At 43.8% G+C, this 104,452-nt stretch overlaps 2 protein-coding genes across 2 annotated transcripts; both read left to right on the top strand.

Annotated features, from left to right (window-relative positions):
• Window positions 1–25,335: 25,335 nt before the first annotated feature.
• On the top strand, window positions 25,336–31,057 carry LOC148102333 (spatacsin-like). Its single transcript, XM_087844234.1, has 5 exons — window positions 25,336–25,463; window positions 28,071–28,190; window positions 28,794–28,962; window positions 29,057–29,133; window positions 29,214–31,057. Exons 2-5 carry the CDS (start codon window positions 28,107–28,109, stop codon window positions 29,487–29,489), a joined length of 606 nt encoding a protein of 201 aa, XP_087700360.1. The 5' UTR covers window positions 25,336–25,463; window positions 28,071–28,106; the 3' UTR covers window positions 29,490–31,057.
• Window positions 31,058–38,626: 7,569 nt separating this feature from the next.
• On the top strand, window positions 38,627–97,300 carry LOC102782872 (neuronal acetylcholine receptor subunit alpha-7-like). Its single transcript, XM_087844233.1, has 11 exons — window positions 38,627–40,069; window positions 40,180–40,950; window positions 45,931–46,070; window positions 55,522–55,566; window positions 65,004–65,113; window positions 68,696–68,775; window positions 70,941–71,108; window positions 78,589–78,783; window positions 83,045–83,131; window positions 88,322–88,431; window positions 95,889–97,300. Exons 2-11 carry the CDS (start codon window positions 40,893–40,895, stop codon window positions 96,471–96,473), a joined length of 1,578 nt encoding a protein of 525 aa, XP_087700359.1. The 5' UTR covers window positions 38,627–40,069; window positions 40,180–40,892; the 3' UTR covers window positions 96,474–97,300.
• Window positions 97,301–104,452: the final 7,152 nt, after the last annotated feature.

Here is a 104,452-nt window from a genome sequence, read left to right as displayed (position 1 = left end):
ACAGTTTGCAGCCTTTCCAAGGATTCTAGCTTTGGTGAGTGAGGTTCTAGCTTTATTAGTCTCTTTCTTAGCAATAATTAGCAGGTGTCTCTGTTTGTGCGTTACACCTGTACAGTCTATATATATGACAAGCAAACTGGCATTAGCTGATGACTAAGTAGCTCGAAATATTGGTTTCTTATTGCTTTTGGTGGATTTAAGTCCTATACAAGATCTTGAGTTTCACCTCATGTCACACCGTCCAAATACAGCCTTTCGTAAGGTTTAATATAACCTCTATATTAATGTAGGTTCTTGATATATTTTGGTCTCAGAGACGAGCTCACCTGTGTTGCTAACAAAGACTGGCATAGCAAAAGGAAAGCTGACAGGACAGGCAGGAGACGCCTGTTTTTACAGGCTCTAATATTTAGAATCAGAGAAATAAAAGGAAAACTCTTTACATAAAATAAGAGACGGGACGGTGACGATTGGATGTCACATGAAATCATCCTTTTCTTGTTGTGTAGAAAGAGTTCAGGAGGAGATTGTCTGACACATTAGGTTCAGCTGATTTCAGAAGGAACAATGAAGTACACTTCAGTTTTCAGACTCTTCTCTAAACTCTTTCAGTGGGGAGCAGTGCTGTCTGCACAGCTGTGATATTACATTATATATTATATTCTAACATTATTGTCATTAATGATCTGACGTTAAGAAACCTAAAGGGAGCGTGTGGAGGCCCCTGGAAAGGATTTTGATTTATGGGCTCCAGAAACAGCAGCGCAGCCCCCGTCTTTGATTTATAGACCAGCTGAGGACTGGGGCCCATGTTTCCAGCTACTGTAACACAACACTAACCACAGCGTTTACTTTTGGAACCTGAGAAATCAATGAATACACGGCGTTTGGTAAATATTGACACACATGTTGTTTAAGCAGAATAAATACTGTTAGAATTACTTTCAGCTTTAAAGTCATTAGATAAAGTGCTATAGACAAAACAGCTGTCAGTAATTATTTAACTGCCTGTAAGCTGTACATGGCTGCTGGTCATAAGTTCAGTAATTTATTGTTTAAAAACGACCGTTTAGAGAGAAAAAAAAGATGTTTGCAGACAATCGTGTTCTCGTTAGCACCTCATCAGATCTGTGATATTCGTATACAGCAGTTTCTGTGCTGGATGAGAAATAACTCCTCACTGTTGCTAACCTCAGTGTGTGACAGAACTTGTGTGTTAGCAGAATATTAATCCTCCTGGGTCGTTAAGCCTCCAGAGGCACTCGCTGCTCCACCACTGTAACCTGCTTCTGTCAGGATATTTATTTCAGTTTGGCTTCAGCTACCCTCCTCTAACAAGTGTTTTACATGAATCTGCTGCTACATGAGGAGTAAGGGAAGGTTTGCTGAAGAACATAAAAACAGCATTTACATTTTCTTTATCAAGGCTAAATGCTGCTCTGAAAACATTTGTAATGTTTTTATTCACATCTTGAGCTTCTTCACAAGATGAGTGCAAAAATCGTATGTATAAATGTAAAAACTACATAGAAAGGGTGTATTAAAACATCTAAGCCTCAAACTGCGACCTCAGTACAACAAACATCTTTCACCAGTGAGATCTTTTATTTTTTGATGACAGACTGGACCCTCTTGGGCATGGATGATACCGACCTCTCACACAAGTGGGTTTTGTTGCTCTGCTGTCCACTTTGAAAAACAGCAGAGGTTCAGATTCAAGTCAAACAACAGCTCGCACTTTCCCTCCTTTTAAACAGTCTCAGCTTTTCAGTGTTTTTGGGATCTTTGTAAAAGATTATGTTCCTCTTCTTTCAAGCTTCATGAAACTAAGAGGCTTTTTCACATTTCTCCACCCATGCAATCCCACGTAAGCACACTCCACCCCGATGCTTCACACTCAGCACAGTCACTGCAGTAGCACCAGTCAGGTCCGTGCCCGTTTAAGTCCAAAGTATCCTTTTGGTTTAATCCAACCGATGGTTCTGCTGCTCCATCACATTTGCTTCATCGTGCTCCTTCGTGAGCAGTGGTTTCCTTTAGCATTAGATGCAAACTCCATCACATATAGACAATCATTAAACACCACATCTATAATGTCATCCACAGGTAGGTCTGTAAGCTTTTGGACAGTGAAACATTTGGTTTTTAATTTAGTTTCTTTACACCACTACAGTCGATGTTAAACCAAGTAATGAACACGTGATTGAAGACTTTCAGCTGTAATTTAAGGGCTTTACCAAAAGTGATGGATTAACTGAATTACCTGATCCTGGGTCACACTGGGGGCTCCGCTGAACCCCCACCAACTGCAGGGTCAACACTTGGAACCAACTGTAGCTATTGTCTCTCCACATTTGTTATGAAATAACAAAAATACGGTAACAGGCCTCACCTGTCCCACAAGAAAATGTGGGACCGTCTAAAAATGACTGTAATTACTAGGGGTGCAACAATATACAAAATTCACGGTTCGGTTCGATACTTTGGTGTCACGGTTCAATATTTTTTCGATACAAAAAAATGTTCACGCTTTTTTAATTTGTCATTTATTAAAATTATAAATATATATTTTAACTCAAAAGTACAGTTTTTAAATTTAATGTTGCTGAAACAACAAAGTAATAAAATAAAAAATCTATCTGATGGAGAAATCACTCATCTTTGGAAAAGAGAGTTTATTACAGAGAAATGTCTCTTTCCAAAATAAAAGCTCTACTATACGCTTCTTCTGGGCTATATTCTCAGCAGCATATTAAACATATCAGGTCCCCATAAGGAGAATCATGTGCTAACGGGTGTCTAAATGACTCGGGTAAAGTTTGTAGCATGCGTGCTTGTTGTTTTTGTCTGCTTCCACTTGTCTTTGCACGAGGATGATGTCGGAGTAAATGTGCAGTCATATTCGTTGTGTTCCCACTAGTGCTGTCAGCGTTAATCTGAAATGACGTTAACGCCACAACACGGCAAATCTCCGTTAACGAGCTACCGCGGATCGCCCCGTGCGTGGGGCTGGACGGCGTCAACACGTTAACGAGCTAACTGTGCTAACGCACTAGTTCCCACCCATGTAATTGAGCATTGCTGGCACATCCAACATACTGTTTTACTTTTGTCCATGACACGCTTACCTTCAGGGTCATACGTCACATGAAAACCAAAATAGTTCCAAACGCCAGATCTGAATGAGGGTGGGGGAGGTTTAATTTGCCATGTTGCAACGAGCTTAGCTTCTGTCTTGCTAGCTTGCGCTGCGCTCAGTGAATCTGCGTTCGACTACTCCGCCTAGGCTGCACTGTCGAGCGCAGATCCACTGAGCTCTCAACACAGACAGCACCGTCAGAAGGAAAGTTGATAAAATAAATTAAAAATTTTGTATTATTCATACATATGCGTACCGAACCGAAAGCACTGTATCGAACGGTTCAATATCGATACGAGTATCGTTGCACCCCTAATAATTACTACACAGTTCAGGCAGAACTTAAGTCGATTGTAATAAAGCAGAAAGTGATGTATCGAGGAAAAATAACAAAAACAATCCCAAAAAAAATAAACAAATGAACTGTAAACTGTGCCTTCTGTTATTAGCAGTGTAGCGCTTATATAGACTATCAATAAAAGATCGACATAGCTATCATGATGTCAGCCATTGATTAGTGAAGCTCAATTCTGAAACCTCGAGCTGAGGATTTTCATCATCACCTTCTGTATATTGATGTTGCATGGACACGATGAGCAATGTGCAGATCTGAATATGAAATTTCAAGCTTACAGTCACACTAAAAACACACAGTCTACTTTACTGCATTTCTTTACCTTCAATGTGAAAGTCATTTACAAAATGGAAATCCTGTCATAGAGTGGCTCCAGCAGATCCTGCAACAACATCTGAGACCTCTGTCCCGATACTGAAGAACCTCAAGCTCCCGGCTCTCTGTTAGAGGACCTGAGCTTGAAGGATAAAAGAGCGCCCACAGGGTCACCATAGCGTGATCGCTCTGTACTCACTTTTTTATATTGGGTAACACGAGCAGCTGCTTTAATGTTGACAATTTTATAAATGGCTGGTGAACAGTGGGAGCATTTAGCAGCTAACAAGAAAGATATTTCCCTGAGGACCAGGCAGAGACTAAACTAGCTCTGATAAACTAGGACATGTTGATGTTTTAAAAGATTTGACTTGGCATGACTGTGATGGGGGGAAACTATTGATCAAATAAGCAGCTACAGCTCATCAGGAGCTGTGTAACAGTCTGGTAGTCGTTTGGACTCGCAATGTTTTTAAGTCAGTTCAAAGCAGCTGCCTCACTTGTGTGGATGACATTTGAGAGAATATGGAGTATCTGGTGTAGACCAGCGTGCTTTCACTCTTTGGTTTCTTTATTTCATGACTTGTTTGGTGTGAGGGGAAAATGATCCCTGGTGACAGCAGTGGTTCACTGGAGTTTTCATTTGATGTTGAGCCCTTAAAATCAAAGCAGGTTACCATAGAGAAAAAATCTGAATACAGCAGCACAATTTGAACCATATGGGAACAAAATGTTCTACCAATTATAAATATTTAGAAAGTCTTTATTACTATTGATCTAACTAACATGATTTGCTGTGAAAATCTTCATACTGCATGCATTCATTCATTGCCTTACAATATTTTGGAGGTGACTCATATCTGCATTCATGTTAAATTAAAGGAGGAGTGTCAGCGCTCTCAGGGATACACCGATGAAGCACAGCTGAGAGGATGTTTGGTCATATCTGGCGCTCTGAAACAGGTGCGTCATTCCTCTGAAACATTAACATCTTAAGGATGTTTCTGTATAGCTGTTATTTTGTGCCATATTCTCTGAGATTACAGGATATATATAATATGTGTATGAATAAGCTGTTTAGTCATGCACAAACAGTAAGCTTGGCTTTATTAATCAGTGATCGCTGTTTGTAAGTCAGCCTGAAGGGTTTTTGTTGAGAATGCTCTGAATTCACAGGGAATTCCCACCCTGGTGGATGCCAAAGTATAAATAACACATCAGCAGCTAGAGCACCATTATCAGCTGCTGTCAGAGGTGCAATAATATTGGTTTTTGCATGCATTAGCCTCAGTCAGCAGGACTGTCTGCTCAGAGATAATGAATGAAGGATACCTGTAAAGGTAATCGGGAAGCCTAAAACAGGTCAGGCCTCTGATGACAGACAAATATGGCTGCACTGAACAGCAGGCTCAGCAGATCTAACACCAAGAGAAGTCCTTTAAAATTATACCAAAGGCTTGGTTTGGTCAGCCCTTCCAAAACGACACAGGGTAGTGGTTTCACTAGGACGATATATTCTGTGTCCCAAATAAATTTTTCATTTGTCTTATTTTTTGTTTTAAGAATCGATTTTACAAGTTTGGTAAGTTTCAGAAAAGCAGCATTAAGCCAATAAAATCATTCTTCATCTTTATAAATCTTGATATGAATAAATGGACCAGATGTTTGGTTCTAAGAGCGTTTCTGGTTTCTGCTTTTCCTCTAATAACACATCAGATTTGACTGCCTGCAGATAAGACCTAGAAAGGGCCATTCTCAGCTGTAAAAGGGTAACGGGGTATCGTTGTCAACCTGCCAGGCGGGGAGGTGGCATGGACACTTTTAAATTGGGATAAGAATGAGGCGACGCAGGATCGATACTATAGGTGCATCTACTGGGAGCTGAGGGGTATGCAGTGGTGTGAAACAGTGTTTGTTCCCTTTCCTAGTTTTTTGCATTTGTCACACTTACATATTTCAGATTATCAAACAAATTTGAATATTACACAAAGATAACTCAAGTAAACACAAATCAAGAAATCTGAGTGAAGCAGACTAACAGATCCCAAAAAGCAACACATCATACCACGATCTAAAGAAACCCTGAGGACCAAATTCACTCACATCTATCGGCCTGGAAAGGGTTACGAAGCCATTTTAATGCTTTGAGACTCCAATTAATCATGGAGAGAGCCATTATCCACACTGAACAGCGGTGAACCTTCTCAGGAGTGACCAGCCGACCACAATTACTCCAAATTTAGTCCAGAAGGTAACTAACTCAGATGGTCACAAAAGAACAACATTAAAGAACCACAGGCTTTACATGTCTTAGTTACAGTCAGAGTTTATAATTTACCAATAAAAAAGAGACTTGGCAAAAATGGCCTGCATGGCAGAGTTCAATGAGAGAATCACTGCTGACCAAAAGGACATAAAACCTCATCTCACATTTGCCAAAAAACATCTGGATGATCCCAAAAACCTTTAGGACTGACAAGACAAAAGTTTAATTTTTTGGAAGGTGTGTGGCTCATTACATCTGTAAAATTAACACAACATTTCACAAAAGGAATATCATAACAATAGTCAAATATGGCGGTGGTGTGATGGTCTGCAGCTGTTTTGCTGCCTCAGGACCAGGAAGACTTCCTGTGCTAAACTGAACCATGATATTCTGCTGACTGTCCGGCAGTTTGTTTGTGACCTCAAGCTGAAGCACACTTGGATTCTGCAGCAGGACGATGATCCGAAACACACCAAGTCTACCTCTGAATGGCTTAACAGAAACATGTATGTGTGACTTGTATGTGGCGTGACGTAGTCAAAGCCCTGACCTGAATCTGACTGAGATGCTGGGGCATGGCCTTGGAAATGCAGTCCACGCTTGAAAACACTCCAGTGTTGCTCAATTACAACAATGAGTTAACCCATATGGAAAAGATATATATAAATCTTAAAAAGTTTTTATCTGTCTTGTATGAAACTTGTATGAAAAGCATACAAGAGTGAAAACACATATAAGAAAAATTATATAATGAAACTTGTATGTTTTGTATATTTACTAAAAAAATATATGAAAGTAATGAGAAAGTGGCCACTTTCATGAGTAAATCATATATGTTTTTACTATTTATTTTCCATGTGGGAAGCAAAGATGAGTTAGACACAATTCCTCCATGGTGCTGTAAAAGACTCATTGCAGGGCAACATCACACGATGTTTCAAAGCGGTGACCACACAGGTGAAAGAAGACACTATATGTTCAACTTAAAGGACCAGTTCTAGTCAAAACACATAAGGTTAATATCTGTATCCAGTTATTTACAACTGAGATATCAGATCATGATTGTTTCTGAGCCTTTACAGTCTATTAATATGTTTTTAATGAGAAAGTGAGCTACTGTGAATTCAAGTTAAGATAACCCTGGTTTGTGCCTTTCAGTAGGTGACAGGCCACCGATAAGCACCAATTCCTCTAAAAGATACAGATCTGCAATGTCTGGAAAACCCAGAAGGTTGATATTGTTGCTGGATATCATATCTGGATTGAGAAAAAAACATTCAGCTCAGAGCACAACAAAAACTATATTTGTAACCCCAGGTCCACCTCTGCTTCAGAATCAAACCACGGATAGCAGCCGGCTGGAATCCAGGATGGGAAACACAGATGTAAGCTGAGAACGTACTAAAAGAGTCTTTTCACAATGGAAAAATGTCACATATGGATAATGTGAATAGCTGTTGTTAGCTAGAAGCCTATGTAAGAGCACAAACTGGGGATAAACTGAGCTGCCAGACCTCACAATCTGAAGGTTTCCAATGATAAACATGACAGATGTTTTATACCGAAAGGAGGAACAAAACTGCTAAATGGAAAGAAAAAAGACTGAAATAAGTCAAATAATAAAGAATCAAATGAACCAGAGCAATAATGTATGATATCAGTTTTTTGTAAGTGTGTGATAAGTAAATTAACGTACAGTTCAGTAAAAGAGTTTTATTTCAAAAACATTGTCCTGAAATACGTTTTTTTGGATTTGTGATTTGTCTTTAAATAAAACAAAAGAACAAACAAACAAGCAAAAAACGAACAAAGAAAAGAAAAGAAAGCAACAAGGAAAACATAAACATTGAGATGCTGGAGTTGAACATATTACATAAAAACTGTTTTTAACTCATTATTGTTTTGGAGACAATGTATTTTAAAACACTTAAAACTTTGGGAAAACAGTATTTTCCTACCTGAGATTACATTTATCCGCATACTTAAATAAGATTTTAAAAGTCATTCTTTGCTGTACTTTTTCTTTAGTTTTTGATATTACATTTATATTACTATTTTTGTATTATTTATACTTTACGTTATATACGGTATACCCTACAGTAAAATAAAGTAGAATAAAATGAACAAAGTAAAATAAAATAAGATTAAATAAAATTATAATCACACTGGATTTAGAAAAGCAAGCAAGGACGCACGCTGCCAATCACGTGACGATAACGCCAGTCTTCTCTGACGTTCTAAGATTAACGTTTCCGGTTTATTTTTCACAATAAAGGGCTCTAATTATTTTATGAATTTTGTTCGGCCCTGAATGGTTTTATGTGGTGTGAAACAATTGAATATCAATGGTGATTTATTGAAATTATATTTTAGCTTTACGTCAGGACATTTTCAAAGAACTGTGTTCCATATACGTAAAAATTCAAATAACATTTTATTTATTTTGAAAGGTTTGCTTTCCATTTCCGGTCTAGACCGACGGAAATGTAGCTAGCTTAGCGTAGCTCCTCCCTGTCCGTTAGCACGTAGAAAGTTCAGCTGGACGACTGAACTCGGTCGTTGGCCTCGGAGGTTTAACAGAATGGCTCCACTGAAGTTTTGTGCGAATATTTCGTGGCTGTTCACCGAGCTTCCGGACTTCAGCCAGAGAATATAAGCAGCAGCCGCGGCTGGATTTCAGGCTGTGGAGGCAGCGTGGCTGTACGACTCGGATTTACAGGAGCTTCAGAGAGTCCGAAAGGCCACAGGGGTGGAGGTCGTCCTTATCAACACCCCGCCAGGTAGACACTAGAGGGGGTCGCGCCGTTGGTTTACACACAGCTGTTCATGTTAACTCCCAATGCTGAAGAATGGCGTGGAGAGCAACTTCCTCCCGGGTGGGAGTGCACAACAATAAAAGAAAAAACCTTCTTAAAACGATATATATTAATTGTTTTTCTTTTAATAACAAATATTCGTAAATAAGCCAATCTGAAAATTTAAAATACAAATTAAATCCAATACAAAGCCAGTCAGGCCTGGTGAAACTGCCTGTGTCAGGTAGTGCTACTGCTCCACTACTGGCACGTTTTATAAAGCCAAAAATACTCAATTTGAGCTATTCTAATGTAACTCTCATACAGTTTCAGTGCAGGGTTACCGTTAATAGTGAGTACAGGACGATAGAGCTGCATTGTGTTTGTGTCACAGTTTCAGTCTGTTTGAGGATTGTTCCACCTCTAGTCTTATTGCATCCATGCATCATCTTCTGCTCATCCAGTTCAGGGTCACAGTTGGGCTGGAGCCTGTCCCACATGTCATTGAGGGGGAGGCAGGGTGGCTTTATAGCTGTGGCTCTCAGATGGTCTGACGAAACGTGTTAATGTTTCCTCTCATCTGACTGAGACGTGGTTAATAAAGGGAGAAACTGATCATTTAAAAAAATAAAATCTGATTGAAGTGTAGAGTTTAAGCTATAATTCAAGGGGTTAACAAAAGTATTGCATTTATTGTCTTCTTTCAATATGCTGGAGCTCTACTCCACACTATGCCTCCAGTCATCTGAGCTCCTTACCCTTTCTCTAAGAATGAACCCAGCCACCATACTGTCATTTCAACTGCATGAGTTTGCGACCTTTTGGTCATTACACAAATTTCATGAGAGTTGGGACGTAGATGGATTGTCTGTCTCAGTCTTTCAACTTGGTGCTCTCGTCACCTTGACAATTCAATACAATACCTGCAATACTGCTGATGTTGCACCAATCTGCTGGTCCAATAAGATTTCAAAATGCTTGAACTCCCTTGCTTGAGGCAGCCTCTCTTCTCCAACACAGCGGGAGAATTCCACTGTTTTTGTGGCCTCAGACTTGTAGGACTCAGACTTTGACTCCGAGGTGCTGACTCTCCTGCATGTTGTAAGGAGCTAGTTGGGGTGACTTGGGCACTGGTTAAGATGTCTCCCAGGCACCTCCCTTTAGAGGTCTGGGAATGCCTCAGGATTCCCCCCGGAGGGAAAATGTGTCTGGGGAGAAGGATGTATGGAATACCCTGCTGCCAGAGGTATCCAAATTTGAATGAGGGGAACATGATGGATGGATGCAATTGCATTAACTTGTTTTTATGCATAGTCCCAGTTCAGTCAAAAGAGCGAATCTGAGATATGAACATGTGTGCATTTCAATTCTGAGCTGCCCTTTGCTGTCTCTAGAAAAGCAATCATGTTTAGGACAGCATTAAATACATGCCGTAGCCTGATATGCATCATCTAAGAATGATAACTACACATCACAGCTACAAAGACCCCAACCCCTGTGAAAGGTCTGTTTGCTAGTAATATATGGTGTAAACACAGTGTATTGATTAGAACAAGGATGTGTTGGGTAGGAACCTGCCAGCATAGACAAACAGTTTTTCCTTATTTTCATGGCTCTGACAGTTTGTGAATAGTTTTGGTTTTGAAGTCCTCATTTCTTAGAGTTTTATTAAAAGTAACTGTCGTTCAAGATTAATAATCACCCAGACCAACAAGATCATCAGTTTCACTTACGAAGGCAGAGCAATGAAGACGCATCATAAACACTAACAATGATGTCGCTACAGCAGGCATTCAACACACAGAAATTAAGCTTGTGTGTGTGTGTGTGTGTGTGTGTGTGTGTGTGTGTGTGTTGCAGGAGATATAAAGGCAGGTGATCTCGGTCTTGGAGCAGTTCCTGGAAGAGAAGCAGAGTTCAGAGAGGGACTGGATCTAAGTTTGAAGTATGCCAGAGCTTTGGACTGTAAGAGGTAAATTAAATCCATTTATCCCCCAACCTCCAACCTGAGACACAAAGAAATTACATATATTATTCATAAGCGTGTAGTCATACTAAAGCTTGCATTTGTCTTATGCTATGTAATAGGGCTGCAGCTGTTGATTATTTTAGTAATCTAATAATCTATTCATTATTCCATTGATTCTTCAAGTAATCAGAATAATTGCAAAAGCAAAACCAAGTAATGCAGTCTTATATGAAAGACATTTCATATCCGTATACTCGAGGGTAGGGCTGGGCCATAGTTCACGGTAATACCGGTACAATGCTAGGCAACGATAAGAAAATGAAATATCGCGATAGAATATGGGTAAAATGCGTATGCGTACAGCTCTGCTATCACTTCCATCATAAATGAAGACAGAAAACTAAACAGCAGTGACGTTTGTAGGGTTACTGAAGTTGGGCTAGCTGGTATATAGTGATGTGCTATGTGATTGCTAGCGACACAGCTATGTTAGCATAATATAAACAGTGAAGCTGGAGGATTTAAGCTAACACTTTTCCACTCGATAAAAGTTAACGTGAAGGTTCCTGATGGTTAGAGACAAATGCAATCGCATGGCAGGATGCTGTAAACGGACCAAACTTCAGCAGGAGAACAACTGAGATAATCCATCCACAATACGAGGTTAGTCACTCATATACTGCAACAACATGGGAACGGAGCAGCTGTGATAGAATACAGCATTAATGAATCAATGGTACAGAAGTGGAGGAAGCAACAAGAATGAGTTGAATAAAGTTTGATTTATCTGACTGCTTTGTTGTCTTATAATCTCGTGCACCTTATGGTCCGAAAAATACACACTGCAGTTTAATATTGCAAAGCTCCTCTTTTTAACTTCAGTGGATATCATACATGGTTATGCTCAGGATATGTCAGCACATTTCTACTGGAAATGCCTTTTGGTTAAACTTTCAGCAAGAAATTTACTTTTACACTGTTAAATGTTTATATAGGTTTAATGCACATAAAAAACAGCTGCTTGTTTAAGTAAAATAAATGGATGGGTTTTTTGCGCGAGTAAAGTTGTGGAGTTGTATTTTGTCTCGCAGAAATTATATCATCAGTTATATCGTTATCGCAAATCCTCAAATGTATATAGTGATATATATTTTTGGCCATATCGCCCTGCCCTACTCGAGGGGTTCAAAAGGGGGGCCACAGAGGGCCTCCAACACTAAAGAGAGGTCCCATACAGGGACGCGGACCCTAACCACGGGTCTCAGCCCGTGAAGCCCTTTCAAAGAAACGCATAGCAAGGGGAGGTGCACTTGCTCTCACCCTGTCTGCTGCTTAATAAGCCTTAATTGTAGAAAAAAAATGCTTTTATCCAGCAGCTCCTGCAGGAATGTCAACATGGATAACTGGGATGGGAGTGCGCTGGTCCTGGCACCATTCCTCAAAGGCTGCCCATCTGTAAGCATATGAGGCTCCTGATTGTTGCTACCATGCTTGGGGGCAGACCCTTAGCTGTCAAATTGAACCTGTCATCATGGTGAACTGAGGACATGCAGGGCCGATGCGCTCTCTCTGGAACTGGAGATATCCCTCCCTGCCTGTTTATATGAGAGACCCTCCTGACTTGGATATTCTGGCTCCTCAGAATCAGACGAAAATGCTTGAGAGCTGAGAACACTGCTAGTAAGTGATCGATGTGCAGCCTGTGCTGTGGTCCAGATCCCTCTCACTGATGCGCCATCACACAGAGCTCCCCACCCCATCAGAGAAGCATTGGTGGATACCACGCTGTGAAACAACACTGCCAGTCGGAGAGCCTGGTGCAGCAGCCAGGGCTCCCTCCAGGGACGGAGAGCTGACATGCAAGCTGTGGTTACGTCAGCATCCTCCAGCAAAAGCTACGTCGCCACCTGCTCTGTTTAGCAAGTTACGAGAGCCCAGGCGTCCAGATAAGATGCAAACACCCATCTCTCTGAGGGGCGCTAACACTGCCGGTGTGTTCGTGGGAAATGCATCACCTGCCTGGCTCACTCGCTTGCAGGCTGAAGATTTGTAATTGTTTGAGAATAAGCATGTTTCATTGATTGTAACACAGGACCGTGTACATTAATACAGTTTGTTGGAGACACCTTGGTGGGGCGCAGTAATGAAACACAGCAGGAACACTTGAGTTGGTCACCTGAAAATTCAATATACCCAAATTTGGAGTTACAACCTGAGAAATTCGTGTGCAGGGGGTTATTTACAGTGTGGTAGTTCAGTGCAAACATTAATGCCCAGTAAATTACTTTGTACATTAGCAGCAGACATGACATGGGGTAAAGGAGAGAGAGGGAGGGTTAGCTATGGTGTGTTGGGGGACGGGTGACCCAGGCTGCAGCTCTGGGGAAAAAGCTGCTCTTTAGTCTGTTTGTGCGAGTTCTGATTGGCCTGCATCTCTTCCCTGATGGGAGGGGTACAAAAAGTCTGTGGCCTGGACGGGTTGGATCCTTGATCGTGCAGCTAGCTGGCTTCTGTAAACAGCTAGCATAGACCGTGTTGAGATTCGGGAGTTTGGTTCCAATGATCCCCTGGGCAGTTTGACGGTCCGGGTCAGAGCTCGACGGTTTTCTGCAGTGCAGCTGAAGCACCACACAGTGATGCAGTGACAGAGGACGCTCTCTGCTGTGCTCCTGTAAAGGTTTACTAAGAGCCTAGTCGGCTTTTTAAAGTTTTCTTAGGAAGAAAAGTCTCTGCTGTGCTTTCTTCACTAAGTGGGATGTGTTAATAGTCCATGTGAGATCTTTGGTTATGTGTAGGCCCAGGAATTTAATGTCATTCACCCTCAACTTCCTCACCCTTTATGTGGAGCGGTGGTGTTGTTTTCTTGGCTCTTCTGTCTCTACATCGATCTCCTTTGTTTCGGCAGTGTTCAGAACCAGCTCGGTGTTTCCACACCATCTGATTAGATGTTGGACGTCCTCTCTGCAGTGACACTCGCTGTCTGATATCCTTCTCACTATTGTAGTGTCGTCAGCAAACTTCACTACGGTGTTAGAAGAGGAGTGGATGGGTTTGCAGTCGTGAGTGAAGAGAGCTGGAGTGAGAACGCAGCCCTGCTCCTGTGTTCATGGTGATAGCAGATGATGTAAGGTTGCCCACCCTGACCTTCTGTGGCCTGTTTGTAAGGAAATCCAAAATCCACGAGCAGATCCATGATAAAGAGGCTGATAAAATATCAGAGAAAATAAAATCATTTCCAACAACATCAAAGTGTCATACACATTAATAGATAACATCATTAAGTAACTGAGTACTTTTACTGTGCCTGCTTGTAACTTGAGGTATTTTGATGCTGAAACTTTTGCACAATCCGGCTCCAAACTCCGCTTCAAGTCCCAAAGTCAAACGAACACCTGTCTAAATTCTTTCATCTTTAATAAAATGACCAGTGTGAAACCCTCTGACGTCATGCTGCTGAGTCTGAGTAAAAGTACTCCGTCACTTCCTGATTCCGCGGAACCGACGGCTGAGCTGCGGACCTTTTAATGGTGCTTTTATTTTAAAAGGCTCAGCATCGGAAGTTGGGCGCAGTGCTGTGTCGCGTGTCCGCTGATGCGCGTGCTCGTCACGTCGGGAAAAGGAGCGAGCAAACGTCACAGACTCCTGGCTCAGGAGGCTCCCCGCTGCACGCGACAGTACGCTCCTCGAAGCAGAAGCTCCGGCTGTGCCTCCGCCTGCTCCGCCCGTGAGTCTGCCTGTGGGTGGAGGATGCTCTGCTCCTCCTCCCGCTGTGGTCAGTCAGGACTTTCCTCTCCGTCATCCGGCCGGGATGCTGCGCTGTGAGCCCGGGGCTGCTCATATACACATACTGTGTGTGTGTGTGTGTGTGTGTGTGTGTGTGTGTGTGTGTGTGTGTGTGTGTGAGTGAAGCAAAGAGTAGCTCATTTCCTTCTCAACAGGAAGTGGCAGAGCTGATCAGGCGGGATGAAGATGGGAGTTAGTGTTGTTGTTGTAGTTAGCGGCTGCGTGGTCAGTGATGCGTTCACGGTTGCAGAGATGCTGCTGGCTCTCGTGTGAAGTAAAGTTTGCAGCAGATGTTTTGTTTGCAGCGTCGTTGGAGTCGTGTTTTGTCCTGTTTGTGTCTTTTTTGGTCATTTTGCATTTCTGTGAGCTTATTTCTGGTTGTGTGACGTTAGCAGTGGATTCTCTCGAGCTTCCTGTCACACGTGTGAGGTTAACTGGTGATTCTGAATCAGTGTGTGAATGTTTGTGTGTCTGCGACAGGCTGGAGACCTGTCCAGGGTGTACCCCGCCTCTCACCCTGTGACAACTGGGAGAGGCTCCAGCACCCCCGCGACCCTGAATGGGATCACTGGGACGAGATGGATGGGCGAGCTTGTTTTTGTCAGCCGTTCAAAACTGAAGAAATCTAAAAGTCACATTTGATGATGCAAACTCAGAACCTGTTATCACACAATAATCTCAATCTGCTGTGTGCATGCTGCAGGTGTGCTGCAACAACATGCACATGTCATTGGTCAGATATTTACAAACAGCACAAACACAGTCCACAGGTGCAGTTCAGGTGAAGCTAGCAGCTACAGCCACCTGTGTCACCATCCACCTGTCAGTCAAAGAGGCCACGCCCCTAATAATGGTGAAATCGAAAAGCCTCCTCCCTCCTGTACAGGTGTTATGAAGGAGTATCTACAGAGACCAGACAGTTTGTGTATCAGGCTGTAAACATGTTTATTTCTGCTTTAAAGTTTAAAAATGGGAGTCGCTGCTGCCTCTGCTGGGCGTTAGAGGAACTGCACATTTCAGCTTTATCTTCCAGCCCCGGAGGTTGAAGCTGGCTCCGGCTCTCAGGTGATGCTGTGGGCTGAAACACTGCAGCTGAGCATTCAGGTCAGCGAGCTGACTGCTGACACGCCGCTGCACACACGTTGCACTAAACACTGCAACACATTATGTAAAATACTCCCCCCGGGCTCATTCAGCAATCCGTCCGTGACTGGGATACAAGCTCCGATAATTTAAGATTATTCCGAGTTCTCGATGAATAACCGGCGGCGTGCGCCTTCCGATCGAGTGAGGAGAATCTGGGTTGAGCGCGGCTGTTTTCGCTCTCCAGATCGCCGCTCAATGACTCGTGAAAAGCAGAGGGAATAATTCCTTGAAGGCTCTTTTTTTTTCGTGCTTCTGTTCATTTGCCAGACTCTGTAAATGGCAGCGTGCGGCGCAGACCTGGTGGCTCTGTGGATTCACAGCTCGCTGGTCTTCATTAAGATGATGACTAAGAAATTATCTGTCCAGCATCCCACCACTAATCTGCCCCGCGGCCGCCAGTGTTCCCACGATCTGTTGGCGCTCACGCACACTCAGGCGCACTCAGATTTACTCAAACCTCTCGGGATGTTATGTCACTCTGCAGTGCGGCTCTCAAAGGGCTGCAGGCTGAGTTTAAGCTACTTATTGTGAGGAGAGAAACAGAAACTGAACCGTGTGACCTTTAAAAGAAAAGATGGCTGAGCGTCAGGAAAAGGTTCTTTCTTTCCTCGCTCCGAGACTCTTATGAGACGTTTTTGATTTCACTCAACAGAAACTTTTCCTCTGCCTGCGAGCCTGTTGAGGATTCTCCAGCAGAGAGCACGTCGCTATCATTTCTCGTTGAAGATTCAAGCAGCACTTCCCCAAGTACACGACCCCAAAGCGATGATCTGATCCTGTGCGCTCGATCTCAGCGACGACATCATCTGCTTCCATTACACAGACAAACCTCCGAGCTGCGAACAAACGGAGGAAGACGGCGGTTTGAAGTCTGAAAAGACTGATAAGTAACTTTCAGGACTGGTTTGTTCGGCGCTGCCAGCGACTCGCAGGTTTGCAGACTTGCTCTGGACTGCTGGGTGTGTATCTCAGTCATGTGATCGCAGCTTTGAGAGAAAAATACTGCATAAAAGCTGCCGACCTGTCAGGTGCAGACCGCTCTGCTCGTTCCAGCTCAGCGTTTTTATTGTTGGACTCTCCCGGAGTAGCTTTGCATGAATCAAGTTCAGAGTAAGCCTTCTGTGTCTGAAACGAGCTGTTTTAGCTCCTCTCCCTGAAATCTAGATTTCCTGTGATTGGCTCCACCCACCTGGTAAAAAGACGTTTTGAAGATGACCTGTAACATCTTCCTCCTCCTTCTTCTGGGGGCTCACGTTGGGGTCCTCTGCTCTGCGCTTTAGCCTGACGAGAAGATTTGAATCGGTTCCTGTGATTCTTCCACAGTAGATCTTTAGCTGATAACGAGCTGTGCTTTACTCCTGAGTTGAACTGAAAGGACTTGAAGTCATGAAATGTTTTATTTTTTCGGTGACGTGAGCTCCAGCGTGTCGCTTCATCCGTGACAGCCGCCCGTCGTTGTCTGTGTCCAATCAAGGCCTCGTCTTCTTGCTGAAGATCAAGAATTTCAAAGCAAAAGCAAAACTTGTGCAACCAACGTGTAATTAACAATGATGAGATATTTAAAAACTCGACTGCGTTTGCGCCTCTGAGAGCTGCTTTTATGTTGGATGCTCTGAGGTCAGGTGGATCCTTTCAGATGTTATCGGCTGTCATTTCCACCTGATTCGGACTCGGCTGGTTTCCAGCACAGAAACATTTGTCTGTAAAATCCTTTCAGTTTGTTGTAAATATGCTGAACTTTGTGAATGTAAGAGTCTGTTGGTAGCAGCAGGAGAAGAGTCCAGATGGTTTATGGAAATTTTCCCGCAGACTCCCCAGTGTTCTCAATTATCCTTGCGAGGTCGAGCGGGGAAAACAAGCTTTTGTTGTTTGATGCAGGAACGCGAGCACGCTCAGGAGGAGGAGTTCCTCTGGGCTATTTATAGAAGCTGCCCTGATTTCACCACCTGCTATAAATAAACTCACCTACATGCTTTTCATTCAGAGCTGTGCGTCAGGCTGTTTACGAGAGTGGAAGCAGCCTGTAGTAGCGACGAGGTCAAAGGTGACGGCTCCTCTGAGGGATGAACCAGGAGATCGTTGCAGCTTGGGACAGATTTGCATGAATATCTTTAAAAGGGTGACACTTTGATAAAGCACATGTCTGTGTTTTCTTCAGTCAGAGTGAAACATGTGAGAACATCAGTTCATCAGGACAGTGTTGATGAAGTGAGCAGGCGGCAGGTTTACGAGTGGCTCATGGAGGCATCTGAGCCTCGCTGGACGACATCAATGGCAAAGACGGCGCTGGACCAAAAATCACCCAGTGACTGCTTTGGTTACGAGCCTATTTCCATGGTAACCTGCAGTTTTTCTGTTGGTCTGCAAATGCTCACTAACCACTCACACAGTGGTGGTAAAACTTCAAAGTAAAACTTTGTGCTACAGTCAAGATGTTTTACATGGCACAACATTTATTTTGAAGGTGAACCATCTCCATTTCCTGTTTGCATGGAGACGCTGGGGTTTGAATGCCTGAGACTCTCAGAGCTGAAGAAGCTTCTTCAATGAGACGTGAAGAAGTCAGCTGACTGCAGCACCTGCTGTACTCCTGATGCGCGCACACTCTGTGGTTATTGTTGAAAAATGTGAAAATCCGCTGATCGAAGCTGTGAACCAGAGCGATCTTATGGCTTCATGCTGTTTGCCATGTTCAGATGATACTTGTGTCGACTGCTGACAGCCTCCATCGTTCGCTGCTGAATGCAAACGAGGTTAAAATCGTTCGCTCGTCTCCAGCTCATTACAGTCTCATCATGCTGGGAGTAGAAATAAATAAACTTCCTGTTTCTCTCAGACTCGCTCCTCTCTCTGCAGAGCTGCCCCCCCCCCCCATCATAAATCTGTGAGCCCTCCTCATCGTGCACAAATGTCCTTTGATGGATGAACATTTGTCCACACAGAAAGAAGCTGTAATGCTGCCAGTTAAACTGGAATGAGCACACATCCTCCAATGAATACTGTAAATGCCATATGAATAATAAATTATCTGTGTGTGTGTGTGTGTGTGTGTGTGTGTGTGTGTGTGTGTGTGTGTGTGTGTGTGTGTGTGTGTGTGTGTGTGTGTGTGTGTGTGTGTGTGTGTGTGTGTGTGTGTGTGTGTGTGTGTGTGTGTGTTCAGTTCAAATTAATTCCTATGTGAACGTTTCCCAGATTGCGTCTCTTCAGTCAGATCTCCCCGCTGGCAGCAGCGGCCGCTCGGCGCTCTCCGACGAGGCTTTGATCAGCAGGAAGCAGACGCTGATGCTTTTATACTCTTTACACTAAAATCATCATCGTCACTTATCCCTGTAAACGAAGGCCCAGCCTTCCTCCAACACCTCAGGCTGCATATTTAGAAAAACAAGAGAATTTTAGCGGAATATGCAGCTTTGCTCTCAGGTGGAAAACGTGTGATTCATTATAAACCCCTCGAATAGCCATAACAGTGACGTCATCATTCGTCAGAGTGATGCGTTATTACAACATATTTACAGTCAACACACGTATGAAACATGTGCCTCAAATTTAGAGTAACGATTTTATTTTCTTTGGTCGACGTCGTCTGAAGAGATGAAAATGTAACAACTTTCAAAATCAGACCAAAGAAAGTGCCGTATGCTCTGAGCCTGTCGGAGAGTTTGTTACTGCGCTTATAGAATAATTATGAAGCTGAACATATGACCACAGCGTTCACGTGAACAGCGTTCTCACAGCGCTCTCACCGTGTCCTCGCCACACACAGATGAGCCAATCAAACATCACAATACACACTAATGTAAATCCTTTACAGCTGTTGTCCCATTTAACTTCAATATTTAATATAAAATGAACTCAAAATGAATAAAAACACAAAATATTCTCATTAAAAAGAATAAATGACTATTCCGGCGCAGGTGAGCCTCCATATCAGAGAGTTGGCTTTCATGAGGGATTCGTTTGTTTTTCTGCAGAACGTCGCCGCCTTTCACCCACATCTGTAAACCTCTGGACAGGAAAGAGGCGACCCTGTTTGTTAGTGTAACAGTGAATGAATGACGGTGCGGTCAGGGCTGATGTTTGAGGTGTGTGCGCCTGTGTAAGAGCAACAAACCAACCAACCCTGCTGTTTCCTCAGACACGCCTTCGCGGCCAGGCTTCCTGCAGACAGCAGCCACCCGGCTTCAGTGGGATAGATACAGCACACATATTTTATCCAAGTCTGATTTTTGTAATATTCCATGAAACATATAAAAGGCTTTTAATTTCCCATAATATGTATGGAAAAGCTCAAATTATTGTAAAAAAATTGCTGTTGCTCACAGAGCCTTTAAAGCATGAATCTGCTCATTAACAGCATTAAATATTTGTGCAGAAATAAAACATCCGTTCGTTTACTTGCAGCTTTTTCTTGTGCCAAACATTTAGACACACGCTCTCTGCAGGGGAATCATTTATTAATCACATTATCAGGGCTGCACACTCAGGCTATTATTAGCAGCAAATCAGTGCAGCTGCTATAAATAACCACAAAGTGCTCGAGTGTGTGGGCTTGTGTTACTCATGTTGTGAGGCCATAAATCTGTTAATGAAGTCACACTGTGAGGACCGAGTCCTCTGAAAGTCGTTAAGTCAATGGAGACGTGTGAGCGAGGGAGCGTGAAAAGAGATGAAGAACACAAGGATGAGATGATAGAAGGATGAGTTATTAGAGAAGAGGAGGAGCATCACTCTGCTCTAGGGCTGCCACGATTAGTCGACTAGTCACGATTACGTCGACTATCAAAATCGTCGACGACTGATTTAATAGTCGACGCGTCGTTTGAAGCTTTGTAAGATCACAAAAGACGCAGGAATAAGTAGTAGGATTTAAGAGTGTAATAACGGACTGAAACAGAAGATGGCAGCACTGCATGTACAAGGATGCCAGCTGCCGTTAAAACCCGAAGAAGAAGAAGAAGCTGTGTCCCAGAATTCATAGCGCGGCCCAGCGTAGTTTCCAACAATGGCAGCAGCTAGTTAGTTTTAATATTACTCTTATTATTCTTTCTGGGTCACAAAATAAACGTTTAACATATTTTCAGGCGAGAATGTAGCTGTGTAAACCTCAAATATCTGCTCAGTTTATCAAGACACATTTTCAAAAGCGCTCCGACGTTTTCGGAGACGTCTGTTACCCACTAGCTCGATAGCTAGCCGGGGGCTAGGCTAACTAGAGCCATGAGAACACCGGACTTTCACTACTCAGGTTGAACATGATATATAAGTCACTTAGATAACTTCAAAATGTTATTGTTTGGCCTTTTTTTTTGGTATTTATTTGTTCCTGAGTAAATCGGTTTGGCTGAGATTAAATTATAGTTTTTACACAGCTGATTAAACGTCAAGCAGACAGCTGATTATCAGAAGTGTTGAGAATTTACTCCGGTGTCTTGTTATATTTTAGATAGCAAGGAGTTTATTAAACTTCACCGAAACAATCTGCAGATTTCATTAACATTTAATAAACTATCATCTTGTCTTTATTTTTAGTTAGCACATACCTTAAACACTTAAAGCTGTAAGCTAATGATAGTTATATAAGAGCAGATGCTGCTGGTGCAATCCGGTCGTTAAGTCTGACGTCACTAGCCGTGTTTGGTCTAAACTCCGCTGCAGGTCCATATATCAAACATCACTATGGCATTACTGAGAGTTGAAAAACTGTCTAAAGTCTTTCATCTTTAATAAAATCAGCGTTCTGCTCTACCAGGTGTTACAACTGAGTTTAACATCTAGGCATCCATGAAAACGGAATTTATGACATTTAACGGAGTTAGAAGTTAGCAGGAAGTTAGCTCGCTAGCTTCTATCTAAATACAATATAGCATGTCCTGACTGCGGGGTTTTGGAAACAAATTCAAACGTACAGCTCTGTTATCACTTCCAACATAAATGAAGACCGAAAACTAAACAGCAGTGACGTTTGTAGGGTTACTGAAGTTTGGCTAGCTGGTATATAATGATGTGCTACGTGACCGCTAGCGACACAGCTATGTTAGCATAATATAAACAAGCTAACTTTTTTCCCACTCGATAAAAGTTCATGTGAGTGTTCTCGGTGGTCAGGAACAAATGTAATCGCATGGCAGGATGCTGTAAAAGGACCAAACTTCAGCCAGGAGAACAACTGAGATAATCCATCCACAATACGAGGTTAGTCATTCATATACTGCTGCATGGGCTGGGCTGTAGTTACATCCTAAGGTTTTAAAAACTGAGAATAAATAAATGATTAGCGGTAATAAAAGCCGAGGGAGGTCAACAGTGATCACTGACTGTTTTAGGAGCTTTTTGAGATTAAATAGAAGAAAATACAAAACATTAAACATGTCTGTGAGTGCTGCACATTTGTGATTTTCTTATGTTTAGACCAGCCTGCTTTTCTCTAATACTTTGTAAATTAGTCATCCGGCCCATAACAGCCTTCTTTGACCTTCTGTTCAGACACATGGGTGTGAAAGGATGTGAGAGAGAATTCCTTTCTACTGAGTATAAACTCAGTAGCTGTACACACACACACAGTCTCACACACTTGGTTTTATCAAATGTCAGTGAGATAAAGAGTTGAGTATAAATACGACAAAAAACCAAAGAAGAAGACGTCTGGAAGTTGTCGGGTATCATCCAGTAGAGACGGATGTTCAGGTGTGTGTGTGTGTGTGACCTTGGCTCCACAGTTGTCATGCTCAGACCTCAGCTTCCCTGCCCTTGGCAATACGGTTGTTATAGCAACCGCAGCAGCTTGCAGGCTCATTGGCTGGCAGGTTGAGAAGGAACGTCTGAGCTTGTGTGTGTGCGTGTGTGCGTGTGTGTGTGTGTGTGTGTGTGTGTGTGGAGAGAGATACCATCTTTGAAATCAATGGAGCTTCGTGGCCGACGCACCTGTTCTATTTCTGCTTCTATTATTTCATACACGGCTGCTCCGTGTGTCACACACCTCTGCATGCACTGACCTTTCCGAACTACACACACACACACACAGACACACACACACAGACACACACACACAGGTCTCAGGTTAAGCCACAGTGCAGTGAGCGTACTGGTTGAACATCAGCCATTGTGAGTAAATCTGTTCGTATTATTATTATTATTGCTGTTCCTCCAGATGCTCGTGTTTATCCTCTGAACCAGCACATGGAGACACAATAACATCCTGATTTCATAAAAATGTAAAAAACGGGAACAGTTTATTTTGACCCAGTCGACCCCGGGAGCTGAGGCTGAGTAAAAAGGAGCGTCAACAATTAAATGTTCAACTTTTACAGCTGAAACAAATATTGTGCTCATGTTCAGCTCTATCTTACCATCACAGTTCAAAATAAGCCTTCTTTTTATCAGACTGAAACAAGCCTCCCCTCAGAAATCCAGTTTTCCTCTGACTGACAGCAGGATAAGGACGGTGTTCCCACATTTATCCAGCCATGTTTTCCAGCTCCTGTGGGATCGCGTGCCGTCTCCATCCCAGCCCGCCTCACTGTGCTGATTGGCCGACAGCAGCAGCAAAATGGATCCATGAGTGTCACACGCCGGATCTGAGAGGACGGACAAAACTGTCCAACAGGAGACAGAAAATAACCTGTCTGTGAGGTCACAGTGAGGAGACTCAGCGAAGGTCATGAAACACGACCTTTACAACAATAACAGAGCATGAGACTGTGTGTGTGTGTGCGTGTGTGTGTGTGTGCTGATAATGATGCCGTTAAAGCAGCAGGTGTATTTATAGCGCTGTCTGCAAAGGAGAACATTGACCCTCTGAAAGGGAGACGAAGAACGATCCGATCGGCGCATCGGGCGACAAGAGAACGCCATCGAACTCGGTCCATCGCGAGTTGCTGCTTCATCCCATGACAGTTTGGCCGAGCGTAAATCTTCAAGGAACGTACTCCTCCACGTTATTTTGGGTCTTCCTCGCCGTCTCTTTCCATTCCTCGGGTTCCACAGAACCGCGACACGGGCGGGTCTCGGGTCCGGTAGCCGAAGGATGTGAGCGGTGAATCTGAACCGGCGCTTGGTGACTTGGACGTGGAGCGGCTTCCTCGTTAGTAACGCGATCCCGATATGTGATGTGATATATATGTGATGATTCATCACTTCTAACACATGAACCTCAGCTTTCTGTGTGATGCCAAATCCATCCCATAAAGCTGCGAGTGACGAATCGGTTCCAACATTAAATCTTTAAAATGATGTAAAAACGCTGCCACAGTCGCTGCTGTGATGTTCGTGTGTTGCAGTTTTAAAGCAGCTCTTTGTTTGCCTGAGTAAAGTTTTGAGTGCTCCTTTACACGTATACCTTATAGCCACATGTTCTCTGATTGGTCGACTGTGTTATTACCTGTCTCCTCCCCTCCGTCCTTTGTCTTTCTAACGTCTCCGCCTCTTTCCTCCCTTCAGCCTGGCGCTGCACCCGGAGCGCTCCCTGGTGGCGACGGGTCAGGTGGGCAAGGATCCGTATGTGTGTGTGTGGGACACCTTCACCGCCCAGAGCGTGTCACTGCTGCGTGACGGACACACACACGGCATCGCCTGCCTCGCATTCAGCGCCAATGGACAGGATGGTGAAGGTCGGCTGAATAATACAGCACCCATCGTGCACATCAACATATTTGATTGATTGATTGATTGGTAATTTATTTCAACATGTGAACAATATACAAGTACATTTAGAAAAGAAAATAAGAAAGAAAAAATACTGTACAAATTACATACAAAAAAAATTATTAATTTACATGTTGAAAGGGAAGTAAACACTTATTTAATCCCACCCCTTTGCCATAAATTATCAGTTAATATTTAGTTGCTTCTTTACTGATATAATTTGTAATAAAAACAGTGAACAGATTTCTGATATCCTATAATATCACATCATGAGTTGTTTTTTGTTTTTGTTTTTAAATAGAGACATTCACTTAATTTCAATATTTATATATATATAATATACTCACGTGGTTGCAGAGCTACCGGGATTTAAAAGTAGTTACACAAAACGGAGCGTGCTGCTCTGACCGGCTTTAAAGGGTTAAATTAGAGTCAGAAAGAAGGAAAAGGGCGGGGCTACTGTGTGATTGACACTTCTGGTGCCCGTTGGTCTTTCAGTTAGCCCCTCCCCTCACTCTTTACATGTGCTTTTGAAACTATGTCCATCGTTAATATACAGTCTAGGACGCAGATCTGGCCTCGAACAGTAAGAAGGTGTCTCCCCGTCTCCTTCCTGACCGCCTCCGTTTGTGTTCGCAGTTCTGGTCCCTGTGCGGTAACGCTCTCACGCCAAAGCGGGGGATTTTCGGGAAGACGGGCGACCTGCAGACCATCTTGTGTGTGGCCTCGGCTAAAGATGACATCACGTACTCTGGGGCGCTTAACGGAGACATTTACGTCTGGAAGGGACTCAACCTGATCCGAACGGTCCAGTCCGCCCACAGCGTGAGTCTCACCTCTGCAGCGTGACGCTCGTCTGCACGTCTGCCTGACGCGCGTCCATCGTTGCTTCATTGTGTGGATGTGTGTGTGTTCTCAGGCCGGCATCTTCAGCATGTATTCCTGCGAGGAGGGCTTCGCCACGGGCGGCAGAGACGGCTGCATCCGACTGTGGGACGCCGACTTCAAACCCATCACCAAGATCGACCTGCGAGAGGCCGAGCAGGGATACAAAGGTAAGGTCACGGGGTCACCGCAGGTCATTACAGCAGCAAAGGTGACAGTGTTGTATCACACAGGTGCACACAGGGACGAGGCCTCAGCTTCTAACACAGTTTAACAGAAAAGGTTCGTTTGAGGCTGCAAAGTTAAGGTACGGAGAGGGGCTCAGGTGGGAGGGGCTCAGGTGGGAGGGAGGGGCGGGTTTATCTCTATTCTAAACGATGAGGAGGAACGGTCCTTACATCCCGACGGTTCTTTGTCAGCTGAAGGTTTTAAAACGACCTGATGTTCTTTGAGGAGTCGTCAGTAATGAGGAAGTTTCTCATCTTTATTTGACCTGATTCAGCTCAAATCCAGAGGTGTGGCTGTTTGAACCCCTCGCCTCCCCCTCGCCTCCGCCTCCTCCTAAATGTCGCTGCCCAGCAGGAGGTGCAGACGTACGCTCTTCCTTCAGGAGCAGCTCGAGGGCGAGCCATTAATCCCACCGCCTCCTTTTAAAATCTCCTCTCTGAAGATTTTGAGGAGGAAGTTAAAAAGGAAGAAAAGATGAAAGGAAGTTTTGTCAGTTTGAAACGAGTTCTCCTCTTTAACACGTCTGTGCTGCACGATGGAGCTTCTGATTAACCGTCAAAGTTCATCTCCTGAAACCAGTCGCTGTGACATCTGTGGACAGGAAATGTGGGAGCATCCTGCTCTAGCTTTGCATGATCCTCCTTGTTTCTTATAACGCTCGACGGTTTGAATGCGTCCGAGTTCTCACATTGACGACGTGACCCAACAGACACAAACGTGCCATCTCATGGTGGATGAGTCTGAAAGGCTGCTAATATATCGGCGCCTAAAAATGTTGGAGTTCCACGCCCGATGAGACGCTGAGCCCGCCCTCTTCGCCTCTCGCTGCTCTGTACGTGGACAGGAAGTCGGTTTGTTTCTGCTTCCTTCTCCTCTCCCGCTCCGCGCTCTTCCTGCGTCTGAAGCTGAAGAATAAATCATCTTTCCCAGTTATTTCCCGCGTGCCTCACAAACTCCTCCGCTGTCGGCCTGTTTTGGCTGCTGAACCTCCGGAGTTTCTAACAACATTACAGGAAAACATCGCATGCTGAGCGATGCCATCAGCCACAGCAGATGCTCTTAATTGGCGAGCGCTGAGCTGCTGAGCGGCTCTGCTAATTACATTTCCGATGGTGGAAAAAAGCGGTTTTAGCAGCAAAACTTTAAAAAACCACGAAGGTTGAAGCCGAGCTGAGTCAGCAGGTTGAACTACAGTCAAAGTCCAGATCTCCCTCTGATCAGACACCTCCTGCGCTCCTCCAGGGGGGGTTCTGAAGATGAATGATGGACTGAGTCTCCACGTGTCTCTGCTGGTGTGCGTTTCAGTCGAACTGAATTCTTTTCCTAAAACTAACCGAATCATTTTTGGTGCTTATAAAGTGAAAATAAAAAACGAAGCAGTCCAGAGGTTCATGGAGCTCCGCCCACCCTCACCTGGCTGCACCGCCACCTCTCCAGCCTCCAGCAGCGACGGTGGAGCTCGTCTTCGTTTATTTAGTGGATTTAACCCTTTAAGACCTGCCATAGAACCAAGTCCGCCAGAGCTTATATTATATGTTTACATGCTGTGGAGCCATTTTTGGGAGCATTTCAAGTTGCTATACATCAATACAACCATTACAGCCTAAATTTTAATAATATGTCTGCATTAAGTGCATAGTAATTACATAAATTGCAAGAAAGTGCAATAAACTACAAAAAAATTGAAAATCGTTTTTGTTTTTTAACATATATTTGTAGTTAGAGAAATTTAAGAGGCTTATCCCTCAAAACTGTAAATACAAAAAAGTTGCACAAAATAGTTTCCCACCACAGGAAATTTATTTTGAGTGTCTTCATAGTTTTATTTTTGAAATACACCAATTTTTATACACTGCAGGAAAAATGAAAATAAATATTATGATGCAAATTTGCAAAAAAGCAGCATATGCATCAAAATAAACTATTTCCAGCAGTGCAATATGAGTCCTAAGCATCCCAGAAACGACACAGAAAGTCATAAAGTCAAACATAACTTTTAAAAACACCAGTATAGGCTCATGAGGCCCTGATGGTAAAAAACTACATTTCCGCGAAAATGACGTCACTTCCGGTTTCGGGCAGGTCATGGAGGACATGCGATAGTTCGCGCTGACGTCTAATCCAACGTAGGAAGTGTTATGAACAGCTGATCGGATCGACAAAGCGTGTTTCTGGAATATTATGTTTTTGTTGCTGCAAGTGCTTTTTATGCAGTTTTTGCAAAGCTATATGTGGAAGGAAACTGTGACCGAGGACAAGCTGATGGCATAAGATGTAAGAACAACTCCTCCGGTTTCATATGCAAAAAAAATTATTGCAGAGCTACCGGGATTTAAAAATAGTTAAGCAAAACAGAGCGTGCAGCTCTGACCGGCTTTAAAGGGTTAATTACTGCGTCGTAGCGTCCCGGTGTGTACATGTCGTGGATAGTTTCTACTCAGTTACTTGGTTCAAAGTTGGATTACAGACGAAAAAAGGTAAACGTTTTCCTGTGTGTGTGTGTGTGTGTGTGTGTGTGTGTGTGTGTGTGTGTGTGTGTGTGTGTGCAGGTCCGTCTGCTGACAGGTATCGGCAGGTATAACGAGATGACGTACGTCTTCGATCTGCTGCATCAGAACCACTGCTTCGAGATGCTGCTGAGGAAGAAGGTGGACACAGACAGAGGACAGGTCAACACACACACACACACACACACACACACACACACACACACACAGATTTGCTGCTGAGACGAGTCTGCACACGAGTGAGAGCCAATCAAGAGCTTGACCTGTTAAACCAACGAAGGATTAAAATCAGCAGAGATCAAGAAGAAGTGCAGCTGAATCTGCTGAGCTTCAGCTCATTGATGACTTTAGTAAGAGCTGTTCCTGTGCTCTGATTGGTTCTCAACCCTCACTGGTTTAAGGACCTTGGGAAGAAAAGCGTCCGGACTTTAAGTTTCCTTGGAGACGCTTCATCCGAGAAGCTGGACAGAGAAACCGTCCCAGATTTAATCCCTGTGGAAACTTAAAGAAGTCCGGACGCTTGTTCTCTCCGGGCTCCTCAGACTGCGATGAGCGGGATGAGAAGCTTCACAGACGACCCTGACTGGGCCTCACCGTGAGGGCGGTGAGGAAAGAGTAGAAATGTGTCTATGATAACTAATTACTGATGATTCTGCCTGATTGTGAGACGTGAGAGAGAAACAGGACTGCAGAGAGCTGCTGGATGGGGAAACATCCTGCAGCGTGTCCATAAGGCGAGTAAACTCACGCTCGCTCTCGCTGCAGAGCTCCGGTCTGAAGTCGGCTCTGCTGGACTACATAAAGCGCTGCCTCCCCGCAGACAGCGAGAAGTACAAAATGGTGGCCCTGTGCTTCACCATGAGGAGGGAGATCGGAGAAAACCACGAAATAGCCGCCAGGACGCAGCTGAAGATGATCGAGTCTCAGGCCTGGGGTGAGCGAGCGCCCGCCGACGCCCAAAACTCACCAAAGCCTCCACGATTGGTTCTTTCCTCTGGTCTGATCCCATCTCACTTCCTGTGTTTCAGTCATCACGCCGGAGCTGAAGAGCTCATTGGTCAAAGTGCTGGGTCTGCTGAAGGACGCGGCGGAGAGCTTCTCCAAGGTACCCGAGCTCCTCCCACAGCTTCCTGTTCCTGTCTTTAACGTCCTGACTGTGTGTGTGTGTGTGTGTGTGTGTGTCAGGATTCGTGCGTGCGTCAGGCGACTCGCTGCATCCACACAGCCAAGCTGGTCGCTCTTCAGCTCCACTTCCTGAATCAGGGATCAGACCTGCGCATCATCAACCTGCGACCTGCTGACTTACTGCGACGACGTGTACAGCCGCTACAGGCTGGCGTACCAGCAGAACCTGCACGACATCACCAAGATGCTGCTGCAGGACGCCAAGACGTCGAGCTACCTGAGCGACAGGCTGGGCAGCTGATCGTTACCTGGCCGCAGCGTCAGCGTGATCAATAACCGCCAACGACAGGAAACACTGTGGATGTACAGAATGTGTTAGTAGAAGAATGATGGATGATTTCTTTCTCACTGGGTGACCAGGATGTAGTTTTCTGCCTCAAAAGCTCATCGGTGGTTAAATAAGCACAAAGTGTAGAAACAAAGTTAACATTAAACTTGCTCTTTCAACTACTTTGGGTTTTTCCTGTAACTCCAGCGCGTCCGTGTTCAGATAAATCCTCGACTTTCACTCACACATCTTGCAGACTTTCACTACACTCAACTAAAAATGCTCCAGCAGCATAAACACAGTGTTTTCATTACAGCCTCCTCTGCCACCATCGGCTTTTGGAGCCTTGACCTGACCTGAAAATCATTGGAAAAAAAGCACTTTGCTGCTAAAAAATGAAAAGTAGATATTTGCAAAATTCTGCCTAAATATGTATTTTACCTGGTTAATGTGTGTGGCGGGGCGTGGTCTGCAGCGCCGCTGCAGGGGAGGCGGACGCACCATCACGCCTCGCCACCTTAACGTCTGTGCGATCTATGCTGTTGTGTTGGTGTGTGTCGGGCTGTGAGCTGCAAAGCTACAGCCAGCTGTATGCGTCAGCAACCGTGTGTGAAAAGCGTGTTCATGCAAACATCGTCGGGTCTGCCGTGATATGTTTACAACGGGACTTCTGCTCCTGAACCTCTGCGCACAGCGTCTGCAGATCAGGCTGTACGAAGTCACTTTCATCTTTACAGGACTGTAAGCTGTCGTCTGTGAGGCGTGAGCGTGTTTGTTTTTAACATAGTTCACGGTGGAGAACAGCTGCTGACATTATGTGGATCCGAAAGTCCACAATTGGCCTACCGATAAAGTCTCGATAAATGCACGGCGTTTTGGCGGGTACACCGGCTTCCGCGAGTGTGACGCTTATTTTGAGCAATGAAAAAAATAAAAGAATATAATTGTATTTTTATATTTCAATATCACAATAATCTTCCAATTTAGAACTACAAGTTAAAAAAGAACTAACATAAATAAAATACACTTCAGCTAAATACTTTAATTTATTTTCCCAAACCACCCGGAGCCGCAATATAAGGACTAAAGAGCCGCATGCGGCTCCGGAGCCGCAGGTTGCCGACCCCTGGTTTATACACTGTCACAGATACTCGTCTTTGAGTGGAGAGTTAAGGTGATAGGACATATATATGTAAATTGGAGCTCTTATAAGGTAGTAGATTCAAAATGTAATGCAAAGTATTTACACGTCTCTGCTATTAAATAGTGCAGCTATTTTCTCTGCAGCACAATTACCCATTGCATGGTATGGTCTCAAACACAAAGAGTGAAATGTTACAATTAACCCCATAGTCTGGGTTAGTTGAAACATATCCTGGGGTGAAATGTAACACAATGAAATAAGGGTACTGACAAAACATTAACATGTAATCTTTATTTATTCAACACATGAATGCACTTAGAGCCATTTATGTAGCTGTGTGTGTGTGTGTGTGTGTGTGTGTGTGTGTGTGTGTGTGTGTGTGTGTGTGTGTGTGTGACAGAATGCAGAAATCTAGCTTTTGAACATATTCCAACCCCCCAAAAAAGGCAAATTATGGAATTTTCTGCAACTGAATATTTCATTAATTTTGGTTGGACTTCCTTGAGTTTGGCCTCATTGGCTCAGTGGCCATTATAACCTACAACTCTTGCACCAACTTTTAAACATAACAATGAAGCTGAAAAAATGTAGTTGTTCACCAGCATCGCAATTCCATTACTTTTTATCACGGCTTACCTTGGTGTGGTTTACAAAGTGCTTCAGAAAGATGAGGAAATCTGTTTCTTGCACCCATCCTGATTTATTTCCACTACCAGTACTTCCTACTGGTCCATCTCTGACACAGTGGTCTGCATAATGTATGTGTGGGAACACAAACAGTGGAGGAATTGTGTTGCCAATGGCATTAACCGCATATACAAAAGCGACCAGTGAACTTCTCTCTGCTGATGTCGTTGCCCCAACTTGTTTAATATAAGTTAAAGTAATAGTGTGGTAAGTTGTAACATCATACAGCCAACACCTAAAACATTAGCACTAAAGACCTACACAGAATATATCCCCATAGACGTACAAATAACATAATTTAAGTTTGATGAGTTTAACTGCAAAGCAGATAATGCTGTTAGAAAATGAAATAAAGTAGAAAAACTTACTTTTTGGCATACAAATTACTTTTTTTCGTGTTAAATTGTCTGTGTTTGACAAAATGTGCTGACTTATCACATGTGATAGCAGAACTGAGTTGGGCATGTACAGGATGAGTCACATCATTTGAAACTTAGCCCTGATTGGAGAAATTGGAAGTGTTACAACTGACCCCGGTCTCCCCTAATAACTAATAATGATTAATATAATAACTATAATATTGGCCATATTATATTTACATTACCACAGTGAGATGACTTTAGTCTCATGAACAACATTAGCTAATTGTTATTTACTAGCTAATCTTAAATGACTGTTCAGTACAGAAAAGAAGCCCAACAATCATGTTTTACAGTCCTGTGGTCTCAGCCTCAGATACTCAACTAATCACACAGAGCTCGAGAGAAACAAATGAACAAAAGATGTTCTCCTTCATTTCTGTCAAACAAAGCTGTATGACACGTTTCCAGCGGTTGGTATCATGGTTGCTAGGCAACCTGGGCAGCGCGACGGAGGCTAGACCGCCCATTTCACAAGCCTCGCACTTCCGCACTTCTCGTACTTATAGTACGCACCGTACGTAGTACTCGTAGTGCGCGTACTTCAAGCGTGCAGACCCTGAATTGGGAAACAGACCATATGTGATAGACAAGAAATTCGCGTGATCTGAGCATGCGCAGAATGTTCCACGGCGCTCCTTTGATCCTTTCAAACGATCACTGTGACGTCATATTCTTTGCCACGTCCTCAAATAAAAGAGCTCGTTTAACGGTTTACTTTGGGGCATTTTCAAAACGCTAATACACTGTGACACTGTGCTTTTAATTTAATTTAATTTTTAATTTAAAAAAATGGCACAGAAAATGTTAAATGATTTACTCCCTGTACCAAACATTGATGAGAGATTTCGCAGACTGAGTGGTACAGTGGATCGAGTAATGCAGAATTTGATTACAATGGCTCAGACAGAGGACGATGATCACCTTAATGAGAGAAGGAGAATTTGTGCTGAGCTGTGCGAGGCTAAAAGTAAGGTAGAGAAACTCACACAGGAGAACGCACAGCTTAGAAAAGACAATGCAGAACTCGAGGAAACTGTGGAGACCTATTCTTGGTGGTGTCGTGGCCTACTTAAAGTAGGTTTGGGTCTTGCTACAGTGGCCATTGCTGTTCCTGCAGCTTGCTGGGCCATCTCAAAGCTTTTTGGCTGAGTGGGGTCTCGCTCTGTGGGTCATGATTATTATCAGGGGTGCACACAAGTGGTCCGCAGGTGCGCATGCGCTGTCAAAATAAAAGACGCACACCAGATAAGAATTTGCAACGCGTGTTTGCTTACATAAAATTTTCTGGAGGAGGACAGAGCTGGCTTCAAACAAATGATGAACGCACAGAGATGTGCTGCAGAGTCTGCCGTGAAAATCATTTGTTTGAAGCCAGCTCACCTCCTGCATCCACTTTTCCGAGAATTTTCCACATCTTGAGGAGATCTCACCTTATCTTCCTTATCTTGCGTGTTGCAACTTCTTATCTGGTGCGCGTCTTTTATTTTGACAACGCATGTGCACCTGCGGACCTCTTATGTGCACCCCTGATAATAATCTTATTTTATAAAATTTTTATAAAACTTAATCTTATAAATACGCTGTGCTCTCCTTTATGTTTGATTTAATTTTGCCCCTCAACCCCAACCAGTCATGGCAGAAGACCGCCCCTCCCTGAGCCTGGTTCTGCCAGAGGTTTCTTCCTGTTAAAAGGGAGTTTTTCCTCTCCACCGTTGCCAGAGTGCTTGCTCATAGGGGGTCATTTGATTGTTGGGGTTGAATTTTTAGATTTCATTTAAGTGGCTTGAACTGAAAAACCTAAAAATTCAGCTGAGGGGTTCACACTACATTTGTTAACTGCCCCTTTTTTTATTTGTAGATTTTGAAGTTAGCAGCAAATGAAAATAAATAAAACACATTTAAAAAAATCTGCTACTGCTCTGTGTGTTTACTTCAGTGAACACTTGTATGTTTTTGTGTTAGAAGATTATAGATTGTCCAAATATGTGAGTTTTTAAATCAGCACTGCATGAGATGAACTGTTCTGTGGGGTCTTTGCAGTATTCAGCCCCTTCAGGTGACTGTTGTTGTGACTGCAGGTAACATTTGGACAAAAGTCTTATGACTCCATTTTTAGGGTTTAATTAGGTTAAATATTTAACGAGTCAATTCGAGAATTCAAGACATATTTATCACTGAAATGACAGGTGAGAACAGACGGAGGGGGAGTACATGTTTGTTTCTTCTTTTTACGTTTCAGAGAAAACTAATCGGTGTAAGATAAAACAATAGACGTCACTCACACATCAGAGTCCTTTTACATATTTTAATAATGGAAAATCTCTATTTTCATTGTTTGTTACGTGCACACACTGCATCACATGTTTATAAGCATTTTTGGTTTGTTCCACAGTTTTCAGGAACCTGTTCAGTGCATCCCAGATCCTGTTCTGTTGCTCTCGAGTGTTCACACATACAGTACATTCACATGCTTAAGTTTGACCTTAACAATTAACAGCCTTGTCCCTGATGCTCAAATTTAAAAACAGGAAGTTTCATCAATGATATGGTGAAAAAATCTGAACTTTATCACCTTTTGATCTGAAAAGTTACTGGTAATATATAACCTAACTTCCCCAGAAGCTGGTAAAGAAGTTGGACTCACTAGGAATAAACACAGCCCACTGCTGTTCACCTGCTAACACATGACTGCAGAGTACAGCTCAAATCACATCATCCAGCTTGCAGATGACACAACAGTCGGGGTCTCATCGCCAACAACGATGAGTCTGAGTACAGAGAGGAGGTCCAACACCTGGTGGACTGGAGTGAGAACAACAACCTGTCTCTAAATGTTCAGAAGACTAAAGAGATTCAATTCAATTCAATTTTATTTATATAGCGCCAAATCACAACAAAAGTCACCTCAAGGCGCTTCATAGATACAGAGAAAAACCCAACAATCATATGACCCCCCTATGAGCAGCACTTTGGCGACAGTGGGAAGGAAAAACTCCCTTTTAACAGGAAGAAACCTCCAGCAGAACCAGGCTCAGGGAGGGGCGGGGCCATCTGCTGTGATTGGTTGGGGTGAGAGAAGGAAGACAGACCGCTGACTCACCACCACACAGTTATAAAGGGAGGAGCTACCCACAGAGACCAGAGCTGTAAAGTCTCGACCAGGGGACTGGCTCGCTGATGGAGCCCCTAGTGGACATTAGGGGAACTGCAGTTTTTAGCATTTTAGCATTGGCTTCATGTTTCAGTTCTGGAAACTGAGTGAATACCTTCAAAAAGGAGACATGCATGACATCTCACAGTCCCCACTGCATACCATGTCTCTGTCGAGGAATAGAAAATAGAGGTGGTGCACAGGTGAGGCAGGGTGGAGTAAGGCCCAGAGTCACAGGGATGTTAAATGAGTGTGAACCCAGCTGGCAGTAAAACAGCCTGAAATTTCAGGATGTTTTTGCTTGCAGCTCCTTGCAAACGGTCGTGAGAGGCAGTTCTCTCTTCCTCCACTAGGTGGCAGTCCAGGCCTGTGTAAAGATCAGCTGTTTCAGCTCCTCGTGTCATTTCCTTTGAATGTGTTACAGCATTTGTGCTCATCTCTGCTGTAGGCAGAGTAATAAGCTGCAGAGTGCACCGAGCCTGCTGAGCTGAGGATGCTGGGATTAAAAACATCTGCGCAAAACTCAAATATTACCAGAAAAATGACCAATAATCAGTGTTTCAGTGTCTTACTATTAACTGGCTGCATTCAGCTTATAAGGCTGGTACCTGATCCAGGGGATTTAGCTAGACCAGTCTGTGCCCAGCTGGGTGATTATTTAAAGAGGAATGGGTTTCTTTCATTTAAAGTTCAGAAACAGCAGCAGAGAAGTTCATTACTGACAGGAGAGCAAGGTTATTATCGTTAACGAAAACTAACGAAATAACAAAAACTAGAAGTGAAAAAACATTTTCGTTAACGGAAATAAAAACAAAAAAAGGAAAACTAACTAAAACTGGAATGAGTGTTCACAAAACTAACTAAAATTAACTGAATTTATAGCAAAAATGTGTTTAGTTTTCATTGATGTGTGCGTGTCATACAAGAGTCAAGGGTGAAAATGAAGTTTAGTTTCCAGATTTTTTTCTTGCTGTGTCTCATTATGCCAGCAGGTGGCAGCACGTTAGTCGAGTCGTCTGTGTCGCTGCTCCGTCCACGCGCAGAATCATGTCAGGAAAAGTCGGGAGCCAGAGTCCAATTTGGGATTACTTTGAATATGACTGTGTTTTGGATAAAGCAAGTGTCTTGTAGTGGAAACAGACAAATTATGAGGGACATTTCTAAAGGGAAAAATTCCCACAAACCTTAAAGTGCACTTGAAAAGCTCACACAAGAAGGCTAACCTAGCTTAGCTTGAGAAGGTAAGGGAGCACACTCAACCCTCATCCCCAGAAAACAGAAGCTAACCCCAGGCAAGGCAGCGTGATGCATCCCGAGACAACAGGACGGGGATATCTACACAACTGTGTGAGTCAATTACCTTCAAAAAGTTTATCAATTCACTTGAACCAAAATTACGAACACCCGGTGCTGCGAGAGTTAATAGTCTCATTGGGGCCAAGATATACATTTTATAGTTGCCTGGTATCAATGGTTGTTCATCTGCCTTTATTTATTTATTTAAAGAACCCATAGGTGGGAATGTGAGTTGTCTGTCTCTGCGTGTTAGCCCTGCGACAGACAGGCGACCTGTCCAGGGTGCAGTATGGTAGCTGGAATAGCAACATACCCAAGGATGAGCAGAATGACTGATATGATGAAACTGGGATTTTGTTACACTTAATTATTGCAAACACAACTAAAACTATAACTGAAACTAAGGATTTTCAAAAAAATAAAAACTAAACTAAACTAGCAAACAATTGGTAAAAACTAATTAAAACTGATATAAAATCGAAAATCTGAAGTCAAAACTAAATAAAAATAAAAACTAATGAAAATTGCAAAACTATTAAAACCCTGCAGTGAAGCATCCGACACGGGGATCAAAACAAAGATTACAACACGGTTAAAGGGAACGAAACTGAAGGCTCTGCCTCCCATTCTACTTTTAAATACTCTAGGAACAACAAGTAGGCCTGCAGAGCGAGAGCGAAGTGCTCTAATAGGGTGATATGGTACTACAAGGTCATTAAGATAAGATGGGGCCTGATTATTTAAGACCTTGTATGTGAGGAGCAGGATTTTGAATTCTGGATTTAACAGGAAGCCAGTGAATGACATCCTGATATTAATGAATTATAGTATTGGGGGGAAACATGTATAATGAGGAATGACTAAGTCTTTGTCTCCATGCGTAAAGCTTCTCGTTGTGTGACAGCAGCGATGGATCTGTCAGGGCAACGCCCTCGGCTGAAGCTGCAGCGACTAAACTCTCAAACAGACTCACAATAATCATCCTGGCCACAGTTTGGCTTTAGTTTGGCAGACGTCGCTCGTCTCTCTGTGCCAGCCGCTGTCTTTAATGGAGAGAGTCGTTAAGAAAGCGAGCTAATTATTCAGCGCTCATTAGGAAATTAATCAGGAGTTTGTATCATGCTCAGCTGAGCGGAGAAACGCCTTCACGCTGGGGCCTCGACTCTTTATTCAGAGTAAATAAAATGTTGACATGCTGAAATTAAAAGTATGAAACTGAACACCAGAGCTCGTTTTCAACGCTGCCATCAGTACATGTCACACAATCACAGACAGTGTTGGGGAGTAACGGAATACATGTACCGCCGTTACGTATTTAAAATACAAAATATGAGTAACTGTATTCCGTTACAGTTACCGTTTAAAAAGGTGGTATTTAGAATACAGTTACTTTGTTGAAATAAATGGATTACACGGCGGTACTTCCCTGTTTCATATTGTGGCGGGTCAGGACTGTTTGGTTTTGTTTGACAGCTACGTTCTGTTGTTCCAGGCGGCAGCGTTACGGTTGCCATGGTTACAGGGTGACGCTCTCTCTCTGTGTGTTTCCTGGGTGAGAGAGCGCCTGTTGTTATTGTTGTGCTAAGCTAACAGGCAGAATGCTACAGGTATAGCTCTAAAGAATGTAGCATCATGGGCAGTGTAGTCCGTGCTGCAGGGAGAATGGACTGCCATACCCGTTATGTGTCTGTGAGCGAGGGAGGGAGAAAAAGGAAAAGTACGAGCTGTCATCGAGCAGAAACAGGAGCTGGAAGCATGTAAATATAATAATAACCACTGCAGCCAAGAAGAGAGCCTGACGAGCCCAGCTGTAAGTAAGCTATTAAGACTCGACTGTACACCGTGTTCGTGTTTTCCTCTGAAACAATAAGTTCTGTTGGAGCAGCCTTTCAACGCCTCTCTCTGTCTCTGCTAGCAAAGTTGACCCAGACAACAAAGTAAAGCTAGTTTTCAGCTACGAGCCGACACAGAACCCACCGTATTAGCCAGAGGTCCCTTTACTACGGTTCGGAGCCGCGGACCTTCAGTAACAGTAATAAATCACAGCAATAGTACATTCATGTAGTTGTAAACAGCATGATAATATATTAAGTAATCCAAAGTATTCAGAATACGTTACAGAATACATTTTGGGGCATGTAATCTGTAATCTGTAATGGAATACATTTTAAAAGTAACCTTCCCAACACTGATCACAGAGTATTTCTGTCTGCAGTCACAGCCTTCATGTCAGAGCTGCAGTCTGAGTTTGTCGCTCATCAGACGCACCAGGAAAAACATCCGGACACGATGATGTCATCACAGGGAATAACTCGTAGGCGTGTAGACGGAGAAGGAAACACACGAAACAGTGACGAGGCTTTGGTGTCCGAGGACGACGTCTCTCGATGCAGTACCGCTAACAGCCACTAGATGCTGGCTGTAAAACTCATGGTTTAAACATGTTTGAGGTCCTTCACACGTGTCCGTGTGTGAGGAGCCTAATCTTTAATGCCATGCAGTGCAGACAAAGGTGCTTGTGCTTACATGTGAGAAGCTGGCAGGATGTAGTTGAGGCTCCCACACCACCGTCAGTCCTCATGGAAGATCTTAACATCCTCCAGCTGTCAAAGGTTACGGTCATTGCATTGAATTTATTTTACTGGCGGGGACGGTTGTTCAGAAGTTCAGCATGCAACCTGTGGATGTCAGCGTTGTGGATGTCAGTCTGCACAGATGTGTGCAGAAGCTGTCTTTGCAACAGAGGCTGAACTGCAGATTTCTAATCTAGGTCTGAGCAGTTAATGTGAATTTACGTATATAAGGACAACAACAGATGTGAGATTTTTTGCTTATTCTTCACAGATAATTTCTGCATTATCACAAACCGATTTCTTATAAAGCTGAAAGCAGCAGGTGTGTTATTGCCACAGCTGCAGCTGACTGTGGGTGGTTGCAGACGAGTCTTTGAGGGAACCATTTCCAAGGCAACGAGACCCAAGTTCCCTGCACACAGCCGCAATAATAATCTTTATTTGGTAAACGGACTGGTTCTTATATAGCGCTTTTCTACTCTGTCCGAGCACTCAAAGCGCTTTATACAGCTAATTCATTCACCCAATCACACAAGCACTTCTAAGTTTAAGTGCTAAGTAGCTAACATTCATACACATTCACACTCCATGGATGCATCGGAGAGCAACATGGGGTCAGTATCTTGCCCAAGGATATTTGGCATGCAGACTGGAGCAGCCTGGGATCGAACCACCGACCTTCTGGTTAGTGGCTGATCCGCTCTGCCACCTGAGCTACAGCCACCCCGTGCAGGGTTTATAGCAGGGTCGTCAGCCACCGCGGGCTGTTTGAATCACATCCATAATTTTAGCTCCTCCCCTTTTAGGTCAAGATTTGAACACCAGTTTGGAGTATCTGAAAGCACCAGGCTCTTTATGACATCACACAGATCCAAAAGAGAAAAACTGTGAGAAAGTGAGGCTCTGCAGCTTTGGTTGTGCGCACCCTGATGCACTTATTTGAAACTTTAATTTAAGCTGAACATCGTCCACAGGAACAGGAGATCTCGTGTTCTTTTCTGCAACATGTTTGAACTTGGCTGTGACTTTGTTCCTCCAGGCGTCTCTTTAACCACGTCTCTCAGTTTCCGTGTCGGTGATGGCGCTGCGGTCAGACGTGTGAATGGACTCTGCAGGTGACCTCAGGCTGTCAGTCCCTGAGACTTGGTTTCAGTGAGGTGTGAAAGCTGAGCGATGAAGAGTCCAGGTGTTGCTGCACCGTTCAGCCACAACACTGAATCTTATTTATTATGTGCTGATTTGAGGAGAAGTAGCCATCGTCCCTCACTGCTCCATCACTGAGTGAAACGTCCCTGACAGCGAACAGAGCCTGACGGTTGGTGTTTTTAGGTTTGAAAGCTTCACCTCTTGTCTCTGGTGTTCCTGGAGTTTCCTGTTCATGGTGAGCTTGATCCTGGTTATAACTACTTTCCTCTCGTTTCACAGTGACAGGGCTGCACTTCTTCCAGACCTCGGCAAAGGGACGTGTTCGCAGTGCCGGTCAATCCAACGAGTGCTGTCACACAAATGAATCGTTATTAAAAGATTTGAGTGTCGATGAAGCCGTGTGATGCTTCTGTGTGGATTAGCAAAAATCCAAACACACATCAGAACTGGTTTTGGTGACGACGCAGCTTCAGAGTGTCAGATATCAGAGTTCATGTTCATAGCTGCCAACAGCACTGTGCTCGAGCTGCAGCTCAGAGACATTTCTACAAATATGATCGATATATCTGAGCCTGCATCCACCCTGGGAAACCACAGTGCAAAGACGTGATTAAAAGCCCAACATGCAAGCCTGAGATGAGGGGATGGAAACTTCTGGCCACAGCTGTATCTCCAATCGATGACATCATACAGATCCCAGATAACAAAAAGAAAAAAAACACTACAAACTCTTAAACATCCAGCAGTGGATGAAGGTTGTTCTGTTGCTCAGTTTTATGACTGTTTCTACGTTTCTGTCCTCACATGTGCGCACACTCACAGACCTCTCTCTCTCTCCTCGCTGTCTCCGGCTGCTGAATCTACTCCTTTGGATGCTTTTTGGGGGGAGGAGCAACCCCGTCTCCTCTCAGAGCGAACCCTCTGTTGATTCTCTCCGTGTTTGCCGTCGGTTCAGGAGGAACTCCGCTCAGCTTCTCTGAGACTCGCTGCTGATGATGGACGCTCGCGCCTTCACCCCGCTCATCCTGACGCTGTGCAGCTTCATCCACGGTAGGCACACACACACACACACACACACACACACACACACACAGGTCGTCTATGGCTGTGAGGACACTTATTTGGATTAAGAATTGTGAGCTGTGCACTAACCAGCTCTCCAGCTTTAATCTTGATGCACATGCAGACGTTTCAAAGACGCGTTTTTCAAACAGAACGTGAGATTTTTCTTTTACAGGTTAAAACTGATAAAAGTCTGACTGTGAATAAGAAGTTGATCTGATTAGAATAAACGTTTAACAACAAACGCTGTGATCAGATTTTATGTCTTTGGAGTGAATCAAAAACTTTAATCTGCAGATTCAATTAGAAGTTTGTGCGTGCGGCGTCCTGTTTGCTGAGGGAGAATCAGTGTGAGGTGATCCTCCTGCAGTCCAGGTGTTAATGCACCTGTGCATTAACATTTCCACGGGTGGGTGTGTCAAACATGCAACCCGCGGGCCAGAAGCAGGCTGTCAAAGGGTCCCGTCTGGGCCACCGTGAGTCTTTGGGAACATTTCAAAGGAGAAGAACGCAAAGCTGGACCTCTGACTGTGTCTTCATCAGATTGATGTTCTTCTTCTGACACATCCACGCTCAGCCACGTGTCACAGCAGTGCAGCAGAGTTTTCCTGGGTTTTGTTCACATTTCCTGCGATGCTTGTGGGTTATGTTTAGTCACTCGTCTCCTCTCTGTGGAGTTAGTGTGTGAGTTTTCTGTCAGTCGTTGTCGGGTCTTCTGTTGTGTTTGTTTCCCAGCGTACGTGTTTCCTGTGTTCAGGTCTTTTTCACGTTCTTTGTCCCGTTTCGTATCTATTTTCTCCCAGTTTCCTTCCAGTTCAGTTTAGCTTTGTTTGTACCTTCTCCCAGTCTCGAGTGTCGCTGCAATCTTTTTCTTATCAGACATCTCAAGGATTAAATATGCAGTTAAACTTTTATGCACTCAGAGTCAGGGTGTTTTGTTTCTTTACTGGGTTATTAGGCAGACGTTTGACTGGTCCGGTGGAGATTAAATGGGGCTGTGTTATCAGGTTTTCATGATTCAAACGAGCTGCCGGGTCACTGTGGTAGCAGAGTGTTTCTGTGGGATTATTTTTAATGTAATCTCGTAGAAGAGATTAAAAAAGTCACCAGTTCATATCTGGATTGTTTCGTATCAACTCTTTCAGGTTTACAGTTTCTCTATTAGCCTGCGTATTATTACAGATCATTTGTTCACATGGACGTCTTCAGTCTGATCGGGTGCTGCAGGCTTCAGATTATTCGCTGCTGCAGGAGCTCGTTTGCATAAAATCGGGGTCATAAATGTCTTCTTAGAAAAAGACGTTCTGAACTACTTCACGTCTCTGTGCTGATTCTGGTATTTACGCTGTGAATCAGCTCCGAGGTTCAGTTTAAGGTTTAAAGACGTCGTCTTCAGCAGCTGCTGCTTTAAATCTTTTGACATTTTATTTCCTCAAAGGAAATGTTGACCTTTCACAGCTGTTCCAATAACTCAGCCAATTAAATCCTGTTTTCTTGGTCGTTTCCTAAGAAGAATAAACATTTTTTAAAGCTAATAAAACGTCTTTTGTTCCCGTTTGATGAGTGACGGTCTGCGGGGCGTCCTTGCAGCGCCTCACTGTTCAACTGTCTCCACCTTCTCTTAATGACGTTTGAAGGTTCGAGGATTATCGTGCAGGCAGTCGTTTATTTTACTTCTGCTTCTCCCTTTAAATCTGATCTCCACTCATCACAGCAGCTCTCACCACCATCCTGAAACCTCCCCTTTCTCTCCTTCTGTTACAAATCTGCCCTGACACTCATCTCCACCCACTTCTTCATCTCTATCTGGATGGTTGACTCCAGGTATTAAACTCCTGCAGCGACACTCTCTGTGTTGCGCCGCTCCACCTCTCATTCACACACGGTCCGTTTTCCTTTCATTCCTCTTCTCTCCCCAGCATACCTCCACCTCTCCAGGCTCTCCTCCGCCTGCTTCTCTTTCTCGACCTCATCTGTCAGCGCTGCAAACAGGAAGGAGCTCAGAGCAGATCCCTGATGTATCAGACATCAGTATCAGTGCTCCTGCTTTCCTCATCATCCTCCAGCTCTCCAAAATCATCATTAACAGTCTGGTTAAAGTCCACCTCTCCTGGACATCTCCACACCTCCACATGTATGTCACCAGGACCAACCCACTCGTCATAGCTGCCCTCTCTTCATCTTTATTACTCCTCACTCTCATTTTCTATTCATGAGCTGCTCAGTGCTCCTTCCATCTCCTCCACAGACGCTTCCTTTATCATAATCTGGGATTTTGAAGAATCTGTTTGTTGTTCACAGCTGGCTGAGACTCAGATTCCTTCCTTTGTCTTTAATGAATGCATGTGGCGCAGCAGCAGCTTCCTGAATGCACCGACTCTTCACGCATTCTGCATTTACACATGCTGCAGGTCAGCTGTGATATGCAGATTTCTGAAAACCACCACAGTCCAGTACCCCGAGCAGACTGATGCAGGACGCCTCCCTTACGTCAGAGCACTTAAGGAAATCCCCAATCAGAACATACTTCAGATAAAAGGGTGAAAAAACGGTGATGAATAGAGTTTTTACAGCAGTCTGCAGCTTTTGGCTCACTGTGCAGACACTGAGCTCATCATCTGAAGCTTTGGTCATGTTTGATGTGAACATGCACACCTGGAACTGGAGAAATATGCCAAAAACAAAGGGAAAGAACTGGTTTGGTACATGCAGCGTGCAGGGTTGGGCTGCCACAGCTGGAACAGCATGAAAGGCTTTTATTAGAGCGGTCTGACACATTTACATATCAGCTCTCCTACACAACATTACATCAGTCACGTGACCGGTTAGAGTCCATATTTGTGTTTCATGTGTTTATGAGTGTCAGAGTTGGCTGTGTCGCTGACTCGGGCAGCAGGAGTCGAGCGTTTAATGCAGGTTAATGAGGAGAACGTACAAAAGCTCGAGACACAAAGAGCGAGGCTCTTCAGAGAGCGATACACCGATCAGCCTTAACACGCTGACAGGTGGAGTGAATGACACCGATCTGCATCCTGGCACCTGTTAGTGGGTGGGACATGTCAGGGAACAAGAACCTGTGAAATGATGGGAGAAGCAGGAGAAATGGGTCAGTGTGACAGTTTGGGTCAGAACATGTAGAAAACTGCAGATTCGTCAGATGTCTCCAGTCTGCACGAGTCCAACAAACGAGCTGCTGTAGCTCAAACTGTCGATGTCAGGTGGTGTCAGGATGCACACAGCACCAGTTTATTGCATATGGGGCTGCAGACCAGTCAAGGTGGGCGTGCTGACCATCAGAACTAAAGCACAGAACAATGGAAGAAGGTGGCCTTGTACGAATCACGTTTTTTACATCACCAAGGCTGGATGGATGCGTGTGCGCCGCTTTTCTGGGGAACACTCGACAGCAGGATGCATTATGGGAAGACGGTGAGCCAGAGGAAGCAGCAGCGATGGAAACAGTGCTCCCTGATGGCTGTGGTCTCTTTCAGCAGGATAATGCACTGGAAGCAGGAATGTTTCCAGAATGGTTTGAGGAGCACAACAACCAGTTTGAGGTGTTGACTTGGCCTCCAGATTCCCAGAATCACGTGCTGGACAAACGGATCCGTCAGGATGCTCTGTGCGTCCTAACACCTTTCCATCAGACCTGCAGCGTCCGTGCCTCCACGGGTCAGGTGGAGACAACATAAAGAGACACAGGGAACGTTTAACTTCGCCGCTATCAAAGTAAAACAGGAAGTAAGACACAACTGAATGAGGATAAACCAGATTAACGTGACACAGGAGACCACAGACAAAAACACAGCGTTAGTAACAGTAACTACAACCAAGAACAAAAGACTCAAATAACAAGATGAGAATATAAACCATGAAGAGAGAAAATATTAGAAGATAAAGCAGGCGTGAAAGCGTGGGGGAAATAGAAACAACAGTTCTATTAATAGAAACCTGCAGATTGACACAGAAACAGCTTCAAATGCAGGACTGAAGTAACAGACTGGACTACAGACTCAAACGTATGATACACCCGAGGATCAGAAGTCCAGATCAAGCTGCTGCATCACTGTAACAGTCACAGCTCTGCTGTTCTTCATGTTGACGGTAAATAAAATCATTTATTTTCACTTACGTTCATTCAGAAATTCAGATCCTTCATTTGTTGACTTCCACCAGCGTTTGGGTTTTTTTAGTTGAGCAGTCAGAGCACGAAACGCAGACAAAGGAATAGAAAATATTTCTGTTATCTGGAGCTTATTTCCTGACAGTCAGCCCCCCCTCCCCCCACGCTCGGCCAAGGTCTCACCGAGCACCTGTCAGTCATCCGGGTGAGCTTTCATCTCCACCAAGGCTGATGTAATCCGTCTCCTCGGAGCCTTGGAGACCCCCGGTCTCTGAGCTGCCTCAGATGAAAGGTGACAAAAGGAAGAGAAATGTGGTGAAATCGATGTTTGTCAGACCAGACGTGGGTCACAGATCTCACCCGATGGCAGATTCAGAGCTCTGCACACTTCAAGCAGCCGCTCAGTTGCATCGGCCAATCAAGAGGCACCGCTAACGACCTGCCGACACTCCCAGCGTTACAGCACTTCAGTCGTACAAAACAGATAATGAACAGAAATGTGGAACAAATGTAGTGCTGGGAAAGTTCTCTGCCTTTTCCTGATTTCTCACATATTTGTCAGACTTTGATGTCTCAGATCATCAAACTCATTTTTATATTATACAAAAACCTGGAACAGAGTGAGCGATGTAGTCAAAGCAACCTCTAAGTCCAGCAGGAAACTGGACTGGCAGGATGGGGATGGAGGAGAGTCTGGGCAGCTCCACAGAATACTTTAGTGGTTCTCAGCTGCTAAACTGGGAGAGAAAGCCTGTGTTAGTGTCAGTGGTTTACCCGGCTCCACTTCAGTTACACTGTTGGAGCGCTCATGCGTGCTGACGACAGTCGTTCCTGTTTCCCTCCAGGCTCTCTGCAGGGCGTGTACCAGCGGCGTCTCTACAAGGAGCTGATGAAGAACTACAACCCGTTAGAACGGCCGGTCAGCAATGACTCCCACAGCCTGACCGTCCACTTCAGCTTCAGCCTGCTGCAGATCATGGACGTGGTAAGAACTGTTGCTTCAGTATGAACATTATTACTGTTAATAATCCAGATATATATATATATATATATATATATATATATATATATCCCTATTATTATATATATATATATATCCCTATTATTATATATCCCTATTAATACGGCATCTGTGTGTGAGATCAGAGACTAGATGACTTCATACAGGACCAAGAAAGAAATGCTTAAAGGGGATCTTTAGAAGAGTGTGAGCTACTGTTGCATGTACTGGTGCATGTACTGGTGCATGTACTGGTGCACATGTTGTACCAATAATAACATTAACTGATATGTAAACATCAGTGTAATCACAGCTTCCTCGTCGTCTGTTGCTTCTTGTTTGTATCGTAGCATCTGAGCTGCCTTAGATAAACTCTGCGCTGTGACTCACAGCTGCCTCCTCACTGTAACTATGACTGCAGGTCTAACTGGGAACCAGTGTGAAATCATAAAGTTAAATAAATCAAATAAATAAAGGATGATTGTGACTAAGGGCAACATATGACATATCATATGATAACCATGCAATGAAGATCTGGTATTGTGATCTTCTAACGCTATTATGAACACTTTAACCAGGATATGAGGGAGGGAGGGAAAGCAGGAGCAGAAATATCCAGATCACATCTGTGTTTGCACTGAATGTTTTGCTGTGTAGAGTTGAATGAATAAACTCAGATGGGTCGCCGACACGCTGCAGCTACGTCACTGTGGAGGAATTTAAAGTGAATTTCTGCTTTTGCTGAGAAGAAAAATCCAATTTTTGCAGATTTATTACAGTTAATTGTGTGTTATCACAAACAGATTGCATATAACTGCCAACTTGACTCCACTCAGTGGCCGACTGGCTGAACCTTGTTGTCCACAGCCACAATCATTTTGGTGCATCTGAGACGCACCTCAGATTACTGCTTTTCTGCTTTTCACACAAACAAACTTTAAAAGCTCCCAGTCCTCGACTGTTTCTGCGGGTTCACAGTGGACGTTTGCTCCAATTAGCCCGACTTCAGGGATGAACTTTCCTGCTGCGCGGCCCGACCGTGAGGCTGAGACATAAACTCAAACAAACGGATGCTGTGAGGAACTAAACGAGCTCAGCTCATTCGCTGCTACCTCACGCACATCTTACAGCCAGTTTAACAAACACTCGCTCCGCACCCTGCTAGCAGCCCACAGCAGGAGGCAACTTTCATCTTTCATCTATCATGGCATGTGACAACAAGCGCACACACACACACACACTCTTTCTAAAACTGCCTTTTGTCTCCGATGTGCAGTGAGTGTGTGTTTCATGGGTCTGCGCTCGTGTCTGTGTGTGTTTGTGCACACAGAGGAGATGCGATCGTGCTCCACGTGCAGCGGCTCCACCTTCATATGGACCCAGGCGTGGCCTCGGTGCTGTTCTGCATGTGTGAGGGTTTTGGATTGAGTGATTGTGGAGAGCGCCCCCCACAGTGTCTCTCATCGCTCCCGCCTCCTTCCTTAAATCTCATTGATTCCCTCTGTCTGAATTTATGGGGGCGCCACAGTCCCACGGAGAAACAAGTTACTCATGAAACCGGAATCGGACCTAAATCTCTCACCGTGACAAAGTACAGCTTATCTTTACACAACGTTGGTATTTACATGAACTTTAAATTCACTTCCTGTCAGTGTGGGTTTTGGAGCAGGGAGCGCCAGCAAAGGATTGGACAGGGGGGGGGAGGTCGGGTGAGGAGGGAGAAAGCAGCCGGCTCGTTTCAGGAATCGAACCAGTCATAATATTTTTGTTTTTTATGATCTTTAACGATTGTTGTTGTTGGAGCTACTTGTTTTCATTTTGATTGCTTCTTTAATGTTTTCTATTTTCTTTGCTTCAGGAAGCATAGCTGTTGCCATGGTAACAAGTAATGTGGATCTGAATAAGGAACAAATGTAGGAAATACTGTTTAAATCTGAGTCTAACTGAGTTCACAAACAGCTCGCCGTTAGCAGGAACATGCTAATTAGCTAAAGGGGTGACGAAGGCGTTCCACAGCACACGGCGAGGGAAACGTATTTTTGCGTGGGCTTGATGAGGTTCTTAATCGATATAAATGACTCAGCGTGAAGTTGGCAGGAAGCCGAGCGTTTAATTACCTGACGTCATGAGTTCTCACTTCTGCAGCTTCATCTGAAGCGAATCTGTCGTTTCAAACATGTGCTTTGGTTTTGTTAGGAGGATTTTCCAGCATCACTTCTGTCTGCGCGCCGCTGCACCGCTGGCAGCAACCATCCCGGCACGGTGCTTTTCCACCCCAAAGGTGAAAGGTGCCGTTTCCCTTGGCGACGTGTTTGATAGAAAGTTACAGGCTTGAGGGTTTGACTCAAGTTTAACAGGAAAACATCCAAAATCCTAAGTTTGAACTTGTTTTTGGGTTCTTGATCTCCCCAAAGTACCAGGATGTAACCGAAATATGGACCCAGCAGTCTCATCACGTAGACAGCTCAACATTCACTGCCCCACATAGCAAGCTGGTCTAGTCGGCACTTCTGGCTGACTGGTGTCATGGTAAGTGGTATGTCATCCAGATATGGGCAGGCCTGGCGTAGATGGCACTGTTTATGTAATAGCCTGATTGTGGCCTGATTGTGGTTTGGTTTATGTGGCCCAGGCTCATAGAAAACAGGTCTGGCCCAGATCTGGCATCAAGCTGGCACTTCTGACTGACTGGTGTCATGGTAGAGTGTATGTCAACCAGATGTGGGCCAGGTCTGGCAATGATCCACTATTTATGTTCCTATTTTAGTTAGTAGACCCAAATGCCATGTTGCAACACTGCTATGGTAGCCAACGTTTCAAATGCAGGTTTGACAGGTTTGTGAGTGTACAAACAAAACCTAGTGACGGTTTACTCATCTTTGCCACTGGTGGCTGTAGCTCAGGAGGTAGAGCGGGTCACCTACTGATTGGAAGGTTAGTGGTTCGATCCCTGGCTGCTCCAGTCTGCATGTCAAGAGTGAGAATGTGTGTGGGTGTAGTTAGAGCACTCAGGTTAGAGAAAGTGTGTGAATGTGGCATGTTGTAACCCGGGAGAGAAGAAAAGTGCTGTGTAAGAATCAGTGTCTGAACAGAGTTTCGTCATGTTACTTCTGCACTATTATGTTGTTATTACATGGCTTGATTAAGGTACATATTAGGCTGACATCTGGGGCCAGAGCTGAAACTGTTCTGGGCCAGCACAGGGCCAGCAGTGTGTCTGCAACTGGCCTTGTGCTGGCCCATGTGTGGGCCACCTCTGGTAAACCTGATCTGGGCCACCAAAGGGCCGTCATTCTTTGCGGGCCGCATGTGGGCCATGTGTAAGCACATTGTGTGGGCCAGATCCGGACCATACCAATTTTGCTATTTGGGGCAAAACACCATTTTCCTTTAATCACCCACTAAAGTATCTCTGCTTTATCTGCTGGTTTCTCCTCGACTCCAGTCCTTATCCACTCCTAACATCATTTATTTCTTCGTGGTACCATTCATCAGACACTTTTCTCCGTCTCAGCCCATCTGAGCTCGCCTGATCAGTCTGCATCCATTTTTAAAAGACTTCATCTTTCCTCTGGGAAACGCGGTTTCATTCGTAACATTAGGATCCTTTCTCAGCGCTCATTCATCACCACTTATTAATACGAGATAACGACACAGCATCAGATTCAGCTGAGTACAGGAGCAGCTTTTGATCTCCTGCAGCTGTTTTACAGATTTAAGATGCTGCAGGGTTGGATATCAGGTTGTTCGTTTATCATCTGTACTCTGCTGAATCTTCTTGTTGGATACCAGCAGGACCTCCACCTGCCTCCATCTTCCTGACATCAACATTCACACACAGTAAGAGCAGCAATCTCTATAAAAACTCACTTTCATTCAGTCTTTTCAACTCTTGGTTCTGGGCGATGGGATAAAGTGCCATCCTACCTGCTGTTTAAATATTTAATATGTGAGGGGCAGCCTATCAGAGGAGTGGGAGGAGCTAAAGCAGCCAGTCTCAGTACTTACTTTACAGTCCAGGATTACAGGATGGACTGTTATCTGATGACCTGATGGTTAAGTTTATCATTTAGCTGTATAATATATATAATAGTATGTAAGTCTCTCATCCCCCCCACCCCTCCACACCCCCCTCCACTGTGATTTTTGGGCTTCATCAGCTCGTATCATCTCATCAGCTGCTGAGCACCATTTCACAGCTGCTGCCGTTTTGCCCCATTGCTCCCGAGTTTTATATCCACACCGGTGGGTTTTCCTTCTGGCTGACTGGTCGTCTGGTCTGTGAGTCACAGGTGAGATTGAGGCTGAGAAAAGGGCAACCCCGGTTTCTCCGTCAGGCTGCTGCTACTGTGGCTCCTTACTGTATGAGAGTACCTGGTTTTCTTTTATAATAGCACTTTATTTTCATTGTACATGTACAATGAAATGGTGGGTGACCACACCCACTGGGCTGGAATTAAATATAAAGAGTAGACAGCAGGAAAACAGGAGAAATATAGACAAACATAAGAGAGAGGTGCACATTAGAGAACATCTTGATGCATCTCAATCATCCAGGAAAATAAATCTCCAAAAGTTGATTCTGTTCATCTGGACGTAGCGTTTTCTGGGAGAAACGTTTTGTCACTCATCCAAGTGACTTCTTCAGGATAAAGCAACATGAAGAAGTCACCTGGATGAGTGACGAAACGTTTCTCCCAGAAAACGCTACGTCCAGATGAACAGAAGCAACTTTTGGAGACATTAGAGATTCAAAGTGCTTGAAAGAAGTGCAAAAGGTCTGAACAGAGTCTGTGTGAGTGTCCTATGTGCCCCACCTGGAGCCTCCAGTGTTTTGGGTGGTGTTAATGACCCTCTGTGCAGCCTTCCTGCTCTCAGTCGTGGTCCCTGAGTACAAACGCTCTCCACTGAGGAGCTGTAGATGTTACTCTTCCTCAGGAGACGGAGGAAGTGCAGCAGCTGCTGGGCCTTTGTTACCAGGGCGATGGTGTTGTGGGTCCAGGTGACATCAGCACAGATTGATGGATTTTTAAAAATGTGTAATTAACCTATTAAAAAGACATACGGGTGGGTTTGCTACCATGTTCCTGTGTTTTATCGTCAGAGAAACTGTTGTCAGCATCAAAGAAATGAAAACCCAAAGGAAAGAGACGACGCCTCCGGCACTTTACAGCCTCGTCCAGAGGAAATGGAGTCGAGGTAAACAGAGGTTTGTTCTATGACTGCCATCGCAGCGAGGATTACACAGCTGGAGTCAGAAAACAGGATACGTTTGACTGCAATCAACTGTAACTGTAACCAAACACGAGCTTTTCCTAATCGTAACCAAACAACCAGCATAGCAATAACTGAATAAGCATTATAAACGTTATCATTTCATAGTTTAATGGCAGATAACTTCTACGTTTAGCTATAAATTACACAAGTTTTCTAGTTTTCTTGGATCATTGCTGCAGGCATTTCAGCAGGAGCATAGTGGGAGCGATTGTGTAACCACTGCAGACGTCCTGCAGATCCTGGGATCAAGTTTTAGCTTCTTTTCATATCAAACAATCTGCTCTCCGGGTGAATTTCCTGCTTAATATATGGTTTCCTGGTGCAAGAAAGAACTTGTCTGACCTTTAAATGTATGCGTTCTTTCAAAGAGTTTATTTGTTCAAGCATACTCTTTGTTTTCCATGTGGCTGCAGTCAGCTCAGCATACAGATAATACTCGTTAGTAACTGGAGGTCAGTCCTTAAACTTTTAATATTCGTCCCTCTGCAGACTCTCCCTCCTCCAGCGTGCCGGCCACTTGCTTACATCCTCATCTTTTAATTCTTTCAGTACGCTCGGCTGCCTGAGAATGTATTAACGGGCTGGACATTCATCAAAGTGACATTATTCGCATTCATCCTCCCCTCTGCCGGCGCTCCACATGTTTAAGATTAATTTACAGGGACGAAGGAAACGCTGGAGAATAGACTGTCTCTTAACCGTGACTGCAGAGGAGGGTTCAGTCATATGCAAACAACAGAAGCGCCTTTAACTCAAAAGCATCTTTGGCCAAGATGACCGCACAATCCATCAAAGTCCTTATGAACCCGAGTTGGAGATAATCAGCGATCAACACCTGTTTCCTGAACTCACCTGAGACTGTAGGAATCACCAATACATGAGTTCATGTCCCTCCAGTTTTTATGATCAGCAAAGTTTATTAACTGTTTGGGAAATTGTCACTGAACAATCAGCCAGCCCTCGCTCATGAAGCGCATGTGACTCCAGATTCACCACCGAGCCTCTCGCGCCACTCAAACCCAGAGTTTGTTTTTTGCGTACTTTTTGTGAAAATGTCATAACCCCCCCACGGAAGCAGAGATTTGATTTGATTTGATTGATTAGCATTCAAATATCTCAATGAATACAGAACAAAGATCTACCACAAAGCAAGAAAGCACGAGACAAGGCTAATCTAAAGGTATTGGCTGAAGCATTTACTTATTACGCCAACCCTTTAACAAAACATCTTTTTGCATGCAGCTCCTGTACACAGGGCTCGAAGCAAAGAATAAAACAAAGCAAAGCAAAAACAAACAAACTTTCCACCTTAGATAACTACATCAAAGCAAAACAGTCAAGAGTTTCAGTTTTATTATTTTTGCTCTTTTCATTCTTGATTTATATATTTTTCTAATACTCTATTTTTAAACCTGTTTTTAAACAAGGAAAATGAACTCCACCTTTTTTAATCACTGTCAGAACGATTCCACAGGTTAACTCCTCTAACAGAAACACATCTCTGCTTTATATTTGTCCTTATCTTGTTTTTTTTAAAGAAATCTGTTCCCCTTAAGTCACATTGACTCTCTCTGACTTTGAACAGCTTCTGAGCACTGGGGCAAAGCAAGTTATTTTGTGCTTTATAGATTATCTGTGCCATTTTATATTCAACTAAATCATAAAATTGATCCTACTCAGCTGAGTTTCTGAGTCGCCAGCAGCAGGATCCTCATGTGCAAAGTTGTTGTGAACTTGTTAGTTCTGCGTCTCTGCAGCCGACTTCTTTATGCAGAAGGTTCTGGTTCAGAGCACTGAGGAAACAGCTCTGTGGCCACCGCTGTTATTCCAGCACCAACATTTCCCCTGCTTCAGAGTGCTGCTAGCATCTACTAATAACCAGTGAGTGAACACATCAAAGTACCAGCAGGACACAAACCAACGTCTCCAGCATGTAAATGTAGCCGCTAAACTGTTGGACCTAAATCTTCACCGCCACGTCTGTATACATACAAGCGAAAAGGGGAGTGAGTGGGTACAGAAACTTAGCTGGCTTCAAACACCATTTATTCTCAGGATAAAACACAGTCAGAACCCCAAATACAAGCTAAAATCGCCGCTATGCAATAAAAACAGTGTTTGCAACCTGCTAAAAACCCTGCCGGCAGAAATAACTATAAAAAAAAGCAAAGCTAAATGAATGTTTTCCATATGCTAAAAACTTCCCCCTCAGAGTCCTTTATTCCCACCGTCCAGCCACACGCGGGCAAATGTTCCTTAGCTGGAAGAGACAGGAGAGGAACTCCTCTCCCGGGATGGTGAAGCTTGCCAGCAGAAGACCAGAGAGGAGGCCCCGATCTCCGCCTGACGGTGTGCGGCTGTGCAGTCCAGCCGTTCTCCACACCTGCACACGTTTCCCTCATAGCCCCGCCAGATGCAGGCAAAGGCGTCCCCCTGCCCTGCTGTGGATTTCACGCATCGCCTCCCACGGTCGCTATTCTGTCCGTCGGGACTGGATCGCCAGGTTATGCTGGCCGATCGCCGAATGTCTCGTGGCGCCCCACAGTCAGGCCGGAGGTCCTTCTTTTCATACGTTTTGTTTCCAGCTCTTCACTTTCCGTGTGTCTCTCCTTCCCGTCTTTGCGCTCACTATCTCCCTTAAGTCAGTTTGGCGGCTGATAGGTCACCTCGGGGAACGCCCCCACCTCACAGGTGCCTACAATCGTCCGCTTAATCCACAGTGGAATAAAAAGAATATTGTCCAACAACACCAAACACACACTAAAAATATGGGGATAAAATCATGCAATATCACTATTACAATAAAATCATGCAAATAAAATCGACACACAGTCTGATCCAAAACAAAATATAAAAACACAATTTTCCACTGTGTGACACAAACCTGCGGCTTATCCACATTTATGTGACAACATGTGACTATTATCTGTTAGAAGACAGCATTGCTGCAGCTGGTGCATAAGAACATCAGCATGATGGGCAGAAACCTGTTATGACTCGTCTGAATAATCTCAGTGAGTGGCCACGTCGCCGTCTACACTGTGAGGGTGTCTTTCTTTGGATCCGTCTGTAACGTGTTTGCCGTCGGGCATCTCTGCTGATGAAACTGAGCTGTGAAGCTTCACAGGAGTCGGGGAAAGGAACGTATTCAAAGTGCAACAGAGCAGAATTGGTTTTATTGTAAAATTAAATCCTAACTTTAATCACCAAAGGCACATTTTTGGTTTTCCAGTAGCACAACTCTTATTTCGGTCCAGGTCGGGGGGGCGTTGTTCCAGGCAGAGAGGCCCAGATGTTCGTCTCGTCCTGGTCAGACACCTGAACCACGTCAACAAAGTAGCAGCTTTACTCCGAGTCGCTCCGTAATGAAGGATCACTTTGTGTCTAAGGGAGAAAGAAAACTTATTTCCACCACCTGCGTCCATTAAACCAGCGGTCCCCAACCCCCGGGCCTTGGACCGGTAACGGTCCATGAGTCGTTTGGTACCGGGCCGCGAGAGTTGAGGCTCAAGTGTGAAATGTGCAGTTTTCAGAGGTTTTATCGGTTTTCAGCGTTAATTTGTTATCGTTTTTATCGTTTACTCTGTTTTCCTGGGTCTTTTCACGTGTGTTATGAATAAATCTTCTTTTTTTCGGTTTTATTTTGTTGTATTTATCCGCGACACCTTAAAGGCCGGTCCGTGAAAATATTGTCGGGCATAAACCGGTCCGTGGCGCCAAAAAGGTTGGAGACCGCTGCATTAAACTGTTCTTTGTGTCACTACTCAGAGCTCGTGACACAGGTGGTAAATCGACAGCTTCTCATTAACTTCTCACCAGCACAGCGGAGCGGTGCAGCGTTTATATCACACCTGACGCCACATCAAACCTGCTGTCAGCTCCCCTCACCTGTGAACAGGATGCCGAGACACCTAAACGCTGGTCCAGGGTGGGTCCACGTCACCCACCTCAGACTCAAGGGTGCTAATCCTCCTTCACCCCACTTCACAGGCTCATTTAACTGCCCCAGTGTGAGGTGGGGGTCACCACCCCAAAGCCAAGAGAATGACATCATTCAACATCTGTGCAACTGTACCTGTAGAAAAGCAATCCTAACCTCTCAGATGGAGCGTTCATTGTAACCGAGGCGTTGATCGCCTTTCTTCTTTTTCTGTTTCAGGACGAGAAGAACCAGGTGCTGACCACCAACATCTGGCTACAGCTGGTGAGTTTTCTGGTAAAAGATTAAGATGATCGTTTAAGGGTGCAGACGGTTCTTACACCAACTGTAGTTTTCACAGCTTCAACCCACTGACTGTATAAAGATCAGAGATGGGCGCATTACTGTAATCCGATTACTTTTTTCAAATAACGAGTAAAGTAAGGGATTACTATTGCAAAAACGGTAATTAGATTACCGTTACTTTCCCGTAGGAACACTGCGTTACTGCGTTACTAAAACCGTGATTTTTTTGCGAGAATGTCTCATGACAGTGACGTAAGCGAGTGCGACGTTCGTGACAACAGCTGTGTGCAGATCAACAATGGATCATATATCGAGTGCAGAGAGAGTATGAGCGTGCAGCGTTTAAAGCGTGGAAGTACTGACCTTACTTTGAGTTTGATTCCATAAAAAGTGACAAAAACATTAGTGTCCGTTGTGCGTGGGAAGAAAACTTCTTTTTACAGCGAAAAAACCCCTAAACTTCCAAACAAGCAGCGAGTAGCTACGACGTAATGGGAAACTCACAGAGAAACTCGCGGATTCTTCCACTGACCGCTGCACACCTGCACCAGGGTAAACCTCCGCCTACCCCACTCCTGCTTTACAGGTGAAAATAGAGCAACAGGACCGCTAGTCTTTGATTTTATTTATTTTCTGCTGTGTTTTACTTGCATCTATTTGAAAGACTGAGTGTAAACACACAAAATATTTTATTTTATGTGCTGGAATGTGCAGAAAATAGGTTTAAATATTAAACTAATTTCTTCCAGTCAGAGAATGTTGCAGATAATTAAATGTTTGCTTGATGCATAAAGTTAAAAGATTAAAACTAATAAAACAAGTTTTAAAAAGAGACTTTTCCATTTGATTACATTTTGTATGATGATTATGCAGAAAAAGTAGAATTGGGCTGAAAGATCTATCACTTTATCACCTATTCAGGTTGTAAATCGTGTTTTTAAAAAGTAACTAAGTAACTAAGTAATTAATTACTTTTGAAAATAAGTAATCAGTAAAGTAACGGGATTACTTTTTGGGGGAAGTAATCAGTAATTAGTTACTGATTACTTTTTTCAAGTAACTTGACCAACACTGATAAAGATGCACATGAATATTACATCTATTAATGTTCTTAGCTCATGCTTGTGGTGCTCAGGTGAGCCGCCTTTACCTGTCAGGTACGCTGGAAACATCAGTGGCTTTGTAGTTTCGAGTCTTTTTTATATGCTTTTACATTTGCAGCCGAGGCTGAGCGCGTTCTACGCCTCAGTGAGAATCCGTGTGTTTCCCAACATGTCAAACTTTATCTTGAGGGTATGTTTGTGCCAGCGTTGGCATTTAGAAACGGACGTCCCTTTTTTTGGGGGAGTTTAGTGTAATGATCCATAACTCACTGCCGGAGGATTCGTTATCTCATCAGCGGCTCAAGATATGAGCTAGCCCTCCACCCAGCCTCCCCCTGCCGTCACCTACAGAGAGTTAAAGCAGGGCGTCCGTCAGCCGTCGCAGGCGGGAGTATCGGTGGCAGTCGGGTTGGCGAGCAAACTGACTGTTGGCAAAATAAAACGAGTAAACGCTGACGATGAGTCAAAGCCTGCAGCCCCATCCTTCCACAGAGGATGAACTCCAGCTCTGCCACTTGACCCAGATACAGCGCCAGTGCCGCCTCTCTGTTTCCACGAATGCTCCGTGAGCCTCGCCACCTCCTGCTCTTTGACGCTTTACATCTTCACTGTTCGCCGGTCTCGCTCGGAGGAAAGCCAGTTTTCTTTGTTTTCCTCGGGCAGGGCTGACTCTGGTGTGAATGTCAAAGCTAATGGCGAGCGCAGGAATCCATTAAGAGAGCTCCTTAAGCCCATTTCACACAGCTGTCCAAATTTAATTAGGTTTCATATCAGGGCATGTGGAACGTGTGTTTGCACGGCGGCGCTGCACTAATCCGGCCTAATCTGCTCCTCTCGGATGGAAAGGTTGGTTCCTCCCCAGAGGCTCTCCCAGGACCAATGACTGTTTTGGCTTAATTTAATTTGGCTTCAGCTCCTCTTCCTCTTCCTCCTCCTCCTCCTCTGCTGGAGTCATTGTTCAGGGTTTTATTGTGAAGGGGAAGAGTGTCTTTAAGCGAGGAGAAACATTTCTGCAGCTGGAGCTGGGAGGCTTTTTAATGTCAGTGTTCCTGCAGCTTTTGTTCGTTTCCTCCTGGCAGACGAGAAACTTTGACTCACCGTAAGAGTGAATTTTTCTGCCTCCTGGATCACATTTCTTCCTTCAGGGGTCGGAAAGAGCTTTCACGTTTATTCTGCAATGATTTTGTTGAGCATTCGTCTCGTTTACGAGCTGTTTGTACCCAGACGCACAGACTCAGAGCAGCATAAAGGAGCGTAAACACAGAAAAATGCAGAAATCTCATTAAAGCACGGGGGAGACGCTGTTACTCCACTTAAAATGATTTTTCATTAACCCTTTAAGACCTACCATAGAACCAAGTCCGCCAGAGCTTATATTATATTTATACATGCTGTGGAGCCATTTTTGGGAGCATTTCAAGTTGCTATACATCAATACAACCATTATAGCCCAAATTTTAATAATATGTCTGCATTAAGTGCATAGTAATTACATAAATTGCAAAAAAGTGCAATAAACTACAAAAAAATTTATGTTTTTTTAACATATATTTCTAGTTAGAGAAATTTAAGAGGCTTATCCCTCAAAACTGTAAATACAAAAAAGTTGCACAAAATAGTTTCCCACCACAGGAAATTTATTTTAAGTGTCTTCATAGTTTTATTTTTGAAATACACCAATTTTTATATACTGCAGGAAAAACTAAAATAAATATTATAATGCAAATTTGCAAAAAAGCAGCATATGCATCAAAATAAACTATTTCCAGCAGTGCAATATGAGTCCTAAGCATCCCAGAAACCACACAGAAAGTCATAAAGTCAAAGATAACTTTTAAAAACACCAGTATAGGCTCATGAGGCCCTGATGGTAAAAAACTACATTTCCGCGAAAATGACGTCACTTCCGGTTTCGGGCAGGTCATGGCGGACATGCGATAGTTCGCTCTGACGTCTATTCCAACGTAGGAAGTGTTACAAACAGCTGATCGGATCGGCAAAGCGTGTTTCTGGAATATTATGTTTTTGTTGCTGCAAGCGCTTTTTATGCCGTTTTTGCAAAACTATATGTGGAAGGAAACTGTGACCGAGGACAAGCTGATGGCATAAGATGTAAGTACAACTCCTCCGGTTTCATATGCAAAAACAATTATTGTGCTAGCTCACGTGGTTGCAGAGCTACCGGGATTTAAAAATAGTTACACAAAGATGGAAGATGGCCTGGCGACAGCTGTACTCGATCACGTACGGTTTTCCCCGCTGGTCGCCATCTCTGTCGCTGGAAACTGGGACGCTGGTATTTTGTTATTTCCTGGGTGATCAGCGTTAATGATCGCGTTGACTTCCACGCCTCTGTCCTACGTTTGGGTCTGAACGTCCTCACACAGCCACATGACATCCGTTTGTTTCCACGATGAATGCAACAATGTAACACGCAGGTGGATGACTGTCATGACATCACTACGTCAAAATGACTGATGAGGATAAAAATGTTTAGAGTTGATTCAATATTCAGGGCAAAAAAAGTAAAACTGCTGTAAAATAAAAGTTGTTATCATAAGTGTGCAATCACATGCTGCCCTGTGATTGGTTGATTAGATACTCGTGTTAATAAGCATCTGTACTTAACCCTTTAAAACCGGTCAGAGCAGCACGCTCCGTTTTGCGTAACTATTTTTAAATCCCGGTAGCTCTGCAACCACGTGAGCTAGCGCAATAATTTTCTTGCATATGAAACCAGAGGAGTTGTACTTACATCTTCTGCCATCAGCTTGTCCTCGGTCACAGTTTCCTTCCACATATAGCTTTGCAAAAACTGCATAAAAAGCACTTGCAGCAACAAAAACATAATATTCCAGAAACACACTTTGCCGATCCGATCAGCTGTTTGTAACACTTCCTACATTGGAATAGACGTCAGCGCAAACGATCACATGTCCGCCATGACCTGCCCGAAACCGGAACTGACGTCATTTTCGCGGAAACTGTAGTTTTTTACTTGTAGGCCTTAAAAGCCTATACTGGTGTTTTTAAAAGTTATGTTTGACTTTATGACTTTCTGTGTGGTTTCTGGGATGCTTAGGACTCATATTGCACTGCTGGAAATAGTTTATTTTGATGCATATGCTGCTTTCTTTCTTTTTCTTTTTTTTTATAAATTTTATTTTCAGTCACATGTTAATAACAAGACATTGAACATAAAGTAGTTTGCTGTTCAGTATTTACAATACCCCAAAAGATAACAGAAATAAAAAAGGAAAACAAACAAACAAACCAAAGAAACCCCTACAAAACAACAAAAAACAAACAAACAACAACAAACAAATATAAAAATAAAATGTATAAGGGACATTCCGTGTACAGTTAACTATGATAGTGATATAGAGATATGGCATCTGGTCATGATAAGGTGGTCATTTTAAACGTTTCCATGTACATCAGGAATGGTCGCCATGCCTTAAGAAATCTGGTGGTTGAACCTGCCAGTGTATATCTCATCTTTTCTAAATGTAAAAACCTCATGAGCTCTGCAAGCCACTGTTCATGTGTGGGAGGAGCTTCCTGCTTCCATCTTAAAAGTATAAGGCGCCTTGCGATAAGTGAAGCAAAGGCAATAGAATTCGAATAGTATTTTGGCAAAGTGATGTCTTGAGGTATCACCCCAAAGATAGCCGTTAGAACAGAGGGATCATATTTAACGTTATACATCTCTGACAGAGTGTTAAATATAGACACCCAATAGTTATGAAGATTGGGGCATGTCCAAAAGGTATGAAGGAGCGAACCTGTTTCTGCTTTACATCTGTTACACAAAGCATATGCTGTTTTCTTTGCAAATTTGCGTCATAGGAATGTTTTTCGTTTTTCCTGCAGTATATAAAAATTGGTGTATTTCAAAAATAAAACTATGAAGACACTCAAAATAAATTTCCTGTGGTGGGAAACTATTTTTTGCAACTTTTTTGTATTTACAGTTTTGAGGGATAAGCCTCTTAAATTTCTCCAAGTAGAAATATATGTTAAAAAAAACAAAAACCATTTTCAATTTTTTTGTAGTTTATTGCACTTTTTTGCAATTTATGTAATTACTATGCACTTAATGCAGACATATTATTAAAATCTGGGCTATAATGGTTGTATTGATGTATAGCAACTTGAAATGCTCCCAAAAATGGCTCCACAGCATGTAAACATATAATATAAGCTCTGGCGGCCTTGGTTCTATTGTAGGTTTTAAAGGGTTAATGAAGTGGCCAGCGAGTGTAATAAACATGAAATTCTTCTTCTTGTAGTGTTGTCAGTGCAAATAATCAAATAAAATAACAGCAGCTCGAAGTTAAACCATTAAAATAAAATATCTAAAATATTGTATTTACCTCACAATTTTACTGCTTACATCCGCCTGTGGTGACGACAGGATCACCTTCAGCTCTTCAGCAGCTTTTACACGTTTAGTCGTGTTGAAACAATTAATTAAAGTGTTTGTGGAGGTCTTATAATAATCAGCGGCTCTTTCAGAGTTCCAGATTCTCCCTGAAATCTTCCAGAATAAAAGCGGTGATCTCCGGCCTCGTCTCTGAGCTGCTGGATTCATCTGTGTGCATTTCTCTCTTTCTTTCTGAACCTTATCTCATTGATCAGTCGGCCTCTCCCTTTGTACTGTGCAGGTTTCTGTTGGTCTTATCCAGCTCTGACTTGTGAAGCTGTGGAGGCTTTGAACATCCTCCCTGCTCATTGAAATGACCTGTGAGCTCTCAGAATCAAACCGGCTTCCTCGGCATGTTCTGCAGTTCCTCACATGTTGTAGTCTCAGTGGTTTCCATGCTAATGCTAACGGAGCGAGGAGTTAATGTTGTGTTTTATTACGTATCTCAGCAAACCTCATGGAGTCAACATATTCCTCCTGAAAGCTGAGAAGTAAAACGTCATCCCAACTCTTTTAATATTTCAACAGCCGCAAGAATTTAATATGCGAAATGAAAACTGAAGGATGAAAGCGCTCTGATCTAAATCACCAAATCTCTCAAACTGGAAAATTAATTGGATTAATCTTAATATTTAATTAGTAAAAACTAAAATATTTAGGCTTCTCTGTTTGCTCCGTACGTCTCAAAAACACGCTGAAAATCACCTTTAAGCTTTGCTGCTTTACACGCTCGGTGCGTCTGTGACGCTTTGACCCAGTTTCTCCAGCTTTGCTGACAGTTACAGTCGAGCAGCACGATGGTGTCACAGTGATGGAGAATAAACCAGGAAACGATACACAGCACAAGATGTACTGGCTGATTTCTGATGGAGCAAGTCTAATGCAGGAGGCTAACATCGTTTAGCTAGCCTCCTGCATTATTTGGTTACATTATTTACTTATAACTAAATAAGTATCAACTTTACATAAATGTATCTACTGCTCTCACCTGAAACACAGTAAAACAGCAGCTCTGGGTTAATGATGGCTTCCATTACAATTGACTATGTGCACGTTAGCATATGCTACTTCCGGTGTGGGGAGCTTTGTTTCCGGTGTCCTATTCGCGCCTGGTTTACGGTCCAAAACAGATGAATGAATCAAGCGGCGATTTACACTTCTATAGATGTCTCGGGCATTCACCCAATATATCTGTAAACGATGTTCATCGACTTGTCGATATTTCCCCCGCGCCTCAGAGCAAAGAGAAAATGGATTCAAATGTTATATTTCTCAGCTGTCCCTCGTTTATCGCAGGTGTTATGTTCTAAAAATAACCAGCGATAGGTGAAATCAAGTAGCCAATTTTATTTTTTGACGGTGCAAAACGTTTCGTGGACGTCGTGGACATACAGCACTGCACTTCAGGGTCACACTGCTAGCATCGATGCATTCTGTACAGGAGAGACGTCACGGAGGAGATCGTCTGCAGCGATCAGGACGCAGGACACAAGGTGACGTAAAAAAAAAAGCATGCAAAAATCCGCGAAACAGCGAGGTGAAAGGTAGCTGATCTCGACATAACGGGGAAACATCTGGTTTGACTCTTCTTCACCTGTAGTTTGAATGCTGAACATTTGCCTGTTTAAATCATGAGACCAGTCACTATACAGAGATGTGCTTCTGAATGTGGACGATGTGTCTTCTGCTGCAGTTCTGCTTGTGTTGAGTGATGTAAACAACTGATCGATCGAAACTCTTTAAACGGTCAAAGTTGATCATTAGATTTTTTATGACACAACAGTGGTGAGTGTTCCCACCTTCTGCTCTTTGTAACTTAACGCCATCTTTACGTTTTCGAGTTTTGGACATGATTTTGCAGTATATCTTTACAGTAGCGATTGACTGCAAAGTAAAGCTACCGGAAATGCACAACCCCACATCCAGTCGCAAACCAGGAAGTTAGCATTTTCTCGTGCACAGGGTCAATAGCTGGCCTGTGTTTCTTTTTGCTGCTGCCACCTACTGGTGAAACTAAATATCACTTTAACACCACATCAGATGGGAGCAAACGAGCTGTTTGCTCTTTCCTATGATGTAATGATGTAAACTACTGTCATAACAAAAGCAGAACGAGGGGAGCACGACCACATTCAAAGAACAAGAATTCTCAGCCTTGTTTTTAACACTCAGGGTGACACAATACCAAACCCCATTATCCAAACTCTCAGCATCACTTAACACCGGATAAAAGAGCTGAGATCTGCAGCTTTGTTGTTGGTGTGAATGTGAGGAAGAAGATAATCCAGCTGTGATCCCTGATAATGCTGAGTAATTACAGAGTGAGAAGAGAGCCCGTTTTACACCATGACACTGTTGGAAATGTGTATTTGGTGAAGTCTAACTGTTAGAGACTTTTATTGATCTGTCGGATGAACAAATCTGCAGCGATGCAGCAGTAACTGAGCCTGTGGGCGTTTATCCATACACGCCATCATGTGTCCAACCAGAGGCTGCTTTACTCTGACGTGATGCTTACAAAATAAGTGATGACATTTCTTTGACAGACACGATGATGAGAGGACATTAATGGTAATGGAGCGACACTTTTATGTTTCTTGTGTCATAACTTAAAATTTATTACATGCACAGCGTCACGTTTTTGTCAAACATCAGATGCGCCCTGCATGTTGATTTGTTTACAAAAGCAGAGCCTTTTTGAGGGGAAATATCTCTGCAACCGTTCAGCTCTCAGTGGAGTCCTCCGGGAAAAACATTTCAACTCACTGACAGGAAGTAAACAAGATGAAGAGGGATGTGTGCGACCTTCAGTCACCACAGCCTCAAACCGTCAGCGCGGACCGCAGAACGTAACGAGGGCCGAGCCTGCCGGGGAGCCAAGTATGCAAATGAGGCGATTCTTGGCGGCGCTCCGTCCTCTCTCGAACACCCGGAGCTGACAATGGCTGTTACATAAGATCCATCAGAGTAATCTGGATTTCACCAGCTGAGATTTGGAGGTCAGGCAAACACGAGCCAGCTGCTGCTGATCACACAGAAGAATCACATCTGTGTGATTTTACTGTTGGCCCATCATTTGTTTATTTCCCTCTGCAGGTTTCACAAAAATACACTGAATTTGTGGAAAACCGTGTTTATTTTTATTTTAACTTATTTAACTTATTATTTAAGACGTGCTTTTATTTTATTGATTTATTTATTTTCTCCCCCTTTTAATCTGCAATGGTTCAGTCCAGAATCTATTTGGGCTGTGGCTCAACCAATTAACCGTCACCACCTCAACTGGTCAGCTGGTTTATTTGTGAAGGTGTGATTGGTCCATGTGGATTGGATTTTTTTTTCTGTTTCCTGTTTTTTATTTAAAGATTATTTAAAGTCGCTTAATAAATCTGTTCCCGGTTACTTTAAGCATCGGTGGAGTGTTCATGTCATCAAACGATGTTTGCATACAAGTTTTTTTTTAAGAAAGACCCCAAAATAGGAAACATTAGCCAACAACATAAATGATGTTTAAACCCAAACAAACAGGTCATAAACCTGCAGCAGTGGACACGTTAGCTCAGCTGATCTGAAAAACAAATGTATTATTATCTAAAATAATATTATTGCAAAGTTGCTCCGTTCTTCAGCATGGAAACCAACACGTGTTAATGTTAGCATCATCATACTGGAGCCTTTTATGGTCATATGGCAGGAAAACTACAATACTGGCTGATTTTTGAAGGGGGCTAAAAATAACTGCTGTTGACGTGGATGAGCTTCATGTGAAGTCTGACTCACTGAATGCACAGAGCGCCAAATAAAGTCTGCGACTCCACACAAACACATGTGGGTACGAGGTGGGTCGGTCCATTGGTAACATTGGGTTTTTGTCTGCGTGTTTGCAGTACTGGACAGATTTCTACCTGCAGTGGAACAAGTCCGACTATCCAGGCGTGACCAACGTCAGGTTCCCCGACAGCCAGATCTGGAGGCCCGACATCCTGCTGTACAACAGGTACCTGTTCAAACCGAACCACTCGGTAACGGAGCTGGGAAGAGATTACTCCATCTTTGTTCTCACAGAATAAATGTATCCCAGTGTGTTAGCTGCACAGCTGATAACCTCTAACCCGATCTTTAGAGCAGGACGTACAGACTAAAGTTTCCTGGTGTAGCTGCCCCAAGCATGAAAAATGTCAGAACGGAGATGGAGCGTCACGATCGTTCGTCTTCTGGTTGATTTGCAAAGTTTCTGAAAGAAATCAATAAACCAGAAATCAGTTTGTCTCCTGGTGGAAGCCAAAGACGTCTCTCAGTTTGAGGTTTTATTTCTTTGTTGCCGAGTCAGCCCTCCTGTTACAGATGCTAAAGTTAGGCTCTCTGCTGTAAGCATGAACACCTCGCTGTTAGCATCGGGGCTGTGGGAGGCTCTCTGCTGGTGGCGCTTCAGCTCATTAACCGAGCTGCAAAGTTTGATCCTTGGAAGTGGAGGGGGTGGGTGGTTGTCAGAGGGAATATTGACCCGGCTGGTTTTAATGAGACAGACCCAGCTCACAGGACCAGAGCCTGACGGTGAATGATTATCAGCCAGTGGGTTCGCTTTTACAGCAAACTTCCTGTCTGCCATTTCTGTTGGATGAGACCTTATAACATTTAGCTTGGCATCGCTGTACTTCAGTCTTATTACATGTTGGCTGGACACATTCATTGATGCTGATACATCTGCATCTGAGCTTTTATTGGCAGATGGCTCCGGTTCTCCCACAGCAGGAGGGACTGTACAATCAAAAATCCATAAAAACTGAAAATGTTGTGGTTTTAAACCAGTGAATTATCAGACCTCCACCCGGGCAGCTCGCTCAGAGGTCAGAGGTGAAATGTAACATTATATACTTGGATGCAAACTATAAAGTGATATTTAAAATGTACCAGTATCATTGTCTATATGCTGTCAATGCAAACAATGTCAGTAAAAAACACCTCTGTATAGCATTATTATCACTTTGACCTTCAGGTCAATCTACTGACCTTGAAGGAAAAGTCAAAGGTCACATGATATTTTGAATTTTCATATGGTACTTTCTATATGTTGACAATACACAGCACAATCATAGTTTCTAAGTTTTAAAGCTTTTTGTCAATTTTCCACCAATAAATCTTTAAGTTGACCTTTGAGATCTCGCTGAACAAAACTCTTCCAGCCATCCTGACAGAATGACACGCAAACGCTCAAAACCACCGACAGGGCGATGACTCGTGTTCCCAAACTATTGTCTGCTGGAAAATCATCGGGGATGTTACTAACAGATCCCATTCATCTAAATATTTCTGAAGACTGTGTGTACTCCGGGGTCGTTAAGGTAATAAATCAATAAATAGCAATAAAGGACTGCACTGTGTTACTTTTGAGAAAAGTAATAAGTAACATGTCAAATAGAGATTACTTTGAGTAACAACCCAAACACTGATCTTCAGCAGCAGATAAAGAAACTCGACAAAGAGCCCAAATCTTTGGCCGCACCTCTAAACTCATCAGATCCAAAGTTGAATAAGCATCAGCATTATCCAATCTTTAAGTAATGATCTGATGAGTCCTGCTTCTGGGTCCAAACTACTCTGCGTTTAAAACGGCTGTTGTGTTTTTAACATGTTGTAATGTTTGGTATCTTGTTCTATTTAATCTCAAAAAGCCCCTAAAAACGGTCAGTGATCACTGTCAGCCTCTCTCGGTTTTTATTACTGCTCTTCATTTTAAAGCTCAGTTTTTAAACCCTTACGATGTAACTCCAGCCCATGCAGCAGTATATTAATGACTAACCTCGTATTGTGGATGGATTATCTCAGTTGTTCTCCTGACTGAAGTTTGGTCCGTTTACAGCATCCTGCCATGCGATTGCATTTGTTCCTGACCACTGAGAACCCTCACGTTAACTTTTATCGAGTGGAAACAAAGTTAGCTTGTTTTATATTATGCTAACATAGCTGTGTCGCTAGCGACTGTATTTGTCTCTAACCATCAGGAACCCTCGCGTTAACTTTTATCGAGTGGAAAAAAGTTAGCTTGTTTATATTACGCTAACATAGCTGTGTAGCTAGCGACTGTATTTGTCTCTAACCATCAGGAACCCTCACGTTAACTTTTATCGAGTGGAAAAAAAGTTAGCTTGTTTATATTACGCTAACATAGCTATGTCGCTAGCGACTGTATTTGTCTCTAACCATCAAGAACCCTCGCGTTAACTTTTATCGAGTGGAAAAAAAGTTAGCTTGTTTATATTATGCTAACATAGCTGTGTCGCTAGTGACTGTATTTGTCTCTAACCATCAGGAACCCTCGCGTTAACTTTTATCGAGTGGAAAACAGTTAGTATTCATCCTCCAACTTCACTGTGTTTATGTTATGCTAACATTGCTATGTCGCTAGCGATCACGTAGCACATCATTATATAGCAGCTAGCCCAACTTCAGTAACCCTACAAACGTCACTGCTGTTTAGTTTTCTGTCTTCATTTATGTTGGAAGTGACAGCAGAGCTGTACGTTATGATTTTTTCAAAAATCTCTCAATCAGAACATGCTATATTATCTTTAGGTGGAAACTAGCGAGCTAACTTCCTGCTAACTTCTAACTCTGTTAAACTTCATAAATCCTGTTTTCATGGATGCCTGGATGTTAAACTTAATTGTTACACCTGGTAAATCAGCAACGCTGATCATTTTATTAAAGATGTAACTCTCAGTGACGCCGCAGTGATCGTTTGGCTTTGGGACCTGAAGCGGAGTTTGGGCCTGGAAATGGCTAATGACGCCAGACTTACAGACCGGATATTGGACAAGCCTGATCCAAGCCGGCTCCACGCCCCGACTTTAAATTATTCAACTATTCAACTGTTCCTGAAAGACTGGACAGTCCACGAGGCCCACGTCCACGCCCCTGTGGGTCAGGAGTGTTTTGGGTTATGAGCAGGACCTACACAATTTAGGCAGGTGGTTTTATTGTTGTGGTCAATTGGTTTATTCTACCAGCATGTTCTATGTCTGCTCTGGGCTCTCCTTCCAATTAGTTCCAACAATAAAACCTCCACAGAAGGCCCTGAAAGATTTCTCTCTTCAGCCATCAGAGCCGTCCCGGCGAGCTTCTCTCGCCGACGAGGAACAGCTGACATGTTTGGAGCTTCTTCCCAGAGTCTGAGCTCCTCATGGGCTGAGCTCTGATGAACACAGAGTGACAGGAAGGACATTTAACAAGAGGATTTTTTGTAAACAAAACATTAAAAAGGAGAAAGTTCTGAAGCAATAAAGTCATTTAATAATAATATTTTTCGGCTCATAAGCATCACTGCAGGTAAAATGAACCCTGACGACGTCTGTAAGAATTAGTGGACATTATTGAAATATTAATTTTATTCAATGGAGATGTGGTTTGTGTTTCAGTGAAGAGCTTCTAATGAAGGTATAAATACACAGTCTGTGTGTCCGAGGCTGCACATGTGCAGAACACGTGTGTGCGCGTTCGGCTGTCGTCTTGATGAAACTATGATTTGCTCAACGCTCATAGCTGCTGATGGACCCTGACTGTGATCTGTCTCTGCCCACAGCGCTGATGAAAGGTTCGATGCTTCATTCCACACCAACATCCTGGTCAACTCCACAGGCTACTGCCAGTACCTGCCGCCAGGTAACACACAAGCCCCTCCCAACAACAACAACTACACGTCTAATCACAGCTGTTTAACATTAACAGGAGTTTGTGGTTCTACTTATTCAATGATGCTGAAGTGACTACAGATTTATAAAGAAGCTTCTCCATCCATCTACTTTCATAATTCAGGGTGAATATTTTTAATAAAAATAAAATGCTTCCCTTTGTGTCTTTCACTGTTGTTCACAGTGTGATGGTGGAGGCAGCAGGACGTCACACAGACTGGATTTTCAATTTTAACTCCGATGTTTGATTCAGATAATTAAACTCTGGACATCAAAGTGGTTTTCTGTTACTTCCTATTTCATAGAGCTAGTCACCATCGTCTACTGATGTTTTTACTGAGCCAGAAATAACATATGCAAGAGTGAATAGGGCTGTGAAAAGCATTTTTATCAAAGTGTGTGTGTGTGTGTGTGTGTGTGTGTGTGTGTGTGTGTGTGTGTGTGTGTGTGTGTGTGTGTGTTGGTGGGGGCTTCAACATGAGGTCCCGAGGTCATCTGGAGGAGTTATGGTCGTGATTCACAGCCTGAGACTCACGTTGTCTGATTGAAAGATGATTCTGGGATGTTTGTCCCTGTTTTTAAATTGATTCTGTCATGGTCCTGGGTCCTTTTGACCCAGCGTTTTGTGTTTTCTATTAGTGTGATGGTTGGTTCTGTTCTTCCTCTGTTTAGTGTTTACTCTGTTCTGCCCGTGTGTTCCTGTATCAAGTCTGCGTTTCTTAGTTTGTGTCCTTTCATGTGTAAGTTCCTGTTTTATTGTGAAGGTCTGCGTCTTATGTGAGTGTTTTCAGTTTGCCTCCCTAGTCTCGTCACGTTAATCACTCCCACCTGTGTGTAATCTCCCTGTGTTCTCTGAGTGTATTTAAGTTGTGTCTTCTGTCATAGTCGTTGCTGGTTCGTCTGTGTTGTTTTCCCTCGGTCTCCCTGCGTCTCTCCGTATGTATTTCCCCGGACCTCCTCTTCATCATCGTTCAGGTTTGTTTTCTTAGCTCTGCCCAGTTTAGGTTTTCCCACCATTGCTGTTTGTACCCACTCCTGTAAATAAATACTCACCTGCACCAGAGCTGCCGCCTTTTGGGTCCTTTCTACAACTCTACACGTCTGCCACACCGGACGTGACAGATTCAGTCACAAAGAGCACCGTGAAATGAGAAAAACTGATGCTTTACAGTAAAAGACAAACAATATGCATCTGCAAATGATTTAAAGCTGAACTGTAATGATCCAGAAGCAGAAAGGAAAGCCATCATCCAATCAGAAATCAGTAACAGCTGTTTGGAGACCACAGTCCTGCTGGAGTGTCCTGGAGCAAACCTGCAGGATCACAATGTGAAACTAAAATTTGAGAAGAATTTGCGGGCAGTCCTCCTGCTTCATTCCATCCACTCGGTCTAATGTAGCAGTGAAGCAGCGCGGCGCTTCCACCAGCACGCCTGACAGCCTCACCTTTACTCCCCCAATCAAACCTCTTGTTACTGTGGACGTGTGACTCAAACTTGAGAAATTAAAGAATAAATAAATGAACAGGAATTTTCTACATGCTGTAAAAACCTTTCAGAGCACCTCCAGCTCCAGCCTGCTGCCCTGTAAAATAATCTAATCCATATTTGCCCCGTGTTTTACCCCGGGTCTTACCCTCAGGTGTTCTGTATATTTAATGGTGTTTCTTCCTCACTGTAGGTGTCAGCTCGTGCTGCGGCGGCGTCCTGATTCCTCCCCGGGGATCATTAAACATTCATCTTTTTCCAGCTCATCCACGCGGAGTTAATGCCAAGCAAACAGCAACAATGTGATTCTCCGAGGGAGGCTGCGCTGCTTTTCCTGTTTAACTTCCTTTTATTGCTTTCTGGTCTCTGCATCTGTAAAATCAATCAGTGGGTGAGGTTTGTCTTCACAGCTCGTCTTCTCTGTGTCTGCGCTCACATATGCTGCCGTCTCTGTCGTTCCTGCGTTTCCCTCTTTGTCCGGAGACCTCGTTGCTGCTTTGTGTGATTTGAAATAGATTTTGTGTCAAATACAAACTGTAATCTCAGCTGTCCTCACCGTCCCCCTCTTTCTTTCCCCTCGAGCACAGTAACAGCTGTCCACCACTAACACCAGTAACAGCACTCGTCTGAATGTCCGTCTCTGCTTCAGGAATATTTAAGAGCACCTGTTACATCGACGTCCGCTGGTTTCCCTTCGACGTGCAGCGCTGTGACCTCAAGTTTGGCTCGTGGACGTACGGCGGCTGGTCTCTGGACCTGCAGATGATTGAGGCTGACATCACCGGATACATCGCCAACGGAGAGTGGGACCTCGTGGGTAAGACGCATCGGCATCTTCACACATGTAGAACAACAGCGCTCGCGTGGCTTTGGACACCGTCTGTCTCGGGTCCTGTCAGACAAACCGAGCACAGACCAAACCTAAAGCAGACTAACAAAGACCCGTCCTGTCCTGATAGACGTCTGCTGATATGTTTCCCCATCAGGCCTCTTTGATGCACGAACCTAAAGCAAACAGCCTCGGTCAGATGTTTCCGCGGCTCCCAGCAGTCCTGATCTAACAGCAGCTGGAGGATAAAACTTTTTGAGCTCATTTCACGGCAGGATTCCCACTGAGACAGCAGCAGGTTCGGGGCAACGCAGACAAGTTGTTTTAATTAGTTTACATCCAGGATCTTCCTCCTGCCAGCGACAGCGTGTCTCCACCGGCTGTCTGCTGCGGAGGATCAGGGTTTCGTATCGGCGCTCCCATCCAGCATTAACGCGTTGGTAATTAAATCCTCCTCCGAGCGCGGCGGCCTGAAGGGCAGGCAGCTCGATGACCCTGAAGCAGAGCCTCCGCTGCATTGGCTCATTTTTACTCACAACACACCAGGTCACACACGAGCACTGATTGACATTGTATTATTTTATCCATCACTCTGCACGTGGGGAGTCCCGGTTCCTCCTGAACAGATGACACAGTTTCAGGTTTTAAGCTGCGTGACTGCCTGCGTGCAGGTTTACAAATGCATGTCTTTGTCTCGCCTGCAGCCTCCTCCTGCTGCCTCTTTGATCCGTACACAAAGCATTCCAAGGAAAACCAAGGAAGAGGCCGAGAAGTTGTGTGAAGTCCTTTAGTTTCAGACCCAAAGCTCCAGTCTGTTGAATATTGTGACTCACATGATATTTGACCAAACGCTTCATGTCCTGCTTGGACGCCTTCCAGCACAGCTCCTGTTTTTAGGTGCTCGTACTTCTCCAGTGGGTGAGCAGGAGTCCCTCTTTAATTCACAGTGTTGTGTGAACACGTGGGACAAAGAAAACAGGATAACAGTTTTTGAAAGTCACCACAGCCACCAGAGAACGGTCGATGGGTCACATGAGGTGGAAATTTGCAGGTCTTTGCAGATTTTTGTGAAATGCAGTAAAATAATTACCATAAATGAGAGAAAAGCAGCTACAGTGAAGAGCAGGAACCTTCTAGTAACCGCAGTGGGATGCTCAGAGAGCTCCTTGGTGTTTCAGGACATCTGCAGCTCAGCTGATGGACTCATTTCTACTGAAGACAACTGATTACAAAGCATCAGCTCCAACAAAAGGTAACAGTTTTAGAGGTTATTGGGGGAAGGCGGGGCTTCCTCTAGTGTACTTTGAAATAAAACGCGTCCTTCAGGTGTTCGGAGCATCAGCCAGGTTTAACGTCAGGGTTCGTTATGTGAATCTCTCTGAACTATTAGATGGAGACAATAACTGTCTCAGCAGCAGCTTTACTCTCTGCACGCCTCAACAACAACAAAAACACTTCCTGTTTATGGCCCTCATGGTACTTCACTGCCCACTCAGAAGCCTGGAAATCCTATACTCGGATTCAATTCAATTTTATTTATATAGCGCCAAATCACAACAAAAGTCGCCTCAAGGCGCTTCATAGATACAGAGAAAAGCCCAACAATCATATGACCCCCTATGAGCAGCACTTTGGCAACAGTGGGAAGGAAAAACTCCCTTTTAACAGGAAGAAACCTCCAGCAGAACCAGGCTCAGGGAGGGGCGGGGCCATCTGCTGTGATTGGTTGGGGTGGACTTCCTGATAATAATGAATTGCAGTAGTCCAGCCTGGAAGTAATAAATGCATGAACTAGCTTTTCAGCGTCACTCTGAGACAGGATATTTCTAACTTTAGAGATGTTGTGCAAATGGAAGAAAGCAGTCTTACATATTTGTTTAATATGTGCGTTGAAGGACCTGGTCTGATTGGGGAGGGGACCAGAGAAAACTACAGAGTCCAACATTGTTTTGGCAAAGTTACACACCGATTCAATATTGATTTTAGTGACCTCCGATTGGCGTAACCGGGTGTCATTACTGCCGACGTGAATTATGATTTTACTGAATTTACGTTTACCCTTAGCCAGCAGTTTTAAATTTCCTTCAATGTCGCCTGCTCTGGCCCCTGGAAGACAATTGACTATGGTTGCCGGTGTCTCTAGCTTCACATGTCTGAGAACAGAATCACCAATTACCAGAGTTTGACCCCCGGCAGGTGTGTCGCCGAGTGGGGAAAAACGGTTAGACACATGAACGGGTTGGTGGTGTACCTGGGGCTTCTGTTTAGGACTATGCTTCCTCCTCACCGTTACCCAGCCGCCCTCTTTCCCCAGCTGCTCGGGGTCTGCCGGGGAACAGCTAGCGGGGCCTACGCTATCTTCGGCTGCACCAGCTACAGGGGCCTGGCTAGCTACGGGTGAGAGCAGGGTGCAAAGCCGAGTCTCCAGATCAGTAATCCTAGCCTCCAGAGCTGCAAATATGCTACATTTGTTACAGATATCATTACTGCTAAAGGAGGCCGAGGAGTAACTAAACATCTGACACAATGAGCAAGAAAGTGCAGGAGGGACAGGTGAAGTAGCCATGGTGCTAACGAGTCGGCTACGAGCTAAGCTAAGCTAGCGAAACAGTACAGAGACAGTGAGTGAATACTTTGGCTATAAATTAGGTAGTGAGTACACAGAAAGTGTGCTTCGGATGAAGCACGTGAAGATTATACTGTGAAAAAAGAATGTAGTTAAAAGTTTTTAATTAAATTGCTAAGCAAACAAGCTACTCAGAAACACCACTGTGTTTGAGCAGGAACAGGAAGTGATACTCTACCACAGAGCGAGCGAACACCAAGTGACAGCGCCGTCAGGAGTCAGCTCCAATGATAGATGCAGGAAAACCAACTCGGAATATTCAACTCATACTTGTTACTGCTCTGAGCGTACACATGTAAATATCAGAACATGTGAGCACCATATGGAACATCAGCAGCTCTAGAATAGAATAGAATAGAATAGAATAGCCTTTATTGTCATTGTACAAAGTACAACGAAATTGGAGTGCCACTCCCTTGGTGCAAAATGCAAAATAAATATAAATGTAAAATATAAAAAGTACAATAAAACAACCGAAGTACTCAGACAATAACAACCGTAGTACTCAGACAATAACAACCGTAGTACTCAGACAATAATAAGTACAATATATACAGGATAGCAGCATAATATAATGACAATGGCAAGTATGGTATAGTTAAGCAGGTTTAATTGTTTTGTGCTTATTTACTACGGTGATAGCTCTGGGAAAGAAGCTATCCCTGAATCTGTTTGTCCTGGTTTTATGTGACCTGTACCGTCGGCCTGACGGTAAAAGTTCAAACAGTTGATTACTGGGGTGAGAGTAGTCCTTAATGATGTTGCCAGCTCTGCTGAGGTATCGGGAGTTTGCAATGGCCTCCAGGCTGGGCAGAGAGCAGCCAGTGATCTTCTGGGCTGTGTTGATGACCCTCTGCAGTCCTTTCCTGTCTGCAACTGAGCACCCTGCATACCATGTTGTTATGCCGTACGTTAGGATGCTCTCTATGGTGGCTCTATAGAACGTCACCAGCAGCCTCTCCTCCAGGTTATCCAGGTGTTTATAACCTCATAAACACCTCTTTGTGTATCAAATGACATAAATTTACTTCTACACATTTAGTTTGTTGGGATCTGGTCAGCTTGATCATCACACTGGAGTTTTTATTTTAAGTTTTCGATCACGCCTCAAATGTGTTTAAAAATAATTTAACAAATCTCGTCACATTTGTCAAAACCCCGAGGGCGGGGTCTGCGCTGCACGCCTGTCGGCTTTTTCACGTGTGACTGAGACCCGACAGTGAATACAGTCAATATGAAGGCAATCTGATGTCAGGTGACCTGAGTGATGCTGTCATGTCTGTTCGGTGACCTCTGGTCCAGAGCTCTGTCTCTGCTGTTGTTTCTGCAGGTGATCCAGCAGCGTCTCTGTCCTCTGTCACAGCTGTTTGCAGAGTGAGTCTCAGGGGAGCCTCAGAGCTTCTGTTCGGTACAAACTGAAGAGAGAGATAGCTGAGGGTGAATGCCGGCCTCCGTGGAGGCTTCCTGCTCAGCCAATGGGCCGTTGAGAGGGAACTTAATTGAAAAGTCCACCATTATGTTTCCCATTTGCTCTCCTCCATCACCTAGCTGAGATTAAAACCAATGTAGTGAGCAATGTTTGCGATGTATAGGCAAATGAAACGCAGCCAGGCGTACTGCGCGCCAGTTTTTATCTGCCACTTCCTCCAGAGATGAACCTAAAAGCAGAAAAGGACGAGGAGGAAGTGAAGGAAGGGCTACAGCACAGTACACAGTACCAATGCAGCGACACCAGATATCAATGTCTTATTAAATAAAGTATTCTGGGAATAATATGACGGCTCATCTCAGACGCTGACCACCGTCGGCTCGATGATTCAGCGCGAGCTAACGGCTCCGCCACACGAGTAAAACCAGGACGCTGTCCTCCTTACGTCTGCGAAACAAAACGGGTGGGCAGAGCTTGAAGGTGTTGCACACTTACTGTTGATCGCAGTGTTGCAGTGTTACTAACTTGCACATTATAATACTCAGCATTAACATAAATAAATTAATAATCACAATAATATCGTAGCATGTGCCCGGTACAGCTCAGTCCAATCAGAGTAAAGCAGCCACAACTTTTATGATTGATTTTTTTACACTTTTCTGACGTTTATCCCAAAGAGGGAGGACGTCTTCGGTGGATTAGTGCATTGAGTCATGGTTTAGCTTTCTGAGGATCCAGAGGGAGGAGTAGAAGCTGTTGTTGTGAGGCCGTCACGTCATGTGCTCTTTTTTAATTCATTATTTTTTTTAATATTTCCAGTGTTCCAGTGATAAACCCTGAGGAGACCTCGTTACTAAGGATGGGTATCGTTTAGGTTTTATCTGATACCGGTGCCAAACCGGTACTTTTGAAACGGTGCCGGTGCTTAAAGAATGGAGAACACAAAATTGGTCCAAAAACCTCTCATGTTCAGCTGTTTTTTTGTAAAAAGATAACAATGTTAGCCTTTTCTGCAGCTATGGGGCATATATGGTATCACTCTTGGCTGGAAGCAGCTTAAACAATGGAAAAAACACAAACTTTGTCCAAAAACCTCTCATGTTTAACTGTTTTCCACTTTTTCTTTGGTCATTTTAGCCTTTTTGTCCAGGGTGAAGGGAGTATCTGCCATCAAACAAGAAGACAGCCGCATGTAGCTATGATGATGTTTGCTAGTTCACCTTACATGCATTAATGTAATAACGTGGTTAGCCTACTCAACGTAAATTACACACGAACAACATTAAGCTACTCACGCAGAGAAGAACGGCTGCTGCTGCATCATCATCCTCATCATTTCTGCTACACTGGCAGGGCTAGGGGCCAGGACTCTCCTCTTCGGGTTTTTGGGGGATGTTGCTAACTCCGGGTCCGATAACAGGCACCACACCCGCAGTAGATGTGCTCGGTGTGAGGTCTCGCAGCAAGCTATCAAATACGGCGCATTTCTCGGCTTTTAAAAAAAACGCTATGCGTCGCCAGGTGTTTCATCAGATTTGAGGTGTTACCTCCTTTGACAGTATCACAGTATCAGCTTAAAGCACTTGTTGCAGCTGCTGAGTTTGCATCTTTTGCTGTGAAGTACAGCCAGACTTTGACCGCTTCACCTTGGGCATTTTTAATCTGTAGCTCTGCTCTAAAAGAACGTACGTACCTGGACCCGCCTACTATCCTCGGAAACGTAAAATGATTGGCTAGAATCTAAAGTGTGTCACAGCTCAGGAAAATAAAGCACCAAAATGTGCGCTGCTTTCCGGTCTGGTTACTACCGTTTATGTCAGAACCGGGATACCGGGATCCATGAGAGGTGGAAACAGCTATGGGACACATCCAGAGGACGGGATCGAGGAGGCGTGGGATAAACACGAGGACGGGAACATGGGAGCTAAATGGGGAAAACCCAGACACACAAACAGAGACACACAGAGAGGAGCACAGAGGACGAAGACACAAGTAACTAAACTGATGCGTGACAGAGACCAAAACGCTGCGTTCAATGAGCCAGAAACGGGACATTAACACATTTATTAGATCACCTGGGATAAAAACAAGAAAACACAAATATCTCTGAAGCCTGTGAGAAACTGTTTTAATGATGTTTCTTATTCTGTAAATGCACTTATTGAAATACATCATCAAAGCATTTGAATTTTTCTGCTTTTTTGTAAAAAGCTACATTTTTAAAAACGTGGATACAAAAATGATTTACCGTATTTCCCGGACTACAAAGCACACCTGACTAAAAGCCGCAGGTGTTTCAATGTTGACTTATCATATGTAAGAGAATATGCACAAAGCGAATTGTCAGGAAAGAGATGGCTGTTTGGAGACACATCACTTTATTAATATTTTGAAAAACAAGTTATGGGTACATATTTGCATAACTTTTTAGGTATATGTACAAGTAGCGGTAATTACAAGTACGAAACATGTACTGTGCTTCATAAACAAGTAACAAATGTAGTACATAACAATAACCTACAGCACACCAGAAAAATATAGATTCTACCTTTTAGACTCAGGTGCAGTGACACGGCTTTAACAAGAAGAAAAGTCAGTCATTCACCATCTTTCTCTTCTTCCTGCGCACTAAAACCACCAAAGTCCTCTTCTCCAGTGTCGGATACGAACAGGCTCAGGATGGCTTCGTCCTCCACTCTCCGCTTCTCTCCTTCGTTGTCACTTTCAAAACCAAACAAATCCTCGTTGTCAGTGTCGGAGTCGAACACCCTCTGAAGGGCCGTGGCGGTGTCTCCATCATGCAGCAGTCCAGCCCTTCGAAATCCGTTGGTGATCGTGGATGTTTTCACACTTTTCCACGCTGTCAGAATCCACTGGTGGAGTTGAGCATAACTTGCTTTTCGCAAGTTTATCGCCGCTCATCATCCACGCCTCCCGCTGAACGTGTAGCGCTACTTTGAAGTTTGTTTTTCGCGCTACTTCGTACGGCACTACGTTGCCTGGCGGACGGACATGTGACCAACATACCACTCTTGAACCCCGATACTCACATGCCCTTCCACCAGGCAACGTAGTGCCGTACAACAGCGGAACAAACAAAACAAATCATCTTACGATATCACAAAAATCATGGACGATCCATAGAAAAGCCGCACCTGACTAAAAGCCGCAGGCTTCAAAGCTTGTGCAAAAAGTAGCGGCTTATAGCCCGATAATTACGGTAATTTTAGCATTAAACTGTTGGCTTCATGATTATAGATAAACAAGTTATTTTATCATCTCCAGTGTAATATTTTTGTCATAGGTTTAAATTCAAAGACATGTTGATGTTAGAGGGGCAGCAGATCATTTTCCCCTCAGAGGAACGAGGTTCATGGTTTCTTTGACGTCGGTGTTTTCCTGTTTGTGCACAGAGGTTCCTGGGCGGAGGAACGAGCGTTTCTACGACTGCTGTAAGGAGCCGTACCCTGACGTGACCTTCACCGTGGTGATGAGGAGGAGGACGCTCTACTACGGGCTCAACCTCCTCATCCCCTGTGTCCTCATCTCCACCCTCGCCCTCCTCGTCTTCCTGCTGCCCGCCGACTCCGGAGAGAAGATCTCCCTGGGTGAGCGCTCAGCTCTCTTTATCGGTGATGACAGTTACTCCGATTCCTCAAAGACTTTACAGACTAGTAAAATTCACACACTGTGAGAGTTCAGTGTGAACAGAGGCAAAGGCACAAGATTACAGAGAAAAACCAAATGAGCAGCGCCGGGCGGCAGCAGGGTGGAAAAGTCATTTTAAACAGGAAGAAGCAGAAACAGACTCACAGCTGGTTTCAGACACAGAAATGCTTCCAGCTTATTGTGAGCAGAGCAGCAGGAAGAGTCCAACACGAAGGCTTTCAGGCAGGTACAGGAAACAGAGCAGGATGGAGAAAAGCCCAAAACATCGAGTCACACAAAGGCACAGAAATGTGCTCTGATCTGAAAGAATACATCACTGGAATATAGATGTAAATGTTTTCATTCGAGGTCGTTACCTGTAAGATTTTCAATTCAATTCAATTTTATTTATATAGCGCCAAATCACAACAAAAGTCGCCTCAAGGCGCTTCATAGATACAGAGAAAAACCCAACAATCATATGACCCCCTATGAGCAGCACTTTGGCGACAGTGGGAAGGAAAAACTCCCTTTTAACAGGAAGAAACCTCCAGCAGAACCAGGCTCAGGGAGGGGCGGGGCCATCTGCTGTGATTGGTTGGGGTGAGAGAAGATGTTCTGCTGTTTGACCTTCAGTTCGACGTTTTGCTGAAATTTGCACCAGTCAGAAAATGATGTCACAATTAAACATCCTGTGTAGAAAGATAAACTCTGTGAAATAACCCGAGGCACATATTCTATAAATATAACTTTTGCACAGTCGGGTCCATTATACTCTCGCTGAAGTGGCCCACCTGGAACAGCGATTACCTGACAAAAGAGAGTCGCCCGCTAATTCTGTTCACATCCACCTGATATTCACCTTCTTCTATTGTGAACATGTTGCATGGACCTTTCTTTAACCCTTTAAAACCGGTCAGAGCAGCACGCTCTGTTTTGCGTAACTATTTTTAAATCCCGGTAGCTCTGCAACCACGTGAGCTAGCGCAATAATTTTTTTTGCATATGAAACCGGAGGAGTTGTACTTACATCTTATGCCATCAGCTTGTCCTCGGTCACAGTTTCCTTCCACATATAACTTTGCAAACACTGCATAAAAAGCGCTTGCAGCAACAAAAACATAATATTCCAGAAACACGCTTTGCCGATCCGATCAGCTGTTCATAACTCTTCCTACGTCCATCAGCACGAACTATCGCATGTCCGCCATGACCTGCCCGAAACCGGAAGTGACTTCATTTTGCAGAAATGTAGTTTTTTACCATCAGGGCCTCATGAGCCTATACTGGTGTTTTTAAAAGTTATGTTTGACTTTATGACTTTCTGTGTGGTTTCTGGGATGCTTAGGACTCATATTGCACTGCTGGAAATAGTTTATTTTGATGCATATGCTGCTTTTTTGCAAATTTGCATTATAATATTTATTTTCGTTTTTCCTGCAGTGTATAAAAATTGGTGTATTTCAAAAATAAAACTATGAAGACACTCAAAATAAATTTCCTGTGGTGGGAAACTATTTTGTGCAACTTTTTTGTATTTACAGTTTTGAGGGATAAGCCTCTTAAATTTCTCTAACTAGAAATATATGTTAAAAAAATCTATTTTTTGTAGTTTATTGCACTTTTTTGCAATTTATGTAATTACTATGCACTTAATGCAGACATATTATTAAAATTTAGGCTATAATGGTTGTATTGATGTACAGCAACTTGAAATGCTCCCAAAAATGGCTCCACAGCATGTAAACATATAATATAAGCTCTGGCGGACTTGGTTCTATGGTAGGTCTTAAAGGGTTAAAGACAGACGCCGCTCAGTCCCAACACTAGAACTATAACTGGAGGATTGTTTATGAGTAAAGTTAAGGGACAAAAATCATACCTGAGCTTCTCTCTGGAAATCTGCGCGTTAAATCATTGATTGAACGATAAGGAAAGAAGGATGTCAGCACAGGAGGACATGAAACACTTGAAGCGATGTTTGTCTGTGAAGGTTCTCAGTCATCCAGGTCATCGTAGTCAAAGGAGCTTGCAAAGAAAAGCGTCTGGACTTCTTTAAGTTACTTGAAGACGTTTCACCTTCATCCGAGAAGCTTCTTCAGTTCTAAGGTCAAATGGTGGAGAGTCCCAGATATAAACCTAGTGGGAGTTTCCCCCCACAGAGGGACAAAAGGACCCCCTGATGATCCTCTAATCGCCTGAGCCAAGGTGTGAAACTGGGTGTGGGTCCCAATCAGCCAGAGTTTCGGGTGAGCTCATTGTGAAACCTGGCCCCACCTTATCATGTGATTCCTGAGGTCAGATGGCCCAGGATGTGAGTGGGCGTTAAGGCGTCTGGGGAGGGAACTCAAAACTGGATTATAGATGGCAGAGAGTTGGTGTCGTAAACCACCTCCTCTGTTCAAAGATGGTCGCTCACAGTGGACGTAGATGCTTCTTTCACTCCTCTTTCAAACCATCTGTCCTCTCTGTCCAAAATCTGAACATTGGCATCCTCAAAGAGTGACCTTTGACCTTTAGATGCAGATGGACAGCTGAATCTTGTCCTGTGGAGGTGGCTCTTCTGTGTTGTGCCATGCGCTTGTGAAGTGGCTGTTTGGTCTCTCCGATGTAGAGGTCTGGGCATTCCTCGCTGCACTGTACGGCATACACCACATTGTTAAGTCTGTGTTTTGGCGTTTTGTCTTTCGGGTGAACCAGTTTTTGTCTGAGTGTGTTGCTGGGTCTGAAGTACACCGGGATGTCATGCTTGGAGAAAACCCTCCTGAGTTTCTCTGATACACCGGCTACATAGGGGATGACGATGTTGTTGCGTCTGTCCTTCTTATCCTCCCTCGCTGGTGTCTGATCTTCTTTTCTGTGCCTCTTTGCTGACTTTAAGAACGCCCATTTAGGATAGCCGCACGTTTGGAGTGCTTCCTTTACATGCGTGTGTTCCTTCTTTGAAGCGATGTATGTCATCAGATCCAGTTTGCCTCGTTGGTGTGAACCGAACCGGAGGGTCACCGCTTATGAGGGCTGCGTCTGTTGTTAAAGCTTTCTGTTGAAAGCAGCACTTAAACTGACAAATGAAACCAGAAGCGTGCTCTTCGTTTTTCCTGACACCCACAAGGTCGTGCACCATGGATCTATCCCCCAGAGAGAGACTGTCGCTGTGGAGTTCTCCTGTAACGTCCCGCGAGATGCCTGAAATGACCGGGGGGTTTCTATCACACTAACACGACCTTCAGTCGCCACAAAAACACTCACAGAAGGAGATCCAGCAAACACGGTATGACTCCAAGAGAAAATCACAAGAAGTAAAGTGCTCTGCAGGTGTGAGATGATGGTGTTCAGGTGAAGCTTTCTGAAGGCCTCACATCAGAGCAGAAACGAGAGATTTCTGAACAGCTGGAAGAATCAGAAAATATGTTTCTGTCATCTTTTATCCGTCCCAGCAGTATTTAGTCTCTCAGGGGGATGGCGGGGGTGTTTTGGACCTGAACCTGACATGACTGATGTCTCAGAGTCGATATTCATCAGCCATAAAACGTATTGAAACAGGAAGTCGGAGGTGCCAGCAGGCCTCCAGCTACCGACGGCAGACACGGCGTCTTCCACTGGAACTTTAATTTACGCTTTTAATCAAACTTGAATGTCACGAGGGCCATCACTCTTCACATCTCCCAAAGTTCACCCGACTTTCACTGAGCCAGCGGGTCGAGACTGAACAGGACCTTTCACACATCGTCTCTGCAAAAGCAGACAGTAGAAAGGCCTCCACCTGGGAGGAAACGCTGTGAGTTTAATAAAAAGTATTCTCACAATATTCATGCGAGACACGGCAGATCGTTTCAGCCTCTCAAAGCAGCGGCCGCGCTACGAGGGGATTCATTCGTTTTGTCATAATCTGCGCCCATCGCTGCAATCCAAACCCATCATCATAAGTGAGAACAGAAAGGCATGAAAAGGTAATGATGGATTTGACTTACTCAAGCTTTAAAGTCGTTTCTTATATGAATGAGCAGCAAATCGTGATGAATTTGAGCTGTGGATGAGTCTGACAGAGACACCTCGTTAATGGAAACCAGCACATTAGATCCTCCACATTTCCAAAAAGGTTCGAAACAAAATAAAACGAATAAGCTTGTATTCAATATAAAATCATAAAAGATGTCAGAACACTGTGAAATTGATGAGCGCACTAAAAACATGAAGCTGATGACACGTTTGTGCCTGCAGGTATCACCGTGCTGCTCTCTCTGACCGTCTTCATGCTGCTCGTGGCCGAGATCATGCCGGCGACCTCAGACTCCGTTCCGCTCATAGGTGAGCCTCACTCAGATTACGCCGCTCATCCTTAATCCCTCCATCATCTTATCTCTTCCTGTGATGGAGTTATAATTGGAAACCTGTTGCTGGCTGCTCATAATCACCATATAAAATCCATCCTGAGCTGTAGGCTGAGGAAAACTTACTCTCCATCATTACTTTCGGTTTCCCAGTACAGCCATGATGTATTTTACTCGGTTTATCCTTCAAGCTCGGGTCCTCTACCAGAGGCCTGGGAGCTTGAGGGTCCTGTGCAGTATCTTAGCTGTTCCCAGGACTATATATATATATATATATATATATATATATATATATATATATATGAAAACTAGGGGTGCAATGATACACAAAATTCACGGTTCGGTTCGATGTTTTTTTGATACAAAAAAAAAATGTTCATGCCTTTTTAATTTGTCATTTATTAAAATTATAAATATATATTTTAACTCAAAAGTACAGTTTTTAAATTTAATGTTGCTGAAACAACAAAGTAATAAAAAATAAATCTATCTGATGGAGGAATCACTCATCTTTGGAAAAGAGAGTTTATTACAGAGAAATGTCTCTTTCCAAAATAAAAGCTCTACTATTATGGAACGCCAGGACTGCCATAATGAATTAATTAAATACACCATTAAATAATTAATTAAATGTGGCAATAATTAATTTAAATTGGAATTAATTAATTAAATAAATAGTTATGACACATGTAATTTAATTATTGACACATTTAATTAATTATTTATGTATTTCACATTTTAATTAATTATTGACACATTTAATTAATTATTGACATATTTAATTAATTAATTATTGACACATTTAATTAATTATTTAATGATATATTTATTTATTTCATTTTGGCAGTCCTGGCGCCTGGCTCTCATCATGAAATAATTTTATCTGTCAACCTCACCCATCAAACGCAGGGGGCGGGGTTAACGCTGCCCATGCAGCTTCTCTAACATTTGATTGGTTGCCGTGCAAAGTAAGTCAAAACAGGTCGATCCTAGATAATCGATTGCTTGTGTAGACTTGGGGCAGCCAGGTATCCCAGAATGCATTTCAAATCACAGGCAGCAATGTTGGTGGTGTAGTTTTAAAATACCCCGTTTTTCTGTCACCAACTACACTTTTAACAGTGTTTTAGCCGCGAATGTCGCGCTGTAATCTTCACATGTCGGGTCAGGTTGTCAACATAGAACATGTTTGCAAAAGTGCTCAGATGTTTTCAGAGCTTTCAGTAGCTCTGCTAACAGTCAGCATGCAGAGTGCACCGAGGGGGTTACGTTAAGCGGTTTGTTTACATATTCCACTCTCCGTGTTCCACGATCGTCTCTTTCCACCTGGTCTTGTGTCTCTGTGCTTCTGTAACATAAAGAACGAGCTGACATTTTTCTCACAAAACCAGCGATCAGCTCAACAGGCCCTCAGTTTACCTGCATGCATCCTCCTCCTCACCTGTCAGCTGTTTAACACCTGCTGCTAATTCAAGAAACACGCCCACGTTACCTGGTGATAGTCACAGTTTAACTGGGCAGCCGGTGCTCGATATTACGCAACCTCAGCACATTTTTCTGCACAAGATAAGTAAATATAGTTTTTCCCGAGCGCAGAGCTGCTGGAGCTTGTTTCCCAACAGAGCACTTTATAGGCGAACCCACTTTATCAGCGACTGATGTCCAATCACCGGCACACAGCTTTGAAACCTCACCTGAGTTTTAGCTCTCAGTGGTTAAACGCTGGACTTAATTCACTCAGGTTCTGTCTGTCGGGTCACGTTTACTTCGCTGTTTTATTTACAACTGAGCAAATCGGTTTGGCTGAGGTTAAAGTTACGTTTCATAACTGCACAGTTTTACAGACGTTTAATGGTTCACTGGCACATGTGTTAGACTGAACCATTCGCTTTTCTTTATCTGGTGTGTTTTGAATTTAACAGTAAATTTTGAGATTAAACTGACTTTTAAAATGTTTTTATACAAAGAGGAAAGAGAAGGCGCATTTCCACCGAGAGGAGCAGAGTTTCCAACTACATGTTCATAATGCAGACTGCAACCTGGACAGAAATATTATATCATCTGTTTTTTAATAGTTATTCTAAGCACCAGCGATCTGTTAGAATTTTTAGAGTTTACTTAACTAAAAATAAATGAGGTTAACATATAATTTGTGTGATTTTTTTCTCTCTCTCTTTTTATTCATTTATTTATTTTTTTGCTTTTTCGGTCATGTTATGTTTAACTGTCAAAGGTTTGTTACAAACTATGAAACACATGGTGCAGACTTCTGGATGTTAGAAGAAAACTAATACTGCTAATAAGGCAGGAAGGTGTCCTTTAAAACTAAACATGTTAGTAGGACCTCCCTATTTATATCATAGTTTATGAAATAGCACGTGTATTTCAGTAATAACCTAATGATTTCAGTGTAGTAGTGAACAGTCACACAGCTCACGTGGGTGTTATCTGTGATACTCCTTAACTATAATTTATCCAGGTTAACTTCAGTTAACTCTGAGCGGCTGGATCGACGGAGGTCAGACAACAATTTTACATGTATGATCTTAAAACAGGACACAGCCATTATCCGTCCTGGCCTCATATCAAATGTGAACGCAGACTGAGTCTATGTTTGACGTTTGCTTTATATCTGATCTTCCTCTCAAACATTTAAACAGCAGCGAGTCTGCAGCTGAGGGAACACAAACTCAAATTGTCGGAACAGGTTTGCTCGTTTCTTGCGTTCATTTGGTAATTTATTAAATGTATAACTGTTATTCTAATCTGCTGCTGAGTCTCTTACGCTGATGAAAATGCAGAAAACACAGATCACGAAAACCTGTTCAACCAATCGCTTTCATTCCGCTTTGACAAACTGACGGTTCATCTACAGTGTTGCGTTAGACTGCTATATTTTTGTGTTCTTTATGCTGTAGATGTTCACGTCTCTGGAATAGTTGGCAGTATTAAGGATGCTTTTCTGTAAAATCATATTGATATGACCCGTGAATTATTCGTAGATGACAGTTAGATTAGTCAGCTGGGAAACTCTGTGATATCTTCTGTGATATCACGATATCTTCAGAGAGCTGAAGATATCGTGGATATGCTGACCTCGCTCTGTGGTGTACAGGTCCGTTTACCCTCATGATTAATATTCACAATAAAAATATTAGCCGAACATCATGAAGTCTGTATGTGTGTCATAGTTTCGAACAACCTTTGTACAGTTAAAGCCAGCAGTTACTACATGAGGAAACACCAACGTTATCTCTTTTATGCGTTTATACACAGGTCACGCTGATTACTGAACAAAAACCCAAAGATCAGCTGTTAATCGAATTTATTTGCTCTCTCTCCTCATTAAACATGTTTTTAATGTTAGTTATAATTCAGAATTGGCGACTGAAACACGTAGGACACATAAGAACATCAGGAAATAAAACCCTGATAAATATAACCTCAGTAAAAGAAGTCCGTGTCAGCGGGGGTTATTACAGGTGTACCGGGGCCTGTGCTTTGTCGGCGGTAATAACAGCTCGATTGCTTGCGAGGCGAGCGGGTCTATCCACGCTTTGCTGTGAGACTGGGCAGACATCTCCGAAATCATCGAAGCACTTTTGCAAAGAGGCTGTATCTTGACAAACCGACCAGACACATTAAGATTAAACCACTACATTCTCGGCTAAAAAAATATTAAAACTGTATTTGGTGACACACACAAACAGGGTTTTTCAAAGTTCAGTTCTGTTAGTTTCCACATGCTGGTTGTTGTGTGCTAAAAACAATGGCCACCAGGCCAAAGCAATGGTTTTGAGTCGATCAGCGTTAACCCCGCCCCCTGAGTTTGATGGGTGAGGTTGACAGATAAAATTATTTCATGATGAGAGCCAGGCGCCAGGACTGCCAAAATGAAATAAATAAATATATCATTAAATAATTAATTAAATGTGTCAATAATTAATTAAAATGTGAAATACATAAATAATTAATTAAATGTGTCAATAATTAATTAATTACATGTGTCATAACTATTTATTTAATTAATTATTTCCCATTTTAATTAATTATTGCCACATTTAATTAATTATTTAATGGTGTATTTAATTAATTCATTATGGCAGTCCTGGCGTTCCATATACTATACGCTTCTTTTGGGCTATATTCTCAGCAGCATATTAAACATATCAGGTCCCCATAAGGAGAATCATGTGCTAACGGCTGTCTAAATGACTCGGGTAAAGTTTGTAGCATGCGTGCTTGTTGTTTTTGTCTGCTTCCACTTGTCTTTGCACGAGGATGCTGTCGGCGTAAATGTGCAGTCATATTCGTTGTGTTCCCACTAGTGCTGTCAGCGTTAATCTGAAATGACGTTAACGCCACAACACGGCAAATCTCCGTTAACGAGCTACCGCGGATCGCCCCGTGCGTGGGGCTGGACGGCCAACACGTTAACGAGCTAACTGCGCTAACGAGCTAACTGCGCTAACGAGCTAACTGCGCTAACGCACTAGTTCCCACCCATGCAATTGAGCATTCGTGGCACATCCAACATACTGTTTTACTTTAGTCCATGACGCGCTTACCTTCAGGGTCATACGTCACATGAAAACCAAAATAGTTCCAAACGCCAGATCTGAATGAGGGTGGGGGAGGTTCAATTTGCCATGTTGCAACGAGCTTAGCTTCTGTCTTGCTAGCTTGCCCTGCGCTCAGTGAATCTGCGCTCGACTACTCCGCCTAGGCTGCACTGTCGAGCGCAGATCCACTGAGCGCTCAACACAGACAGCATCGTCAGAAGAAAAGTTGATAAAATAAATTAAAAATCTTGTATTGTTCATACATATGCGTACCGAACTGAAAGCACTGTATCGAACGGTTCAATATCGATACGAGTATCGTTGCACCCCTAATGAAAACCTAAAAATAGTTCCAAATTAAGCTTAAAATCTTCTGGGCTGGGTGTTTTTGGTCCAACACTACCCCACTTGCCTCCTAAAATGAACAAAGGGCTCGCTGCAGCCTGCAGGACCAGCTCGACTGATAATTCTGCCAATTATCACATTTATGGGAGATTAAAAACGACGAGTAACCAACACACGAATAAGACAAACGTAAGCGTAGAGGATGTCGCAGATGTAAACGCTGAGCAGCACTGAGTGTCCTCTGGACGTCTGTCTTTCAGCGCAGTACTTCGCCACTACCATGGTGATTGTGGGTCTGTCGGTCATCGCTACGGTCCTGGTTCTGCAGTATCACCACCACGACCCCGACGGAGGACACATGCCACAGTGGGTCAGTCACTCCACTTCTTTTCTTCTTCTGCATTTTAATTATGTCGCTCCAGCATGCGCTGATCTCTCAGCGAGGAGTCCGGTTTGGTCTCTACGTTGTGCCGAGTCAGCTTTAACGAGCTCCGGGTCCTTAACGAGGTCTGCGCTTTAACGAGCACAACAAGAGGCTCCGCTCCAAGAACTGATTGACTATTAATACAGACCCTATTTATTTTACAGCAGCTTCAGAAACTTCAGAAAGAACGACTACACACACACACACACACACACACACACACACACACACACACTTGGGGCTCTGAACAAGATTCCATTAAAGCAGAATTTAGTTTGAAGGTCAGAACTCTTACCTGTGTGTGTGTGTGTGTGTGTGTGTGTGTGTGTGTGTGTCACGTCGTGTGTGAAGGTGACAGTCCCGCTCTGATGCCTCTTATGAATGTGAATGTTCCTGCTGAGGAAGAGGAGGGACGACCGCTGAGGTGTGAAGGAGAAGCTGTGAGGAGGACGAGGCTGTTCAGGTTCATTCAGGTTCCAGTCACCATCATGGCCACAGGTGTAGAAAATCAGAAACTAGGCGTGCAGACTGCATCTGCCGTGTGGTACCGTGATAGGACGCCGCCTGTGCAGCAAGTCCAGTCAGGAAATGTCCTCACTGCTAAATATTCCTCAGTCAGCTGTTAGCAGTGTTGGGGAGTAACGGAATACATGTACCGCCGTTACGTATTTAAAATACAAAATATGAGTAACTGTATTCCGTTACAGTTACCGTTTAAAAAGGTGGTATTTAGAATACAGTTACTTTGTTGAAATAAATGGATTACACGGCGGTACTTCCCTGTTTCATATTGTGGCGGGTCAGGACTGTTTGGGTTTTGTTGTTGTTATGCTAAGCTAATAGGCAGAATGCTACAGGTATAGCTCTAAAGAATGTAGCATCATAGGCAGTGTAGTCCGTGCTGCAGGGAGAATGGACTGCCATACACGTTATGTGTCTGTGAGCGAGGGAGGGAGAAAAAGGAAAAGTACGAGCTGTCATCGAGCAGAAACGGGAGCTGGAAGCATGTAAATATAATAATAACCACTGCAGCCAAGAAGAGAGCCTGACGAGCCCAGTTGTAAGTAAGCTATTAAGACTCGACTGTACACCGTGTTCGTGTTTTCCTCCGAAACAATAAGTTCTGTTGGAGCAGCCTTTCAACGCCTCTCTCTGTCTCTGCTAGCAAAGTTGACCCAGACAACAAAGTAAAGCTAGTTTTCAGCTACGAGCCGACACAGAACCCACCGTATTAGCCAGAGGTCCCTTTACTACAGCGATCTCGTAATGTTTTCTATATGAGATCGCTGCAAAAAGTGCAGCCTTACCTAATGTCCACCTACTGTTACTCATTTATATCAAGATTTAAACATCTAGTTGGTGTTGGTATGGAGAGTAACCTTCAGTATTAGTAATAAATCACAGCAATAGTACATTCATGTAGTTGTAAACAGCATGATAATATATTAAGTAATCCAAAGTATTCAGAATACGTTACTCTCATTGAGTAACTTAACAGAATAGGTTACAAAATACATTTTGGGGCATGTAATCTGTAATCTGTAGTGGAATACATGTTAAAAGTAACCTTCCCAACACTGGCTGTAGGCCACGTAAATCGCAGAGCGGGGTCAGGAGATGCTGAGGTGCAGAGGTCGCCAACTTCCTGCAGAGTCAGTGGAAAGTAAAGTAGAAACAGTTTGGGGATGGTGCCTTCCTGTTCCAACATGACTGCACACCAGAGCACAAAGCAAGGTCCAGGTCCATGATCAGTTTGGTGCAGAAGAGTCCTGGCCCCAACCCGACAGAACACGTTTAGATTAGAGTGGAGACTGAGGTGTTCTTGTCCAACATCAGCGTCTGTTCTCACAAATGTTCTTCTGGAACAATCTGAAGTGCTGAGATGTTTCTGCAAACAGTTCTTCTGTGCAGTTCAGTCTTTGAACACTGGTCTGAATGGAAGATGTCGCATATTCAGTGAAGCGCTTCTTGGTGATGGGTCAACACTCAGCAGCACTGCTGTTGTCTTGGTCTCCTGCTTGGTTTCCAGGTGGAGTAGAGCCTTCTAGAAACAGCCTGTGCCTCGTTCAGCCTGAGCATGTAGTCCTGCTGGGCTCTGTCCTGACGGGACTGCCAGGTTAAGTCAAATCCTTGTTTCAGGTTCTCATCAGTAACAGTCAGACCTATGATATGGACTAAGCCCAACAAACAAACCCAACGTTATTGGTTTGTCTTGTTCTGTAACTGGTCCGAGGGTACAGGTCTCTACAGGAATCATATGTCTCTGAACGTAAGACCGTCAGAGTGATGACATTTTATAAAACTTGTTTTTTCACATCTCTTCAAAGACTCGTTTGAGGGTTAAGACTTGTTTTTCTGAATCAAAGTGTTGCTCTGGTGTCGTTGCACAGGGCTGGCGTCGGGACAGAAATAGTTCATATATACACGGCTGCAGTGGCGGTCTGCCTCTCAGGATCGCCGGAACACTTCCTGGGGTCCGGAGGGTCAATTCCAACGCTGTTGAAGGAATTTAAAATCCAAACACAGCTGTCAGTCTGTGATAGGAGTCGAAGTAAAATTGGTTTAAATATATTCCTGCCTGTAGTTATGGAGTCATGAGGGGAAAAAATTCATATTAGTTTTTTAACCCTTTAAAGCCGGTCAGAGCAGCACGCTCTGTTTTGTGTAACTACTTTTAAATCCCGGTAGCTCTGCAACCACGTGAGCTAGCGCAATAAATTTTTTTGCATATGAAACCGGAGGAGTTGTACTTACATCTTATGCCATCAGCTTGTCCTCGGTCACAGTTTCCTTCCACATATAACTTTGCAAAAACTGCATAAAAAGCACTTGCAGCAACAAAAACATAATATTCCAGAAACACGCTTTGCCGATCCAATCAGCTGTTCATAACACTTCCTACGTCGGAATAGACGTCAGCGTGACCTGCCCGAAACCGGAAGTGACATCATTTTCGCGGAAATGTAGTTTTTTACCATCAAGGCCTCATGAGCCTATACTGGTGTTTTTAAAAGTTATGTTTGACTTTCTGACTTTCTGTGTGGTTTCTGGGATGCTTAGGACTCATATTGCACTGCTGGAAATAGTTTATTTTGATGCATATGCTGCTTTTTTGCAAATTTGCATTATAATATTTATTTTTGTTTTTCCTGCAGTATATAAAAATTGGTGTATTTCAAAAATAAAACTATGAAGACACTCAAAATAAATTTCCTGTGGTGGGAAACTATTTTGTGCAACTTTTTTGTATTTACAGTTTTGAGGGATAAGCCTCTTAAATTTCTCTAACTAGAAATATATGTTAAAAAAACAAAAACGATTTTCAATTTTTTTGTAGTTTATTGCACTTTTTTGCAATTTATGTAATTACTATGCACTTAATGCAGACATATTATTAAAATCTAGGCTGTAATGGTTGTATTGATGTATAGCAACTTGAAATGCTCCCAAAAATGGCTCCACAGCATGTAAACATATAATATAAGCTCTGGCAGACTTGGTTCTATGGTAGGTCTTAAAGGGTTAATAGTGCAAAAACATGATGACTCATCAAATTTCATCGTTTTTACTCTGATCATCTTTGTCTAAAACGTAAAGTTTGTTCATGAAAATGTGACAAATACAAAAATAAGAAATCAAGAAGAAACAAATATTTACGCACCGTCAGATTTGATATTTAGAAATGAAATATTTCATACGGCTTTTGCAGAACTGCGACTGCAGATTTTGAGAAGAGGAGTTCGAGATGCTGCATTATTCTTTAAACCTGCAGAAAGTTTGACATTCAAACCATGCGAGCGGCTGCTGTGGAGGTTTGTGTGCCCATCAGTCTCAGGGAGAAGGAAATGGCTTCAGAGCAGAAGTTTGAGTCTGGAGGGTTTCGGTGCTTTTGTGGGAAGCGAAGAGAAGTTTAAAGAACGTGAGAGGAAAGGAAATCCAGGCAGACTGTGACGGACGCGGACAGGAAAGAAATGAAACAGCTGTAATTTAAGGTGCTGTCCGTGCTCCTCAGGATGACTCAGACTGAGAAGTTTGAGGATGTTCAGCCTCCGTCCATCAACACTGCGTTTGACAGCTAAATATTTAATGAGTGTGTGTGTGTGCAGTGAGATATTGGACTGCTGGAGAAGATTTCCTCGGAGAGGCGAGCAGCCCCCCCTCCCACTTTATTCATGCTCTATTTTTATCTGCCCACTCCTCCTGCGTCGCACACGGCGCTCGTATCTCTCTCACTCGTGCACATTTGTTCCGCATAAACACGTTTGTGCATAAATGAATTTTAATCACGTAAATATTTCCTTACTTACGCACCCTGTAAAGTCAACTTTCAGATAAGTACGCTGTAATTACTCTGCCTCTGCGTGACTCTTTTACTCTCTGACTTCTCGTGACCGTGTGAACATGTGAAGCTTCACACATGCATATGGAGGAGGTGATCTGATTAGACTTCAGAGCTGCTCTCTGCTTGCATTTGTATATTAACGAGCTTCTGATTTCCCAGATATTTATGCAACTCTTCTACACTGTAAGCAAATAAAACCAAACTGATACCCGATCAGTAATTAACAAATGAGGAAAAACATTTTGGTATAAAGGATCTGCTTGTTAATGAGTTCATTTTTCTTCTGAAGAAGAAATTTCCTCGTTTCACCATAGGGCTGGACCATATTATACCGTTCTGCTAGGCAACGATAAGAAAATGAAATATCGCGATAGAATATGGGTAAAACACGCATGCGCAGTGCCGAAAGAGCACAGCGGTAACGGAGAATGAGAAAGCAGATAGTTGAGTGAAGCGAATTAACCAGAATTGGTTTGTAAAAATGGTGCAACTGAACTGGTTTGGTGTTCGTCTGTCAGATACACAACAAAGCACATTTTTTTTGTAGAACATGCAAGCAGACGTCGTTATTGCCGTATCTGTCGAACTAAGGTGCTCCTCAATCTGGGAGTAATCTGGGTCCTAAACTCCGTCCGCTTCAGTTCCCAAAGTCAAACGAACACTGCAGCATCACTGAGAGTTAAAAACTGTCTAAATTCTTCCATCTTTAATAAAATCATCAGCGTTGCTGCTTTACCAGGTGTAACTATGAAGTTTAACATCCAGGCATCCATGAAAACAGAAATTATTACATTTAACGGAGTTAGAAGTTAGCAGGAAGCTAGCGGAAGTTAGCTCGCTAGTTTTGCTAGTTACCTAAAGATGATGTAGCATGTTCTGACTGAGAGATTTCTGAAATAAATTAAAACATACAGCTCTGCTGTCACTTCCAACATGAATGAAGACAGAAAACTAAACAGCAGTGACGTTTGTAGGGTTACTGAAGTTGGGCTATATAATGATGTGCTATGTGATTGCTAGCAACACAGCTATGCTAGCATAACATAAACAGTGAAGCTGGAGGATGAACGCTAACTTTTTTACACTCGATAAAAGTTAACGTGAAGGTTCCTGATGGTTAGAGACAAATGCAATCGCATGGCAGGATGCTGTAAACGAGCCAAACTTCAGTCAGGAGAACAACTGAGATAATCCATCCACAATACGAGGTTAGTCATTAATATACTGCAACAACATGTGAATAGAGCAGCTGTGATAGAATACAGCATTCATGAATCAATGGTACAGAAGTGGAGGAAGCAAGAAGAATGAATAAAGTTTGATTTATCTGACTGCTTTGTTTCGCTTATGTTACGGTTTGGAGGAGGACTCAAGCGAAGGACTCCGGTTCTGATGCTCACAAGAAGGATTTATTTACAATTCACCAGGTGTATATACAAGAAGGTGCGGGGGGTGCTATATACAGCTGAGTGAGGGAAGAAGGGGTCTCCAGGGAAGTCCAGGGTTCTTCAGATCATCCACACACACGATCACAGGCTCACACTCCGACACTGCCACACGGGAATCACACGGGGGAAAATCCAGGAAGCTCTGTAGACAGGGAGACAGGGTTAAGTACGACGCACAAAGGGAGCGTCCTCATGCCTGTGATTAGAGAACAATAAAATACTGTGAATGGTTCAATTAAAAAACTAAACCTGAGACACAGAAAGAACAGCTGAGGTTTGCAAAGCTGCATCTGAACAAAGCACAGCAGCACGTTTGGAGGAAACCAAACACCTCCTGGCAGCTGGCAGCGTGGTGGAGGGATGATGATTTGAGCTCCTTCCAACCGCCGACTGGCTGAAGGAAGTTCTACAACCTACATGCATTCTTTACGGGGCTGCAGAAAATCCTAAGAAAATGTTTTTCACCTACTTGGTAAATGGACTTGCACCTAAATGGTGCTTTTCAACTGTCTGTGCACTCGAACCACGTTCGTACCACAAGCCTCATTCACCCATTCATACATGTTTCATACAAGCACTTTTTTCTGTGCCAAAGTGCTTTTAAGCTAACATTTAAATGATACAGACCAAGTAACACAACTTCCTCAGGCACTGAGAAACCCGAGAGTCTTGTTATGCTGACCTTTAATCTTTAAGGTGGGAACAGATAGCTCAGAGAGAACGCAAACAGGAAAGGAGTTTCCAATAATGAGGTTATTTATAAGTTTAAAATCATAACATCCAAAAGGTGAACAAAAAGTCCAAATATTATCTAAAGGAATAAAGAAGGAAGCCCTAATCAAGAAGCGAGATAAAATATATAAGAAATATATAATAATGATAAAACAGGAAGCAACTTGAAGGATACTAAACACGGAGACGAGTATGAGAAGCCAAACGCACAAAGCGACATCTTAATCGTAAGTTCCCAGGAACCAAAACACAGAATTGCAAAACTGGAACTCTGATACTTTTACTTAGACTTAGACTTAGATCCTCCCGCGCCGATCGGCGCATCGGGCGACAAGAGAACGCCATCGAACTCGGTCTATCGCGGCAGTTGTTGCTTCATCCCATGACAGTTCGACTGAACGTAAATCTTCAAGGAAAGTCCTCCTCCATGTTATTTTAGGTCTTCCTCGCCGTCTCTTTCCATTCTTCGGGTTCCACAGAACCACGACACGGGCAGGTCTCGGGTCCGGTAGCCGAAGGATGTGACCGGCAAATCTGAACCGACGCTTGGTGACTTGGACATGGAGCGGCTGTACTCCCGTACGGCGATATACTTCTTCATTGGTAACGCGATCCCGATATGTGATCTTGAGCAGCCGTCGAAGACAACGTTGTTGGAAAACGTCAAGATGGCGGTTGATCTTTTTTCTCTCTTGTCGTTTCTGTAGCGGTAAAAATACCACCATGGCCGGTCCCAAGCCCGGATGAGAAAGGAGGAGGGTTGGGCGTTCGGCTAGCAACCCAACCCCATAAAATTTTTTTTACCGCTACAAGAACTCTGATAACAGAAAAATAAATCAAATTTACTTTGAAATAATGACTTTCTTCTCTTTCTTCTTTAGACTCGTGTGATTTTGTTGAACTGGTGTGCCTGGTTCCTGAGGATGCGGCGCCCCGGCGAAGCGAAGGTCCGTCCAGCGTGTCACAACGCCACCAAGCATCGGCGCGGCAGCCTGTCCAGCCTGGAGCTCAGCGTCAGCCAGGGCTCGCTGCGGCACAACCCGCAGGTAAATAACAGCAACCTCCTCTACGTCGGCTTCAGGGGTGTGGAAGGACTCCACTACGGATCCCCCGCTGACCCTGAGCTCCTGTGCTCGCGGCTCATTGGAGGCGGCATCGGTGCTGAGGAAGACGTGCTGAGAGCAGGAGGAGGGGTTGGAGCTGGAGGAAGAGCAGGCGGAGCAGCTGGGGGTTCGGCCTTGGAGACGGAGCTGAACCAGATCCTGGAGGAGGTGAGATACATCGCCGGGCGTTTCCGCGGCCAAGACGAGGAGGAGACGGTCTGCAGCGAGTGGAAGTTCGCCGCGGCGGTGATCGACCGGCTCTGCCTGGTGGCGTTCTCGCTCTTCACCATCCTCTGCACCATCGGGATCCTCATGTCCGCCCCCAACTTTGTGGAAGCCATTTCCAAAGACTTCTTCAGCTAAGGAGGGAAGACAGGACGAACGAGTGTCTCTATTTTTATATTTATGGAGAAATCTCAAACCGAAAACCAACGTCTTGGTCTCAGCGCTTTGACTTCACCCTCATCGTGTCCTCGTAGAAACAATTATCCTTCAAATAAGAAATATGTCATTGCTGTACTTTTCTTTTCAGGACTGAACCTCTGTGGATTCCCACTGTGACCTTTGGACATTTACTCACTTATATCAAACACTTGTTCAGCCGCTCCAGACCTCATTGTTGTTTCAGACTCTTCGGGTTAGTTCGTGATGGCGGTTCTCCCAGCGCTGGAGAAGCAGAAACTGTTGAAAAATAATCAACCACACTCACAAATTTGGACGTCTCTTTTGCTCCAAACTGAAACAGAAATCTGGATTTTTCTAGAACTAACTGAGGATCCCGATTGAAGAACCGAATTAAGACTTTTTGAAAAGATGTTCCTGATTTGGTTTCAAGCAGCCTGTGCTTTGAAGCAAACAACTTTTTTTAAGATAACTTTATTTAAAAAAGGTTATCCCGACCTACCTTCCCTGTGTGGAAAAAGTAACTGTGATTAACCACATTTCTGTAAAGCTGAGTTTCACTGCCACACCCAGGTCTGGTTCAGCCAGACCTGCTGAGTCAGAAATCACTTACAAAGAAGTTCAGTGAACCACAGTGAGAGCCGTTATCCACACATGGAGAAAACCTGGAACAGAGCTGAGCCGTGCCAGGAGTGACCGACCTTCCAAAATTACTCCAAGAGCATCCGAATCAAAGTCTGGAGTAGGCGTGGGCGATATAAACGATATACGATAGAAACTATATAAATTTGGCCAACAATAGAGATTTTGACTATGGTTGTGTCCAAATTCATGGGCTGCATCCTCCTGAGGACCCGGCCTTCGCAGTCTACGTGGGCCGGGTCCTCAGAAGGTCGGGTAGGCCGGAAGTAAACGGCTGTGAAATTGGACGGTCTAGCCTTCTGATTAGCGTCACCGCTGTCTCGGTGGAGTTTAATAAACTCGGCCGTCTGCTCCTTGCTGTCTAAAATATAACAGGACACTGGAGTAAATTCTCGACCGTCTCACACTTCTGTTTAATCAGTTTTCTGTTTGACGTTTAGTCAGCTGTGTGAAAACCAAAGAGGAACCCACCCGGGGGATTAATAAAGTTTTATTTTATCTAATCTAATCTAATAACTTTAATCTCAGCCAAACCGATTTACTCACGAACAAACAAAACACTGAAAAAAGCCAAACAATAACATTTTAGGTTGTCTAAGTGACTTATATATTACGTTTAACCCGAGCAGCGAAACTCCGCGGTGATCTGAAAATGATGTGCCGGGAGTTGTGCCGTTCTCGGCGGCATCAGTGACCCTCGAGCTCCCGGCTTGCTGTCGAGCTGGTGGGTAACAGACGTCTCTGAAAACGTCGAAGTACTTTTGCAAATATGCGATATCTTGATAAACCGAGCAGATATTTGATGTTTACACAGCTACTTTCTCGCCTGAAAATATGTTAAACGTTTATTTTGTGACCCAGAAAGATTAGTAAGAGTAATTTTAAAACTTAGTAGCGGCCGCCATTGTTGGAAACTGGAGTTTGGCTGGGCCGCGCTATGAATTCTGGGATATGGTAGGCCACGAAGGACACACCCGACCCATCCTTCAAATTCGGGGAAAAGGAGGACGCATTTGTCGGAGGAGTCTACGAATTTGGACAGCCTTCGGCGCGTCGCTGTGACGTAATCGGTCTACAAATGCGGCCTCAGGAGGATGCAGCCCATGAATTTGGACACGACCATTATCGCTCTATCGCGATAGCGCATGTTGATGATGTCATCAAGCTGCATCAAGCATCGCAGCGCGGCTACAACCATTATCATCTGCAAATTATGCCGGGCAACAGTCACAGCAAAGAGATGAAGCAATTTTGAAATATGGGGAAAGCCAAAAACTGCGCTTCCTCCACTTCCGTAACATTGACTCATTAATGTTGAATTCTCTCGCAGCTGCTCTGTTCCCATGTTGTTGCAGTATATTAATAACTAACCTCGTATTGTGGATGAATAATCTCAGTTGTTCTCCTGACTGAAGTTTGGCCCGTGTATAGCATCCTGCTATGATTGCATTTGTCTCTGACCACCAGAATCCCTCACGTTAACTTTTATCCAGTGAAAAAAAGTTAGCGTTCATCCTCCAGCTTCACTGTGCTAATGTTATGCTAACATAGCTGTGTCGCTAGCAATCACGTAGCACAACATGTTTAGGTGGAAGCTAGCGAGCTAACTTCCTGTTAACTTCTAACTCTGTTAACTTTAATAAATTCTGTTTTCATGGATGTTAAACTTAATTGTTACACCCGATAAAGCAGCAACGCTGATGATTTAATTAAAGATGAAAGAATTTAGACCGTTTTTAACTCTTAGTGTTCGTTTGACTTTGGGACCTGAAGTGGACGGAGTTTTGGACCCAGATTCCTCCGTGAAGCTCCTCACTACGGCAGCCGTAATGCTCTGACAATCCATCAAGCAGTGCAGCTTACCAAAGTTGTACTAAAACGTTTTTAACAGATTTCTGCAGCCAAAATCGGTTCGAGGTCAGTAAGCACAACCAGAATTCATACATAAGTCACACTCTCGATTTTTGAGGAAATTAAAGGATTTTAAGTCCTTATAGTGTGGAAAATACGTTATACAGAAGAAAATAATATATCGTGATATATATCGTTACTGCACATGCTTCAAATTATATCACAATATGAATTTTAGGCCATATCGCCCAGCCCTAACCTGGACTTCAGTCAGACTGAGGTGCGTCCGCGTGACCTTCAGCAGGCGTTCATGCTGGAAAACCTCCAGTGTGTCTGAATTCAAATAATCCTGAAAAGAAGACAAAATTCCTCCACAGTGATGTGAAAGACTCCCTGAATGGATCACAAACATGAGACTGCAGGTCTTGCTGCCGAGGGTTGAACAGCCAGTTATCAGATTTAGGGGGCAGTTACTTTCGCACACAGGGCAGGTGGGTTTGATAACTCTTGTCTTGGTTTATCTTCGTTCAATATTAAAAATAGTTTGTTGATTGGAAACATGTAAGTATGACAAATATGCAAAATAATGTGGAATGGGGAAAATACTTTCTCACAAACATAGTTTAACCTGTCAACATCCACCAGGTCACCAGGTGCAGGGTTGGACGTCCAATGAAGTCTCAGAGATTTCTTTATCTGAGTGTGATGGACGTAATAATAATGTGTTCCCCGTAGGGAAATTACTTTCTCTGCATTCAACCCATTCACCCAGTGAAGCAGTGGGCAGCCACCAATGTGTGTAGGGACGGTACCTTGCTCAGGGGTACCTCAGGGTAGCCGTTCAGTGGAGTCAAACCCCCGACCTTCCCATCATGGGGCAACCACTCCACCTACTGAGCTATCCCTCTCCGCAACATTAAACACAAACCAACCCTGGATGGTTGACCAGTGACCTGGTGGATGCTGTGATGTGCAGTCTGTTGTGCTTGTATCATCTGTGCTCTTTCAGTCCATTAAGCATTAAAATGATCCTACAGCGATAACGTTTCTGTACACCAGTGGACACCATTGTTTTACTGCGTCTGCCTTTCCGTCTTTACTCCAAACACGATGTTCGTCTGCAGTTTTTGTCTTTTGTGCCATCATAGATATACACAGAGGCATTAAATGGACAGTGTCCTTGAACGCATCATCGTTTCCTCTAAGTTTCAGGAAGGAAAACAGCATGCAACAACAAACATGTAGATATATATGAATTGCAAACCTTTCCAATTCTTTCCAGTTCACCTATTTTAGTGCTGGTACGAAGGACAGTTTCTTCCTTCAGTAAATCATTTGTATCAGAAGGAACTCTGCATCTCCCCATCTCTGCTTCCTCAGTCCCAGAGAGACGTGAGAAAAGCTTAAAATATGTAGAAATGATGCTCCTTGTATACAACGGCGTGAATACATGCTGCCAGGTTCTTCCCTTTTTATAGTGATCTTTTCAAACTGTGCTTCCCATTATTTATTTTTATATATCACGTCTCTCTTAGAATAGAGGCTTGACCAAGGTAGCAGCCATTTAAACTCACAGCATTTTAAAGAATGTGAAACACATGATGTGTGTATACCCACAACAATAAAGCGCCAGTTTCCTCCAAAGAAAAAGCACTGCATGCTTCTTTCACCACATTCTAAAAAAAAAGGTGTGTTCACGTTTAGATCTTTCTGCAAAATATTCAGTAAGTAAGAAAATGTTTTCTTCAAGCAACAAGCAGCTGTTTGGAAAAAGGCCTCATGCAGAAAGAAGCCTGTGCGGGATTTTAGAACTCTGAGCGGATCCAAACGTCAGCGCTTCAGGGAAAACGTGCAGGAAATGACAAAAAACTGAAGTTCCTCTAACGTCCAGCAGAGGCTCCAGCAGGTCGGTCCCAGTGACTGTAGAAAAGAAGCTAAACAAACTTTACAAAATGAGTTTCCCCAACAGCCTCAGGTAGTCCAGTTCTCCTGTCGGGTAGTCCAGTTCTCCTGTCGGGTAGTCCAGTTCTTCTGTCGGGTAGTCCAGTCCTCCTGTCGGGTAGTCCAGTTTACTGAAGAACACCTCAGGCTGTCAGGTTAAAACGCTCGGTCGTGTCTTCGTAGCGTAAACGCCGGGCGTCCTATCAGAGCCTACGCTCTATCTGCTATTCCTGAACAGAGATACGCAAGTTTCTCCATGACTGCAGCTGTCAGTCAAAGCTCTTATGATGACGTTTCACCCCAATTTAACATCACCGCGGTAGGAATTACAATCAAACTTATGGGAGAGGAGACTCATTGGACATAAATCAGCGTTTATTATTATTTTTTTGTCTGACCCCAGCCCCATCCGCTAACATGTAGGGGGCGGGGTTTATGACCTATACTGCAGCCAGGCACCAGGGGGCGATAGAGACGTTTTCCGCATTTTCTACGGTCGGTCCCCACAGACTCCCAAATGAAAACTTTACAGCAGAAATAAACATGTTTACAGCCTGATAAACTCTGCATTATTAGAGGCGTGGCCTCTTTGACTGACAGGTGGATGGCGACACAGGCGGTTGTAGCTGCTAGCTGTCTGCACATCTGGACTGTGTTTGTGCTGTTGGAGCCTGTTGGATCATTTTTAACGCGATTACCTGAACAATAATATGGCTGCTGTGACTTCATTACCTGTGTAGACGAGGACAAACATGCTGTGGGTTTGCTCTTCCTGTCCTGCAGTGCTGCTTTAGGTCACCTGACGCGCTTCAGCACCTGTTCCAGTAAGGCGTCTCTGAGCTCCACGCAGACACAGGCGCTGCGTTTGAGGAGCAGCAGATGTTCTGAGTCCGCTCTGATAGAAAGCAACCAAAGCTGATTGGCTGTGAGCGAGTGTGACACTCTGTCAATACTCTCCCTGTCTGTGTGAATGGAGGGTAATTTTCCAGATTGTTCTCTGGGGGAAACTCGTTTCCTTCGCTCTTTCATTGCGTGTCATTTTTAATTTGGCCTGTGGTGTGGAGCCCGGGCCGAGGCACAATGAGTCCTGCTGTTATTCACCCGCCGCTCGACCCGCCGCTCTGCTGCCAGAACAGCCGGCAGCTCCTCCGGGAGCAGAAACGCGTCCACCTCTTTTCAAAGGAGCAATCAGCGAGGATTTTACTGCTCCATGGCTCACAGACTGGGATACAATATATCTGCTGGGATCACCAGCTGCTCTCACTTTGTCTGGCCTGGAGCGAGTTCTGGGAGCACGTTTCATGACACATCCAAAACAGCCGAACGCTGAAGAAGAGAAAGTGCATCAGAGTTCATATAAGAGGGTAAACCTTTCACATATTTATTCCTCTGCATCCTGCTGCCGTGGTGGATGTTCGCATTAAACATGGCCACATGATAACGAGGTCACCTGTGCACATAATCCATGTGAGCCAGAAGCTCAGGCTTCATTCAGGTGTAGCAGGAGGCGGGGCTAAAACATCTTAGACTGTCAGCCCTGCAGCACTACTCCAGCACGCTCGTTCCACTCACACATTTTGAGCACTCCCACCTCTGCACTGTGGTAAATCTGCTGCACACGAGCGGATTTCAAACCGTCTTCACAGCTTGATGCTCTGCACGAGTGTGATTTGGGGTGAACTGGCGTGGACGTGCCTGTTCGCCCTCTGATAAGTGTGGCTTTGGCTCTAGTATTGTGGGGACATGGTAAGCAGGCAGTCAGGGGTTCTTCCTCCACGACAGTCTGAGCATCAGTAACTTCCTGTCGTCAGGCTCTCGGGAATCCTCTTTCACTTTCAAATAATTATTCTCTGCTTTCCTTCTCTAATGTTATCCCTGCTGAATCAGCATGCAGACACGTTCTACTCTTTTGTGTTTGCTTTTGTGTTTTTTTGTGTTCTGCAAAGTGCAAAAAAGTATTAAAATATTTCACTTAATTAAAAGTTATAATCTTTTTAAGTAGCCTAGTAGCTGAGTGGTTGTGTATTCAAATATATGATGATGTTGCTGGGCTATAATTATAGATTTACTGATGTGTATATCTTTAATGTTCCAGCTGATGATGGTTTTAATCACTAATATATTGTTTAGCAGATCGATCATGCAGTGATTTCACTCAAAATATTAAGTGTGTGGAAATACTTCAATGAAGAAAAAGTACATAAAACCTGAGTAAATGTTCCTGTCTCATCCAACATGGTGGGGGCTAAAAGAGGAGCAGTGTTCCAGATTTCAGGGAGGGCAGGTGCCATCTCACGCCCACTTCTAGACACGCCCCTGGGCAACAGTGAAGGATGCAAACTGCTGACTGAGGTCACGACAGTGAGATTAACCCTAAAGCAAGGTTAAATGACCGATGCTGGTGTTGAACAAAGCAGAAGAAAGCAGAGCTGTGGGCAGGTCATGAAAGGCTGAACAGGTGAGTCTAAAATGTTCCTGTATCAACGCCATCGACCTTCTCCAGGATGAGTAACAGGAGTCGTGTTCCCTGCAGTGTCTTAGTGTGTAGATGCTGCCCTCTAGTGTTGATCTTCATCAGTGCAGAGCAGGAACACTGAGGGTAAAACTTTGGAGATCTTCTCTTCACAGCAGCTTCTTGGAGAAATGACCGACAGCAGGTTGATAAACCAGCAGTTTGTCACATGATAAATACTGAAATCACATTTAAATCATTCATAAAAAAACATTAACAAGACCTCATGAGAAGGGAAACCCCTTTAAGTCGTCCTCAGAGGTGACAGGAGACACTCCCGTGTGTCGGATTACCTGTTCTCACCTGTCAGGCTGACATCACTGCCAGCTCCCTCTCTGTTGCCTTTTCTCTCTGGATGCTTCTGAGTGTGTGGATGTTGTGATGGGCAGCGGAGCGTCTGTCAGTGAGGAGCCTCGGCTGGGCACGCTAGAAGTCCGAGAGGCGGAGCCAGGAGGCCTCCACACCTGCAGGAGGGAGCAACGACACCCTGCAGGTAACGTTTCCTCCACACTGTTTGTATCCACTGGGAAGGAGTGTGTGTGTGTGCGTGCGTGCATGTGTGTTAGCAGGCAGATTTGAGGGAAGGCAAAGCTGAGAGTCACACTGTGGACGTCCAGTGTGTAAAGAGTAATGGAGGAACCAGCAAAGAGGAGGACGCATCCCAGCCGGTGGTGGATCCAGCTGTGACCGTGAGCAGCTTTTTAACATTAAACATCTGTCCCGATCATTTGATGATGTCATCACTGATCCTCTGTGATGTAATGTCTGATGGTCCTCTCCCAGCCTCAGCTGACACAAAACACAACTGTCACAGTTACCTGAGACACACTGACAGATGAAGGTCAGGGCTCTGTTATACTATTCATGGCAGGACTCGCTGGTCCTCCAGTATCTGTGAGTGGGTGTGACCTCTGCAGGAGTAATCAGGGGCCTGCAATGCTCCCTAATTACTTACTAATTATTCACTGCCAGCATTTAAGGTGCGACCAGACCA

Source organism: Neolamprologus brichardi, chromosome 7, assembly GCF_056152115.1.
Source record: "Neolamprologus brichardi isolate AB-2024 chromosome 7, ASM5615211v1, whole genome shotgun sequence".
Classification (NCBI taxonomy): domain Eukaryota; kingdom Metazoa; phylum Chordata; class Actinopteri; order Cichliformes; family Cichlidae; genus Neolamprologus; species Neolamprologus brichardi.
Note: the sequence above shows the minus strand (reverse complement) of the source record. Positions and strands in the feature narration are given on the sequence as shown.

Coding starts and splice junctions, on each gene's coding strand:
- LOC148102333 (XM_087844234.1), top strand. CDS start 28,107: ATGACGTACGTCTTCGATCTGCTGCATCAGAACCACTGCTTCGAGATG. Junction 28,191..28,793: donor TGGACACAGACAGAGGACAG/GTCAACACACAC, acceptor CTCTCGCTGCAG/AGCTCCGGTCTGAAGTCGGC. Junction 29,134..29,213: donor CGGCGGAGAGCTTCTCCAAG/GTACCCGAGCTC, acceptor TGTGTGTGTCAG/GATTCGTGCGTGCGTCAGGC.
- LOC102782872 (XM_087844233.1), top strand. CDS start 40,893: ATGATGGACGCTCGCGCCTTCACCCCGCTCATCCTGACGCTGTGCAGC. Junction 65,114..68,695: donor GACATCCTGCTGTACAACAG/GTACCTGTTCAA, acceptor CTCTGCCCACAG/CGCTGATGAAAGGTTCGATG. Junction 78,784..83,044: donor CGGAGAGAAGATCTCCCTGG/GTGAGCGCTCAG, acceptor TTGTGCCTGCAG/GTATCACCGTGCTGCTCTCT.